Below are 144,179 nucleotides of genomic sequence, written 5' to 3'. Positions count from 1 at the left end.
GTTTCAGGTTTTTATCCATTGAAAAGATTTGATGGTCGACAGGATATTTCCCAATATTCTATAGCTGGACATTTTGTGAAGTAGAACTTAAAGTAAAACCCTATCAAATTCCTTTCATATGTCAAGAACTATTGCTCTAGAAACGAAGCCCCCCACCAATAGATTCACTGATTCTGTGTGATATTACAGTCAGCACATCAACAGCAGATCTTGCAGGACGATAACCATATTGCATGTCAATAGGTTGTTTTTGCTGAGGTAGTTGACAACTTCTCTATCATAGATTCAAGCAACTTACTCATGATGCACAGGAAACTGATTTTTCTGTACTGAGATGCAGAAGACTGATCTCCAATATTTTTAAATAACAGGCAGTTTGACAAAGTTTTCCAGGTTGTTGGGAAATATTTCTCTTTTTGAACAGCTCTGCAAGAATAGGGACTAGTTCCAGTAGCAGTTTCTTTAGCACTATGACTGGAATGTTGTCGGAAGCAGTTGCTTTGGTGGATTCAAGGTTCTTGAAAAGTTTGGCAACATCACATACAGAATTTTGTTCAGAGTATTTTCAGTCATTATAAGAAAATCAGGAGACAGTTAACCCTGATTGCAAAGAGTTTGACTTTGTCAGATGCTGACGAAATCACCTTAGGCTGATTGATGATAGTTGGGGTAAAAGACATGCATCTCTTTAGGACCTTGTTTATTATTAAACCTGTGGGAACTAAGCCTCTGCTCAGCTACTTTAGACTTGATGAACACAGCATCTAACTCTCTTACATGCTTTTTATAAGTTTTTGTAGTGCTGACTGGCAGTCCTAAATGCAGTTTTAGCTTCAGAACATCTATTTGGTTGAAAGCTATGGAAATAATAATTTCTGTGTGCAATGACGGTAGGATATTCTAGGATGAACCATGGCTGGTTGTTTAGTTTTTGTTGGGGTTCCTTGGAGAGTATATAGCTATTCATATCGACGATTAAGCAGTCAGTTAAGTCGGATGGTATAGAGAAAGAACAGGTTCTTTTTAAACAAGGAATGCAGAGATGTTTCGAAGATGAAAGTTCAGAAACTGTCCCAAACTGCCATAGAGTATCAATACACTTTACAATGAAGAAGGACATCTGAGGTCTTATTGCATCTTGCTTTTTTCTTAATTAAGACAACCGAGTGATTAGAACATATCAGCGGAGATACAACGAAGGACAACTACAGGTCAGGGTAAGTTGTCAAAAAAAAAGATTTGAAAGACACAAATTGTCCATCAGCATCGAACACATGAATCGATAATAAGCAAAGGAGAAATTATGACAAAACCTCTCTTTCACTGCATCGAGATTGGGAATTTAAAACAGAATCAGTAATTCTATTGAAATCAGGATTGTAGAACATAAGGCCACAATTTATCAATGCATGGAGTATTGTTATCACATCTGGGCTGGTGCATCTACCACTAGTCTCTCCCTCTTTGATAGGGTCCAAAAGAGGGTCTCCAATCTAATGCGTTCCACTTTGTCAACTAAGCTCCAACCCCTGTCCCATCGCTGCAATGTTGCATCCCTGCGTCTGTTTCACAAGAATTTAATGGAATGTGCTCTGATGAACTCATTGCACTTGTGCCCCCGCGACGTACATACCCTTAACAAACCTACTTAGCAACAAAATTACACCCCTTCACTATTGAGGTCCCTAGATGCCAGAAAGCTTTCTACTCTAATAGTTTCTTCCCTCAAACAGCTAGACTTTGGAATTCCCTTCTTGCTACATGCTTCGCTGACTGAATTGATATGCAGAAGTTCAAATGTAATGTAAACAAACATCTTGTTAATCAGCAATTCTATTGAAATCAGGATTGTAGAACACAAGGCAACAATTTACCAATACATGGAGTAGTGTTGTCACATCTTGGCTGGTGTATCTACTACTAGTTTCTCTCTCTTGGAAAGGGCCAAAAAAGAATCTCCAATCTAACAATCTAATGTAATGTAAACAAACATCTTGTTAATCTTTCTTAGTAGCGCCTTATACCACCACTAAAGTCTGATTGTCACAACTGTTGAATTTCAAAAATGCAATCTGGACGTAAGGACAATTTAGAAGAATGATATGCAATAAAACTTATTTTAAATTTGGGAAAAAATGTCACAGAAACGTATGGAATGCTTCAGACTGCTTTCGAACCATCTTGCATGAATTGAGCATCAGTTTTTGGAGTGGCATAAGAGATTCAAGAAAGGAAAGGAGTCTGTGATGGATGATAAGAGGTGTGGGAGGAGTAAGGAAGTCAGAACATCAGATTTGATTGGCCAAATAAAGAATGTTACGGATAAGGGTCGTTGTGTGTCTATAGAGACAATAAGTGCACAATTTGATGTCAGTGTGGGAACTGTACACACAATTATTTGTGAGGAAGTGAAGATGTGGAAGATTTGCGTGAATGTACCTGTCTACACCTGCATACTTGTCACAGACTATTTAACCAAGATGGGCATCAAGACAGTTCCTCATCCTCCTCACAGTCCAGACCTTGTTCCCTGTGACTTTTGAATATTCCTTAAACTCAAGGAAAACCTTAGATGCTGGTGTTATGAGACAATTTAGGAGAGGCTGTGACGAGGATCATTGACACACTCCCACAAGAGGACTTCCATGGGGTGTTCTGCAAATTGTTCGAACGTTACAACAAGTGCATTGCAGCTGAAGGAGATTACTTTGAAGGGAGGCTAAAGTTTCATGTGTGTACTATCAATGAAAGTGCCCAGATGAAAAAAAGTCTGAAAAGTTATTGAAGACACCTCGTAATATGATGTCATCAGAATAATCTTTAATCTTGAAATCAGCTAAGGAAATTGTTCAAAGTCATGAGAAAAAGATCTGGAAAGCATGCATCGGGTTCGTCAGCATCAGGTACGCAAGTGGATGCAGTCAAAATCATCATATGTCTTATTTGAATCTGACTAACCAATTATGTTGAAAACAATTGAAATAGTGATTTCTATGTGCAATGACGGCAGCACATTCTGTAGTGTACAACGGTTGACGGTTTGGTTAGATAAGCTTGATTACAAACGGTAGAGTTTGACGCAAAATTCTTAAAAACGAGTTTGACTTTATCGGATGTTGACGAAATCATTTCAGGTTCATTGATTACAGTTACCATAGAAGACACGCACCTGTTCAGAACCTTGTTTGTTATTCGCCAAAACTCGTGCAAATCAAGCCTGTTTAGTTACTTTAGCCTTGACAGACTGAGCATATGACACTAGTGTTGGGACGATTGATCGGAATTGGAAATTGAAAAAAATCTGAGTTTTGGGGGGTATTGGAATTATAAAAAATTGTACCTATTTTCCAATGCCAAAAACGATTCCTTTAATTATATTTTTTATTTGATATTGTTTTTAAAAAAATCTTCCAATGCTGGTAAATATTTATAAATATTTATTTATGTAAACTTCAAATGAAACTAAAATCTATAGATCCTTCCCCGCTTACAAGCGTGGTTTTACGTTTGAGAAAATATATTCACATTTAAAACACATTTAAGATGTGTTTTTATGGTAATCTGGAAAAAATAACCATTTTATATTTAAATATTTAGAGATTTATAAAGAATCGGAATTGGTAATTGTATTGGAATCAGGAAGTTAGTACTGAATCGGGGGAAAATATTGGAACCATGCCATCATTATATGACAATTTCATATTTCTGCAGTGATTGCTGATTTAGTTATGTAACATCAATTACGTTGAAAACAACTGAAATACTGATTCCTATGACGTCATCACATGCTGCAGTGTACAACAACTGACTGTTTAGTTTATATTGAAATCTCTTAGAGGGTATGCAGCTGTCCATCCCGACAGTTAATGTAGGGGTATTTCCGATATGATCTCTTGAAAACTGTCCAAGTCAGCCATTAAGTATCAATACATTGTTCGATGAAAAGGGATATCTGAGATCTTGTTACACTTAATTGAGGCATCCAAGTGATCGGATGATCCCAGCGGAGACAGATTGGAGGATGAGCACAGTTCATGGCAAGTGGTCAACAAAAGATCTAAAAGACTTAGAAGTTGTCTGTCAATATCACACAAATGAGTGAGTTTGGTAACAATTTGTCTTGTGTGACAAGGGAAAAATCATGACAAAACTTCCATCTGTCTTATTTGAATGGACCAACCATCCAACATTGTGAACATTGAAAGCTCCATAGACGTGAATGTTGGCAGAGGGATCAGCAGACATAATATAAACTCTACCTAAAAGTGCCATTAGCTAGAATCGAAACCAGAACCAAAACTTATGAAGAATTCTTGGTAAAATTTTTTTTTTTTTTTTTTTTTTTTTTTTACACAGTGATCACCACTTATCAAGGCCCGGAAGCCACTCAGGGATAAGGGTTATTGCAAGTATTTATTACAACATCCAAGCAAGCAAGGACCATAAGGATTTTATAGTTACTAGCAATGGGTGCCCGGCGTTGCCCGGGTGTTTGACGGTGTATGCTAAGCAAAAAAAAAAAAAAGGTAAATTTTTTTTAACTTTGACCCCTATTATGACCCCTTAAAATTTATTGTTTTGGGCTCAACTTAAGTTATTAAGTTAGATCCATGTCCAAGGAATCTATATCTAAAATTTCAAGTGTTTTGACTCAAAATCGTCGGAGGAGTTTGGTAGAGTTCTCAAAGGTCAAATCGTTGAACTTTGACCCCTTAATCGCCAAATTTCTGTCCGAAAACCAATTACGTCGATTTTCCCGAATCTCAGTACCCTGTATATCAAATTTCGAGTCTTTAGACTTAAAATTGACAGTTATTGTGTAGGGAAATGTACACACACACACACACACACACACGTTCACTTTTATATATATATATATATAGATAAAGATTTCTAAATTTTTGAGATGAGGATTGATTATATGCACTATTTGGTTTCTTTGGACTACTGTTCTCATCTTGGTTTTTATTCTTGCATTTCTGATTTAACCTCTGATCGACTTCATAGGTATCGTGACAATGGCTCTTATCAGTGAAAGAACGAAGGAATGTTTTGGTTCATTTTTTTCAAATAACTATAATCATTAAAATTCAAAATGTCCGACATCTTTATGAAATGTCATGTTATTTCCATTTTTTTTTTGTATCAATTTGGGTTACTATTCGCCTCGAATTGCCTAGGACCAGGTGCAACCCTTACCAGCCTAATATTTCTGTTTATGTTTTCTCTTTTATCCTGACACATGATTTATTTGGAAATGTACTAAAAATTTCTGGACATGCTCAAAAAAATATGGACTTTAATTACACATCAATAAAACAATATCCTTAACTGACTTCATAATGGTTTGGGCAACCAAAAGAAAGTCTATACTTCACCTCTATATCCAATAATTACTGTCGTAAATAAAAATAATTTTTTCATACGTGTGAACAAGGTACTTCAAGTTGATTGCTATTTGTTTGTTATGGCTTGAGAGAGTTTTTTAAAATATTTTTTTAATTATGAAGAAGTCTATGATATTTTAATGAATATTTAAATGTCATGGATATATCCCTTCATAAATTGACTAGCCTGGGTGCCCGGCGTTGCCCGAATGTTTGGAGATGTGTGTTGAGCAAAACAAAAAAAAAAAGGTGTAGTAGGAAGGCAGGTAGGCTTGAACCCGTAACGCGCCAGAGGAAAAAGAGGTGAAAAACAAAACAAACGCTTTTATCGATGAGCCTACTGTGATTGTGACGTCACGGGCGGTTGAAATAATACCTTTTATGTGACGTGGTTTACACGAGCTTTGAATGACTTGCAAAAAAATGTCAACAAAAAAAAAACAACCCTCTCCGTAAAAAACTGCCCAGTTGAGGGTGACTGAATCGATGTTTTTGGCCAATTTTTCGATATTTGTGGCCCAAAGGGTCGAGCTTCAATAGGATACTGATCTCGTGAAAATCCGTCGCCTCTGTCGAAAGTTTTAGGCAGACATACAAATATATATACATACATGCATTCATATATACATATATATATTTTTAAACAGACAGGTGAGATTTATATATATATATTTTAATTATAAAGAAGTCTATGATATTTTAATGAATATTTAAATGTCATCGATACATCCCTTTATAAATTGATGACCCCCCAACATCTTTATACCTTTAACAACCTAGCGCGCTCTTTTTAATAAAGTTGTTATTACACTGGCTCTGATTTCTCAACAATACCAACAACTATCACTTTCACATAATATAATGTTATAAAGATTAAATCAATGCTTTTTTTTTTTTTTTTTTTTGGAGAATTTGTTCTTGAAACGGTTTTATATTTTTTAATTTTTGAGATGTGAATATTTTGGACTACTGTTGCTTAATGTTTTTTCTGATTATGTGTTTTTGACTGAAAATATTATAATCCCATATGTTTATGTAAAGATAAAATCAGTTGAGTTTCAATGAAAAAAAATTTTTTTTGAGAATTTGTTCTTGAAACGGGTTTATGTTTTTTTAACTTTTGAGATGTGAAAACATTCAAGATGAGAACAGTAGTCCGTTGAAACGGTTTATTCGAATGTGCTATTGTGTTTTATTAAACATTTTGAATAATACTGTGTGTAGTGCCATTCTTATTAATTGTTGAGGTATTTTTTTCATATAGTTTCAACATATATTATTAAAGAAGAAAAAGTTTGATAACAAACAGAAACAAAAATACACTTAAAAAATATTTTTTCTCATTAACTTTAATTCAATGTTTAAACAAAAACATAAATTAGACAAAAGGGGGCAAATAAGAGGTGAAGCAGAGAAAAAAAAACTCTTTTAAGACGTCCTTCAGCCAACACTTTCCAACATAAATGTCGGCGGGGGGTGGGGGGCAACATCGTTTAAAAACATGATCAAAAAACCATAATTACTAGCGAGGGTAGACAAAGATTTCAAAAAATAGTATGAGAAAAAGGAGGAAAAGAAAGGATCTTAATCCTAATCTTAAATGGAACACATACATTAAATCCGTTGCCAAGGCCACTAGAAAAATGGTGGGATCCTTCTATCGATCCAGTAGATATCTCATTGCTGATGCAATTTTCTATCTATATAAGAGCCAGGTATATCCAAGGATGGAGTACTGTTGTCACATCTGGGCAGGAGCTGCTAGAAAGGACTTATCCTGCCTTGATAGAGTTCAAAATAGACTTCGTAGCCTTGTAGGGGATGTCCTTTTCTCTTCCTAGCAACCTCTTTCTCACAGAAGAGATGTTGCGAGTTTGTCTCTGCTTTATCTTTATTTTCATGGCAGGTGCTCGACTGAGCTCAATTCTATGATCCCCCCTCGCCAAACTTTCACAAGAAACACCCGTCTAGCAGAAAACACTATCAATAATTTCCCCCACTCTTTATCTGTGCCTAAACCTAAATGTAGATTCCATGAGCAAAGCTTCTTTCTTAGAACTGCACACCTATGGAATTGTCTTCCGTTTTTCTTCTTTCCAGCTGACTACAATATGGTTGTGTTCAAGTCTAACGTAAACAAGTTTTTGATGAGCCGTTCCATATAAGTTAACAAATTTACTGAATCTCCATTACTAACGATTACTATATTGTCCAATTTCTACTGTACACTCTTTAACCCTTATCCTCAAGTGGCCTCTTGGCCTTGATAAGTGGTGATGTCTATGTAAAAAAAAATAAAATAAATAAAATAAAAGAAAATAAATCTCCTCGAACACCTATAAGTTCCAAATTATGGCTGTGTTCTTTCTGCTTACACTGAGACGGCTGATGCAAACTAATAGACACCTCCTTGAAAATTTTTACGTGGATTTTCGAACGTGCTGTGTTTTACCCAAAATTTAAATTGCCCTCATTTTTTGATTGTTGTCAACACAACATTTTGGCTATGGTCACTTTTTTGCATCATAAAATAATCGGAAAACAAAATTAAAACAATAATGTCAGTATGCTAATATCTAATATGATCTTGTAGTCAATTAAACAGCAAAAAAAAAATTAGAAATTAACTAAAGTTTGTACTGGGTTATCTTCACTCACTCTTATGACATATGTCTTGGAATTTAAACGAAGATAGAGAGTTGGTTGTGGTCAGTGTTGTCAACTGAGATTTTCATAACCATTCAGAGGAATAAAAATTGGTGCTTCTTCATTATTAATACAAAATTCAAAAAAATCGAAATATCGTTGAAATTATTATCACCACTTCCAATGAAGGTCACTTCGATGTATAAAAATGATACCAATATAAAGACAAAGAAAAGCAACAAAAAAGATGAGAAGAGAAAAAACTTGGTGGATCGAAATAAACAATTTTATTAGGAAAAGGAAAAAACTTTGAGCCAAAAAATGTTCACGAGCTGTCTGCTGCTAAGATTTTGCTCTAAGCAACAAAGAAAGTCCTTTCTGTGGTAACAATTATGAAAGATAGAAAGAAAGAAAGAAAGAAAGACGGGGTGAGAATGCCTTTTTATTTTACTTACTTCTGTGATATGAGAATTCGCTAATGTTGTCTTTTTTTTTAGAAAGGTTGAAATACTTTAGCAAAGTTGAAAAGAGTTTGTTCCCTTTATTTGCAATTGAAGCTTACATTTTGTAACATTGTCTTTTATAAAATTAACGTCCTCTCGTGTAGATTAGTTGAAATATCTACAGATATTATCTGAAATAATGTTCCAAGAATGTCAGCATGCTAAAATCTAATGTGATCTTGTAGTCGATTAAACTAAGCAAAAGAATTCATTAAAGTTTGTACTGGGCTATCTTCTCTCAGTCTCATGACATATGCTGTGAAATTTAAACGAAGATAATGAGTCGATTGTAGTTCGTGTTGTCAACTGAGATTTTCAAAACCCACTAGATCAGAGAAATAAAAAGTGGTGCTTCTTTGTTATGAGTACGAAATTCAAAAAGTCCAAATATTATTGAAATTATTTTCACCACTTCCAATGAAGGTCACTTCGATGTATAAAAATGTTACCAATAAAACGACAAAGAAAAGCAACAAAAAAAAAGATGAGAAGAGAAAAAACTTGCTGGATAGAAACAAACAATTTTATTAGGAAAAGGAAATAAAAAAAAACTTAGAGCCAAAAAAAGTTCACGAGCTGTCTGCTGCTAAGATTTTGCTCTAAGCAACAAAGAAAGTCCTTTGTGTGGTAACAATTATGAACGATAGAAAGAAAGAAAGACAGGTTAAGGACACCTTTTTCTTTTATTTACTGCTGTAATATTAGATTTCAAGCAATGTAGGGATTTTTTTAGAAAAGTTGAAATACTTTAGCAAAATCAAAAAGAGTTTGTTCCCTTTATTTGCAATTTAAGCTTACATTTTTAACGTTTTTTTTTAATAAAATTCCTCTCGTGTAGATTAATTGAAATATCTACAGACAAAGATAACTTATTATTCTGAAATAATGTTCCAAGAGTGTTCTTTTATAGCAAAGAATTTATTTCCTCATTTTCCTGAAGGAGTAACCTGTAAAAAATATGCACATAGTTCTCTGTATAATAACGTTCTCTGAAGAGGCAACAAGTCCAGTAAAAATACAAAAAAAACTTCCTCCTTCTTTCTTTGAGGTCAGTCAGAATAGATATGTTCTTTTTTTTTTAAATTTGAAAAACTGCAGCTTGAGATATAAATGCAGCTTGAAAGATATTTAGTTATAGTGACAGACACTTCCAATTCAATCTTTTCTAGGGAGAATATTTCTCACATGTGTCTACTCTCCTAGTATTTTTCTGACATATTTAACTGCCAAGTCCTTGACAGATTTCTTAGATTTACTAGAAGTAGATTTCTCTCAGCAAGATACGAATTCGTCAGGTAACTTAGACGCAATCACTTCAACATTATAAACTTAGACGAGTTCACTTCAACATTTTAATGCTCTGTTTAGATGGAGAGAAGATAGCATGTCAACACATTTCAAGTGTTAAGTTCCTACTGCCAACTTCAGCTTGAATTTCATCACAAAATGTGGAATTCGAAGACCAATCAACAGGCAGTAATTAGTCACATGACCAAAAACATCAGCAGAAGTGAAGCAAACTCAAGAGAAAGGAAGAGAAATAAAAATTTAAAAATATATCCCCCCCCTAAAATTTCTACAATATTGAATTTCAAGTAAAACTAACAGTATCTACTTTAATTTTCATGTCACAGTAACGAAAATATCGCAAAATTACAAAAACAGTGGTCGAAGACAATCAGCAAAAATTGAGTTTTACCAAATTGGCCTAAGACGTTTTCAGAAAATTATTACCTCCCTCGTTACGATTGGAAATTTCATATTTATCTTTTACCAAAACATAATTTTCCAAATTTTCTGACTTTAACTTGAAAATTATTATCATAAAAAGTAAAAAAATAAAAATAATTGGAACGGGTTTTTTAGCGTTTTTAACAGCGCTCAGTATATTCCAGCAATGATGTCACGTGCCAGTCGAGCCCAAGCGGACATTTATGAAAAATCTTGTTCCAATAATGCACCATTACTGACTCCGGTTCGTATAATGTACTAGCACCCTTTCTTTTTTTTTTTTAATTTTCTACTGTCGGGGAAAAGAAGTTTAAGAGAAATTAAATTCCTCTGCTCCAAACAAAATAATAATAAAAAAAATGAAACGAAACACACTGACACCTCCTTCTCGTTTAAAACATGCCGCATTTATTTTCCAACAAAATAACAAGATGAACAAGCAAAGTCCGATTGGTAAGAGTTCTTGTGAAAGCATTGAGGTTAGAATATTCAAATTAGGTGAAAATCCTTTGTGGAATTACTAAGATTAAAAGGTTTGTTAGATGAAAGTCCTTCATTAAAATAATAAGATTGGAAGGTGAAAGTCTTTTGTGAAAATAATGTCCTTATTCTAAGGTTTTTGTTTTCACTAGCGAAGTTTGCCTTATTCAAAAGTCCTATGAGGAAAGTAGTCCGTTGTTAGTAATTCTTATAGAAAATGTACGGAATGGGTGCGTGTATGCATAAGTGCGTTTTTTTTTTTTTTGGATGCCCGCATAGTGTACGTAATTACGGTCTCGACAGATTTGAACACGACGATGAGATGAAATCAAGAGACATGTTCTTGTGTCAAGTTAGAGCGAAAAGAGAGAGAGAAAGAATGTTTGTTGCGTTTAAATACGATTTGAATCGGATTCCAGCACAAGATTGCTGCTGCAGATATTTGGTTTGGGAAAGCATTAAAAAACAATCTTCTAAAATTTCTCATCGGCCGATATTGTCATGCGGAATTGTCTTCAACTACGTCCGCCAGAAATATGTCCATTTTGCTTTTGTTGTTGTGAGAAAAGTGCGCGGGCGTATTTGAAATTATGCCGTTGCTAGAAGAACTTATTTTTTTTTGCAAATGCGCGGGGAAACTAAAATCAGTGAACGTTCGTTTATTTGCGCGCGGGCATGTGTGTGTGAATGAGTGACAGCACACTACTACTCTTAAACTTTTACCAAATAAGTAAATTTTAAATTAAGGGTAGTGCCTTTTTTTATCTTGAATTGCGTGTGTCTAAGTGTCAAAATTTACCAAATTTTCCAAGAAAAAAAAAACGCTAGCCACTAGATCAAAATTTTATCCGATGGATTCGAAACAAACTCTCCATATCTAGCGGGAAAATCGCTAAATTGGCAATACTGCTGGTGGCTTTTTTAAGTCAAGTGTGAAACTGGTTTAATCAAGGGAAATAATTACATGATATTTGTTAAATTATCTCCCTTCCATCATCCGCGTTCAGTAAATGAAATTACGGACTATTTGTACTTAAACTTAATATGGAACGAGATTACATTATGATATATGTTACTATTTATTCATAAAAAAAATTCAAACGATTAAATATTATATTTCTTTATAAAATGTTATGCATTCAAGATGCGTTTTAAAATTCGCATTATGTTTTTTTTTTTTTTAATATATTTTATTAATTTGATTACAAATAATTTCGTTTCATCCGTTGCAGGTTGGATTGTTTAGTTTCTTTTTTTCATATTTTCGGACGTTGGCTCATGTCGTAAATGAAAACCATAAATAAAAATAAAAGTTTGCAAAATATGTCAAATTAAAATTAAATATTTCATTTTAAATAAAATTTTAAAAAAAATTTTTTTAATGCTTCTGTAGATTAGTGATATTTTAAACCAAAACACTTCAGAATCAACAGTGCGTGTTCAAACAAAGGCGACATGTCAAACAAGGGAGAGAAATCGTAAAATAAGGGGAAGATTTTTTTTTTTTTTTTAATTGTTAGGTGAAAGTACAGGATAGTTACAAAACACTCTCCTAATACCCGTGTTAAAATGGGGTTTTAAATAATAACGTTATTACTATTATTATTATTTTCAGCGTGGTAACTGCATATAAGTACTAATTTAGTTCAACAAGAAACAGCAAAAATAGTACTTTAATTAAATTAATTAACATTTGAATAATTTCACTTCTGTTTTCGTAAATTTATTTAAAAAATATTTTTGCTAACTTTTTACTTGTTTATTTTCCCCTTTAAAATGACGATTTTATAAGTTTTCGGGTATAAATAAATATCGCATTTAAATTTTCGGCAAACAAGTTTTCCGGAATATTAAGTTACGTAATTCCTTATGTGGTGGCCATTTTGTACTCGCATGTTTTTTGGACAAAATTGAATTAAAAAAGTAATTTAATTTAATAACAAACAACAAGTAAACACTGAAAGTAAGCTGAAATACGCTTTTTCAGATAAGCAATCTGAGTTATGTCCCCAGTTTCTGCATTTTTTTTTTTTTTTTTTTTAATCGATGTGTCGCCTTTGTACAAGCACCGAATCGACAATAAAGTTTATTGTCGATTCGGTGCTTGTACAAAGAAAAGCAACACATCAATTTTTTTGTCAGTAAATCTAGCCCACCTGATAGAAAAGCGGGACTGCCTGGGAGAGTGGACCTCCTCCTAGTTAAAAACCATACCTCATCCTGCGAGAGTTAGATGTGCTATTTGAAAATACTCTATTTTCAGGGTAGGTTGGACTGAGTGTCGAAAACGGAGAGATTGTGGTTGGCGAAGAGGGAAAAGTTCCAAAATTCCCGAAAATAAAATCAATCATGGATTTTTAATCGTTTTTTAAGGTTTATCTATGTTTTAGTGATACGTGGAAATTGGCAAGTGAGCTTAGCCATGGGGTTACTTCGCTATCTCGCAAACATTACTGAACTATTAGTACGGTTAAACCCAGCCAACCCCAGGCACTGTCTCCTTGTTTTGGGCCCCGCGCGATTGTCAATTATGTAAATACAAATGTTTTACTTGTTAATTTAATTTATTTTCCCTTCATGACAATTTAAACTTTAAAATAACAATTACTGGTTGACCGCGATTCGCTGAACGACGCGAGATCGAATCCATTTTTCTTCATCCAGAAATTCTGTTAATTTATTTTTTCAAAATTATTTTATTTTATTAACATATTTAATTATAAATATATATTACATTCTTTTTTATAAATAACGTTTCCTTTTGTTTGTTTGTTTTTTGTTTTGTTTTTTGTTTTTTTTTTGGTAAATATCCAGATACGCTACAACAGAACACCGCGACCATGTTTTTTTATAAGGTAATTGAGGTCGCTGATAACGAATCTGATAGTCAAACTTGGGGCAAATTTACCGTTTGCATGTTATTAACCCCTGAACCCATGAACTACTTTCCACCATTTTGCAGCTTCCGTTTACGCTACGCGCGTGCGCTGCACTGCAGCGCCGCTGCAGTATAAACGACGGCTTGCTTCATGCTTCACCTAGCAAACTGCCTTCTCACATGGCGTATCAATCAAAAAATTACGGACTGACATGTTTTAATGACTTACAATTATAGAAAAGTACAACAAATTGGGGACCTCTTTTTGTTTGTTTGTTTGTTTCACATAGTTTTTAATGCGGTTTACAAAAACATAAGCACCAAACATTTTGATGGTTTTCGTTCTTTTTGTTTTGCGGGAGGCGGATTCAATTATAGAACTTATGTGGCTTAATAGGTGCTTCTGCAGTTTAGTTAACCGTTTTTCCGTAAGTAACGCACCGACATTTACCAATTAAAACACCATTTAACATTTTTTAAAGATTTTACTGTTTACATTGGAGGCGTGAGCGATTGTGGTGTTGGGGCACGCGCGCCCTAACACCCCTCCCCCCGCTCGCGCCCCCCAATATAAACAGTAAAATCTTCAAAAAATGTTAAATGGTGTTCTAATTGGTAAATGTCGGTGCGTTACTTTTTGAAAATTTGAAAATTCTATGTTCCAGGAAAAAAAAAACAATTAAATTAAGCCCCCCCCCTCACCCCAACTTGGAGTGCTTTCCTTTTCTTGTTTTATTTCTTTTTCAGCTAATTTTAAATTTTCCTCCCAAAAAGTGCTATAATGTATTTTTGAAAATTAGAAAATTCTATGTTCTGGAAAAAATAAATTAAATTAAAGTAAAGGGAAGCCGCAAAATGGTGGAAAGTAGTTTGTGGATTCAGGGGTTAATACCATGCAAACGGTAAATTTGCCCCAAGTTTGACTATCAAATTCATTGTCAGCGACCTCAATTACCTATAAAACCAAATTAGAGTGGTCGGTGTTCTGTTGTAGCGGATCTGGATATTTACAGTTTTTTTTTACTTCTGTTTTGTTATTTTATTAATATTACTTTTGGTAAATTTTTACTTGGTTTCTACCATAACATTTTCTTTTTAAATGATGACCTTTGAAGATCTTTGGGTATGCTGAAAACGAATAATACATTTAAAATTTCAGTGCTAATGCAGAAAGTGATTCGCGCTATTTTTTAAATCGTATTTCCACGTTTAATTAAAGTTTTATGGTTTTTTTTCAATTATAAGGATAAAGTACAGAATACACCCTCCTCCCCCCGGTCCTGGATATGACTGTAAACTATATCCGATGGGTGAGGCCCCAGCTTGCAGGCCTTAGGGAGTGTGGAGCCATCCTTTAATTGCCATTGCTCCCAGGTCCACTCTGTTAGGGTCCCAACTATGGGTTAAATAAAATACGACTTAAAAAACAAATATACTATATTAAAAATCGTTCTTCAAATCACTAGATTCGGCATTAAATAACCTGAAAAGGGTTGATATGCCGTAAAACAAAACAACCAACCAACCTCCTCTCCCCATGTTAAGAATAGCTTTTTAAATAATAATATTATTTCAGCACGGATCACTCTCTACATGAGTACCAAAATTTCCACAAATAAGTAGTTTTCTGAATATTAAGCAATGTAATGTCTTATGTTTTTGCTCTTGGTAGGCACGGGCGCTCATGCGTCTAAAAGGGACATGTAATTGTTAGCATTGTTTGGTACTTCTGCAGTTTAAAGCCCGTTCTTCTGTGAGTCTCGCTCGGCAGCGCCCGGCAGAGGATGGATACCGCTGAATTATACCAAGTGAACAAAAGTCAATAAAAAAAGAACAAAAACAAAAAGAAAATAAAACAAAAAACCTACCGTAATAGTTTCATAAATTTTACTGTTTTATTTATTTTTTACTAGCCTAGGTGCCCGGCATTGCCTGGGTGTTTTAAGGTGTGTGTTGTGCAAAAAAAAAAAAAAAAAACGTGGTAGTAGGCAGGCAGGCTCAAACCCGTGATATGAAGGAGGAAAAGAATGTGAAAAAAAAAAAACGTGACGTCTTTGCCGTTGCACCCATCGCCCATCGCCAAACCAGAAGTGGCGAAGGTTTAAATTAAGGCTAGTCAATCGAAAAGGAGGAGATGACTTTGAAAAATATCGGTGAAAAAAGAGACCCCCTCCCTTGTAGCAAAGTGCCCAGTTAAGGGTGAAAGAATTAATGTTTTTAGCCAATTTTTTCGATATTTGTCGTCCAAAGGGTCGAGCTTCAAAATGATACTGATCTCATGAAAATCCGTCGCCTCTGTCCAAAGTTTTAGACATACGTACATACATACATACATACTATTACGAATTCCATTATTATTAATGCAAATAGACAATAATAACAACACATTCGTGAGTTCGTAATAAAAAAAAAATAATAATAAGACATTCATGAAATACAATGAACATTAAAACACATAGGCCCTGCGTTCGGTACACCTCGCTGAAATAAAAATATGGGGAGACTCTTTCAAAACCAGGAATATACAATAGACGACGAACAGCGTATGAAAATAACGGAAAACACGACACGCAATGGTAATATTTTCGAAATTAAATTTTATTATAAAACAATGAACTAACTGTGGTAGGGGAGGAATAATGCAATTAAGTGAAAATAAAAAAAGAACAAATCATAAAGATGGGGAGGGGTCTCTATATATACTATTCAAAGGATGCCAACGAGAAATATATCAAAACAAAAAAAATGTATCAGTCCAAACGAAACAATGGCAATATGAACTCGTTGACTTGAATATATGAGAGAGAGGTAACTCACGGGTTTTTCTTTATGTTTCTTTTCTCTTATTTTTTTTCTTTCAACTTTCAAAGCGAAATTTAACCTTCATTTTATTCGCTTCGGGCAATAGTTCACAGCACGCGGTGTTCCTTTATCGTATCCATCCAATGTTTTGGGTTATTCTCGGAATATCACGTCTTCTGTGTTCGTGAAATTAACACCCGGTATTCCGACAACGCCAGCTTGTTCTCCCAAGCATTATTTCTTTTCTCTCGCCGATGATATGAAGTTCCTCCCAGGTATTACTTTGTTTCTTTCGCTGTTGGTGCAGGGGGGAGGTATCCACATCTTTGTTCATCTGTCGCTGGGTGACGTGGTGGAAAATTTTCCATGTGCACATGCCGTGGCGCGCCGGCAAAAAGTCTGCGTCCTGTACCAAAAGGTCTTTCTTCCTCTTTTTTTTTTCTTTCTCTCTCTCTCTCTCTTCCTCTTCTCAGTACGTTTATTAGCCCTTCCTTTCCTTTATTCTTCCTCGCCTAGCAACCCGCACGGGTCAATGGGTTTCTAATCAAATGACCCGGTCATGTCGCTAGTTTACGTGCCAAAAGGCTTTTCTCACCTCTCTCTCTCCTTCTCCCACTGTCTTTCTCTCTCTCTTAGAAACTATGTTCATTTACCTTTGGTAAAATAATAAAATAAAAAAAAACGATAAATTTCTCGTTGGCCCGAAATTAAATTTTTCAATCAATTACATAATCCATTTATGGGTTACATCACAACACATACATTTAAACAAACAGGTGAGATTTATATTATAGACTAGCCTGAGGTTGCCTGTGTGTTGGCAAAAAACAAAAAATGGCGGTAGGAAGGCAGGTCCATACTGGAAGGGAGGAAAAGAATGTGAAAAAAAAATGTGGCATCTTTACCATTGCATCCATCGTCAAACCAGAAGTAGCAAGGGTTTAAATTAGGGCTAGTCAATCGAAAAGAGAGGATGACTTTCGAAAATAGCAGCAAAAAAAGCGAGCCCTCCTTATAAAAAATTGGCCCGGTTGAGAGTGAAGGAATTAATATTTTTAAGCCAATTTTTCAATATTTGTCGTCCGAAGGGTTAGGCTTAAAAACGATACCAATTTCGTAAAAATCCGTTGCCTGTTTCAAAAGTTTTAGGAAGACATACATACATACATGATGATTGCAACGTCTTGCCAGACGAGTGCCACTCCCTCAGACACTTGAAGTCCATGAGCCCAAATGCCTGAGGAAGTATCTATACAAAGATGATGTTACAGAGTCTTAGCTTTGTACGACAGCTAAATCTCTCTCTCGGTTCAAAATGTTGAGATCCAGCAACAAGCAAGAGCAAGATAGCCAGCAACAAATTAAACTGCAGACCAGCTTAATGCGGGTATTGGTCTTCCGCTTTATGGTTTTTTTAAATCAGAGATTTGCTTCTCCTAGAGGGGTTACCTTCACCACGGCTTACGGGAGCCCTCTCCACCCCAACACACACACACATACATACACACAAACACACATGGTGCTAGTTGGCCGTTGACCCCAAAAAAGGGTTCATTCGCCTTTTAGAAGATCTTGTTTTTAATCCTTCAGGGAGACTAGCCACCCTCCTCACCAAACAAGTCTGGTGGGGGAACCAGTTTAGTCACCAGTGACTCGACCCTGAGGCAGATAGTACTGGGTTACATGGTACCAATAGCATATAACATGACCTGACATGCACAAATATACATACATACATACATACATACATACATTTAAACAGACAGGTGAGATTTATATTATAGATGGCACCTGTGTTTTTTTTTCTTTTTTTTTGGGGGGGGGGGGTAATAAAAGTTTTGTTTCTTTGAATTAGTGATGCGAGATATTTTATCTCACCTATTTTTGCTCCAAGACAGTGGCAAAAAAATTAACATGACAATTACAACAAAGCATACTCTTAAAATCCAACACAAATTTTATTCGTTCTTCATTTCAAAAAAGGAAATACCTGTTTTGCCTCTAAATAGAGCTGGTAACAACCTCGAAAGGTAATAGTCCTTTATTTTCATCACTGTTCAAAGATCCGATTAATTACAGTCGTTTGAAGAGGTTGGTATGATGCCTTCAGATAAAAGATGGACTAGAGTCGACATCACAAAACTTCATAAGGAATATTCATTTGAAGGAAAAGTCATTAATGATAGGTCAATAATTCTGACCTTCAAAAGTCTCTGGGAGACATATAACAATTACTTAACCTAATCATTTAGGCTTTATAATAAAGTCTCAAGGAGACGAAGGGTAGAGGCGACCAAATGCCTCATATCCAGAGAGAGTTGAGTTCCATCTTTCTTCTATGGCTGCTTGTCTGGAACATTAAAAATCCCACCAAGCCTATCGCTCTGCAGTTAAAATCCCGACCAATCTGATTGGTCTAAATAAAGTCAGTGGGTGGTTAATCAGCCAATGAGGAGCCTGCTTATAACAGTAAAATTTCTCACACGCTGCCAAGGAAAGGAGGAAAAAGTAATGATTAGATAATGAGGCAACGTTCTTGCCTTTTTTTTAGTCTAATGGCACTGCCATAATGCTTCTTAGCAACTTCACGTCGGAAGAAAAGGGATGAAGGAACGAGAAATACCGTTAATGAGAGAAAAACGGATGACACTACATTCTATAACAGGCACGACAGGAAGACGAATGAACACATTTCTAAAGAAATGGCAGAAACACTAGAGGAAGACCTCCAATCTGTAGTGGAATGGGGACAAAAATGGTTGGTCACATTCAATGCCGCCAAGACTAAACTAGTTTCATTCAATAATTACAAGAAACCCTCTCTACCACCTATAGCAATGGCCAACGACTCTTTATCTGAGAGTACATCTTTCAAACTCCTTGGCCTAACGTTCACAGGAAACATGAGTTGGAACAATTGCATTGAAGGCATTTGCAAGGGCCGCTGCAAGAAAGGTGGGCTCTCTCTACCGTGCTAGACAACTACTAACACCCAAAGTATCTTGTACCTCTATAAGGCCACCATTCGCCCATGTATGGAGTACTGCTGTCACATTTGGGCTGGTGCATCTGCTACTAGTCTCTCGCTCCTTGACAAGGTTCAAAAGAGAGTCGTAAACCTGATAGGCCCTGAACTGGCATCTAAGCTTCAGCCTCTGTCCCATCGACGAAATGTTGCATCCCTCTGCCTGTTCTACAAGTATTTTAGTGGTGAATGCTCCGACGAACTGCAATCACTTATGCCCCCATGACGTGAGCACTCTCGACAAACCCGACAGGCTGCTAAATCCCACCCCCACACTGTAGAGATCCCTAGATGTAAAAGATCTTTCTACTCCAATAGTTTCTTCCCCAGAACCGCTAGACTTTGGAATTCCATTTCAGGTCCCTACTTCCCCAACAGTACTGACGTGCAGAAGTTCAAGTGTAACATGAACCGACATCTTGCTGCTCAAATCCCCACATAGTACCCCAGTAGTGTTGCCCCTGATAATAGCCCCCTACACCAAAGTGGCAATTTGCCTTGTTTGTAGTGAAAATGTAATTAAAAAAAAAATTTTTTTTTAATTGTTTCTCCCACAAATAACAAGAAATTATTATTTTCATTTTTAAATTAACAAGACAGTCAATTAGTAATTGGATTTTTCATTGTTGCATAATTTACAATTTTTATTAGTTTCGCCATTATTAGTGAGTGTTTTCAAGGTATACATACCCTTCTTCATGTTGATGGGTCTGAAGAAAGAACCAGCCACCATATTATAAGCAGACCTCTCATTGGCTGACTGTCCATCCACTGTCTTTGTTTAGACCAATCAGATTGGACGGGATTTTAACCATGGAGTGATAGACTTTGCAGGATTTTTAATGCCTTTTCTTTTTCAGGCAGTTCCAGACAAGCAGCCATGGGAGAAAGATGGAACTCATTTCTCTCTGGATATGAGGCATTTGAGTGCCTCTGCCTTTCGTCTCCTTGATACTTTAAAGCCTAAATGATTAGGCTAAGTTATTATTATATATGTGTCTCAGAACCTTTTCATAATCAGAGTTATTGACCTGTCATTAATGACTTTTTCTTCAAATGATCATTCCTTATGAACTTCTATGATGTTGTTATATCACATATGCCTCCATATTTACATGAATAAACCAGAAACCAGCAGGAGCAGCGTCAGTGATAATAATGGCGATGCTAAGACAAAGCCCGTTCGTCGATACAACGCAAATGAACACACTAAACTTCAAATCCCATTTTTCTTTATGTACACACAGCAATAGAATAACTCGCATCTCACTTCAACAAAGAAAACCGCCAGAGGAAGCCGCACATCAAAAGAAAAATCAAAATACAAAACACAAACATCATAGTAGACGCATCTCTGGCACCATATAAACACAAATAATTATTTCATGAATGACTACAACAGTACAACACCTACTAGAACACATTCACAACTTTCTTAGCTTTAAATTAATATAACACATGTATACAAACATCAAACAGACGAGTCCCTACAATACATTAAAACACAAAAAAAACACAAATAAAAAGCGAAACGATGTCCAGTAATAAAAGCTGCTTTTGCCTACTACTACGTCTGCATCGCGAGTATAAAAATGTCAGCTTTTTCAACAGACAACCAGATCAGCCCCTATGTAGCCAGCTGTGAATCTCGCTCGGTAAGCAGCAGTTAACCCCTCGCCAGCAACACCAGCTATTGAAATTACAGCGCCACCGCCACCGCCATTCTATTCGTGATACTGGACAGCAAGCCTTGAAGTTTACCCCTCTTCTGCCGTCACCGTCACCACCAGATCACCACAGCTCACCAGCCAACAGCCATCAACCCCTTGCCAGCGACACCAGCTATTAAGGATCGCCAGACACCACCAGAACGCTAAGCCACGTTCCTGTCATCGCCCCCTCCCCCGCCTCAGCCTGACAATAACTTAGATCTTCGCCAGGTCCATATCAACACCCAACCAGCATTCCTACCGACGCCCCACCACCGACGCCACCGTCAAATTATCCTGACACACCAAACAAAACTTTAAATAAAACGTTTAAACTCAACCTTTTCGTTTGTCACTTTCTTGCTTTCCATACGCTCAGTTTTCAATTTCGACTATAGTTGAGAATTGAATCTTTTATCTGAAGGCATCGTACCAACCCCTTCAAATGACTGTAATTAAGCTGATCTTTGAACAGTTCCTGGTGAAGATAAAGGATTATTACCTTTCGAGGTGTTGCAAGCTTTATTCAGAGGCAAAATAGGCATTTCGTTTTTTGAAATGAAGAACGAATAAAATTTGTGTCGGATTTTAGAAGTATGCTTTGTTGTAATTGTTGTTAATTTTTTGCCACTGTCTTGGAGCAAAAACAGGTAAGAAGAAATATCTCACATCACTAATTCAAAGAAACAAAACTTTTATTACCCCCCCCCCCAAAAAAAATCAGATGAAAACACAGTTGCCATAAAAATAAATAAAACAGTAAAATTTATTCAATTATTGCAGTAGGTTTTTTGTTTTATTTTCTTTCTTTTCTGCTTTTTTTTTTTTTTTTATTGGCCTCCGTTCACTCGGTATAATCCGGTGGTCTCCGTCGTCCGCCAATGCGTTGCCGAGTGATACTCACAGAAATAACGGGCATTAAATTGCAGAAGTACCAAAAAATGCTAACGATTACGTGTCCCGTTTAAACGCATAAGGGTTCGTACGTATCAAGATGGCGACCAGCAAAAACATAAGAAAGTACATTGCTTTATATTCGGAAAACTACTTACTTGCGGAAATTTTAAATAAGATATTCGTTTTCAGCATATCCGAAAACTTTTAAAAGTTATCATTTTAAAAGAAAATGTTAAGGTGGAAACCAGGTAAAAATTTACCAAAAATAGCATTAATAAAATAACAATAACAGAACAGAAATGCTATTTATGATCATAAAAAAAGAATGTAATTGTAATATATTTATAATTAAATATGTTAACAAAGTAAAATACTTTTGAAAGAATAAATTAACAGAATTTCTGGATGAAGAAAAATGGATTCGATCCCGCGTCGTTCAGCGAATCGCGGACAACAAGTAATTGTTAAAATTGTCATGAAGGGAAAATAAATTAACAAGCAAAACATTTTAATTTACATAATTGACGATTGCGCGGAGCCCAAAACAAGGAGACGGTGCCTGGGGTTGGCTGGGTTTAACCGTACAAAGACATTTGTATTGATTGCGAGTTAGCGAAGTAACCCCATGGCTAAGCTCACTTGCCAATTATGCTTTCTATTTTACACATATCTAAACCTGAAAAAACGTTTTCCGGCAATTTCGGAACTTTTTTTTTTTTTTTTTTTGCTAACCACAATCTCTCCGTTTTCGACACTCAGTCCAACCTACCTTGGAAGTAGAGTATTTTCAAATAGCACATCTAACCCTCCCAGGCAGTCCCGCCTTTCTATCAGGTGGGCTAGATTTACTGACAAAAAAATCGATGTGTCGCTTTTCTTTGTACAAGCACCGAAAGCGAATCGTCGAATCGACAATAAACTTTATTGTCGATAGTGCTTGTACAAAGGCGACCACCAAAAAAAAAAAAAAAATTACAGAAACAGAGGGCATAACTCAGATTGCTTATTTGAAAAGCATATTTCCGCTTACTTTCAGTGTTTACTTATTGTTTGTTATTAAATTAAATTGGTGCTTCTCCAGTTTATTGCCGAAATTGAAGACGCCATTTTTTCCCCACGCACTTGCTAGTAAAATGTAAGGGATATATCATTATCTGGCCGAACGATTACTTCCGGAAAGGGAAATAATAAATTTTGTTCACGCAAATAAATAACAAAAAAATAATTGTTTAAGTGGAAATGTTTCGATTTAATTGATGAGAACGGGAAATTTTTTCATGGATCATTTTTTTTTTTTTTAATTAAAAACAGAAAATGAAATGACATGTTCAATGGTTTAAAAAATTATCAAAATAATTGTAAAAACATTGATTGAAAAGTTTGCGTAAAAATATAATTTTAAATTGTATTTGTATAAAATAGTTTTTTTTTTCTCGAGCAAATAAATAATTTTAAACAAATTAATTTAAATGATTGTTTTTTTCTTTTTTTCTTTTTTTTACGGGGAAGTGTTTTTTTTTTTTTTGCGGGGGGTAACTGGGAAGTGGGTACAGTTCTTTAATCAACTCTAAAATACTTCTTAGCGGACTGTCTCCAAACTTTTGTCGCCACATAAATTCAGCTAGATATAAATTAATAATAAATTTATTATTTCCCTTCCGGAAGTAATCGTTCGGCCAGATCCCTTAAATTTTACTAGCAAGTGAGTGGAAAAAAAATGGCGCCTTCGGCAATAAACTGAAGAAGCACCATTAAATTACTTTTTTTTGTGCAATTGCACTTACTGATCCGCGCTATTTTTTAAATCGTATTTCCAAGTTTAATTAAAGTTTTATGTTTTTTATTCAATTGTAAGGTATAGAATAGGTACAAAACACCCTCCCCTTCCCATGTTAATTCAATTTTGGCAAATATATATATATATATATATATATATATATATATATATATATATATATATATATATATATATATGCCCGTACAAAAATGGCCACCACTTCTAACATAAGGAATTACGTAACTTAACATTCCGGAAAACTACTTGTTTGCCGAAAATTTAAATGCGATATTTGTTTATACCTGAAAAACTTATAAAGTCGTCATTTTAAAGGGGATTCTTAAAATGGAGAATAAGTAAAAATTTAACAAAAATTATTTTTAAATAAATTTACGAAAACAGAACTGAAAATTATTAAAATTTTAATTAATTTTATTAAAGTACTAATGTTGGTGTTTGTTGTTGAACTAAATTGGTACTTATGCAGTTATTGTACCGCGCTGGAAAAAAAAACGCTATTTGGAAAGCCATTCTTAACATGGTATTTTTACGACTTGCCCCACTGCCCCCAGTGTAGTATAACACCCCCAACCACCCCATGTTAAGAACGGCTTTCGGAATAAACATCATCCCAACCTCCCCATGTTAAGAACGGCTTTCGGGGTTGGGGGTGTTTATTCCGAAAGCCGTTCTTAATATGTGAGGTTGGGGTGTTTATTATACGCTGAGGGGGGAACATCATAAAAGTTTACCCTTAACACGTGAATGGAAGAGTGTTTTGTAACTATTTTGTACTTTCACCTAACAATTTAATAAAGAAAAAAATATTCCCCCCTTATTTTACGATTTATCTCCCTTGTTTGACATATCGCTTTTGTTTTAGTTTTGTTTAGTTTTGTTTTAGTGTTTTAGTTTAAAATATCACTAATCTACACAAGCACCTCTTTTTTTTAAGTATATTTTAAATGAAATATTGGTGCAAGTAACGGTCCACAAGTAATCTTTTTTACTATAAAAATCTGAAAAAAAATCTTTATAATGTACGTACTTGTCACTGCATGAAAATGTCATATTCCAAAATCACGTAAATCGATCAAGTAGTTTTTGTTTTATTATTTAAGAAAATCAAATATTATCAGACGTTTTATCGAAGATTTGCTACACGCCATCTTGTCTGAGAGATAACGAAACTAACGACCCCTGGCAGAAATAAGGTGGAAGTATGGGTCAACAACGGCAGATCGACTTTTTTTTTTTTTTCTTAAATATCGAAAACACTTTTTTATAATACAAAAAAATAATAAATTAACATAATGAAACATTTTTGGAATTAAAGTCTGTTTTCAGACGAACAAATAAAAAGAACTAATGTTTTCCACAGTCTCTTTATTAAAAGAAATCAATTTCTTTATTTATTAAATAAGTTAATTTATTAAAAAAAAAATAGTATGAGAGAAAGGAGAAAAAAAATAATCTCATCGAACACCCATAAGTTCCAAATGATGGTTGTGTTCTTTCTGCTTACACAGAGACAGCTGATGCAAATTAATCACCTCAAGAAATGTTAAGTGAATTTTCGAGCATGTTCTATGTTTTACTAACCCAAAATTTAAATTGCCCTCATTTTTTATTTGAAGTAGTAGTTAACATAAAAATAATTGAATTCTTAGCTGTAACTCTAAACCTAAATAATAATACTTATAAACCATACTTAAAAGATAACGCTAATCCAATATACATCTAATCATTCCCTATCAATCATAAAACAGATTCCTAACTAGAGTAGACTTAGCAAAAATTCTAGCGATCAAAGTGTATTTAAGAAATCAAGAAACCTCTACAACACAGCAATAAAAATAGTGGGTACCATAAAATCGAAAACAAATATAAACAACAGCACACCAGTAGTTATAATAAGATTAATAATAGATGAAAAAAGAAATATAATTTGGTTTATGCCACCCTATAACCAAATGTTAACAACAACAAAAAAAAACTAAATCTCATCGAAAAATATTTCCCTGTAACAAATCCCTTACACAAAATCTTTAAAAAAAAAACTTAAAACTGTCCTGTAGTTGCTTCAAAAACTTAGAGATGATAATTAAAGTACATAATAATAAAATATTAAATAAGAACAGCAAAGAAAAAAAAAATTAATAAAAAAGTGATGAACATAACAACAGCAACAAAAAATAGTACAAAGAACAGAAATATTAGAAATTGTGGTCTAAAATGTAATTAAAATAATTGATTGCATATTGAAAGGAATGAAGAAAGTAACTTACACAAACAGGTGCGCCTCTATTTCCTATTGGATGGCGGAATGAGGAAGGGGAAGAGAAACAAGGCTTGGTAATATACATGTGGCATTAATTTGCATAAGAGAACAGAAACTGTTATGAAAAGGCAAGTTGGAAGTACGACGGCAGTTTTTTCTTTTTTTCGACAGTGGAGAGACAACAGACGGTGGAAAATTACAGTTGAATTTAGTCATAGGAAAGCAGGAGTTTGAACAAATATTTTTTCTTTATTTAATTTTCCTTTTTTTCCATTCATATGGATACATTTTATTGAATGTTGGTTTCTTTCTGGACATATGCATTTGGAAAAAGAAAACTTGTAGAGTTGAGACAGTTTACCTTAGCAAATATTCATAATACCAATGTATTTAATAATAGTAATGACCCAAATCCTAATAAAAATAAAATAAAAACTAACAATTAGCACATAAAACTGTAACTGTAAGAACGAAGGCACTCTGTCCGCTACAAAATGAATGCCTAACCAAAAGCATTGTTTACCTGAATAGAATATTTGCCAAACAAAACCTACATAACAAGAAATATTACTGTGTGGTGTTGGTGGGAAAGAACTCCATCAAAGTGCTCAATTATAAAAGATTCAATATAAGAGCATAATATTTACTTTAAAATCTTACAGAAGGTCAGAAAATCATTGGTATCATCGGTTTCAAATTTACTATAAATTTTCAAATTTATATTTGATACTAGTAGTTCCGCCCTATGTACTGTTCATAAGGTTATGTGCATATGTATATATTAAAAAGTGTGAATATGTAAAGTAATGCCTTTCTGTATAATAGTCTTCCTTAACTACCATAGAGAAAAGACAGACAGACATTTTCACTTTTACAGATAGATAGATAGATAGACAGATAGACTGGATGCAATATATAGTAATGATTTAAAATGTATAAAAAAAGAAAAGCATGCGTCACCACTGAGAATCGAAACCAAAGCGTTCAGCTCACGATTAGTTTTGCCTCTGCCGTCAATGACTAGGCTATGAAAACATGTTTACTGCAAGGCTAAAAATTAAAACGTGAACCAATAGCTACTATTTTATGCATTCATAGTGCCGGCGTTCAACCTTCACCTGGCAAATTTCATTTTTTTTTTAATTTCACACTTTTGCACCGATTTTTCCGGGCTAAAACCCAAATATAAAGTTTTGCATGGATTCAAGTACCTTATATATGAAGTTTCATGTCTGTAGACCAAAAACTCTAGGAGGAGTTTGGTAGGCAAAATTTGTTAAACAAAAATATATACATATACATAAATATATATGGAAATAATTTTGTGTTTACTATAAACTTTTTATGCAAATATTATGCAATTATAAATCATGTAGAATATCTGCATGAATATAATTACACATAATAGTTAACTAAAGATGATTATCCCATTAGAAAACTGAAACAACTACTAGGGAATTAATTAAAATGAATGTTTAAAAGAATATGCAAATTAGCTAGATCTTTTGCTAGTGAATGCAATTATACAACCCATATATAAGAAAATTGTATTTTCTTTTTAAATAGAGGGTTTTTAATATGAATATCAATACGCACAAAAGAAAAACGAATTTATAGGAGTATAGATAGATAGATAGATAGATTGATCGTTGTCTCACAACATACCATGAACTGTGCTCATAGTCTGCCCTGTCTTTAATGGAATCTTTTTAAGATCAAAACAAAGTGCAACAAAACCTCTCAAGTCCTTCTCTTTCACACAACGTATCATTACTCGATGGCTGATTTTCATATCTGAAATTTCTTTGCATTCCATGTTTGAAAAGCATGCGTTCTTCCTCATGATTGCAGCGAAATCCAAAAATCAGAATACTGAATTTTAATTAGAACCAATGGTATCTACTTAATCATCTTATTTCAATTAGAACCAATGGTATCTACTTAATCATCTTGCCGAAATTCGTAACATATCCAAAAATTATGAAAAACGATGAAGTAGAAAATTAATTATTAATGAAAATAGATTTCCAAATTATGAGTTATTTCAGAGTTGTCAGATTGGCCCTTGTAAAGCCAAATTTCGCGAATTTGGCTTGTTTTGGAAGCAGTTTGGCCTTGAAGAATTGTATTTAGCCGTTTTTTGTTTTTTTTGGTTTTATATGAAAAAAAAAACTAAATTCTGAAATAATTGTTTTTTATCCAATACGTAATTGCTTAATAAAGACGAATCCTATATTGGAAGGGAATTAGGTGAGGGTAGTCACTTTAAAAATATGAAAACGATAGAATTTATTATTAATATTCCTTAGTGGAAGTGTTTTTTATCTAAAAATTTTAATTTCTTCCAAAAACATAAAAAGCATATAATGTCAATTTCAACACCTTACATATAGCCCAGAGTTAACATATTTTTATTTTATATAACATTAATACAAAACATTTTCCATTTGGCTTTTTTGGGCCCTTTTTCATTTGACTTTAAAAAAATTTTTATACTTCTCTTGCGTTTATATTTACTATTCAAAACGATATGGTAGGCCTTTCTTCATAAATCATAAAAATATGTGATTTTTGTAATAATGCAACAATATTTAATTAATTTCGACATGACAATCGAACAAAAAACATTGCTTTTAGTGGGAATTGACAAAAAAAGTCGGTAGTTATCATTGTTTTTTAACGAAAACTGAATTTTTCAGCTGACTGGTTTTGCTATAATAACAAAGAAGAACCAAAGAATGTGTCCTGGAGTTTGTCCTCACAAGCCTTATCCACCTTGAGCGATGTTTCTGATAAAGGGAGAAGAAAATGTTGTCTACTTGGTCGACAGTTTTGTGAGAGCAATAGACGACGGTCATTTAATTCTCTTTCTTACCATGTCACTAATAACGACGCTTGAGTTAAACTTTTACTTGGGCTGATGTTATCTGTCTAATCATTGTTTTTTGTTTTTTTTTTCGTTAATTTGGAATTTTAACATAACTTCAGTCGCTAAAAGCTAATATGACCTTAATTTTAAGTCTCAAATAAAACAATATGTTTTACATTCAAAAAAAAAATAATAAATAAAGAGAATTTTCCTTGTATCTGAAATTAAAATTAAATTTAGTGGATTTAAACCTTTTTGCTAGGGCTGACATTATCCGTTTGATAATCAAAGACCCAAATCTTGGATTAACTCTTAAGGAGGCTGTCTTATCAGTAGGTACAAAATACTGGAGCTGCTCTACTACCATTTGTTGAATGGAGTATGGACCACGCAGTAGTTGCTGGTGGGGCCATATTGATGGGAACTGCTATTACTACTCTTACTTTTTTAGATAGCAGGTGTTGCGAGGCCATATAAAGCATGTTTATGACCACCAGAAACTACTGCATGGTTCAGACTGTGAAAAATTCCTGCAAACAACAACCCAGAACCCCAACTTCAAACATATGCCACCACTACCAGGTTTCCTTCTCCAACGTCAGAGTCTATGTTCCAACTTTCCAGAGTTTGAAATCTAATTACAAGAGACTAAACCTGACTTGTTGTTCTTATGCATAACTGGCATTGGACTAACTGTTTCATCAGATGATTTCAAGATTAAAGGTTATTCTAACTTGACATCCAAACCTGACACTCAAGACCACCATAAACATGAAATATCTATTTATATTCAGGACGGCTTCCGATGTGGCAGGGACATTTTCAAAGAAAATCTTAAACTACCCTACATGTGCTTCCGAGTAGCACATCATTAATATTTTCGTTCTATCACTCCCACAATGATGGAGTTACTATTTTTGAGATTAGAGTTGAAAAAATTGAGCATGTTGAGATCGGGGTTATCGATCTGTAGAAGATATAAACGTGTTCCAAACTCCGACCTTAAATGAAAATAACCAGAATACCGAGTTACAATATATACAAAACACATTTATTTACACACAATGAAAAAAGAACAAAAGAGTGTGTGTTCAGGTACATGTATAATGTTGAACATGTTCGTTGTGCATATATGTGTGTGTGGATATATATGTGTGCATGGATATATATGTGTGTGGAATATATATGTGTATGGATATATGTGTGTGTGTGGATATATGTGTGTGTGGAATATATGTGTGTGGATATATGTGTGTGTGTGTGTGGATATATGTGTGTGTGGAATATATGTGTGTGGATATATGTGTGTGTGGATATATGTGTGTGTAGAATATATGTGTGTATGGATATATGTGTGTGTGTGGATATATATGTGTGTGGATATATATGTGTGGAATATATGTGTGTGTGGAATATATGTGTGTGGATATATATGTGTGTGTGGATATATATGTGTGTGGAATATATGTGTGTGGAATATATGTGTGTAGATATATATGTGTGTATATATGTGTATGAGGAATATATGTGTGTGGATATATGTGTGTGTGGATATATATGTGTGTGGAATATGTGTGTGTGGATATATGTGTGTGTGGAATATATGTGTGTGGATATATGTGTGTGTGTATATATGTGTGTGTGGAGTTGATAAAGTTTCAATGAGCTCGTTGAATATTGTATTTAAGAAATAATAAATAATGATAAACCATTATGTTCAATTGTTCTTGTCCAACATTAATGTTTATGTAGAATCATATCGTCTTACCTCATATAGTCTGTTTGTTCTTCATGTGAATCTTTGTGGAGTGATGTGAAATTACATGCGACCAGCTATGTGTCGAGGCGAGAAGAGAGTGAGACAAAGAGAACGGACACAAATATTCCAGGTTCAAAGGTCACAGGAAATAGAAGCTCGTGTCATGTCATGTCACCCGTCGTGTGCCAGGTGACATTGCTTTGCGTGTGTGCTACATGCGCATAGGTTGTTTTGTGTCTGTGTGTTTGAGCTAGACACAAAGTGAGTTTAGCAGTCGTACGGCTCACTATAAGCATATTATGTCTGCTGATCCCTCTGCCAACATTCACGTCTATGGAGCTTTCAATGTTCACAATGCTGGATGGTTGGTCCATTCAAATAAGACAGATGGAAGTTTTGTCATGATTTTTCCCTTGTCACACAAGACAAATTGTTACCAAACTCACTCATTTGTGTGATATTGAAAGACAACTTCTAAGTCTCTTAGATCTTTTGTTGACCACTTGCCATGAACTGTGCTCATCCTCCAATCTGTCTCCGCTGGGATCATCCGATCACTTAGTTGCCTCAATTAAGTGTAACAAGATCTCAGATATCCCTTTCCATTAAACAATGTATTCATTGATACTTAATGGCTGACTTAGACAAATTTCCAAAAGATCATATCGGAAATACCCCTGTATTAGCTGTCGAGATAAACAGCTGCATACCCTCTAAGAGATTCCAAGAGAAACTAAACAGTCGTACACTGCAGCATATGCTGACGTCACTGCACATAGGAATCATTATTTCAGTTGTTTTCAACATAATAAATGTTCGACAATCAGAGCACATTCCATTAAAATACTTGTAAAACAGACAAAGGGATGCAACATGCGATGGGACAGGGGTTGATAAAGTGGGACCTGTTAGATTAACAAGATGTTTGTTTACATTACATTAGATTGTTAGATTGGAGATTCTTTTTTGGGCCCTTTCCAAGAGGGAGAAACTAGTAGTAGATACACCAGCCAAGATGTAGCAACACTACTCCATGTGTTGGTAAATGGTGGCCTTGTGTTCTACAATCCTGATTTCAATAGAATTGCTGATTAACAATATGTTTGCTAACATTACATTTGAACTTCTGCATATCAGTACAGTCAGCGAAGCATGTAGCAAGAAGGGAATTCCAAAGTCTAGCTGTTTGAGGGAAGAAACTATTAGAGTAGAAAGCTTTCTGGCATCTAGGGACCTCAACAGTGAAGGAGTGAGATTTTGTTGCTAAGTAGGTTTGTTAAGGATATGTACATCGCGGGGGCACAAGTGCACTGAGTTCATCAGAGCACATTCCATTAAATTCTTGTGAAACAGACGCAGGGATGCAACATTGCAGCGATGGGACAGGGGTTGGAGCTTAGTTGACAAAGTGGAACGCATTAGATTGGAGACCCTCTTTTGGACCCTATCAAAGAGGGAGAGACTAGTGGTAGATGCACCAGCCCAGATGTGATAACAATACTCCATGCATTGGTAAATTGTGGCCTTATGTTCTACAATCCTGATTTCAATAGAATTACTGATTCTGTTTTAAATTCCCAATCTCGATGCAGTGAAAGAGAGGTTTTGTCATAATTTCTCCTTTGCTTATTATCGATTCATGTGTTCGATGCTGATGGATAATTTGTGTCTTTGAAATCTTTTTTTTTTGACAACTTACCCTGACCTGTAGTTGTCCTTCGTTTTGTCTCTGCTGATATCTTCTAATCACTCGGTTGTCTTAATTAAGAAAAAAGCAAGATGCAATAAGACCTCAGATGTCCTTCTTCATTGTAAAGTGTATTGATACTCTATGGCCGATTGGGACAGTTTCTGAACTTTCATCTTCGAAACATCTCTGCATTCCTTGTTTAAAAAGAACCTGTTCTCTTTATATATCATCCGACTTAACTGACTGATTAATCGTCGATATGAATAGCTATATACTCTCCAAGGAACCCCAACAAAAGCTAAACAACCAGCCGTGGTTCATCCTAGAATATTCTACCGTCACTGCACACAGAAATCATTATTTCCATTGCTTTCAACCAAATAGATGTTCTGAAACTAAAACTGCATTTAGGACTGCCAGTCAGCACTACAAAAAGTTATAAAAAGCACGTAAGAGAGTTAGATGCTGTGTTCATCAAGTCTAAAGTAGCTGAGCAGAGGCTTAGTTCCCACAGGTTTAATAATAAACAAGGTCCTAAAGAGATGCATGTCTTTTACCCCAACTATCATCAATCAACCTAAGGTGATTTCGTCAGCATCTGACAAAGTCAAACTCTTTGCAATCAGGGTTAACTGTCTCCTGATTTTCTTATAATGACTGAAAATACTCTGAACAAAATTCTGTATGTGATGTTGCCAAACTTTTCAAGAATCTTGAATCCACCAAAGCAACTGCTTCCGACAACATTCCAGTCATAGTGCTAAAGAAACTGCTACTGGAACTAGTCCCTATTCTTGCAGAGCTGTTCAAAAAGAGAAATATTTCCCAACAACCTGGAAAACTTTGTCAAACTGCCTGTTATTTAAAAATATTGGAGATCAGTCTTCTGCATCTCAGTACAGAACAATCAGTTTCCTGTGCATCATGAGTAAGTTGCTTGAATCTATGACAGAGAAGTTGTCAACTACCTCAGCAAAAACAACCTATTGACATGCAATATGGTTATCGTTCTGCAAGATCTGCTGTTGATGTGCTAAACAAGGTCCTAAAGAGATGCATGTCTTTTACCCCAACTATCATCAATCAACCTAAGGTGATTTCGTCAGCATCTTTGCAATTAGGGTTACCTATCTCCCGATTTTCCTATAACGACTGAAAATACTCTGAGCAAAATTGTATTCATTTTGATATATATTAACATAAAAATATTTTATTTAATATTTTACTAGCATTTCAGCCCAGCGTTGCCCGACGTTGCCCGGGTGTTTGGAGGTGTATGTTCAGCAAAAAAAAGGGGGGGGGTCAATTTTTTTAACTTTGACCCCTATTATGACCCCTTAACATTTATTGTTTTGGACTTAAGGAACCTATATCTAAAATTTCAAATGTTTAGATCCAAAATTAGCGGAGGAGTTTGGTAGAGTTCTCAAAGGTCAAATTGTTGAATTTTGACCCCTTAATAGCCAAATTTCTGGCCGAAAACGGATTACAAAGATTTCCCCAAATCTCAATACCCGGTACATCAAATTTCGAATCTGTAGACTGAAAATTGACAGAGTCATTGCGTAGGAAAATGTACACAGACACACACACAGACACGCTCACTTTTATAGATATATAGATAGATTAATTTTTTTATTTATAATTAGTCTATATTTATTTGCTTAGATGAGATCGATAACTTCAAATCTATAATATGTTTATTTACATTTATTTTTATACGAAACTAATTACTCAATCTATTGATTTGTTTACAGTAATAGCCTTTGATTAATTAGATCTAAACTTTGCTTGGAATGTGTGCTTTCAATAAAGATACCTTCCCCTGTAGCAGGAACATTGCCAAAAAAAGACCCCAAACATCTCCACATGTGCTTTAAGGTAGGGGCTTACTTACAGCGCAGCATTTACTGGTGCTTCTACGCTATTGTGACGAAATTCCGGAAATCATAATACTAAATTTCACATGAAAACAATGGTATTTACATATTCCTCGTATTTTTTTAAGATGATTATATCCAAAAAATTACGAAAATCGGTAAGGTAGAAAATTATATATTAAAGAAAATAAAAAAATAGAATTTGATGAAAATGATCATAAGACACAGGAGAGTTTAAAAGGGAGGTAATTTTCCACTTTGATTTAAAGAAGATGGCGGCAATTTTTTACCTGCTAACACAATGAAAGTTTTTTTGTTTAATAATTCAGTAATGTCCTGATAATTTCGACTGCATAATTTTTAAGCTAACATTGTAATTTATTTGAACTGACAAAAAAAAGAAAGCAGTTGAAACCATTGTTTTTTATCCGAAAACTCCATTTATCGACTATAAAATCTCGTCCAAATTCTGTAGAAGCGCCCATTTATTTTTGGTCTCTATGATCCCCACAATGATAGAGTTGTAATCACTAAGGAATTGATCATCCCTATCTGTTCATCTCTCAACCAACGTTCATGTCTGTGATTTCAATGTTCACAATGTTGAATGACTAGGCTACTCAAACTCAAACAAAACAGATGAAGGGAGATTTTGTCATGATTTCTCCTCTGCTCATTCTCAGTTCTGTCTCCATTAAGATTTTCTGATTTATTGTTTAGCATTTTTTAAATAATTAGAATTTCGAAATAAATTACAACAGGTATTTTTTTTTATTTATATGAACATTTATAACTTTAAAAAAAACATTTTTGGAAATTTGTAACTTTTTTTAAACAAGCTTTTCAATGAACGGTCATTATATGAAAGAATATGGCTTTTCATAAAATTAAACCTTCGTAATAAATAATAAAAAAATCATTGAAAATAATAAACTTTAATAACTTGAATCGTCTTCCCTTGGAATTCTTCAAAAGTGAACACAAAAAATCTCTTCAAACTCAAAATGCACAATTACCAAAACAAAATATCGTGTTACATTATTTAAGTTCGTTTTCAGGATACATCTATATATTTTTTTTTTAATAATTTCAAATACAAAAAAAAAACCTCTGAAATAAATGAAAACGGTCATTATATGAAAGAATTTTTTTTGTATTTATATAAAAATGTATAACTTAAAAAAATTTTTATTTTTTTTTGAAAGTTGAAAACTTTTTTTAAACAAACTTTTCAGCGAACACTCTTTCTAAAAAGAAACTTCTGAAATGAATAAAAATGGTCATTATTTGGAAAAATATGAATTAAAAAGAAAGAAATTTGATACAATTAAACTTTTTTAATAAATAAAAACAAATCATTGAAAATGATGAACTTTAATAACTTGGAATTCTTCAAAAGTGAACACACAAAAAAAAAATCTCTTCAAACTCAAAATGCTCAATTACCAAAAGAAAATATCATGTCACGTTATTTAAGTTCCTTTCTTTTTTTCTTAACCTTTTTCTAGGGGGTGAGACATCCAACCAGATGTCTGACATTTACCCCTATTTTAGTGAGTCCAACCAAGAGATCTTTTCAGGATTCTAGCCGTCCCTTTCAGTGCACCAGAATACTTCTGTAGGTGTATCAAAAAGTGGTCATTAAAAATGATGATCAGAACTTTAATAATTCAACTTACTATTTTTCGAAGCTTATAACTACTTGAAATATGTAATTCAAACCCTAATTTCTTTTCAATTAAAGGAACAAAGACCAAACTTAAAAAAAATAACAGGTTTAATAGCAAATTATGCAATATTTGTTTTTTAAAGCGGTTTTCTTTTAAAAAAAATATAAAGAAAATCAACATATTTTGACTTGCTTATAAATATATGTATATATATAAATGCCAAAAAATCACTTACTTAAAAAAATACTATTAAATGGGTAGTTCCATTCTTCATTGTTAAGAATTTATCCATATTTACATTTTAAAGTCCATGTATTTTTTAAATAAAAGGATTTTTTAAAGTGAGGGTCGTAGAAAATCGCATTTTCGTAACGTGTTTTGCGGCAAGCTTAAAGAGCTGCTGCTGCTGCTAATTTGAAATTTATCAAATATGGATTCGTCCAAGTGACATAAATAATGTCTCTTTTTTTATTGCGTGTGTTTACCAAAATTAATATTTTCGTCCTCCGTAGTTAAAAAGAAACGCACATTCACTTATAAGTTTTTCCCCTAAAACAAAAAAATCCACTTCATCGATTTTTAAAAAAATTCTTTTAATGAAATACACGAGGTTTTGATTGATATATTTTGATACTTCTTTATCGACTGAATTTTTTTTTTTAATATTTAAAAAAAGAAAACATTGAATGAAATAGAAAAATTTGCCGTCAGCGTCTGGTATTTACTTGACGATATAAGCATAACATGAGCTTTCATTTAAAAAAAAAAGTCAACGTGGTTTTTTTTAAAATAAGATTTTACACTTTGGACTTTACAGGTAAATTTTCAAAAAACTATTCTTCTTTTTTGGTTTAAATTAGAATATTTTCTTTATTGATCTTTTATCTTCAATTTGTGATATATAAAACTTTAATCATTAAAATTTTAATAGACATTTCAAAATAGGGGGTGAATTTGAAAAAGAAAACGTTTGCCTAAAATATTATATTTGGTTTATTGGAAAGAGCATAAAATGTCACATTGACCCTGAAAATATCGTACAGATTGAACCAATAGAAAAATTTTGATAGATTTTTAAAGTTTAAAAATTGAAAAATATTTAGCTTGTAAAATTCAATTGATCTTATTACGTAAAAAAAATGGCTGCATGAAGGCGTGTAGGATTTTATAAACATTTTGTAAACACTGTTTTTTTTAAATAAAAATAATATTTCTATTATTTTTTAAACAACTTTAATAGTTTAGTTTGGAAGTATATTCCATACAGAAAATAAACAACCTACTTTAAAAAGAGAAATTACGAGTTTTTTATATTTTATTCGCAGTTTTCTGTTAGGGGTGTCAAAAATTCCTCCAAATTTCTGATACATCTAATACTTCTGTATGTGTTGTTTTTTTTTTTAATAATTTTGAACACAAATCCGAGTCCATGTTTTTCCTTTATCGTTGTCGTTATTTCAGATTTTTTCAAGTAATATTCTTTATTGTACATTCCATCTTGTCTTAGATGAAATGGAAAAAAGTCTTTGACGGTTGAAATCTCACGGGATCACCAAATAAAGCAGAACCCCCGCAAGGAGTAAACTTTTCAAAGAAAATCCAAACATGTTTAAGACACCAATTCCTGCTTTGGATTCCTGTAAATATAATAATAATAATAATAATAATAATAATAATAATAATAATGATAATAATGATAATGATAATGATAATAATAATAATAATAATAATAACAATAATAACAATAATAATAATAATAATAACAATAATAATAATAATAATAATAATAATAATAATAAAAATAATAACAATAATAATAATAATAACAATAATAATAATAACAATAATAATAATAATAATAATAATAACAACAATAATAATAACAATAATAATAATAATAATAATAACAATAATAATAACAATAATAATAATAATAATAATAATGGTACTCATGCACTTATTGATCCGTGCTAAAATAATAACGTTATTATTTAAAAAGCCATTCTTAACATGGGGAGGTGAGGGTGTTTTTGTACTTATTCTGTACTTTAACCTTACAATTGAATAAAAAAACATATCATAAAACTTTAATTAAACTTGGAAATACGATTTAAAAAATAGCGCAGATCAGTAAGTGCATTAGCACCATAACCATCATCATCATCATCATCATCATAATAATAATAATAATAATAATAATAATAATAATAATAAACTATACAAAGTAGTTGTGAATTGTCATGGAGAATGGAAGGGCCAAGAAGGGATAGCATTAACCAGATCTCCACTGGATAAGTGCGCCGATTTTGGGGAGATTCTAGTGAAGAGCAATGGTTGTTGTCATTGATAAATCAATGGTAAGCGGCTGTTGCGATAATGCAATATCATTTGCAAATTTTATTAAGAGTTGGAGAGTACTGGAACTGTCAATGAGAAATCTCTGATGATGATTCGTGTGAGAACTTCTAGTGAGTACAAATAAATGATAATATTAACAATAATAACAGCAATAATAATTAAACTAATTGAAATACAGCAAAAGACAAATAATTGAACAGACCAATACCCTCCCCCTGCGCACTGAAACCCTACCCATACAAACTCCAGATGTAGAAGACACAAAAAACATAGAGACTTAGATCTATGAAATAACGAAACAACGACAATGGAACAGCTGAAGTAGGACTCAGCAGTTTTCAAAAACATCATACAACTTATGAACAAAGAAAAAACAAAGCTCTCATCCTTAAGAGTGGAAGAAATTAAAAGCAGAAACACAGAAGGTAAACAAGCTCCTCCCATACATCCCAACAGACACTATTACAGACTTAAACAATTTAATTTATGCAGGTGTCAAGCCAATAAATATGAAGTTTAAAGCAAAAATAAAAAAATAAAAAGACAGGAAAAGGAAATGGACTGATAAAACCTGGATTGAAAACGAGGCTGGAAATTCAGACCAACAAACGTAATCAACAATTTCTCCACTATCAAACAACCTTGAAGTTGACTGCACAGAAATGAAAAAGGCAAATCTGCCTTGGATCCCACTTTAAACCCAGAAGGCTACCCCTCCCAAATTTAGGTGAAGAAACCAATTCGTTGTGCTATCATGCCAACAGGTTTGTTTTTTTTTTTTTTGCTTCTTTACTGTGTTGACGCCCCCCCCCCCACGTTCAACAGGATCATCTCCAACTAATAGCATCAAATGGCCCCAGTTAATCAAATTAACTTATTAAAATAAACTTAAGCGCATTTCTATACAACAAAGTATGCATGAGTAGCCGTTTTCACTCCAGATATGGGCAGAATGCTAACAGCATCCACCGAGGAAATCTGACTTCAACAATTTAATTTCCGCAGGCTTGAAATATGAAGTTTAAAGCAAAAAAACAAAAGTCAGGGAAACAAAATGGACCAACAAAACCTGGATTGAAAGTGAGGCTGGAAATCCAGATCAACAATCAAATCCTTAGATAAAAGAAAAATCCAGGTTGTCCTTGATGGTCATACACGGTCAATCTCTGGACATTTATTATTCCTAATATTCATAAATGACCTCGCTGACAAAATATTTTCTGAGATGAGGATATTTGCTAATAGCACCATGCTCTACAGACACAACATAACAACAGACACAAGGGTAACACTAATGGACACATATTTAAGGAAATTGCTAAAACTCTGCCAACAGGTTTGTTTTTTGTTGTTTTTTTTACCGAGTTGAACCCCTCCGCACGTTCAACAGGATCACCTTCAACTAATAACATCAAGTTAATCAAATTAACTTATTAAATTAAACTTAACCACGTTTCTATATATAAAAAAAAGTATGCACGGGTAGCAGTTTTCACTCCACATATGGGCTGAATGCTACCAGCATCCAGTCAGGCCACCCACTGAGTAAGTCTGTATGGTTTTCAGCACTGATGACATGCCTGGAGATTGGCACCAGTAGGTGTAATGTAATCGATAATCAAATCCTTAGATAAAAGAAAACTCCAGGTTATCCTTGATGGTCATGCACTAAAACAACAAGATATAAATGCGGGTGTGCCACAGGGGGTCAATCCTTGGACCTTTATTGTTCCTGATATTCATAAATGACCATCCTGACAAAATTTTCTCTGAGATGGTGATATTTGCTAATGGCACCATGCTCTATAACAGACACGAGGGTAAAACTAATGAACACATATCTAAGGAAACTGCTAAAACTTCCAGTCTGTAGTGGAATGTGGCTGTAAATGGTTAGTAACATTCAATGCTACCAAGACTAAGCTCATTTCCTTTAATATTAAAAGGAACCTTCTAAACCACTGATTGCTATGGTTAATGATACACAACCTGAAAGTACTTCCTTCAAGCCCCTTCTTCATAGACAACATGAATTGGAACAAATACATTGAGGTAATTGCCAAGGCTGCTGCAAGGAAAGTGAGTTCTCTCTACTGTGCTAAATCTGCCACTAGTCTCTTGCTCATAGGCAGGGTTCAAAAAAGTGTCGTCAACCTAATAGCTTCCACACTATCAACTAAACTCCAACCTCTGTCCCATCACCAAAACGTGACATCCTTCTGCCTGTTTTACAAGTATTTCGATGGTAAGTGCTCTGAAGTGAAAACTCTGAGAAAACGCAACGTATAACAATAAGGAAAAAGGTTGAAATATTAAGGAAATTCTTTGAATGCAGAGATTACTATACAAGCTACAGGCACAAGCCGTACATACAAAACTTCTAAGGATGTAAAACACAAAGGAAGATCACATGAAATCATGAAAACTGAAAGTGTATAATTGGAAGTTATTCTCCATCCCATTGGCGCCAACGTTTTTTTGTATGTGTCACCATAAACTGGTGCCACACCAAATAAATGAGGAAGGTCAAGGAGGATGGAAAGACCAAGTAGAGACAGGACTAGTCAGACCTCCACTTGATGAATGCAAAAGAGACTAGGCAATAATAATAATAATAATAATAATAATAATAATAATAATAATCTTCTAAATATTAATTTAATTGTTCGTACGTCCAATGTCATAAAAAAATCATCATCGCAAACAATAGTTGAGGAAAAATGAAGTATCTCACTTTATAGTCGCTCTTTATCAGTTAAAAATCATTAAAACCATTTCCTCTCAAAAAATTTTTTTTTAAATACAAGTGGCTGTCTGTTTACGATTTCAAATTGGTTATTTTATTTTATAATTACAAAAGATAATGTTGAGAGGAGACTAAATTTTTAAAAAATGTGTAAATTAATTGACATCTCTTCCTTTATAACTTATGTTAAAAAAAATGTGTTGTGTGTTGAATTTTCATTGTAAAAAAATCTAAATTTTTTAATCAATTCTTTTTAGCTTTAAAAAGTTTAAAAAAGAATTTGCTAAAAGAATTGTTTTAAATTTGTCATTATTTGTTTTATTTTTTTTATTCATTTTATTTATGTTTTAAAAATTTTCAACTACCGGAATAATAATAATAATAGTAAAACCTCCACTGGATGAATGCAAAGAGGACTAGGCAATAATAATAATAATAATAATAATAATAATAATAATAATAATAATAAATTATGAAGAATTTTACATGAATCAATGACCAAACTTACCTCAGTTGTGGTGATTGGTTGTTCAGTTGTCTCAGGCTGAAAAAGAGTATCATAAACTTTAATATAAAAAACCGACAAATGTAGACTATGTACAAAAAGACGAACAAGTAAACCACAGAATAAACGAATATACCAAGCTAGTCCTAAAAGAATGAAAAGTAGACATGACTGGGTTAGAAAAGTAATCCACCAATAACTGTGCATACGATTGTTCTTTGAACAAATAGAAAAAATGACACAAGATCGAAATGGAATCAGAGATATTTTGTTCTTCTAAAAATAACTCATCTCTTTGCACCAGACTGTTGTCTGTGATGAAAAGGTAGGTGGCTTTCTTTATTCCTATACAGAGAAGCAAACCAGTAGAAATCTGGATAGATGGACACAAATGTTGTTGTTCTATTGTATGTGTGTGTGAAACGGCACTAATCCTATTTGGATTTAACCGGCTTCCTCCAAAGAAGGAAGTTCCATGAGAGTATGAAATTCACAAGCAGTCCTCAGTCGCATGCATATCCCCATTATTGGTAATCTTCAATGAGAATGCTGAAGCATTTTTTGTTGGCCAAATATTAAAGATTCCAATGGGAAAGAATGTGATTACAAATAAAAATGTATTCAGAGAGAGAGAGAGAGAGAGAGAGAGAGAGAGAGAGAGAGAGAGAGAGAGATCTGCGGCACGTGTCACCATTTCTTCACAAGCCAACCATTTAACCACGCACCCCTCCAGCGTCTTTCAGTAAACATGAAAACAAGAATAACCATTTGTCACAGAAAACCTTATTGTCAAAGTGATATAAAAAACAGTATATATTTTTATAGATCAACTGTGTTGTGATTTTTACTTCGCTGTCAACTACAACAATTACATAACATTTATATTTGTAAGCACAGGATCGACATCTAATACTTTACTATGAGATTTCTAATAAACAGTCTAATTATTAGATATTGGCAGGCAACGCCGGGAAGAAAAGCGTTCAATGGGTTTACACACACAAATGGATTCAAATGTTCAGAATTCTGTATTTCCACCATTGTCTAATGGAATGCATAATTTGACCAAGAAATATTTGAGCAGATATCGGCCAACCGATTGAGACAATAAACAAAGGAAATGTTAGAGATACCAACAGAAAGAATGTGATTATAAATAAAATCTTCAGAGAAAAATGTCAGTCAGAGAGAGAGAGAGAGAGAGAGAGAGAGTGAGAGAGAGAAAGAGAGAGAGAGAGAGAGGACTGCGACACGTGTAACCATTTCTTCACCACCAGATAACCGTCTAACCTCCACACACCCCGCGCCTTTCAGTAAACGTCAAAAGAAGAATAAGTATTTGTCATAAAAACCTGATTGTCAGAGTGAAATTTAAAAAAAAGAAAAACAGTAATATATTTTTGTAGATCAACTGTGCTGTGATTTTTACTTCGCTGTCAGTGTGTGTATATATATAGTGCCAGCGACGAAAGTACATGTAACCATTATATAGACTGGAAAAATGCATTTTTAATAACCAGTCACAACGATTATGTTACATTTTGACTCAGATAAATGCATAAAGTGTGGACTCAGAAATGCCAAACTTTACATGTGTATAATTTAAGCGTTTTTTATGAAACCCTGCACTGTTTTTTGTATGTACTGTAAATTATTTTCTTGTGTGTGAATAAGAAATGAGTGAAGAAAGTTTTTAATTTAAATGAAAAAAATATTTTTTCTCAATTAAACAACCGTTCATGCAGAAAAACGTCAAATATATTGTTCGAACATGTTTTCCCTTACATATACGCACGCACACACGCACACACACACACACGCATATACACATCCTCATACACACACTCACATTCATGCGCATACACACACACATACGCTAACGTGCACACACACGCACCCGAGCTGTGACGTCACTTCCTTTAAAGTGAAAGCCAGACATGTGCACCCAGAACATTAACTCCAGTATAAAAGTCAACAAAACCTGTCAACTTCCTCTTTTTCGTCCGGACCAGCTTTCGCGTGCTCTAACGTCACTCTATCTCCCCTTTGCTTTTGGTCCATCGACACAGACATGTGCGCGACGCTCTACTGAGCTTAACCCTTTCTTTTTATATCCTGGTCCGCAACAATATAAAAGGCTATATGTCTGTCTGTCTGTCTGTCTGTCTCCATATTTTCAAACTCTATCTCCTCCGAAACAAAAAGTCTCAGAGCAGAGCTAGCCGCCTCAAATAATTGGATTTTTTACGGACAGCTCTTTTATGGGCCTTTAGCCGGTTAAAATAGTTTTTAAGGGGTCAAAATAGTTTTTAAGGGGTCAAAAATGGGTCAAAATTGAAAAAATCGTTCAACATTTTGTACATTCACCTTAGCTTATTTTTAATTTTTAATTTTTAATCTGTTCGTATGTGTGTCATGTTGGTACAGTGCTAACGTCACCAGCTTTGAATGCTACTGTTTCGGTTTCGATTCTAGCTGATGGCACCCAATTACTTTTTCTTTACTTTTAAAATCACGAAATCTGGACAAATCAAAATATCATATGTAAGCATATTTTACACCTGGGCTAAGCCTCCCTCCTCCTCCTCCTCCGTCCCTCCCCCCAGTCATTAATAAATTACATCAAAAATAATATGAAACAATTATTTGATATGTAGTCAAGTATTAATCCTTCATGGACTGGGTGTTCAAAATTTACTTAGAAGAATTAGGAGGGGGGGCGCATGGACAACATTCTTTGGAGTTGGATGAATACATAATGTATGAGCTCAGAATAAAAAATTTTGCAAAAGTATTTAATTTTTGAAATGTTACAATATAGCAAACATGTCAGGGATTTTAATTCTAAAATGGAATCCTTTTATTAGCATGACACTTTAGAATTTAAATTGATTTTGAAGTCTTTAAATAGACAAATAGAAGGTAGCTTAAAATGTTAAAGGACAAAAGCCAAGGGGTTACATGAACAACATTCTTTGAGTCAGATAAATACATAATGTATGAGCTCAGAATCGCCAAACCTTACATGCGTATTCTTCAGACGTTTTGTGATTAAACCCTATACTGTTTTTGCATATAATTTTGTTCTTGTGTGTGTAAGAAATGAAAAATATTGAAAAAAGCTTTTATTTTTTAAAAGATTACATTTCTTCAATTAAATGTGTAAACACAAGCAACTAGACATTAAAAAGTCATTAATTAATGTTAAATGTCATTAATTTGACAAATAATAATATGGCACAATTATTTGACATGTAGATTATGCAAAACGATCTAATCTGGGAAAACAGTTTTTAGAATTGCGCCAAAACAAAACGGAAATGAAGTAGAGACATAGAAGCCCAATAAGGTTTCTAAAGATCTCAGAGATTTTTTTTTTTATTTGGTTGTAATTTCATTGAAATTATTCCAAGTCATAACAACATTATATAAACAGTGATTATGGGTATTTTTCTCAGTAAATAACAAAAGATATTTAATATCACATGATTCACTGGAGTGTTTAGGGATCCCACCAGTCTACGAAGGGTTAAAGGCTTATAATATCAAAGACACATGATATAGCATTAGGTTAACAATAACGTATTCATTTTTTTTTGCAGACTGTTATCCTCATCTTCATAGTTGTTGTTGCTTCACTACGTTTTGGCCAACTCATCCTCCGGTCTTCTTCAGATGGTTAACTGCGACGGGATAGGAATGCTGAGTCTTGTAACTGTATCTACAGTAATTACTGCCTTCCATAGTTGTTGTCTCAACATGTTTTGGCCAACAGTCTTTGGGTAGGATTGAAACCACGATCTTCAGACAATGCTTACCTGGAGCTGTAGAAACTCAATGTCAATTGGCCTTGAAGGGTGATCAAGGTTGGATTTTATGGTCTTATAAATCCAAGTTTTTTTTTTCTTATTGGTTCTGTACTGAATACAATTATATATTATTTTATTTTTATATTTTCAATCCTTTGTGTTGAGGCTTCACCACGTTTCAAAAACAACAAAAACAACAATTATGAAGATGAGGACAACAGTCCACAAAAAAATTTATACACAAATTACAAAGCCTCATCTCAAAGGATTCGAAAAAAAAGTTAAAAATGTGGTTCTGAAATTATTAGTAAATTTTTGGCAGGTTATCCTCTATGCCAGAGGTTCTCGACCCTGGGGGTAAAAAAAAATTATAGTCGAGGGTAAAAAATTGAAGTACCTGATAATTTAAAAATAATTTCTTTTCAGATTGTGCCATGTCTAAGAAACGTACATACCTGGATTCAAATGTCTAATATGACTTCGTTGTTGTGGATGTTGTGGAGAAGCTGTACTTAAAAATTTCTTTTACTCACCTACACCCGAAGCAAGGCATATTATCAGTTGGATGTAAGGGGCTACTAATTAGAACCATGTCTAAGAAAGATTAAAATGTTATTATACATTACATTTGAACTTCTGCATATCAGTACAGTCAGGAAAGCAGATAGCAGGAAGGAAATTCCAAAGTTTAGCTGTTCTAGGGAAGAAACTATTTGAGTAGAAAGTGTCACAAGAAAATAGGGCATAATGCAGAAGTGGCCATTCCCCCCCCCCTCACTCTTTAAGTTTTATTTTGAAAATCTATCAGTCATTCACCCCCACCCCCACCCTATTGCTATCGAGACATTCGGCAATGAAATATCTATGCATTACCCATAAAAGAAAGCGAGTTAGACACCCCATCCCCATCCCCTCACCAAGTCATTAGTCAAAACACGCGCCAAGGCCACGACGAGAAACCATCCAGAAACCCCATCAACACCCAAAATCGAAGCAGCATGCGGGGGGGGGGGGAGAAGAAAACTTTTTTACTGGGAGTTACATGCGAGGAGGAAGGAAACAAGAGGGCAGTCTAAAAAAAAAAAAAAATGAACTGTATCACATCACCAAACGAATGTCGATAATAAAAATGCGATTTATGTCAGTCAACATGATCCGCCCGGCAACTTGGAAGTTCACTCAACTTTAGTCCCATCCTATGACGCTAAAAAGGGAACATGCTAAAGTGCGAATACACCTTGGCTCAGAGATATTGGAATGGGAACACCAGCAATGTGCTTTATACAGTGAAATAGCGACCCTTTCAACTAAGTTTTTTTTCTGGAGCTGAAAAGGGAATTCATCAAAATTACGTTGGCTCGGATATGTGGGAATGAGACGTCCTAACGTCGGTGATTGAGAAATAAGCGAGAAGGAAAAATAAGGGAAGACAAGTGCGGTGAAATGGGACTGCCTCATACTATAACATCAGAACATTGACTTTTATCGGATACCTAACCATCAGTTGAATGCACATTCTCTCAGCTAAGTATTTTTCAATATCGCCCCCCCCCATACTTCACAAATGTCGACTTGTTGGACTGATTTGTTTTTTCTTATTTTGAATATTTTCTACTGCCTCATATGACTCAACTATTATTCCACATGAAAAAAAAAAGAAAAAGAGGGGAAGGAAAAAAGAGAGGCTATGTTCATCTGAACAAATTTCTTTACCGTTGCCCCCCCCCTCCTTTTTTTTTTTTTTTATCTGTTGGACACTGTCTGCATGTTTTCTTTTACTATTATTTCCTTTTAATGTTTTGTCTTGGTTGTTGAATTTCTACGCATAATAAATGACATGCGTATAATATATATATATATATAACTGTGTTGTTCCATTATTCATCACCTGGTATCTCGTCAACCGTGAATCTCATACAAATATTCCATAACAGAATTACTGTACAGAATCTGAGTCAGGTGCTACTTGGTTGTGATAATTCTACGGCCGGCACATACACATTTTTTTTTTATTTTACGATGCGTCTCGGGGATAAATTCCCTTTTGGGATTTTTCAACCGGGATGTATCATCGCAAAAGCTTTCTGGCATTTAGGGACCTCAACAGTGAAGCGATGTGTGATTTTGTTGCTAACCGAGTTTCTTCGCGATATGTATGTCGAGGGGGCACAAGTACAATGAGTTCATGAGAGCACATTCCCTTAAAATACTCGTAAAACAAGCAAAGTGGGACCTATTAGATTGGAGACCCTTTTTTGGACCCTATGCAAGAGGGAGAGACTAGTGGTAGGTGCACCAGTCCAGATGTGGCAACAATATTCCATGCATGGGCGAATGGTGGCCTTGTAGAGGTACGGGATACTCTCAGGTATGAGTAGTTTTCTAAGGTCACTGAAACCTAAAAACCTAAACAACGGTTCTTTTTGACCTTCTTATTTTTCTGTCACTTTATGATGTTTATGAATTTTTGTATGGGAGTAGGGGTCAAATAGGGAAATACATAAAGCCGAGGGGGGGAGGGTCAATGATGGAGGAAAAGTTGAGAATGTCTGCTCTATACATTTGTGATCTGGTCGTTTGTGAACCCGAGGGAGTGTTTCTTGATGTGTCCGCATTGTGGAGACGTTTCTGGAACGATTGTTTTGTTGTGACACCAGCTCCCCAGGTATTGGACACGATCAAATGATAGGCACATAGATGATAGAAATATCAAAGATGAACCACTAGGGTTAACTCAACGTGTGGGTCTTTACGGGCAGCATTCTATCGTTGTTGATGGTAGGGACTGCTTGCTGAAATTGAGTGCTTGTACAAAACAGTGAACAAAGATACTTTTTTTTAATAAAAATGTAAAATCATTTATTTTATATTTAAGGAGCATTTTTAATTCGGTGATTGTAGACTCACGTCCGTTACGGATGGCCCAAACTGCTATGAACATGTCGCGAATGGAATTCAAGCCTCGGCTGTCTTTCAATACAATTCAATTCTCTTCACTTTCAATGAAGAAAGAGAAAAAAAGGAATGAAAGAGAGAAAGAGAGAGATGAGTGGGAACAAAGTTCATTAAGATGAGAGGACACAAAGTTCATATTAACGATTATTTCACATTACCTTCAATTTGGTAGAATCGACGACATGAAGACGCAGTTATAAAATATGATGTGTTCTTTTATTACATTCGGCCGGTTGCAATGATGATGGTTCCAGGAATTCAAAGCCGACTACATGATTAAAACTTTCTAACCCTTCGCTTCCAAAGGGGGACCCTGCTTCTCTAACAATGTCAGCTCTGTCTCTCGTCTGTCCAACTCTATCTAATCTCCTAAAACTAGCAAACTATATTGAGAATTCATTTTCTGCTATGACGTCATGTATGGCTTCAAACACGTGCCACACACGTGTGGGAAACTCACGTGGCTTAAACATACATTTCCAAAATACACGTCTGCCAATAAAGAATTCTTCTAACCTATTTTTCGACTTAACATATTTTTAATATGTTTTTAATTTGCTATTGTTCGTTCTTCTAACTGACCTTATTTTAATTCAGTTTTCATAAAAAAGAATTGAACAATCATAATTCCTTTTACTCAAACATATCTAAACTATTTTATTTTAAATTGAACAATGCGAATTCTACATTCCATTTCTGACCCTATTTCTGAACCTATTCCCAAACCTTGCTTACAAGGTTCGAATCTCAGTCTATCTAATCTCATTTTTATTTATCTAATGTTTTTCTTACTTACAAGAAAAGGGGACCTTTTCTTGTAAAAGCATGTCACGTTGGGATTTGGGAAGCATAATGTTTGCTCATATTACATTTAAATTTCTACATGTTGTGTCATTTTGTGGGGGAATGAGATGAGGTGTATATATTCTTGTGCATCTACATTCTATATGATTGTGACATGGCCGGATCCGTCTGTCTCCTGTGCATGCACATGTGTGTAACAGTCGTGTGTGTGTGTGTGTGGGTCACATATAAAATGATCTCAAGACACATACCATTTCTCATTCTTGGTCATTGTCCCCTCGTGACGATTCATGCCTGCTCCTCCCCAAAACACAACTTGATTTTATTGTTTGGAGAAGTTTGTATTTGGATTCCATCGTTGACAGGGCCTCTGCATCGCTGAATCAATTTAAATCTTTTTTCTTCTCTTTTTTCGTTTTCTCATCTTGAATCAAGATTTTAGTCTTATTCAAGAACTCTCCACGATTCGCAGTTAACTCTAGACTGTAGACTGTTCAAGTTTAGACTGTGTAAAAAACGCATGTGCGTCCTTATTCTTATATTTGGGGATAGGGTGTGTGTGTGTGTGTGTGTGATCTCTGACCAGATGTACCTGCAAGCCAAAGCGTCCACAACATGTCAGAGTGGGGTTTAATAAGTCTTAACTTTTTGAACCCCATCGCACTCAATGCTATCCCGCACTAATCACGCTATTTATATCATCGACTCCATAACACCTGGTACAGTCATGAAAAACAGGGAGCAGGGAGGAAATTCCAATTGTAAACTGTCCAAGGAATGAAGTTATCAGGGTAGAAAGTTTTCCAGTGTCTGGAGGATCTCTACAGTGAGGGGGTGGGATTTTGCTGTTAGTCAGGTCTGTCGAGGATACTTACAATGAAGGAATACAAGTGCAGAAAGATCGTCTGGAACATTCTGTGGAAGTGCTTGTAAAAGCAAGCACAGGGATACAACAATGCAACAATAAGACAAGGTAAGCAGATTAGAAACTGTTTTTTAAGTCGACCATCAAAAACAAAAAGCATAGTGATTAAAATTCCAAATCAACACGTTGGCTTAGGGTCGGTAGTTCAATGTGATTATCAACCATTATGACAAGATCATCATATCGTACGAATCAGAAGATTCTGTTGCTGGCATTGAAGGTTGTCAACATTCTAAGTGAAAGTGATTTTTGTAGGACGAACTGGATTCGAACTTGGGATATTGAGATCGTCCGTCTTTGCCATTAACCACTACACCACCATCATCTCCAAGTTAGACTAGTTATAGAATATTATTATAAAAACAACGGCATAAAAAGTCCTCTTTTAAGTGTATAGACATAATCTCAGAGTTATGCCATCGATTTTCCAAACCAGTTGATTGTTAGATAATTTTATTCTGGGGTGTGTGTGTGTGTGTGTGTGTGTGTGTGTGTGTGTGTGTGTGTGTGTGTGTGCGTGCGTGCGTGCGTGCGTGCGTGCGTGCGTGTTTGTTTGTTTTGGTTTAAAATCAGTAAATATTCAGCAGTTTGTCTTTAATACCAGCAATGGAAAATTAAGTTAAAAAAAAAAAATGGAAAAAACGTTTTTTGTATCAGAAGATTCCGATACACAAAAAAGTTCAATTTTCTTTCGTATCCTGAATCTGATTCCGATTAAAGGTCTCCCCACTAATAAGTAAGTATGATCATTACAGAACAAATACCACGCAGAAGAAAAGTAAATAAATGTGTAAGTTAGACTAATCATTATCATCATATAGTATGCATCCAAAGATTCTATTGTTGGCATTGGTTTCCCTGATATTTTTCTATTCAGAATTCTTTCTAGAAAAACATCGCCGATTACGGGAGAGACCAACATCATAAGTGGAAGTGGTTTTTGTGGAACGAACTGGATTCAAACTTGGGATATCAAGATCACCAGTTCATGCCATTAACCACTAGACCAGTTAGACTAATTATAAAATTCTACTATAAAAACAACAGCAGCATAAAAAGTATTCCTTCAAGCGCACAGAACATAATCTCAGAGTTATCCCATCGATTTTCCAAACACTTCATTTGAAAACCTTGAGATCAAATAAAAACGACAATGCTACGATTTTTTCGACTATTTTCATGTAGACAGATTGGTATTTTTATTGTTGTTTATTTTTTTATAACTAAAATTGTTTCTTTGTGTTGTCTCGTTTTAACCTCATCTAAATAATTTTAAACTTCTTATAGGTTGAATGTACTTTCATTTAAAAACAGAAACATATCGCGTGTCCGTTGCAAAAATTTAATCTCATCTCAAACGTTAGATTGCATACACTATATCAATATCATGATAGTATTAGATGTCTACTGTCTACTTATATAAGGTTGTATGTGAAAGTGATTTTTGTGGAATGAACAGAATTCGAACTTGGAACACCCACATTGTCAGTCTGTGTCATTAACCATTAGACCACCGTCACCTTCTATGAGTGACGTTTCAGATAAAAAAGGATAAATTGTTGTTTTCTGGGTTGTAATCTATCCATCTAACAGTTATCATTAACTGGTTTTTAACCTTGAAGTAATTTTCTTTAGCTATTTACATCAAGTGGTTTCATGCATTGTCTGGATCAATTTCCATAAAAATCCAAGCCATTCCATTCCCTCTTTAGCTGAATGCATTCATTTTATGACAAAAGACACAATATTACACAATATGCTTTATTTACTCACAATTTTTATACACCGTCCAAGAGGGAGGGTCGAGTGGTTAAGATTTTAAATCAGCACATTTTTTGTATCTCATCCGTTTGGGGTCGAAGATTCAATGTGATATCAACCATTATGACAAGATGATCAGGATTTCTGAGTGGGTTATGGGTATCTGTTACACAAGCTTTAAGCAGTTGTTAAGAATAGATCGAATAGTGAAGCTTACTGGTCCTCCCTTTTTAGTACTACATGAATTCAATCAAGAAGGTTTACTTTAACTTAACAATACTTACCTTTATTAGGGTTTGAAAATTCAGAAGTTATTTAAACGACTGTTGTAAAAGAAAGTTCGTTAATATCTATAGGATTGAAATTTGTTTTTACTCACAATTCTGAATCGTAAAATGCTGATATCCTCGGAATTGTGTTTGTGTGTTATTAACTGCAAGAAAAGAACAGGCATCAATTTTAAGTTTGCAGTTTTTGTTAAGAAAAAAAATGTTATGTATTCCAAAAAAAAAAAAAAACTCACAATTCTTAGAGTATTAAAGTAATATCAGTTTACAAGAACAAAAATACAAGTTGCATTTAATAGAAAATAAAAGTTATCTCCCTTTAATTATATTGACATTATTCTACCACAGGGGTTTACTTGAAAGTATACTATATAGTGTAATGTGAGCATGACCCAACCTTCGATGGGCTTTTAAAGAAGTAGTCACTGAACAGAGAGACAGTCAAAGTGTTTTCAACTAGAACAAGGTTTTCCTACCTTGTCCTAATCAAACGTCAAGAGACAACATGAGACACAGCTACTGAACCAAAAAGAATCTTTATGATCGGATCTTCTTCCACAAAAAAAAACGATTTGTGAAGAAGCAGAATTAAAGAGGGAATTTTAGTCATAAACCGCCTCCTCATAACAGCTAAATGAATCATTATTTAGCAGTTTCGTTCATCTGTGTATATATAAATAAATATGTAATAAAGTCACCTTGTTGGATTTCAGAGTTTAAAAAATTTAACACGTTGATATTTTAATCTGTCTAACCATTTTATGTTTGTTCTGTTCAGTATGTTTTTTACGAGACAAAAATGCCTTCAAATTCAGTTCAATTCAATAATATATATATATATATATATATATATATATATATATATATATATATATATATATATATATATATTATACATATATATATTATACATATATATAATGTATAAATAATATATATATATCTATATATATATAATATATATATAATATATATAATATTTATATATACAATATATATATATAATACATATATAAAATATATAATATATATATATAATATACATATGTATATATATAATATATATAATATATATATATATATAAAATATCTATCATATATATATATAAAATATATATCATATATATATAAAATATATATCATATATAATATATATATATAAAATATATATATAATATATATAATATATACATATGTATATATACAATATATATTATAATATATATATATATATAAATATAATATATATAATATACATATATAAAATATATATATAATATATATATAAATTATATAATATATATATATATATACATAATATGTATATATACACATAATATGCATATATACAATATATATAATATATATAATATATATAATATGCATGTGTATATATACAATATATATATGTATGTATGTATGTATGTATGTATGCATATATATATATATATATATATATATATATATATATATATATATATATATATATATATATATATATATATATATATAATTCGGTTAGGAAATTGTTACAATGGTTAAACCCTTAAATAATCATTCACATAATCTAAGGGGGATAATCTTCGTAGTTTAAAATATGACTTCTCTCCCTTAGATTATTCGATTCATTATTGATCATTTCTAACAGCTTTTCTTTTCATCTTCTCTCAATATTAATCAGATTTTATAATCACTTCACATGTTTCAGTGTACGTATGTTGCTGCCTCGATGTGACTTACACATCATCATCATCATCATCATCATCATCATCATCATCATCATCATCATCATCATCATCATCATCATTAAAAGTTCTCATACAGGTCAGAGATTACTTAGGTGTATCAGAAATTTCGTGAAAATAGTGAATAATTCCACCCCATCTTTCCAAGCTTATAACTCCTCGAAAAATGTAATTCAAGCCCTAATTTTTTTTTCAATTAAAGGAGCAAGGACCAAGGTTTCATTAAAAAAACAAAAAAAAAACAATGTGTTTTTTTTTTTTTTAAAGGTTTTAAACTTCGGACTTTACAGGTAAATTTCTAAAAAACGGGGTTTTTTTTTTGTTTTAAATTTGAATATATTATTTATTGACCTTTTCTCTTCAATTTTTGATATATAAAACTATTCAACATAAATTAATTATTTACTTTTTAAGAGAAACTTGAAAATGGGGGGGCGTGAATTTAAAAAAAAAACGTTTGTCTAAAATATTATATTCGGTTTATTGGAAAGAACATAAAATTTCACATTGACCCTGAAAATATCGTAAAAATAGAATCAATAGAAAAATTTTGATAGATTTTTAAATTTTAAAAATTGAAAAATATTGAGTTCGGAAAATTCATTACTGTTTTAAAAAAAAAAAAAAAAAATTTCTATTACTTTTAAAACAACTGTAATAGTTTATTTTGGAAGTATAATCCATAAAGAAAATAAATAACCCACTTTTAACAGAGAAATTACGAGATTTTTATATTTTATTCGCAGTTTCGTGTTAGGGGTGTCAAAAATTCCTACAAAAGTTCTACTCACTGACAACAACTGATGATTTTTCCTGGAGTCTAGGTATAACAATATCTACACAGTACTTTCCACCTCTTCAATAACCTTTGCAAATAAATTTGCGTTATCGCAACAGCTATTTGCCATTAACTTCTCGCTGGCAATGACTATTGGCCGTCACTGGAATTTGGATGGCAACAAGCCTCCCCAAGGTCGTAGTACTCTTCACACTCATCCAGTTGAGGTTTGGTTAGTTATTTTTCTCCTCGTCTTTCTATCTTGATTGACCATTCATAACTATTTAGTGTGGCATCAGACGATACTGACACTCCATCTTTTTGGGGGGAAGGGGCATAGTTTACTTACATTTTGCAGTTTGAGTTTTATTGGTTCCATATGAGGTGCTGCTATCTTTTTTTTTAATTGCGGTTTCCATATGGCAACTCACCATAGTGGGTTAATTTAAGATTTTCCGCATCTGTCTGTAGTTGTTACTACTTTTTACTGCTTTATTTTTTAAAATATTATTTTTAATCTTAATTAATTTACAAAAAAAAAAAAAACGTGAAAACAACGATCCCCAGGTAACACTGGTCAGGTACAGTTAGTATATATATATATATATATATATATATATATATATATATATATATATATATATATATATATATATATATATATATATATATATATATATATATATGAGCAAACAATTAATAAAATATGTTAAGGCTGAGATAATTTTATAAATATTAATTCTTTAATATTTATAATTTACTTTAATTTTACCATCTTGGATCATTTTGGTAAATTCAATTGTAATTTTCATTTTATATATATATATATATATATATATATATATATATATATATATATATATATATATATATATATATATATATATATATATATATATATATATATATATATGTGTGTGTGTGTGTGTGTGTGTGTGTGTTTCCTTTTCAGATTAAATATGTTTTTAACTAATTTCAAAGTGTTTTTTAACATGTTTTATTAATTGTTTGCTCGTATATATATATATATATATATATATATATATATATATATATATATATATATATATATATATATATATACCCTGTGCCAGAATTATATGCAAATCGATATTTTTGTTCTAAGTCCGATAGTTTTTAATGAGAATTTGTGAAACTTTGCACGTTATATGGCAACATTAACGAATGTGTCAATATAAAATTTTAAGCTGATCTGCTCAATAGCGAGTAAACGGCAGCCATCTTGCAGTTTTTTTCAGTGTACCAACTTTATATGCAAGATGGGACATAAAGGTGCTTTGTCAAGCTGAGAAGTTTAAAGTTGTTCAAAGGCTCCATAATAAAATTTACACCTTAGAAATTGCCAAAGAATTACACCATGATCATCGTACAATCAAAAAAAATTGTGCTAACCCTCAAGTTTGCAACGGACATTCTAACAAAGGGAAAATTCGTAAGAAATCATATCTGTCACATCAAACAATGAGCAAGATCAAGAGAGAAGTTCGCTGTAACCCACTTGAAACTAGCAAACAAGTTTTTGAAAAAGCTGGCGTTTCTGGTGTGCCCAAATCAACTCATTGCCGTATCTTGAGAATGATTGCAAAATTTGGAAAGCCAGAGGTCCGCCCTCAATTATAGGATATCCACAAGAAAAAGAGGATGGAGTGGGCAAGAGGTTACATAAAGGTGAATTTTCAAACTGTTTTGTTAACCGATGAGTGTCGAGTGACCCTTGATGGAGCCGATGGGTGGAGGGGGGGATGGTACCATAATGAGAGTCTACATCCCCAAAGGGTCAGACGTTAACAAGGAGGTGGTAGTGTGATGTTCTGGGCTGTAATCATTGACAATGAGCTGGTAGGACTATTCAGAGTTGCAGATGGAGTGAAAATTACCACCAAACTCTACATTGATTTCATTAAGGAACACTTGGAACCCTGACACAAGAAGGAGAATTTGGCATTCCGGAAAAAGATAGTATTCATGGATAATAATGCACCGTCTCATTCTGCAAGGATAGCCACTGAATATTTGGAGAGAGTTTTTGCCAGACATGGGAAAATAATGCAATGGCCAGCCTGTTCTCCAGATTTAAATCCAATCGAAAATCTGTGGAGCATCTTGAAACAAAATTGGAGGAAGGCAGTACAACTCCAAAGATGACCTCTGGAATGCTATTCTGACTCCTGCCAAATAAATTTCATCAGATGAAATCTAAAATTTGACATCTTCAATGGACTAAAGGCTTTTTGTTCTTGTCAATAAAAAATGGCAATTATATAAGATATTGATAGTACTATGAAACCATATATATATATATATATATATATATATATATATATATATATATATATATATATATATATATATATATATATATATATATATATATACACACCCTGTGCCAGAATTATATGCAAATCGATATTTTGGTTCTAACTCCGATAGTTTTCAATGAAAATTTGTGAAATTTAGCACGTTATATGGCAACACTAACACAAGCACAGATCTAAAATTTTAAGCTGATCTGCACAGTAATAAACAATTGGCAACCATTTTGGTGATTTGCATTTTTTTCAGCATGCCAACTTTATATGTAAACCAATGCTAAAATATAGTTAAGTGCTAACCAATGCAAACCAATGTTAAAATATGGTGAAGTGCTAATATATATATATATATATATATATATATATATATATATATATATATATATATATATATATATATATAAATTTAGTAATTTAAATTATGACATAAAATGGTTTAATTTCAAATCTAGAAATTTTTATTATATGTAAACAAAAAATACATTTCAATTAGAATATCTCCTTAACCTATAGGTTTTCGATATCTAACCATCTCCTCCGAGGAGAAAATATTAGCAAATATTATAATGGTTTACACCCAATTTGCTAAAAAAAGCAATAAACAATAAAAATAGAAAATATAATTAAAAGTTATTGAATATCATAGAGTAAGGGAAATTATATATTGTTTGAAAAGGATATTGAATTTCATATCCAAATTGTGTTGTAAGTTCCAAAGTGAAAATCTTTGGTAGTAGTTAGGTAAAGAGATCTAATCTGTATCTTGAATAATCCACGGCACAAGGTTACAATCCAAAGTAGGCATAATTCCCTGGTTTCTTCTTTGTTTAGATAATAAGTCCGGTAAATAAATTATTATATAAGTCCGGTGAATCTGTTTTTAATAAACATATAATTCTTTAATATTTATTTAATATTTTTTATAATTATAATATACGAGTTTCAAAGTCCACTCCAAATCAATTTTAATTTGTGAATAAAAAATAAAAACGGTTCCTGTAGTTCCAAGTGCTGTATGTGCTCTCCGCTTATCTCTGCATTGTTTCCAGTTGTCTAGCACTTCTCCTTGTCATTGGACACAAACAGTGCTGATTTAGGAGCAGTATAGCTGGGAATTTCGTAACTGACGAATCGAATTAATTCACGTTCTACCAACCAATCAGAAACCAGAATTGCTTCATAAATATTAAACCTTTTCTGGGGCAATTTCACATGTTTTTTTTCCCCCCGTCTCGACACGGTAAGAATATTTTGCTCTGTGGAACTGTCTACTGCAAACAAGTCACCTCTCAAAACTTGTTTAGAACAACGAACCATCAGAAACTGTTATGTCTACTGCAAACCAGTCATCTCTCAAGACTTGTTTAAAACATCGAACCATCTGAAACTTTTATGAAACTAAACATGGCTTACACCTCTGTTAAATAAAGATATTTAATTTCTTAATACATGGCATAATTCCCGTTGAGACAATTCTTGTCATATCACTGAAGTTAAGCAACGTTCAGATTGGGCAATTCTAAAACGGGTGACAATTCTAAAATGTTGGAATCTTATGTTCTTTATGTGCTCTCTGCTTATCTCGGCATCGTTTCCAGTTGTCTAGCACTTTTCCTTGTCACTGGATTCAATCAGTGCCGATTCAGGAGAGGTGTGGTTGGAGATTACGCAACATTTGCCTTAGAATTATACATGCAGATACCCTTACAGGGGGCATCCATTATCTCCTTAGATATTAAATCGAATTTCTTAATTAGGATTACACTACTCAATTCCAACTCTAAGTAAAATAAACATCTAAATTCTCAACTTTGTACGTGAACCGGGATTTTCTTACTTAAACAACATTAAAAATATTTTTTAAAAAAAACGTTAAAAACTTTAAAATATTGAAGAAGATTTAAGATTATGCTTCCGGCACATTCACTTACATATTGTAGCAGTAGTTAAGAAACACCAGGCACAATTGTCCTACTGACAATCACCGTTATTATTCTACATCAGATAGAAATGAATACAGGATAGATTGGTTTATGTGAATAAAATTTCTTCTTGTATAATATCATTTGATTGCAAAAAGGTTTTATAGATAGAAAATATTTTTTTGTGATAGTTGTGGCACAAAAATTTTTAAAAACTCAATAGTATGACACCATATCAAAAAAGTGGGGAACCGTTGCCTTACAGATTTGAACACCCTGGATGTTACACATCCTCAATAATACAACCCAACTGTAACTGATCAAATGCCTACTTGTAATTCAACAGCAACTGTCCACATACTTCTGCCTCGTTTTCAAAGGACAAAACAAAATCACATAATCATATATAATCGATAAGCAGAAATAATATTAAATAAATATTACAAAATCTTACAAATGCTGAAAATATATATTCAAAAAAAAATTTTTTTTAATTACTTTAAAAAATTAAACAATTACAATTATAAGTACGAGTACAAATATCTATTTTTTATAATGGGCGTGACGTGAAAATATAAAAACTCAATAGTGTACAACCATGTAAAAAAAAAGGGTTGGGAACTATTTTTCTTGAAACTCCAAAACGAATGTAAAATCTGAAACTTTCAATGGTTTCAGAAAAAGGAATTTATGAACCGTTTAACATAATCTAATTTTGGACTTACGGAATTTCCATCGGAACAAAATGTCAGAAAAGAAGAGTTTCTTCCAATGCCATTGACTGACTTCTCAAATTCCTCGGCGACTTCCTGTTTCTGGAATTGGACAACGTTCTCACTGAAAAGAGAAACGAAACTTTTATATGATTATTCAATATGATAACACACACACACACACACACACACACACACACTCTCTCTCTCTCACACACACACACACACACACACACACACACACACACACACACACACACACACACACACACAGTTTTGGTCCCAACTTAAGACACTTGCTTATCTAACCGTACTGAAGAGCTGTAATACAATGAAGCAGTCTCTCTGTAGATGACTTGAGGTGAGCATTCTGGCGAGTGAAATAACAAACTAACACTAATGTGTAACCACGGCCTTCTGCAATAATAACATTAATTACATATATTACGACGGTCACGGTATAATGCAGTGCTCATTGTGTAAATAAATGGAGCTTCTGACGTTTGACAATGTTTATCATTGAGATTTCACTTATCATAGTAAAAGTTAAATAATCCGGAGATTATAAGCGCTGACTGTTGTCAGAAAGTCGAGTTTCGATCCTAGCTTAAGAAAGTTGCTTTTCTAGTCGTACTGAAAAGCTGCGATACAGTGAAACAGTATGTCTGTCTATCTCTCTCACATTATATATATATATATATATATATATATATATATATATATATATATATATATATATATATATATATATATAATTACATTTTAAAAATGATATATATATATATACCGCTCTCCATGTGGGGGTACCAAATTGGTTAAAAGGGAAAATTATTCCCAACGCGCATTTAGGTAAAAATGCACTTTCGTAAATAATTGAATTCATTCAAAACATATCGCTAAAACCAAAACAAAACAACATCTAAGTAAATCGCGATATATCCAGTCAGTCGGCGAGATGGTCCAAAGGTAAGGGTTTAGGCTCATTACCGTTGGGTCCCGATTTCGCATCTCGCTAGATACAGCCACTCTGATGAGTCGTAGATGACGAAACACATGTCAGTGGATAATTACATTTTAAAAATACACACAGACAGAAACACGCGAAATATATATATATATATATATATATATATATATATATATATATATATATATATATATATATATATATATATATATATAAAGTAATAGGGTTCGTGTGTTTCTGTCTGTGTGTACAGCTCTCCATCATCAACGAAATATAAAGGAGGTAAGAGGGTAGGTCTCTCCTGGTAGAGAAACATTAGAACCCATTTTAGGATGTTTCTGTTATAGGAGACATAAGAATCTTTGCCTAATAACCACCCCCATATCGAATGACTTATGCTCATTTGCATATCACATTATCTTAAATCTCTTTAACTAATTACCTCGACCTTATTACATATTGGAAATATTCTAATCATTTCAACTGTACTATTTACAAAATCTATTTAACATTTAATTATTTAATATATTTTCATTTAATTTTATATTCGATTTATTTCACTTTACGTATATTATCAAAACAATTCATTGGCGAGCAAAGCTTTGTTTTGGGATTGTATTGAAAATGTAATGGAAATTTCAATTTCGTTCCGTTTTAATCTTTTATATTTTACTTGCCAATATAATTGAAAGAATACAATTCAACTATCGTAATTTTATATAAATAAACAAAAACAAATATTTTAAAATAAAACTTTATTAAAAAATAAATAATTTTATTTTTAAATGAAAAAAATCAATTTAGTAAAATAATTGTATTAAACACCCCCAGCCTTGTCAGCAAACCTGTAAACCTATAAAAGTTAACATTTCGAATGTAAACAGTGATTTTTCGATTTTGTTAGCGCTTGCTGCAATTAAACACAATTAAAACGGAACTAACTTTATTTCCATTCTATTTTTTAAACAACCCCCAAAACATAACGCTCTCTTCCAGTTATAGCCAATTTTTTTTTAATTAAATAAAACAGGTCAAAATAAACAGATAAGCGCATTTTCTTTTACATTTTTCTTACAACTATTGTCATTTAACCAACTGCAGGATATCGTTACTTTTGTGGGGTTGTTTTGAAAATGGCACGGAGATTATAATTTCGTTCCAATTTAATCTTTCTGGTCGAGCCTATTTCGAAAGCCTGTCTTATCATAGATTTGAACTACAAATAATTTATTACATTTTGATTATTACTATCTTAAGACTTAAAGCTTATATTTATTTCATTTTTCTATTTATATATTGAATTAGTTATTTCCAGTCTTATTTAAACTTAGTGCTTTCTTTAAACCGGATGAACCTTTTATAAAAATATGAGTTTAACGTAAAGAACACGAACAAGGTTTTATTCAACTGAATTTCTTCCAGTTTACTAACAAAATATATAAATTTAAAAGAGATATAAATAATAAAATAAAAAGGTTATGTAATTTAAAAGAAATACACGTACTCACAAAAGCAGAACTTTTTTTTACACATTTTTTTCTTTAAAACCATAACAATGAGACTAACAATTACCTAGATCTTAGTAATTATTTGTTTTAATAGAACTGTTTTAATTGTACTGTTTACTTAGTTAACCTAAGTTGGTATTACATTTATTTTACATTTACTTTTTTTTTAATTATTACTTTTAGACTGTGACGTTTACACCCGGAAGTAATGAGTCACACGTAGGTCGCTTTTATTCATTCCTTTTGGTCAAGATCAAAGTGTAGTATCTGTTCTTCAGATGCTGCACTTCATTTTCTTGTTCTCTTTCGGTGGAGGAGAAATCCTTCACGACTGAGACAATTTTTATTTTTGTACCTTTTCTCCACGTTAAAAAACGACCCTGGTGTCTAACTCTGTCCCGTGGGGAGGCATAGTAAATAGGTACAATATAATTGTTTATAATTGTACTATTCAGAAATATTATTTATAGTTCGTCCATTTCAGTTAGTATACATTTCCTTTACGCTTAATTAATTTACAATCATTAATATCGTTAAACAATTCCGTTTAAAACCGAAATTATGCCACCCAAACGAAGTAGAAACGAAAGTGAGGAAGAAAGAATGGAAAGATTGGAAGCTAATAGACTAAGAGTTGCTGCAATTCGCTCCAATGAAAACAATTCAGATAGAGAAAGACGTCTAGAACTTAACAGGATACGTCAAAGAGAAAGGAGAGCAAGACTGTCAGATTTGGAAAGAGAAACCCAACGTGAAGCTGACAGAACTAGACATGCTGTAAGGCGGTTAAATTCATCACAAGATGAAATTCAAGAAAGGCAAAGATATGCACTGGAAAGAGAAGCAATATTACGATCGAATGAATTATATGAGGTAAGTAGACGTACACAAGGTGAGTTGAGAGTGGCTCAACGACATCAGAATGAATCGGAAACCCAACGAAGCTTTCGCCTATACCAAGGGCAACAACGAGAGGCTGCATGGAGAGAGAGTATGACTTTGCCCCAGCAATTGACAGAAAACGAGGCAGCTAGACAACGAATGACTGCTTTGAGACACCATGAAATAGAACACTGCAATAGAAAAAGATTGCTCTACAACAAAAATGACTCTCTCACTACAGCTGATATAGGAAAAATGGACAAAGTATGTCAACATTGCTCAGCTGTAAAATTTAAAGGAGAAACCCCTGGTTGTTGTTGTTCTTCTGGCAAAGTTGTGCTTGATAGCTTTCCACCACTGCCTCAGTTGCTTCAAGATTTGCTCTCCGGCAATGGTCCCATCTCTAAAGATTTTCTGCAAAATCTACGCAGTTATAACAATTGTTTTGCAATGACATCATTTGGTCACAAAATTGCGGCAGTACATGGGTGGAATCCTTCTTTTAGAATTCGAGGCCAGGTTTGCCACCAGATTGGGAGTCTTTTACCACCTGAAGATGAAACAGCAAAGTTTATTCAAGTCTACTTCTTGGATAGTCTGGAAGAGGAACTACATAATCGGGGACGTGACAGTAGACTCAATAGAGACATTCTCCAAAGTCTGACTGAATTTTTACATGAGAACAACAGCTTTATTTGTCAGCTGAAAACAACAAAGGAGAGGATTGAAGAAGAACACTTGGTAGAACATAAAGTTGTCATAAGGGAAGACCGAAGGCCGCAAGAAGAGCATCCACGGCGATTCAATGCTCCAACAACAACGTATGAGATTGGAATATTAATGGAGAATGAACCAACAGCTAACCGGGATATTGTCTTGCGTTTTAGAAATGATACATTAAAATGGATCTCCGAACTACATCCCCTCTACGATACTTTAATGTACCCGTTAATGTACCCCTATGGTTCTCCATCTTACAACATCTACATGAAGGCATCCAATGGGCGAAAAGTTACCCAACAGCAATTTTATTCGTACCATTTAATGACTCGGCCTGGAAACTATTTTCTCTGGTACCGAAGGCTATTTCAACAATGGCTGGTGGATGTGTACTGCAAGATTGAAACAGAACGTTTACAGTTCCTGAGGTGTGAGCAACAGACCCTGAGAGCTGACAATTATAGCAACTTGAGAGATTCAATTCTTAGGGAGGATGGGAATCCAGAACAGTTTGGTCAACGAGTTGTACTTCCGGCAACTTATACAGGAGGCCCTCGATACATGTTTGAGCGTCAAAGTGATGCCATGGCATATGTTCGGCGAATGGGCCGAGCCGACCTCTTCATCATGTTCACAACAAATCCAAAGTGGACAGAAATTACAGAAAATTGTCTTCAAGGGCAAGACCCTCAGGATCGTCCAGATATTGTTGCCAGGGTTTTCAGGCAGAAGCTAAAAAAGTTACTTGAATTTATTAAAAAGGGAGGATTTGGCAGGTTGAGGGCTTTCCTGTACAGTATTGAATATCAAAAAAGAGGACTGCCGCATGCACACATCCTCACCTGGCAGGCCCCAGAGGACAAACTTCTACCAGAAAAAATGGATCTCTGCATATCTGCAGAGATCCCTGACAAAGAGGAAGATCCTGATCTTCATGCTAAAGTGATGGCACATATGGTGCATGGACCTTGTGGACCATTTAATCCAAATTGTCCATGTATGATTGACAACAAATGTTCCAAAAAATACCCAAAAGAATTTCTTCAGTGTACCAAGCAAGGCCAAGACTCTTACCCCAAGTACAGGCGAAGAAAACCAGAAGATGGAGGCCAGACTGGTACAATAAGGATGAAGAGAAATGGTCGGTATGTTAATCAAGAAATAACAAACCAGTGGATTGTTCTGTACAACAAGGTCCTCCTTCAGCAGTTCAACGCTCACATTAACGTAGAAATTTGCAGCTCGATCCAAAGCATCAAATATGTCCTCAAATACGTGAATAAAGGATGTGATCAAGCAGTGTTTGAACTACAAAGAACTGATGGAGCAGCTAACCAACAAGGCCAAGTACAAAGTCACATTGTGGATGAGATCCAGCAGTTCCAGAATGCAAGGTATGTCGGCAGTTCAGAGGCAGCCTGGAGGATATTGGAACATCCCATCCATGAACATTTCCCCCAATTGTACAACTTTCTGTTCATCTTGAAAATGGGCAGCGTGTCATGTTCTCAGCTGATACTGCTCTGGAACGAGCCCAAGGTCCACCGCCTGCCACAACTTTGACAGCATTTTTTCAACTCTGCCATGAGGATGACTTTGCAAGGGGTCTCAAATACGCAGAAGTCCCTGAGTTTTACACTTGGAACAAATCGACAAAGAAATGGATGAGAAGAATGCGTGGGGTACAAGTTGAAGGTACTGAAAATGATGATGTATGGAAGGCACCATGCATTGGGAGAATCTACACGATTAGTCCAAAAGCAGGGGAGTGTTATTTCTTACGCCTGTTGCTCAATGAGGTTGCTGGTCCAACTTCATTTCAAAATTTGCGAGCATACAATGGTCAGGTGTTTGAAACATACAGAGCAGTGTGCCTTGCTCGAGGCCTTCTAGAAAATGACCATCACTTGCATCAAGCAGTAGGAGAGGCAAGTGCCACTCAATCACCTTCAAATTTGCGAAGCCTATTTGTGATAATTTTAACAGCCTGTGAGCCAAGAAATCCTCTTGAGATCTGGATGGCTTTTCGTGATGTAATATCTGAAGACATTCTTCACAGATACAGACAAGAAGTTAACAATCCAGAAGCAGATTTTAATGAGGACATCTACAATAAAACTCTTTGTCTAATTGAAGAAAAAGTTCTCCTTATGTGCGGTCAACCATTGGCAAGCTATGGATTACCTGCACCAATGCAAGGGAGAGATGAAAGACTCGCGAGAGAGTATCAACGTGAAGTTACTTATAATCTTGAAGAACTTCCCTACAAGCAGAAAATATGCAAGAAAAACTGACCGATTCTCAAAGAGAAGTTTACAATTCATTCATGGCAATGTTGGAAGCACAAAGTGAAATGAACAAAAACATGATGTTTCTTGATGCTCCAGGTGGTACGGGCAAGACTTTTGTAATCAATTTGATCCTTGCAAAGATTAGATCCATGAGAAAGATTGTGCTTGCAACAGCATTCAGTGGCATTGCTGCTACTCTACTACAAGGTGGCCGCACTCTTCACAGCACTTTTAAAGTACCCTTGGATACTCATCGAATGGATCAGCCAGTTTGCAAAATTACTGGTAACTCAGCCTTGGCAAATGTAATTAGAGACACCTCTGCAATCATTGTAGACGAAGCCCCAATGACGCACAAGAGTGCTTATGAAGCAATTGACCGAACACTGCAAGACATCACAGGAAACAAGAATCCCATGGGTGGCATTCCAACCTTATTTTGCGGTGATTTCCATCAAATCCTCCCAGTGGTTAAAAATGGCACAAGGGCTAACATTGTCAATGCAAGTTTGAAACAATCCTATCTCTGGAGGCACGTTATAGTGAAGAGACTGACTACTAATATGAGAGCCTATATCTCTGATAACACAGCTGCAGCAGACTTCTCAAAATTGCTTCTCCAAATCGGTAATGGTCAGTTTCCTATCACTTCTTCACCTGACACAATTAAGATTCCAACTGCCCTTGGTAAATGTGTCGGTAATCAGAAGCAACTGAAAGACAAAGTGTACCCAGACCTGCAAAACAATGGAAAATCACCGGATTGGCTTGCTGAGAGGGCTATTATTTCGCCATTAAACAGCAATGTGAATCATTTGAACAATTCAATAATGGATGAATTTCCAGGAGACACAAAGCAATACAAGTCAGTTGATTCAGCTACTAATGAATATGAAGCTGTTCACTACCCTGTGGAGTTTTTAAACTCTTTGGAGATATCTGGAATGCCTCCACACATTTTAAATCTCAAAATTGGATCGCCAATCATGATTCTTCGATCCTTGAAACCGCCAAAAATAACAAACGGAACCAGATGTGTTATCACCAGATTGCACACCAATGTACTTGAGGCCACCATTTCCTGTGGTCCCTACAAAGGCGAAACCGTTCTACTGCCAAGGATCCCCTTAGTTCCATCGGACTCAGTACTTCCATTTAAATTCCGGAGACTCCAATTTCCTGTGAAGGTGTGTTTTGCAATGAGCATAAACAAAAGTCAAAGTCAGACATTTAATACCATTGGCGTAGACTTGACATCAGACTGCTTCAGTCACGGTATGTTCTACGTCTCCATCAGCCGGACAGGAAGTTCAGAAAAACTCTACATTCTGGCTCCAAATCAAAGCAGCAGAAATGTAGTTTACCCTGAGGCTCTTTAGTGAAAAGTTCGAGAAATGGATATGAGGAAAAACTGACATGATCTGATTGTGGTAAGTTTTTAGTATTGAATGTGCAAGATAAAATTTAAGCAAGAGTTGAAAATGACTTCAATGAAAAATTTACTATGTAACATCAAGTAACCTTCCTTTTTGATGAAAATGTTTTGTGAAGTTCCTGATTGAATTTCAGTCACTACAAGAGGTAGTTAAAATGTTAATCACCTTATGCAATCGTTGCTCTTACAACATCAACTTACTGGAAAGGTGCCCACAGATTTTGGTACCCGAGTGCGCAACAAAGCTCCGTGCGAAGCACGGGTATCTTTGCTAGTATGTATATATATGTATATATATATATATATATATATATATATATATATATATATATATATATATATGTATACAGGGTGGCCACAAAGTCACGTGCTAATGTTAATTAAAAAAGTTATATATAACATTTATTCAAATTCAAAGTTCATTGGTGCGTGACTTTGTGGCCACCCTGTATATATATATATATATATATATATATATATATATATATATATATATATATATATATATTCTAAAGAAGGTTTCAATGAAAAAAATGTAAAAATAAAAATAAAGAATGCAGTTTAAATCCCAGAAAAAAAAAATAATTTTAACCTATCGCAGACTTAGAACCTACATAATCCGACTTCTAAAAAGTTTATAATTACACAAGAGAATTCATTTATATAAGGAGAGGGAAAAAACCTTTACTAAAATTGTTAAATTGAAATAGACTTGTACGAGCCTTTTTCAAGTCTCACACAAAACACACATTCATATTTCAAGCTGTCATATACATACGCGCACACAAACATACGCGCCCACGTCCACACATGTACACATATTCACGTTCACGTACATACACTCACATTCACGTATATATACACACACGCTTACGTATACACATGTACTCACACACGCGAACACGAACACACATGGACGACGCCACTTCCGCTTTCTAAGGAAATACACATGCGCAAAAGACACTCCAGAAGCGAGTATAAAACATGGAGACAAGTTGTTTCTAATCCTTTTTTTAGGACCAACTCTCAACTAAAGAGGTTGGGCGAACAAGCCGCCGCCGTTTCGGCGCGCGCGCACGCGCACCTCACGCCCACTTTCTACTATGTATGGGGCACGAGCTAATGACTGTATGTATACATTCTCCCTCTTTCTCTCTCCATCTACTACTGGCCACTAAGAACACCTTCGCGTAGCTGACTACTAACTGATGACAACTCTAATATCCTCTTCCTTGCCTACACGCTGGATTCTCATTTCCACTACAACACTCACTTCAATTCCCACGCGCGAACAAATAATAATGACCCAAACTTGAGATGAAAACACATTTCCTTTTCTTGCTACATCACCAGTCCGGCAACGGACATTGGTTACATACGCGCGGACATGTTATAACTAAAATGTTCATTTCTTTCAACAGCAAATAAACGACGTTTATCTTATCCATTACTTGAGTCTTTGTTTCCTTCAATTCCCATTCGTTTCATTATTCTTTTGTAACGGGATTGGGGTATTTATATATCCTAGTCCCCTACACACTTAGCACATGCATAAGCCGGTTTCTCAAAAGTCTTCAATTATAAAAGAGAATTTAACTACATAAGGATGAAAAAGGAAAACCTTAACTAAAATTTGGTAAATAGAAAACGGGGATCTTCAGCTGCCTACCATTTCAATATTTTTCCCGATTCTGATATAATTACCGATTCCGTACTAAATTCCCAATTCCAATACAATTACCGATTCTGATTCCTTATAAATCTCTAAATATTTAACTATAAAGTTGTTATTTTTTTTTTTTTTACATAGGCATCGCCATTTATCAAGGCCAAGAGGCCACTCGAGGATAAGGGTTAACGAGTGTACAGTAGAAATTGGACAATATAGTAATTATTAGTAAATGGAAATTCGGTAAATTTGTTATCAAGTGGAACGGCTAATCAAGAACTTGTTTACGTTAGACTTGAAGACAATTGTAGTCAGCTGGAAAGCAGGAAAACGGAAAACAATTCCACATGCGTGGTGCAGTTCTAAGAAAGGAGCTTTGTTCATGGAATCTATGTTTAGGTTTAGGCACAGATAAAGAGTGGGGGGAATTATTAATAGTGTTTTCAGCTAAACGAGTGCTTCTTGTGAAAGTTTGGCGTGGGGGGACCATAGACTGAAGCTCAGTCAAACACTTTCCATGAAAATAACGATACATCAGAGACAAACTCGTAACATCTCTTCTGTGAGAAAGAGGTTGCAGGGAAGAGAAAAGGACATCTCCTATGAGGCTATGTACAGATACTCAAACGTAAAAACAACTTTGTGGAGGGCATGATCTTCGTGTTTTTAACTTTACTAGTTGTTAACAATCAATAAATATTTATTTTTTTAACATAACCACAAACAATGTAAGATTTTGCTTAAAACAAAATCAAATACAAAAAGACAATTAAAGACTCGCTTTTGGCATCATTTGTGCAAAGGTACAACTTTTTTGGTTTTCAGTTGGGACATTTGGAGAGTGCATAACAGTGGTAGAACGAAGCCAGAATTCTGAAATTTTTGAATGCATGCTTCGTTTTTTTTTTTGTTTTGTTTTTTTTTTTTGTTTTTGTTGAGAAAGTTAAAAAAAAAAAAAATAAGCATTTAAAAAAATTTTTTTAAAGAAAACATGAACATGAAGTTTTTATAACACATTTCGGCATTTGTGCACAGGTACATCTGTTTTGGTTTCATTTTTTATCAAAAAAAAATCTATGGCGATATACCGCTAAATTCCATAATTTAGACCTTTTTTTACTTTCTTTTTACTTTTTTTTTACTTTTTTTTACCTTTTTTTATTTTTTCACGTTAATCTTATCGATTACAAACTAAAATTTCAGATTAAAAAAAAAATTATGACTTTTATCGTTGGGGATCAGTTTTCAATTATAACGATGTATTAAATTGAACACCCACTTTGTGACCATTATTGAGAAAAAATGGCGATTCTCACGCGACCGTCTAAAAAGGGGGTTACGGAGGGACCACGTCGTCGCATTTGAGAGAATCCCAACTATAAAAAATTGTGAAAAAACTTTATTTTTTTAAGAATTTGGTAAAAATTGAAATGGCCACTGGATGTTTTCCAATACTTTTGGAATTTTTTTCCCCCCGACGCTAAAATAGGACATAACCATGATATTCGTTTTCAGTATATCAAATACTTGTAAAAGTTGTAATTTTAAAGGTGATTCTGGAGTTGAAAAGAAAGTCAAAATTTACCCTAAATAGACAGTTGGAGAGAGATAAGTAAACCTGGAGAGAGGAGGGGATTAAGAAAGTTCCCTTCGTAACCCCTTTTTTAGATGGAAATATTCACCGATCACGTGAGAGAGTCACCATTTTTTCTCGATGATGGCCACAAAGTGGGTGTTCAATTTAGTAGAGCCCTATAATTGAAAACTGATCCCGACGATAAAAGTCATAATTTTTTTTTTTTCTTTTTTTGTTAATCTAAAAGTCAAGTTGTAATCAATAAGATTAACGTGAGGGGGGGGGATGTAAGTTGTGAAATTTAGAGGTGACGGGCAATCTCGTAGACATCCAAAAATCAGGAAATTAACCAATTTGGTCTCAGTTCGTTTTCCGGTACGCTTGATTTAACTTTTTGATCACCTGTCGGTCTACAGAACGTCTACTGAACGTCAGCCATATTTCATATTCTTCGTTAGCTATTTACGCGAGGCGTACACATTTTAATTATGATTTTCTCTAGTTCAGATGAGTACAGTAAATAAACTTTTAACTCGAAATGACCCCTAATGTACTAATGTATAACATAAGAAACAGAGAAACATTTGTAATGCGTACAAAGCTTTATTTTCTCATATAAACTCAATACGCTTTGAAGGGATTTTACCCCAATTTAATGAAATTTTCAGTATTTATCAAATAATGACCACAGAATATAATGGACCCATTATTTTTACTTAAATGTTAGTGGAAATGTATTATTTTGTTTAAACAAAAATACATTTACTAAAATGATGGTTTTCAGTAGTAAAAAAAAATTATTGCAAAAAATATTTCTACTTTTGTTTTTGAATTACAGATTTCGCATAATTTTTATAAGTACGATTTGTACATTTTCCTTGCTTGCATGAATCTGAAACTTTCGGCTTAACATAATTTTTATATAATCTTGAAAAATAAAACTTGTTTCTTTTTTAATTTAAAAGTAGGAACATAGAAAAATAATTAAATTAAAAAATAGTAAAAATTAGACAAACGTTCACGATAGAAATGTACGAATCCTCATCTGGGAGGAAAAAATAAAACAGCAACCCCTACCTCCCTTTAACTTCCTGGCGTCATTTTCAGACAGCCTTTCAACAGAAATTTTGGACTTCCATGTAATCCATACGACGAGCAATTTGTTTTCTTTCGATTGAACGAAGTGGGAATCTATCGCTTTTAGAAGCTAATTAAGCTATATTTGTATAAACAAGGTGCTTATTTTTTTTCAAATTTTATTCAATATCTTAGGACTTTACTAATTATCTTTGAAATAGACCCAGAAAACTAATATTTATCTTTCAAAGGATTTTTACAATGAATTTATTTAACTTCAAAATTTAGCTGAATTAGTTAGCTCGCTGTGAAAACATTTTTATAACTTTTTTTTTTATTTCACGTGTACAAATATTTTTTCCCCTTTTGGAAATTAACTTTAGTCATTAATCTTTCAAATACAATAAAAAAAATAGTCGGAAACCTACAAAAAAATTATGATAAATCGGCTTTCAAAACTATGCCCCCCTATCTTTATTCCGCTATTTTTACCCGTACCTATTATTTTGTGTTATTATAAGTTTCTTACATTTATTTTAATTCCATAACCGTGTAACGAAAACTTTGTGTTTATGCTTTATAAAAAATAAAAAAAAGTCTCTATTTTGTTTAAAAAAACAAAAAAATAACTATTTTACGGTCACGAATTTTTGAGATGAAGATTGGTTATTCGTTTATTTGTTTATTATTATTATTATTCGTTTGGTTATTATTTGTAATAATAACCAAACATATGTACGGCATAATCACGTTGACACACCAGTTCCTGCTGGATCACCGAAGTTAAGCAACATTGAACCTGGTCAGTACTAAATGAGTGACCATTTGGGACTTCTAGGTGCTGTATGTGCTCTCCCCTTATCTCAGCATTGTTTCCAGTCGTCCTGGACTTTTTCCCTTGCCACTGGACTCAAACAGTGCCGATTCAGGAGAGGTGTGGTTGGAGATTGCGCAACCCTTGCCTCACAATTTGACGCGCAGCTGCCCCTACAGGCGGTATCCTTTATCTTTCGAGACTGAACGGAGGCATCGATATTATTTGGGTTATTTGGACTTTGCATTAGAAACTGAGCACCACCTACAAATATTAAAATATTGACTTTTCTTTCTTTTTTTTTTTTTTTTCATAATGTGTTAGACTCCCAGTGACTCGCTAAAAGAATCGCTCAAACTAGCGGAAAGCATTTTCATTTTTACGCTTATCATGATTAGCCTCTAGGTCACTTTTACAATTGATTTTTCCAAGTACTCTTACCACTGTACCGCAAATAATTTGGAAAAATAGAAGGTCCGACGTTACATCGACCGAAACGTTGCAAAAATGACACTCCAAATGAGAACAGTAGTCTGAAGAATCCAAATATGAAACTTTATTTTGTGCTATTATAAGTTTCTTGGATTTATTTTAAACACACTTTCTAAAAAAAACAAAAAACATGCATTTAAAAATGTCAGTATTCTGGCTTTGTTACAAAAAAATCTTTTTCATTTTCAATTCGGTCCTGAAATTTCATTTGTCTGCCCTTGCTATGCACTTTCCAAATGTCCCAACCGAAAACCAAAAAAGTTGTACCTACACACAAGTGCCATTTTTTATTTTGTTTTTTATAATGTTTTCTTTTTTTTTTTTAAATAGTAAATGTTTACAAATAACGACAATGAAAAGTTAAACATATCAAAAATTATTTAATTCACCTCAAGTCTTGGCCCGTCAGACTGCGCCCACACACAAAAAAAAAAAAAAAAAAAAAAAAAAAAACTAGCAAACAGAAATCCTTTTTTTTTACCAGGACGTTTTAGAAAAAAAAGTAATAATAAAATTTAAAAAATAACAGCTTGCCAGTCTATCTAAATTAAAATCAAATGCTATTTTTTTCTTGACGTAAGAATCCCAGGTTGCTCTGATGACGTGCCTAAATATCACCCGAATAGAAAATCAACAGGAGCCATTTGTCGTGCCTTAATTAAATATTAAGACCCTGTTTTAACGTATCGAAATATTAACCACTAAAGATCAGCACGAACTTTCCAGACAGTCTGATGAAAATAAAACAAAACAAAAATAAAAAAGAAAGCGTACATGTTATTTTTCATCCAAACTGAATCATGTATTGTAATGCCACTCGTGCAGCTAATGGCGTTCATTTTCGGATAATACAGGACATACACAAGACACATCTCATCCGTTGTTGCAAATCCACCCTGTAATGATAAAGAAAAGAAAAGAAAAGAAAAGTATATATCTACTATTATTTATAAAGTTTGCAATCAAGAAAAAATATGCTTAGGCATTATAAATATAATGTTTTATGTTGCTTTTGTTATATGCTAGCAGACCTCCCGGCGTTGCCCGGTCGTGAAAAAATACGACTTAGATACCATTATCTAGAATCAAAACCACAACATTTATAATATTCTATCTGCCTCTCGGCATTGCCCAGTTGTAAAATACGTTTAAATATATTTTAATTTATACAGTTTTTATATTTATTATTATAGAGTCAATACTCTATTGATTATTATATTGTACCCAATATACAATAGCAGTTTCAAAAGTTGAAGAAAAACATAAATATGACTTCAATGCCATCAGCTAAAATTGAAACCAAAACATTTAGCGCTTCAGCCTTAGTCATTACCATTTGCGCTATCATCAGATAAATAATTAATAGTTAAAAATGAATCGACTTTAACGTATAAATGTATATTTGTGCATGCATAGAAGAGCACTTTAAGTCGACTTACTCCTGCCAATTTAAAAAAAAAAATTTAACCTCTTAGTAGTTACTATTTTTTTTTTTACATCAGTGGCGGGGTTCTTATACAAAAGCTTCGCCAATTCATAGTCTGAAACTGTATCCATTAGATCACTCACCCACGCGTCAATCTTGTTTGGGTTAATTTACACCTCATAAGCAAGAAAAAAAAAATAGGGCATATATGCAGAGAACAACGCGTTCTTCGTGAATGTTGCCTCGGCATATTCCAGCACCTTACGTAAACCGCCGAAATTTGGCAAAACGCTCAGTTAACGACAGTTAATAAATTGGAAGAAAATATAAAAAAAATTTAAATCATTAAAAATCATTTTAGTAAAACCATCACCAGGGACGTGCAGAGGGAGGTGCTGCTCAAGCACTTGCCTCTTTTACTCCTGTCTTAAAAGTGCCCTTTTCTGAGGAATGCCCCACCGAGACGGTGTCCATAATTGTATTGTTGCTGTTTTTTTCACTTGAGCACCTGCCCTGAAAAAGTTCACTATACATCACTGGCCATTACAATCAATCTAGCGGATTTGCAGATTCTGCTACAGTCGATGGAAAAAGTTCTTTCATTTTATCAAAATTGGAAATTAATCGGACATACATGTGATCTTAAGACACTGTAACTGTTTGAAATTTACAACAAGAATGTGGCATCGGTTTGGAACACACCGTGACCGATTGGAAAAATTTTCTTTCGGGATATTTGAACTGCGTACAGGGTGGAACGGTAAAATTGTCGCCTTAGAAAAGACGACATGATTCCATTTCTGTTTAATGAAGACCGGTTTTCTTTTTTGTTGCAAACCATCTACAAGTTGGCTTGTTGTATACAAATCCCAAGAACGATAGGAGTCTTCTATCATGTCGGAAAGTGACACAATGTTCACCGAGCAAGATTGGAGATGCACTGCCGAACAACTCATGCTTTCTATTGATCCAAGTTATGACAACAGGACCATTGCCAGCACCCTCAAAATGCATCGCTGGATTGCTATGAATAAAAGGGATGTGCTCGGGGGGGATGAAAACAAAGTTTCCGGCCACGGTTATGTTCTTTGGTGTGCTTTCAAGTGAGTATCACATTATGCCACCTCACATCTTCGAAGTTGGCTTGAAATTAAGCACCAAAGTATACCTGGGTGTGTTGGTGAGTGTGGTGATCCCTTGGTGCAATCAGGTGGCCGCTGGCAGACCCTGGCTGCGGGAGCATGACTTGATGACGGTCCTCAAGTCCAAAGAGACTCAGGCTTTACTTCAGAATGAGGGCTATGACTTTGTGCTCTTCTCTCACTGTCCCCCCTCTTCTCCTGACCTGAATCTGAACCTGCTTTGGTCATACGTCGAGAACATCACTAACATGACTTCCCACAACACCAAAGCCAGCCTGATCGCCGTCATCTGCCGAGTATTCGCCAAGCTCCTGCCAGCGCTTGTGAAAAAAGCATGTTCCGGATCCGTATCGAGGTGATAATTGAGGCTGAAGGCAGCTACATTGAATATATGTCAGCTCTACTACATAATCAAGTTACCTGAATTGGTTTTTTTAGCGTTGTTTTTTTTTTTTTTTTTTTAGAGCGATACTTTTATCATTCCACCCTGTAATCCCTTACAGGGAATTGAAAATCGTCCAAGAAAAAAAAAAAGAAAAAAAAAAAAAAAGAAACCTACTCACTAACTTTAACAGAATTAAAAAAAAAAAACAGAACAGACAAAAAAAAAAGAAGGAAAGAGAGAAAAAAAATGCCATAAAATAAATCCACCCATTTCCCCACAAAAAATAACTTTCTTTAAAGTGGTAACATTTCTTATAAAAAAGAAAGAAAAGCGTTTTCATTTATTTTTTAACAAAATATATTTATTCATGAAATTTACCATAGGTTGATTTTTTAAAAAAAAATCGTTTATTGTACTTCTGTTTTTAATCATTGAAATTACTATAGAATAAACGTTTTCTATCATGGTGTTTTATTTTTTTCTAGCGTTTTAAAATTTGATCAACGCTCGGCATATTGCAGCGTTTTACGTAAACTACCTCTCTCACAAAAAATGAAAATTCCAAATAATTTACATACCCATGTAAATTGCCTTTTTTTCGTTGAACTGTATATGCATTCAACTTTAAAGGCATCACCCTATAAAAGAAAAATAATGTATATTAGACATATGCACATATACTAATGTTAGAACGATTAATCGGAAATGGGAAAAATCGAAACTTTTTTGGTATCGGAATTGGTATCAAGAAAACTTTTGCATATTTTCTGATGCCAAAAACGATTCTTTTAATTATCTTTTTCATTTGATTTTGTTTAAAATAAAATCTTCCACTGGTTGTAGTAATAATAAAATAATAAATATTTATTGATTTTAAACTACCAGTAACGCTAAAATCTATAACTCACCCCCCCCACCCCCGACAAGTGTATTTTTATTTTTGAGAAAATGTGTGCACGCTTAACACTTATTTTATTTTTATTTTTTTACAGTAAACAGGAAAAATAGCAACTTTATAGTTAAATATTCAGAGATTTCTGAAGAATCGGTAATTGGAATCGGGAAAATATATTGGAATCGTCCCATCACGGATATATACTTAGGTGAAATCCAAATGGAGAGTTTGAATTTCCAACAGAAGAGTTTGAATAAGCTTCTAAACGCCATCCTCAAGTGTTTTCGATCTCTCAAAAAGAAAAAAAAAAGCATGATTTCTACCTTCATTTTCTGTTTCCACTTCAATATGTGTGATTCCAAACAAAAAACAACTAAACGATAAAAACAAAACAAATAATGTAATATCCCCCTTTACAAGTTGATTCAACCATTTTCACTTATAAAACATAAAATGTTTAAAACGCGGAAAAACCTAACTAAACACACATATCTTCCCGAGATGTTGTTATGAGAGTTTTATTCTGGACGTGCACAGAGAGGAAACAGCAACACTAAATATACACATTGAAAGGACTCGGTTAGACAGTCGCAGTTGGATGAACACTGCTGGAGTGCTGGGCCGCTGGGGGTTTAGAAAGGAGATCAAGATTTCTTTTGTAACAATCGTAAGCGACGTTAATCAAGTTTTTGTTAATTAATATTTTTAACCAAATTAGTGACTCCATTTTGCAATATTGATGACCGAAGTCAAAAATGCTTTTTTTTTTCTTTACATGGAGATCACCACTTATCAAGGCCCAGAAGCCACTCGGGGATAAGGGTTATTGTATGTACAGTTATCAATGGGGTAGTGTTGTATTATTCGTTAGTATTGGAGATTTGATAAAGTGTCATTACTTAAGGGGGCTGTTCATCAGGAATTTGTTTATGTTGGACTTGAAGACATCCAAGTTGAAGTCAGGAGGGAAACAGGTAAGTGGCAGAGAGTTCCACAGGCGTGCAGTTTTAAGAAAGAAGCTTTGCGCATGGAATCTACGTTTTTATTTAGGCACAGATAAAGATTGAGGAAAATTATTGACAGTGATTTCAGCTAGACGGGTGTTTTTCGTAAAAGATTGGCGAGGGGGGGGCTAGAGATTGGAGCTCAGACGAGCAATTGCCAAATAAACGATAAAAAAAAGATAGGCTCACAACGTCTCTTCTGTGCTAAACCAGATGAATTCTTAACCAGTAAAACTAAGATACATGAAATATATTCAGTGCAACTACACTATAATAACGAAATTTAGAAAATGAAAAAATCGATTAAAAAACAAACAAACAATGGTATATACTAACTTTGTGTTAATTTCAACTAAAAACAATGATATCTACTTAAGAAATAATTAAATATTACCCCATTTATTTAAATAAAAACACAAGTTTTTGATCTTTATCATAAAAAACCCTCGTTATATTCTTTTAGGAACACGTGGAGTAACAAGGGAAGTAACCCAGTTATGCTAAAACAAGACAAATAGCTCATATTATGATTGTTAACGCAAAATTTATTTAAAAAGTGTCAATAGTTATATACTATTTACCTCCCTTTGGAACTCTTCCGTGTTTTTTTAATTAAACATTTTACTTTCGCTAATTTTCAGCAAAAAATCTTTTTTTTAGTAATTTTTCTATCTTATCGTTTTTCGTAATTTTTGGATATATTCATTATTGTAAGATGACAATAGAGATCATTGGTTTGCTCTGAAATTCAATGTTAAAATTTTTTAATTTCGCTATAATAGCATAGTTGCACGGAATATTGTATGGCATAACTAACGGGTTAATTGGGCGGGGGGGTGAATGTTCTGTACTGCTATATCAACTAGAGTAATCGGACGATTCCAATATGTTTCCTGATTCTAATACAATTACCGATTCTGTTCTAAATTCCTAATACAATTACCGATTTCGATTCGTTTTAATTTTTTTTAAATATAGAGGTGTTTTTGTTGGAAGAGGAGATGGTCGGGTTACCACGAAAACTCATGTGAAAAGTGAATATATTTTCACAATTGTAAAAATACGCTGATGGGTGTGACCTATAGAGTTAAGTTTTACTGTTCGTTTAAAATCAATAAATATTTCATCATTGTATCATTAATACAAGCTGTATAAAATTAAGTTAAAAACAAAAAAAAGAAAGAAAAAAAAACGATAAAAAGAATCGCTTTGGGCATCAGAAAACAAGCACAACATTTTCCGATTCCGATACCGACTCTTTGACACTCTCAAAAGTTCCGATTTTTTTCCATTCTCGATTCCAATTAATCGTCCCAACACTAATACCAACTAAAAAGTTTGAGAGATAAAGGATAATTTTAGTTGAACACTGGGATGTCTATGTATCTCATGTTCGCCTAAGGAAGAGGCTCCTGTCTTACTAAGTCTTTATGTTAAAATAAAATGTTAAAAAAATGTCAACAGATTATTTGTACATATATGCGTTAACGTGAAATGAAAATTATGAATTTTTTAAAAAAATTGATTTCATTTTGTAACAGAGCGTGAAATTATAAAAAAAGGAGAAAGAGCATGTTAGAGAAGACGCTCACGTTAGAGATGTCGTTATTGTTACACAAATAAGGACTCGAGTTATTACCTGCCCTATGTTCCTTTGCGACGCACTCTGCTACAACGTGTTGGGTCAACATGGGTTAATGTGTACTGCGTTAATCATTTTTAAAACATTTTAAGAAAAAGAAAAAAATGTCTTGTAAGAGAGATAACTGTTTAAAAAAAAACTACATAAATATTTTTTTTTCTATTAAAAACACTTTCCAGTTTGAGACGGTTTTATTCCCTTTTTTTTTTTTTTTTTACTTCAGCGAATAAAATATTATTTAAAAATGAATATAAGGATGAACACTAGCGAAGAATGATATTTTTTCCGTAATTTTTGGGCGGAGAGTGTAAACTTGTGCGACAATAATTCTTACCGGAAGAAACTCGATTTCTTTATTCAAGAAAACCGATTCTTGATAATTAAAATCGTAGTTCCTGTCAGCCGCAATCGTAGAAATTCTTCGACCGTTTCGAAAGTGGGTAAATATAATTTGTTTGGCGAGAAGATGTCCGTGAAGAACCACTGCGAACATTTTAATAGCACTGTTTCTGTTTGGATTTGGGTATTCCTGTTGGAATAGAAGAGAGAAAAAAAATGAGTGACTCTTACAACTTTTTTCGTGATGGTTTGTATTACTGATAGACAGTTGGTTGGTTGGTTGGTTTTGTTTTACGGCATATCAACCCTTTTCGGGTTATTTAATGCCGAATCCAAAGATTTTGAAGAAAAAATTTTTAATAGAATATATTTGTTGTTTTCAAGTCGGTTTCTATTTAACCCAGAGTTGGAACCCTAACAGGTACTACCATTCCGGGTCAGAGTGGACCTGGGAGCAATGGCAATTAAAGGGTGGCTCCACACTCCCCAAAGCCCGCAAGCTGGGGCCTCACCACTGGATATAGTTTAAGGTCATATCCAGGACCCCCGTTGAGGGACTTTTACAAAAAAAAACTATAAATAATATATATATATATATATATATATATATATATAAATTAAATACAAAACTATAAATAATATATATATAAATTAGATACAAAAAAAAAATTAGAATTGTCGATATCGCTAAAAATTTTTAAAAATAAGCAACAAAAAACAATAGATTTATTTAAAAGCGATAAACTCGTGCATAACATTTATTAGGGTTTCATAGATCAGTAGTAAAACGCCAGATCGTGTAGTCATAGGTTCGAACTGTGCCACAAAAGTTTAACCATGCTGACAGCTGATAGCTAGAAACACGCGTGTTCATGGATAACGTTTAAGCACGTAAAAATATTTAAATATTTAAAAATAAAATAAATAAATACGCCCTGTCAATAAAAGGGGCGGCACATTTATATACAAAAACAAAGGACAGTTTACTCCCTCATCACTTACGTAAGCGTTATTAACTATAAAAACAGCGTTTCAAATATCGTTAAGAAAAACAACAAATCTTATACATATAACACGTATATATATATATATATATATATATATATGTGTGTGTGTGTGTGTGTGTGTGTGTGTGTGTGTGTGTGTGTGTGTGTGTTCATACATATGTTACAGAAAATCAGAACAATATCGGTATCGTCGGTTTCATCAAACCCAAACAAAGGAGACCAATATCTGGTCGCCTGTGTTGAACTCTCTTTATTTTCTGATTAACAGATATTTCTGTATGTAAATATGTAGATATGTAAAATTTTAAACGTTTAGACCAGAAATTGGCTGAGTAATTTAGTAGAGACTGAAGAGGTCAAATTTTTTAAAAAATTTGACCCCAATTTTGACAATTAAAAAGTTTGATCCATGTCCAAGGAACTTGCATCTAAAATTTCAAGTGTTTAGACCCAAATTTGGCGGAGGAGTTCGGTAGAGTTTTCAAAGGTCAAATCGTTGAACTTTAACCCCTTGACAACCAAATTTCTGGCCGAAAACCAATTAAAAAGATTTTCCGAAATCTCAATACCCCTTATATCAAATCTCGGCTCTGTAGACTGAAAATTGACAGAGTAGTTTGGTAGGAAAATGTACACACACACTTTCACTTTTGTATATATATATATATATATATATATATATATATATATATATATATATATATATATATAAAGTGAACGTGTCTGTCTGTCTGTGTACATTTCCCTACGCAATAACTCTGTCAGTTTTTGGTCTACAGACTCGAAATTTGATATACAGGGTACTGAGATTCGGGAAAATCTATGTGATTGGTTTTCGGCCAGAAATTTGGTTGTTAAGGGGTCAAAGTTCAACGATTTGACCTTGGAGATCACTACCAAACTCTTCCGACAATTTGAGGTCTAAACACTTGAAATTTTAGATATAGGTTCCTTGGACATGGATCTAACTTAATAACTTGATTTGAGCCCAAAACAATAAATGTTAAGGGTCATAATAGGGGTCAAAGTTAAAAAAATTGACCTTTTTTTTTGCTCAACATACACCTCCAAACACCCGGGCAACGCCGGGCACCCCTATATATATATATATATATATATATATATATATATATATATATATATATATATATATAGTTTAGAAATTAAAGTTTACAAAATATACGGGTATATTAATATTAATATTTATAGGACAATCTTAACCAGAGTCAGACCAAGAGAATGCAATAAAGTTATTAAGAAATCACGCGCCTTCTTTAACAATTTCGGTTTGTACATAGCCATTAAATCTGATAAGAAAACCTCTAACATTTTAGATGTCTCACTAAACCTTAACTCTGAATCCTACAGATCTTACCACAAACCAATTCAATTACAAAATCAATAATACCTTCGGTCTCTAATAGAATATCTAGACTCTCCGTTGATAAGAAAACTTTCGGCCAAAATTCCACTTTCTTTAATAATGCGTTACAAAATTCAGGGTATATTGAGAACATAAAATCCAACCAGAACACCCCTCACTAATCATTTAAAGTCCGTAATTATACAAAATATGACATAGGGAGTTCATCTAATACAAACAATAATAAAAACAACCTCTCCTAGCGATATAAATTAATTAGCAGCAAAAAACAATCCTTTTAACTCACACAACCATTTAAGGCAGAAGAAAAACATCTGGTTCAACCCCCCCCCCTCAACATCAATGCATCAATGGCAAAATCAATATACCAAAATAATTCTTCAAAATTCTAGAAAAAATTTCTCAAATACCCGCACAGATATAGTACTATTTTAAATAAAATTTCAATTAAAATCTTTACAATGCCTAATCTAGTCCAAACAATAATCACATCCAATAATAAGACAATTAAAGCAGATCAAGTAATCCCCTCTCTACTCCTAGAACCAACTACAACTGCCAAAATAAACAGGAATGCCCTCTTAATAATAACTGTATCCACAAACATTACTTATTCATGAACCTTAATTGAATTACTGCCAAACATTTCTCCAATTGAATTAATTAATCATTTACCTATTTCGATCCTCCTTCATTAATTCAGTTCCATTAGATGATCCAGATGTTCCACCAATTAATATCAACAATAGTAATAATAATAGCATAACCAATCCAAATTAAAACCAGTCTAACTTAATTCTCGTTCTTAGGAAGCTGTATTACAACAAAGTACCAAAACAGTGAATTGATGGAGAAGACTAGACCAACGAATCGAACGAGCTGGAACAAAGGAAGCAGGGAATAGATCTTACAATTCTGGGGAACACATACTATAATCGTCGTTAGCAGAACTCGAATATAAGTATACATTTTGCTCATTAGGATGGAGCCAGCCCCAGCAACTATATGTATTTTAGGTGATCCACAAAGTGCAAATTCGGGTCACACACACACTTCAGATGTCACCATTCATTGCGACAAACATGTGCTTGATATGCAGGTCCATGAAGGCATTATGCAACAGGTTGTGGGTACACCATTACGTGGAGTACCACTTTGTCGCCTATGTGGTAAGCGAGTTTATTCGAGGTTGCATCTCCCCAAGTGAATTAAAAGCGCACCTAGATACCAACCTGGAAACTTTTACGATTACATGCTACAATGATATTTAAAGAAAAGACTGAGACTAGCAATAATGCATTTGCGAGAGAGATGTTGCAGAGAAGAAGCAAAGGTGGAGCCAATAAAATTACGGGTACGTTTTTGCACCTTATCAACACCTCTCGAATGGGACAAAAAGTTACCAGCTCAAATATGACAGCAGAACTACATACATGGTTTTGTTACAATATCGCCCTACCTGCATGTGAAGCTTCCTCCACGCACACTGTGCTGGCGGGGGTAGAGGAAGCGATCAATCGATTTGATTAATAAAAAATGGTCGATTTCACCAATTTCAATAACAATAAAAGTATAGGAGAATGGAGCATTAGTAGATGCTCATTCAATCCCAGACAATGGCGGGATTCCCTGCTAGCAAAAAATAAAATGAAACAAAAATAATGTGTGCATACCAGATTATAGTTTACAAATTTATTTGAATGAAGTTACCGCTGCACATTATCGAAACAACAGAAAAATCTAAATTCCGTGTGTTGGGAAAGCATTACTTTCTGATGGAAAAAAATACTATTCAAGCAAAGCAATGATTAATTAGAGATAAAATAATTTTTTTGTGAAAATTGCCGAGAGTCAAAATCTCGTAACAAAATGAAATACTCTGTAGATTTAAGTGTATTTTACGCCCCCCCCCCCTCGCCCCTAGCAACGCCGGTTAGTGGGTACTGTATTTACTGACATCATAGATGCAGTTGGAATTGCACACAGCTTGATATCTGAATGTTGTTTGGTAAGGCGGAATCTTCATAGTCAATGACTTTTGCAAAATTACGCCGTAACCGATCTCCAATATGCCAGCGTCGAAATCTCTGCGAGCGGGAATCAGAACCATTTCAAACCCGGACGAGTCTAGTTGACCTGTGAGATACAAAATAAATAAACAAATAAATAAACAAACAAATGAATGAATAAACGATTAAATAAATGAATAAATAAGTGAATAAATAAAAATTAACAAATGAATAAAAAATGAATGATTAAATGAATACGTTAATAAACAGATAAAAAAAAATAATAAATCAATAAATAAATAAATAACTCGTAGAATAAATATATGAATGAATGAATAAATAAATATAAAAATAAATAAATAATAAAATTAATTAAGCAATAAATAAATGAATTAATGTATAAATTAATAATAATAAAAAACAAAATAAATAATAAAATAAATGAATAAATAACTGAATGAATAAATCAATAAGAAAATTAATAAATGTATAGATCAATAAACAACTAATATATAACTGGATTCAGTGGGGGAAGACGTGGCTGGTTACCTTTAATGCATCTAAAACCAAACTCCTATCTTTACAACATCAACGCTCTGATCCCGATCTGGCATCAATTCAAATGGATGGCTCTCGTCTAGGAGAAGCCTCATGTTTTGACAAGCTTCTGGGTTTGTCCTTTTCTCCTGATCTGAAATGGAACACGTACATCAAGTCTGTTGCCAAGGTCGCTGGAAAGATGGTGGGATCCTTCTACCGCTCCAGAAGATATCTCACTACTGATGCAATTCTCTATCTATATAAAGGCCAAGTACGTCCAAGGATGGAATACTACTGCCATATCTGGGCAGGAGCTGCTAAAAACAGCCTATCCTACTTTGACAGAGTACAAAATAGACTTTGTGGCTTAGTGGGGGATTCCCTTTTCTCTACCCTGCAACCTCTCTCCCACAGAAGAGACATTGCGAGCCTATCCGTGTTTTATCGTTATTTCCATGGTGGGTGCTCGTCTGAACTCCAATCTCTGGTCCCCTCTTGCCAATCCTTCACGAAAAACACCCATCTAGCTGAATCCACTGTGAAAAATTTTCCCCACTCTTTATCTGTGCCTAAATCAAAACGTAGATTCCATGAACAAAGCTTCTTTCTTAGAACTGCACGCCTGCGGAACTCTGTTCCGTCTGCCTGCTTCCCACCTGACTACAACTTGGATGCCTTTAAGTCCAACGTTAAAAAATTCCTAATGAACCGCCCTCTTAAGTAAACACTTCATTAAATCTCCACACTAACGTACTGTACTTGCAATAACCCTTATCCCTGAGTGGCTTCCGGGCCTTGATAAGTGGTGACCACCGTTTAAAAAAAAAATTAATTAATAAATAAATGAATTAATAAATACACGGATTAAAAAATAAATAAATCATTAAATGAATATGTAAATGAATAAATTATAAATGAAATAAATAAATAAAAAAATAAATAAATCATTCAATGAATATGTAAATGAATAAATTATAAATGAAATAAATAAATAAAAAATAAATAAATCATTAAATGAATATGTAAATGAATAAATTATAAATTAAATAAATAAATTAAAAAATAAATAAATCATTCAATGAATATGTAAATGAATAAATTATAAATGAAATAAATAAATAAAAAAATAAATAAATCATTAAATGAATATGTAAATGAATAAATTATAAATGATATAAATAATTTAAAAATAAATAAATCATTAAATGAATATGTAAATGAATAAATTATAAATTATATAAATAATTTAAAAATAAATAAATCATTAAATGAATATGTAAATGAATAAATTATAAATGATATAAATAATTTAAAAATAAATAAATCATTAAATGAATATGTAAATGAATAAATTATAAATGATATAAATAATTTAAAAATAAATAAATCATTAAATGAATATGTAAATGAATAAATTATAAATGAAATAAATAAATAAAAAAATAAATAAATCATTAAATGAATATGTAAATGAATAAATTATAAATGATATAAATAATTTAAAAATAAATAAATCATTAAATGAATATGTAAATGAATAAATTATAAATGATATAAATAAATAAAAAAATAAATAAATCATTCAATGAATATGTAAATGAATAAATTATAAATGAAATAAATAAATTAAAAAATAAATAAATCATTAAATGAATATGTAAATGAATAAATTATAAATTAAATAGATGAATTAAAAAATAAATAAATCATTAAATGAATACGTAAATGAATAAATTATAAATTAAATAAATAAATAAAAAAATAAATCATTAAATGAATATGTAAATAGATAAATTATAAATGAAATAAATAAATAAAAAAATAAATAAATCATTAAATGAATATGTAAATGAATAAATGAAAATATGAATGAATAAATTATAAATGAAATAAATAAATGAAGAAATAAATAAGCTAATAAATAAATAAATAAATAAATAATATAATAAATAAATGAATGAATAAATAAATGAATGTAAAAATGAATAAACGAATAAAAAATACAAAAATAAATAAATAAACAAATAAATGAATAAATAAAGAAATGAAGGAAGAAATAAATGGATAATTAAATAAATGGATAAATAAATAAATGAAAATATTAATAAAAATTACAATAAATGAAGTAAATGTAAAAATTAATGAACGAATAAATAACGGAACATATGAAGAATTTAATTTTAAAAATAAATGAATAAATAAATGAAAATAATAAATGAATAAATAAATAAGTAAATAAATAAATGTATACATGAATGAACAATGAAATAATTGAATAAATCATTAATTAAATAAATGAATTAATAAATGAATAACTTTTATACGCTATTTTTGATTTTTTTTTTCACGCGCCGCGAATTTGTTTTGCTTTTTTTTTTTTAATTACATTTTCGCCCCCAAAAAAGCACATTGCCATTTTGATGTAATGGGCTACTATCAGGGACATAAGCTACAGGGATACTATGTAGGGAGTTGGGCAGCAAGATGTCAGTTCACGTTACACTTGAACTTCTGCATGTCAATACAGTTGGGGAAGCAGGGACCCGGACGGGAATTCCAAAGTCTAGAGGTTTTAGGGAAGAAACTACTGGAGTAGAAGGCTCTTTTACATCTAGGGATCTCTGCTGTGAATGGGGGAGGATTTAGCTGCTTGTCAGGTTTGTCGGGGTATTTACATTGAGGGGGTACAAGTGCTTGCAGTTCGTCGGAGCATTCACCATTAAAGTGCTTGTAGAACAGGCAGAGGGATGCAACATTTCATCGATGGGACAGAGGTTGAAGCTTTGATGACAGTTCAGGACCTATTAGGTTGGCGACTTTCTTTTAAACCTTGTCTAGGAGCGAGAGATAGTAGCAGATGCACCTGCCCAAATGCGACAACAATACTCCATACATGGGCGAATGGTGGCCTTATAGAAGTACAGGATACTTTCGGGCGTTAGTAGCTTTCAAGCACAGTAGAGATAACCCACCTTCTTCGCAGCGGTCTTGGCAATGCTCTCAATGTAATTGTTCCAACTCATGTTTCCTGTGAACGTTAGGCCGAGGAGTTTAAAAGATGTACTTTCAGATAAAGAGTCATTAGCCACTGCTATTGGTGGTAGAGAAGGTTTCTTATAATTATTCAAGGAAACCAGCTTAGTCTTGGCAGCATTGAATGTGACCATCCATTTTTGTCCCCATTCCACTACAGAGTGGAGGTCATCCTCTAGTGTTTCTGCCATTTCTTTAGATATGTGTTCATTTGTTTTCCTGTCGTGTCTGTTATAGGGCGTGGTGTCATCAGCATATATACCCATCTCACAGGCAATTTTGTCAGGGAGGTCATTTATGAATATTAGGAATAATAGAGGTCCAAGGATAGACCCTTGAGGCACTCCCGCATTTATATTATATTGTTTAAATGTGCGACCATCGATGACAACCTGGATTTTTCTCTTATCTAAGAAAGATTTAATTATGTTAAGTATTCTTCCAGTGATACCGTATGATCTAATTTTCCTGAGAAGACCATCATGCCATACCCTGTCAAAAGCCTTAAATATATCTAGAGCTACCGCTCTACTCTCCCCTGCTTTGTCCAGTGAATGGTATATACGTTCAGAGATTACAATTAGACAAGTAGAATTGACTTGATAATGTCATAAAGTTACTACGTAACTTTACGCGTTATCTTAACCTATTCTCTCTCGCTTGCTCTCCATCTTTCTCTCTCTCTCTCTCAATAACGAAACACGCTTATGAAAAAAAAAAAAGAAAATATAGACATTCGCCCATATTTAACAAGAAATAATAATAAATAAAAATAATTATCGTAGACTGATATTTTTATTAGAATGTAACTCAAATATATATATATATATATATATATATATATATATATATATATATATATATATATATATATGTTATGTTACGAAGCGTATGGTGACAAGCAAAAAGAATAGACAACACAGGATTAAGATTTGAACGAACTCAACAATTTATTTTCTAATAAATAACACAGAATAATAATAACGAGCTGTCCTTGGGGTGAAGATGGCAGATTGTTGTTAGTTGTTGTTATTGTGGTTATAAGGCACGACGAAACCTTCGTTTGTAATAGTAGTAGCAGCAGTGCTGGTCTGGTTATAATCGTGTGTCAATAGCGATAGTTGTTGTTGTTAGAAGGCGCGACGAAGCCTTCGTTGGTAATGGTAGTAGCAGCAGTGCTGGTTATAATCGTGTGTCAATAGCGATAGTTGTTGTTGATAGAAGGCGCGACGTAGCCTTCGTTGGTAATGGTAGTAGCAGCAGTGCTGGTTATAATCGTGTGTCAATAGCGATAGTTGTTGTTGTTAGGAGGCGCGCCGAAGCCTTCGTTGTAGTAGTAGTAGCATTGGTCGCGACAGCCGTAGCGTTGTGATGATGGCGAGGCTGGTGGTCCTTCTGCTGTCTTTTCCTTGGCTTCGCTAAATATAGCAAGCACGCGGACGTAGTTGTAGACAAACGGTTAGTGATGAAGAAATTGCCTCCATGTCGAGAAAACTGTGTTTCTTTTGGGTTGTTGTTTTCGCTACGGTGTGTAAGGCATCTAAGCGTTTTGCCCGTAATTTTGTGGAGGTAACCATGATCATGTGCCTCGACTTTGGTGCCATGGTAGCGATCGTAGCGTGAATCCCTACGTAGTCAGTTTCTCCCCAAAGCGGTCAGGAATCATGAAACTTGAGTGGTGGTCGTCACGGTGACACGTGGCAGACAGTATGACGGCGTCCCCAAGTCAAAACGAGATCTAAATCATAACATCATAACAGCTCCCCCAGATCTCATTTTGGCTTGAATTGTCCAGTGCGGCCATAGTTGCATGTGTGAATGGAATCAACCCATGATGAAATCCTTAAACCGTTTAGGAAGCTGGCCTCGTGTTGACCGATTTCGAATCAGGTCCGATCTGTATCCGGACGGTAGTCGAGGGGTTTCTACGTATATGGGGTCCTGCAACGCTCTGTGTGCCCCTGCCTTGGGTGGAAGCGTTGTCTCTTCGGTAGATTGACGAGTTGGGTAGGGTAGAGGAGGTAGATTGGGGGACAAATGTTTTGGACGTGGTATTAATCGGCGGACATGTGCCCGGTGAACCCATTCACTCTGGCCATCATCATTTTTTATCTGGATCACCATGCTGTTGGTCTTGGCCACTTCGAAGGTACCGATCCAGGGTAGGTGAGATGCGTGAGCAATAGCTGATTGAGGCCGGTGGATTAGTACCTTGTCACCGACTTGTATTGGTTCCTTATTCATGTCCTTGTCTAAATTTGGGTCTTGGGCGTGGTCAGCTTCATTGTTGGCCAGCGCGACGTGTCGATGAACTTGTCTTAACAGGGCATTGACCTGCATGCCGTAAGCCGTGGGGCTGAGGTTTGTGATACTGTTGTCGGGTAATCTTGGCAAACCAATGTTGGGCTGCCGACCAGTGATTATATAGTGTGGTGACGCTCCAGTGGCACTGTTGATGGTAGCATTCATTGATGAGATGACGGATTCGAGGACGTCGGTCCACTCACAGTCTCTATCTTCGCACAGCATGTATATGGCGTTTTTCATCGTGCGATGCTGTCGTTCAATGTTACCTGAGCTTTGTGGTCGCCAGGCACAATGTAATTCCTGCGTGATTGATGTGAGTTGGCAAAAGATCCTGTATACCTCCCCCGTGAAGTGGGTTCCGCGATCGAATGAAACAATGCGTGGTATTTCCCGGTGTCGAAGGAAGAAACTGTAAATTCCACGGGCAGCATCGATCGCACGATCTCTGGAACACGGCACAGCCGTAAGGTGTCTACTGAAACTGTCCAGCATGGTTAGGATGTAGCGTTTCCCCTTTGAAATTGGCATCGTGACGAAATCAATGTAGATGATTTCGAACGGTCTTTCTCCACGTTTGCAGTGCCCGGTGGGCCAGACCTTACGTTTGCCATAGTTACCCTTCCGCTTGGCACATGTTTCGCAGGAGTTGACATATGTCCTGATGTCATGGTCCTTGCATTCCCACCAGTAGCCGGATAGATGTTCGCGCATGCGGGCGATACCTGAATGATTGATGCAGTCATGGGCCTGATGCAGGTACTTGGGACGGAGTTTGTATGGTACGACCAGTTTTGGGGAATGATTGTTGTCCCTAATCATCAAGACAGATGTGCCGGGCTCCAGGTAGAACTGGTGGATGTATTTGTTGAGTATGGGGGCCCGATGGTCATCGGGGTCGATGTTACAGTTTTTGCTGGAGTTATTCGTCTGGAGGGTTTTGATGATTCTCGACAGTGTGTTGTCTGTGCATTGCTCAGCAGCGATATTGATATGGTCACAATTGTATTTTGTGGGGATGGTCGATGAAGAGTGATAGGCAAAGAACGCATCCACAATATTCTTGTGGTGGCGGGTGTTCTGAGGTGTGTGTGCTTCGGGGATGAGCATTGATCCATCAATTTCGTCCATACACCAGGATGGGATGTAAATACGTAGGTCCGAACCCTGGATTCGGAATGTTTTGCCTGCAGGGTTGGCGTCAGCTGGTGTGTTATTTTTTCTTTGGCCATGACTTCTGCTGAGCATATCGGCCCAGACATTGGATTCGCCCTCCACAAATTCCAGGACGAATTTATAACATGCGATCTCTTCCTGCCATCTGCGGATTTTGGCATTGTTGAATACCCGCTGATCCAGATAGGTTAGTGATCTGTGGTCGGTGAAGATGACGAAGGGGCGGCTGTGTAGGAAGTAGTCGAATTTTGCTATGGCCCACTTTATTGCGTATGCCTCGCGTTCAGTTGTGGACCAGTTTTGTTCCGTGGTGTTAAATATGTGTGAAGCGACTGCTATGATCTTCTTCTTTCCCCTGTCATCTTCTTGCATTAGGATGGCCCCACATGCGGTGTCACTCGCATCAGTGGTGAGCGTAAAGAGTTGATCAAAATCAGGGAATGAAATGACAGGAGGTGAGGACAGTCGTTTCTTTATCTTATTAAAGGCCTTGTCCGCCTGCTCAGTCCATGCAAATGGTTTGCCAGCCCTATTCAGTTCATGGATGGGGGTCATGATGCTGGAAAATGTGTCCGACCTGATTTGTTCCTGTACCCGTGTCTCCAGGAATTGCCGTATCCACACTAAACGACCTATGAGGCCTTGCAGTTCCTTTTTTGTTGTTGGAGGCTTCATTTCCATGATGGCGCGGACGTATTCGGGGTCGGCCTTGAAACCCTTGCTATTTACGATGCGACCGAGGAATTTTGCTTCGTTCGCGAGGAAGGTACATTTATCCGGATTCAATTTTAGTCCAAAATTACGTAGGGCGGTGAATAGTTGCTCCAGTGCCAGTATGTATCCTTCAAATGTTTTGGCGTGGACTAGGTTGTCGTCAATGTACGAGGATATGTTGGTGCGAGATGTAACAGTGGCCAAGGCTTCAGCTATGCAGCGGGAGAAGATTTGTCCGGCAGATGTGAGACCAAAGGCGAGTCGTGTGTATTGGTAGCATTTGCCCTTCCATGTGAATGCAGTTTTGTGTCGATCACGCTCGTCGATAGCGATCTGCCAATAGCCACTGCGAAGATCAAGGGATGCAAAATATTTATTTCCTTCGCCGATTCTGTGGAACAGGTGGTCAATCGTAGGTATGGGGTAGGGGTCGAGATCGACTAGGACCTTGTTGAGTGTTGCTTTGAAGTTGGCAACTACCCGGATTGCCCCGTTCTTCTTGCGAACGGCAAATACAGGGCTATTAAAACCCTTGGGGTCCTTGCATGGTTCGATGATCTCTCTGGCGGCCATGTGCATGATTTCAGCATCGACGTCAGCCTCGAGAGCCTGGGCGATTGGGTGTTGCTTCTGACAGCGGGATTGGCCATTGGTTGGTATTCGAACTGGTCTGATGAAGGTACCCTTTTCTCCCTTTTCGGTACCCATGATGTCGGCGAAGCGGATGATTAAGTCTGCTGTGGCCTCCAGTTCGTCGCGGTTTGGATGGTTGGGCAATGCCACACCCACATTACTCTGTAGCCAGTGTAGTTTTTCATTTAGTGTCTTGGGGCTGGGCTGTGTGAGTCTAGTGGAATGATCGATGGTGTGGGCTCCAAATGTGGTATCATCAGCTGGTATCTTCTGTGTAAGAGCTGGTAGTATTGCTGCCGTGTGAGTTATCGGAGTGGACGCGAGCGTGCGTCTGAATTCGATCGTTGATTTTTGGTGGTCGATTGTGTAGGAGTCTAGTGTGCTGTGACCAAGGATGCTTTGGCCGATCAGGATTGGAGATATAGCGGATGTTATCAGCATGTTGATCCCGTCGAACCTGGGTGAATCGTGGTTGCCGATGGCGATGCCACAATTAAGTTCGCCAAGGATATGGATGCTGCCGTTTATGCCTCTCACATGCACGTTGGATGGCGTTATTCGACGTCTGACCTCTTCAGGTATTCGAGACACTAGCATAATGCAAGTGGAGCAGCCTGAGTCCAACATAGATATGTCCGAGAACGTAGCTCCCTCGATCATGAAATGTGTGTTGACGAAAGGTGACTTCTGCGCCGAGTGTTGATGAAAGTTAAATATGTCATGGTGAGTCTGTTGGACCACGGGGTGAGCCATCACATCTCGCCTGGTCCGTATTGAAAATCCTCGGCCATGGTAGTGGGGAGAGTATCTTCCGGTGGCATATCCTTGTCGTCTGTTGCGATATATGCCTGGGCACGAGGTGGGTGCCGGTACCGACAGTTGCGTCCATGGAAGCATGCATAGCCTTTCATGTAGTTTTGGCAGATCTCAGCATCCTGATTGTGTTCATCATCCCTGCGCATCTGAAAATGGCCGCGAGTGCCAGTGGGTTTGGTGTTGCGCAGTGTTGTGGTATCTTTCCTTGCCTGTGGGCGGAGAGTTTGCCTGTTCACATTGTGTTCAGTTCGCCTGGTCCTTTGATCAGATCGTTGTGGCCTGTTTGCGTAGTACGCGATGGGACTATCATTGATTTCATCGTCCGTTTTGACACCACAGTCGATGTACCGCTGTACATCACTAGCTATCCCACCCGCCGTATAATGCTTATCCATTGTTTTGACGATGTGTGGGTATAAGCTCGGTGTCCAGGCTTTCACCTTCTCACTCATTAGCATTGCACCCATGAGAGAGAAGACAGTATCTGCAGGTATTTCCCGTGAGTGGTCCGACTTAAATTTTGCCTTTATGTGTACTGCAGCCTCTCTAATCGTGTTTTCCAGTCGGCCGGCGAAATCTGTCAATCTCTCCCCATCTCGACGCTGCAAATCCCAAGCCCGGCTGAGGTGCTGGAAGTTTGTCATTTGGCTGCCGTGGGTCGTTATGAGGTATGCTTTGAGTTGCTCGAAGGTAGATGTGTCGTGTTGGGAGTCCGTCATTTGCTGGAATATCCCTTCGTTCAGAAGCTGTTTGCAGATTCTGACAAACTCTTTTTCGATACTAGGGTGTGTACTGATTTCCGGCTTGACATGTATCATGTATGTTTTGTTTACATCCGTGATGAAGCGGTTAACATCGTTCCCGGGGTTGAACTTTTTTATGTCCTTTACCGAATTGTGTATGGCCTGTAATCTGATCATCAGATTGTAGTCGTTATTATCGGCTTTGGGCGTGTCGTTTAAGGTGGTCGATTTGAGGGTGGAGAGCATAATCTCTAGGTCCGCTTTTATTTCGAGGATAAGGGCCTCGTCTGGTCGTGATGTACTCGATTTTAGCTGGAGGAGTGCCGATTTCTGGTCTCTGATAAAACTGAGAAGTTCGTTACGGGTGCACCCTGAGTAGTCCATTCTATCTGTCGCACGCTTCTGACACCAGTTGTTATGTTACGAAGCGTATGGTGACAAGCAAAAAGAATAGACAACACAGGATTAAGATTTGAACGAACTCAACAATTTATTTTCTAATAAATAACACAGAATAATAATAACGAGCTGTCCTTGGGGTGAAGATGGCAGATTGTTGTTAGTTGTTGTTATTGTGGTTATAAGGCACGACGAAACCTTCGTTTGTAATAGTAGTAGCAGCAGTGCTGGTCTGGTTATAATCGTGTGTCAATAGCGATAGTTGTTGTTGTTAGAAGGCGCGACGAAGCCTTCGTTGGTAATGGTAGTAGCAGCAGTGCTGGTTATAATCGTGTGTCAATAGCGATAGTTGTTGTTGATAGAAGGCGCGACGTAGCCTTCGTTGGTAATGGTAGTAGCAGCAGTGCTGGTTATAATCGTGTGTCAATAGCGATAGTTGTTGTTGTTAGGAGGCGCGCCGAAGCCTTCGTTGTAGTAGTAGTAGCATTGGTCGCGACAGCCGTAGCGTTGTGGTGATGGCGAGGCTGGTGGTCCTTCTGCTGTCTTTTCCTTGGCTTCGCTAAATATAGCAAGCACGCGGACGTAGTTGTAGACAAACGGTTAGTGATGAAGAAATTGCCTCCATGTCGAGAAAACTGTGTTTCTTTTGGGTTGTTGTTTTCGCTACGGTGTGTAAGGCATCTAAGCGTTTTGCCCGTAATTTTGTGGAGGTAACCATGATCATGTGCCTCGACTTTGGTGCCATGGTAGCGATCGTAGCGTGAATCCCTACGTAGTCAGTTTCTCCCCAAAGCGGTCAGGAATCATGAAACTTGAGTGGTGGTCGTCACGGTGACACGTGGCAGACAGTATGACGGCGTCCCCAAGTCAAAACGAGATCTAAATCATAACATCATAACATATATATATTCTAATCACGAGGTTTCGGCCAATGGAGCCTTCGAATTCTTTTCGTGTAACTCTCGTTGAATTCAGGAAATATTTATGTTGAATTTTAGAATCTATACGAAATTTTTCATTTGTATAATGAAAAGTCACAATCGATAACCAATCGATAACTTAAAAAACGTAATACATAATCAATAGATAAAAAAACAGCAGCGGTTACATCGTACGATAAACAATAATAATAATAACAATAAATAGCAGAGAGAGGTATTATACTCACGAGGTTTCGGCTAATTTAACCTACGAATTTTTTCCGGGTCTATTTCGTCGAATTCAGAAATATTTATGCTGAATTTTTTAATTTATACGAATTTTGTAATTCGTATTTCGTATTATGAAAAGCGCAAAATATAACCAATCGATAAATTTAAAAAAAAAAACTTTAAAAAAAAAAAAACGTAATACATAACCGATAGATAAAAAAAAGTCAGCGATAAGTCACAGATATGTACCTATTTACTATGCCTCCCCACGGGACAGAGTTAGACACCAGGGTCGTTTTTTAACGTGGAGAAAAGGTACAAAAATAAAAATTGTCTCAATCGTGAAGGATTTCTCCTCCGCTGAAAGAGAACAAGAAATGGAAGTGCAGCATCTGAAGAACAGATGGTATTTATTTGCTCCCCCACCGAGCAAATTAGGCACAAGGCCAATTTTTAATGTGAGGAGTGAAGGGAGGGGGAAGGGAAAAGGGGACCAGCTCCCGAGAGGTGTTAAATGGGAGCTGGTTAAAGGTCATGCATGTGGGGCTGCCCCCACATCTGGTCATTGCTAGTCATAGCTAGTCATAGCTTGCAGCATCTGAGGAACAGATGGTATTTATTTGCTCCCCCACCGAGCAAATTAGGCACAAGGCCAATTTTTAATGTGAGGAGTGAAGGGAGGGGGAAGGGAAAAAGGGGACCAGCTCCAGAGAGGTGGGAAATGGGAGCTGGTTAAAGGTCAGGCATGTGGGGTTGCCCCCACATCTGGTCTTTGCTAGTCATAGCTAGTCATAGCTAGTCATAGCTTGCAGTATCTGCCGGAACAGATGGTATTTATTTGCTCCCCCACTGAGCAAATTAGGCACAAGGCCATTTTTAATGTGAGGTAAAAACCAGCTCCCCTAAAAGTAGGCAAAAAGGGGGCACTCTGGTTACCAAAAATAATAATTGTCCCAGTATAGAGGGTTTCCCCTCCATTGACCGGTACAAATTATCTTAAGTGCAGCATCTGCCGGAACAGATGGTATTTATTTGCTCCCCCACCGAGCAAATTAGGCACAAGGCCGCTTTTTAATGTGAGGAGTGAAGGGAGGGGGAAGGGGAAAAGGGGACCAGCTCCCGAGAGGTGGGAAATGGGAGCTGGTTAAAGGTCAGGCATGTGGGGTTGCCCCCACATCTGGTCTTTGCTAGTCATAGCTAGTCATAGCTTGCAGTATCTGCCGGAACAGATGGTATTTATTTGCTCCCCCACCGAGCAAATTAGGCACAAGGCCAATTTTTAATGTGAGGAGTTAAGGGGAAATGGGGACCAACTCCCCGGGGAGTAAGGGGGCTGGATAGTGACAATTGGTATGAAGGGTTGCCCCTACATTGACCAAGGTCTTATATGTGGGGTCGCCGCCACATATGGTCTTTGCTTGCAGTATCTGCCGGAACAGATGGTATTTATTTGCTCCCCCACTGAGCAAATTAGGCACAAGGCCGTTTTTAATGTGAGGTAAAAACCAGCTCCCCTAAAAGTAGGCAAAAAGGGGGCACTCTGGTTACCAAAAATAATAATTGTCCCAGTATAGAGGGTTTCCCCTCCATTGACTGGTACAAATTATCTTAAGTGCAGCATCTGCCGGAACAGATGGTATTTATTTGCTCCCCCACTGAGCAAATTAGGCACAAGGCCGTTTTTAATGTGAGGTAAAAACCAGCTCCCCTAAAAGGGGTCACTCTGGTTACCAAAAATAATAATTGTCCCAGTATAGAGGGTTTCCCCTCCATTGACTGGTACAAATTATCTTAAGTGCAGCATCTGCCGGAACAGATGGTGTTTATTTGCTCCCCCACCGAGCAAATTAGGCACAAGGCCGCTTTTTAATGTGAGGAGTGAAGGGAGGGGGAAGGGAAAAAGGGGACCAGCTCCCGAGAGATGGTAAATGGGAGCTGGTTAATGGTCAGGCATGTGGGGTTGCCCCCACATCTGGTCTTTGCTAGTCATAGCTAGTCATAGCTTGCAGTATCTGTCGGAACAGATGGTATTTATTTGCTCCCCCACCGAGCAAATTAGGCACAAGGCCAATTTTTAATGTGAGGAGTGAAGGGAGGGGGAAGGGAAAAAGGGGACCAGCTCCCGAGAGGTGGGAAATGGGAGCTGGTTAATGGTCAGGCATGTGGGGTTGCCCCCACATCCGGTCTTTGCTAGTCATAGCTAGTCATAGCCAGTCATAGCTTGCAGTATCTGTCGGAACAGATGGTGTTTATTTGCTCCCCCACTGAGCAAATTAGGCACAAGGCCGTTTTTAATGTGAGGTAAAAACCAGCTCCCCTAAAAGGGGTCACTCTGGTTACCAAAAATAATAATTGTCCCAGTATAGAGGGTTTCCCCTCCATTGACTGGTACAAATTATCTTAAGTGCAGTATCTGTCGGAACAGATACTACACTTTGAGATATTAAATCTTTTATTCATGTTAAAAAAATACAGTAAAATTAACGGTGAACAAAAAACTTAGGCACATGGCCAACTCAAAAGGGGGGATTTTGGGGGTCGTTGGTCATCCTTGTCGCTCCAGAACTAAACAAAGTCAAAAGTTTCTCCCAGCTAGTATCTTCTTTCACCATAATACCGCATTCACCCTTTCATCTTGGGGGACGTCCTAGTAACTCCCAATTTTTAAAACATTTTTTATTGACGTGTAAAAACAAAAAAGATAACAATAAAATGGTAACAATAATTCATTTGTGTCGAGGGAGGGGGAAGAAAAAACAAAAGGTGATTAGTAGGACCCTCCCAACCCCGTCTAGTTGATAGACTGCCCGTTCCACTAGGTTTGTAAAAGGAACCTCGCTTCTGCGGGTCAGTCTCTAGGTGGGGATGCCCTCTAGATGGGGGTGAATGGAGAAAAGAAAATTTTGTGGGTAAGGGATGGAGGTTAGTTTGTATTTCTTTTTCTCCAAGATGGGTAAAATTTAGAGGAAGGGGTGAAAAACAAAAATTGCAGGTAAGAGGGGATGGGGATCTTGGAGGCTTCCTAATCGGGGAGGGATGGAACACACACTCAGCTAGCTGAGAGACTACTTGTTTAATTTAACTTTACAGAACTGCGCGTTCCACACCCAGGCGGGGAACACGTATTCGAATTTGGCTCCTCTTCGTACACACAGACTTGCCACATGTATCCATCTTCTGTCAAATGCCGCGCGATGCAGCCTTCTTCTATCACATCTGATCTTCACCCGTAGTTGGTGTTTAAAGAACGCAATCAGATCTTGATCAGAAAAAGACAACACCCCCCGGCAACCTTGCAGACGCGACGTCCAAATCACCATTCTCGCCACGGCCAGAATCGTAACGTAGACCATTTGTCTTTCCCGGTCCCACGGCGGCCTCACGTTGTCCACAACATTGGATACAGTAATTGGGCGAGGATGCTCAGGATCGATGCGAGCCGTCACCCCACTGACATACGACCAGTACTGGCGGAGTTCGCGGCAATCAAAGAAAGCGTGATCCGTAGTTTCCACAGCCGTTGTCCCACAACGGGGACAATCGGGCGACTCCAGAAACCCAGAACTGCATTGTATGTTGTTGAGTGGAAGTGCATTTCGGGCCAATCGCCAGGTCAGAGAGAACTCCGAATTGTTCAGATGACTCGAACCTGGCGCCCAGCTCCACGCGGAGCGGATCTCACTCTGCTGCCACCCCAAACGCGCGCATAGCGGGTCGTCAGCGGCCTCCCTCACTAGATCCCTGTGGAGTTCCCTACGGGTAGCAGTCACAAGGTCACTGGACCTTGGTAGTCGTTTTAGCGCGGCTCGGCACTCTTTCATGTAGGCAGATTCTCCCCGCGGCCTGCGACGGCTCTCGATGGAAGGGTCGAGAACGAGGTCGGGGAAGGCGGCAGTAACCACGGGGTGCCACGGTTGGTCCTCCTGCATATAGTTGCTCAGGAAGGCCAGTCTCTCAGCATCTCGATGACACTTCAAGTCCGGCATTCCCAAGCCTCCCTCACACGGACGTTGAATACAGACCTGTCTGCTCACCCAGTGTCTTCCTCTGTCCCAAAGGAGCGAGGACAAGAGTTCGACGAGAGCTTTTAGGTGTTGTGCAGGCAGGGGAAGTACGGCCAGTCGGTAAAGGATGAGAGGAAAGACGTAAGTGGCGCACGCCTCAGCTCTACCCTTTAAGGAAAGTTTCCTAGGAAGCCACGAACTGACTGCAGCCTCCACCTTTGACCGTACCTCCAACCAATTCTTGTCAAGCTGGAGACCCGGTCCGAACCACACGCCGAGGATCCGGACCGGGCCATCTGTCCAGCTGAAGGGCGCAGGGAGGTTTGCGTTGCCACTCCATGCGCCCAACCGCAGTCCTACCGACTTGTTGCGGTTTATCTTGGCCCCTGTAATTCTTTCGTACTGTGTGAGTGCCTCCGACACGACCTCAATGTCTCTGGAGCCCGACACGAAGATCGTGACATCATCGGCGAACGCGGATACCTTGGCAGCTGAGCCGCCAGGCAGAGCCATTCCGCGCAGGGCCGAATTTGCCTCCCCATGTCTCAGCTTGCGGAGAAGAGGCTCCAAAGCCAGGACATAAAGCAGGGGCGACAGCGGACAACCCTGACGAACCGACCGAGAGATAACAAAGGGTTTCGAGCGCTTTCCGTTCACTTGCACGACAGCCATGGGCTGCCGATACATTATGGAGATCCACTTGCAAAAGTCCGGTTTAAAACCGGCGGCCTCTAAGACAGATGCCAGGAAACGATGGTCGACCCTATCGAAAGCTTTGGACTGATCTAAGTTTATCAGCGCGGCTTCTGTGTCGTCATCTATTCCCCCCTCTAGGATCATGCGGATCAGGTGCAAGTTGTTCTGAATCGATCTCCCCTTCACAGCGTAGTTCTGTTCTGGTTCAACCAACTCGTCGATAACAACCTGCAGCCGATTCGACAGGACCTTGGCCAAAATCTTCAACTCTGTGTTTAGCAGAGTTATGGGCCTGTAGTCATCTAACTCTTCCCCTCCATGCCCGTCACCTTTCTTCAGCAATGTGATCACTCCCTTGGTCACTTGCCCTGGGATGGATCCCTGAGCAAACCAATGGTTGAACATATCCGTCAGAAGAGGCAGAAACATGGGCGACAGCCTCAAGTACAGTTCGTATGGCAGACCATCAAGTCCTGGCGATCTGTCACAGCTGACCTGCTTCAGCGCAGTAAAGACCTCCTGCTCCGTCACCCGGCCCTCGCAACCAGCCGCTCTACTTGGCCAAAAGGCAAACAGATATGTAACTGATACACAATAAATAGCATCGAGAGACATAAACAATAATTAAACTGATCCTTCGATACATAATATCATGCATCATAACTAAGAGATAATAAACCAATCGAAAGATTCCTATTAAATATTAACAATTAGCGACGGATGACCAACATATAATAAATAAATAAAAAATGGCGCTACATTCTTCAATTGAAAATTTTTAAAAAATACCTGATATTCTTTCCGGGTTGTCATAATGGATTTCCAATAGGAATACCCTGTTTTTATCTGTGACTTCAAGAGCTAAACCCACGTGTTCTGGCAACGGGAAATCCTTTTAGAAAAGACATTGAAAAATAAGAACAGGAAATAAAATTGAGCTTTAAATTGCTGTATTAATTAACATTTTGTTATAAAATACTCAACACTATTTGTTTATCGAATTGACTATGTAAGCCAAACTATTATCGAATGTATGCATCTAAATTCTGTTCCACATTATCACACACACGCGTGCACGCACGCACGCAAACATAAAAACACACACACAGACAAACACACACATATATATAGCTCTACTATCGTACTATTGAGATATCTAATAAAAACCTTATTTTATTTATTCATGTCATTTTTATCCCAAGTAGCAAAATTATATATATATATATATATATATATATATATATATATATATATATATATATATATATATATATATATATATATATATATAATACGTGGATGACATTCTCATTTTAGCTGAAAATAATGAACAGATACACCAATTACAGCACCTCTTTCAAGAAAATTCAATTTTAAAATTCACAGTAGAGTTAAATAATAACAATAAAATTCCATTTCTTGATGTCCTTATTGATACGTCTAATAACACTTGTAATACATCTGTATATAAAAAACCAACTAGCATAAACTCTAGCCTCCTGAACTTTAAAAGTGAGTGTCCACAAAGGTACAAAATAGCCATAATAAAAAATTTACTAAATCGTGCTAAAATGATATCCTCCACAAAAAAAGCATTGCTAATTGGAATAAAAAACATTAAACAAGTACTCATCAATAAACATTTCCCCAATTACATTGTTGATGAACAAATAAAAAAAATGCTACAATCTTCCGATAACCAGAAAAATAATGTTAGACAACACCGCAATGCAAACCCCATTAATATATTTTACGAAAATCAAATGACGCCTAATTTCAGAATCGAAGAAAATGCAATAAAAAATATTATACGAAGATACTTGACGCCTGTTGACAGTAATTTTAAAATTAAATTTATTATCTATTATAGGAAATTTCGAACACAAAACCTTGTGGTTAAAAACAACTCTTCACCGGCGATAAAAACGTTGGAGCAAACCAATGTAGTGTATAAATTTAAATGCTCTATTGGAGAATGTAACTCCAAAAATAATACATACATTGGGCATACAACAACAACGTTGTCCCGGCGAATAACTATGCACCTTAACGACACAAGCGCGATTTACAAACATTTAAAAAAAAAACATAGCTGTCCCCCCTCCAATGTTAGAAAGGTCCTCGTTGACAACACAAAAATTATACAACGGGAAAATAATGTAAAAAAATTAAAGATTCTTGAAGCGTCGTACATTAGAACTCTTCAACCTAATATAAATGACATTGCATTTCAAAAAAGCAGTAACGTTCTGAAATGTCTTGCGTAGTCCGTGTTGGACGGACTTCGTACATGGTGTCTACGAACTTGCTGGTTTTAGCACTCGAATTTTTAATCGACTTTTATTCTTAATCGACTTTTATTTTAACTCATCACTGAATATATATATTTTAGTTTTCATTTTTAATCCTCATTTTCGCAATCCTGTATTTTTACCACCTGATGATGATTCGTGGACGAATCGAAAGCGCTCGTAACAGCAACATGTATGGATCCTTTATTAATATTTTTGATTTTGAAACAAAAAAGACAATACGAAAAATTGAAAAATTAAAAAAAAAGAATTATAAGACAAAATGTCTCCGTTGTATTTAATAATATCTGCTTGAATATATATATATATATATATATATATATATATATATATATATATATATATATATATATATATATATATATTACTATTCTTGGATTTTTATCCTTCACCGGACTATCCATTCATGTGAAATCTTTTTATCATTTTTCTTTTACCTCCTGTTCCCTTTACCTCACCCTTTTTTTTAACCAAGTAAGATCTGTGACTTACTTGTAGTTTCATTAAATACTTTTATATGCAAAATCCGATCCTACATTTTGCTAATTCCTACCCTCTGATGAGAAGGAGAGTATTTCTTCGAAACTCCGCGGATTAAGGACTATCCACTTATCTTGTGCTTCCTTTTTTAAAATTAAATATGTTTTTAACTCTTTTTCAAGATGTCTTTTAACATGTTTTATTAATCATTTGTTCATATATATATATATATATATATATATATATATATATATATATATATATATATATATATATATGACACAGAAAGAGAGAGGGGGTGCAGGCCTGAACTGTTAATAAGAGAGTCTGTTTATAGGATGTGAAAACGTTCCAAAATTATTTTTCTATGCGCTGATGAGATCGTCTAGTTATGCAAAAAGCACTGGTCAATAACAAATTTATTGTCTGCTTTTTTAGTTGATTTAGGACGAATCTGAATCACAAAATTAGAACAGCATTATATAAAGACTAGTCATGAATACACAATTTTTTTTCATTTATAACTAGCTTTCATATAATGCTTTTTCAATTAATGCCAATGCCAGCAAATTCATAGCTTCGCTATAATATTCATTTGCTAATATCTTTTCTCTGGTGAGTATAACGCATTTCTTTGAAATTTTAATATATCTTTTTTGAGCATCTTGCAGAGCAATGAATTAATTTAAAATATAGTTTTACCAACTAAAATATGTGTTCTTCTATAACAAGCTCTATTTGCTATCTTGGTTGCTATCGAGCTTTTTTACTTGGTTGGGATTACTATATGAATTAATATTCATATTTATTTTATATTAACAGAATCTTTTGTCTCCTAAACTTAATATTTATTGATTGTTTATATATATATATATATATATATACATATATATATACATATATATACACATATACATATATATACACATATACATATATATATACACATATACATATATATACACATATACATGCATATATATATATATATATATATAATACATATATATATAGAATTTTTTTTAAGCCAAAGACAATGCGGAGAAAGACCGGAATTATGTAAGTAAAGAAAGAAAAACAAACAAATGTAGACGGGTATGCTTGAGTAGAGGAGTGTCTAGCCTTTATTCGTCTATCTTTCCTCACCTCAATGTATAATTATGTATAACCAAGTTGCTGGTATGTCCGGTGTATGTAAAGTCCGTGTGTGGTATGGAACTTTGATTAATTTCGAGAGAAAGGGACCTCTCTTCTTCAAAAGACAAAAGTGGATTCAAGATGGCGGAAAAGAACGTGACAGGACTGCAGAAACAGGGCAGGGTCAGTTGCGGGTAATTTTATCTTACTTATTTATTTTTTTATTATTTCTGTTGTAAGCTTTAGTTTTATATATATATATATATATATATATATATATATATATATATATATATATTATTTTTCCTTTATTTTATACAATATTGTATAATTTATTATTATTATTATTATTATTATTATTATTATTATTGTTATTACTGTTATTGCTATTGTTATCGTTATTATTATTATTATTATTATTATTATGATTGTTATTGTTGTTATTATTATGTGGACAAGGGGCTTCATTCTTTACAATAATAGTATCGCAGTGAAGATTGACGTGACCTGTTGTGTGAGGGGGGAGAAGATAACAGTTTAAGACCTTATTTTATCTCTTTTTAATGTATTATTATTATTATTATTATTATCATTATTATATATGTTTTATACTAGTTTGTATTAAATATATATATATATATATATATATATATATATATATATATATATATCCCCATTTTTCCGATGTTATAATACTCTGTCTTTGTTTACGTATATAGGCACTTATTTATATATTTGTTATTGTAATATGCAGTACCGGGTAAATTATGGTGTAAGGGAGATAATTTTGTTTAGCTTTATTACTTGTATCTTTTCTTTCCTTTATTTTTTTTATCTTGCTATTTTTTTTTTTTTTTAACATGCAATACCGGGTAAATTATAGTTTAAGGGAGATAATTCTGTTTGACTTTATTACTTGTATCCTTTTTTATTTATTTATTAAGTTTTTTATCTTGCCAAAGTTTAGTTAATATATACATACTATATATGCCTACCACACATGCGTAAACGCCTGTACATAAATACACATACGCACATAAATGTACGTATACCATACGCACATACCATGTGTATACTATATTCAGTGGATTATAGTGTAAGGGAGATAACTCTATCGGACTTAATATTTTTTTACTTTCTTTTTATTTAATTTTTTTCTATCTTGCTGTTGCTATGAGTACCGTATTATTTATTAATTCTGTATACTTCAATTTATATATATATTTTTTCTTTTTTAGTATTCATATATATATATTTATTTATTTTTGTTAGAATTTGTGTATTGTCGTTGCTCTGGTTCGCCTGTTATGAGGTGGTCAAAGGATAAAGGGAGAGCTCAGTTCTACTCTGTTATTCAGGGAAGGTTTGTGTTTCGAGATAAGGAGTGCTTCAGCAATTCTAAGGTTTCAAACGTTTCTGACTGAGGCAAGGATATAAACGCGAATAATACGTTTTGTGGTGTTGCATGAGATTATATGTTTGTGGAATGATGAGATTCTAGTGTTTATATGTTCTTTAATGCGTTGGTGTAGTGGTCTAGTGGTACTCCCTATGTATGATTTGTTGCATTTAGTGCATTGCAGGTCATAGACCACGTGGGTGCGCAAACATATGCCTGTATCTTTGATGGCACATTTAGATAGGGAGCAAGCGTCGGGTGTATGTGGTGGGTGTTTTCGGATTAGGTGCTGTCTTAAGGTGGTGCCGGTGTGGATAAGTTGTATTCTAGCTTCTCGTGGTGTATGGCTCTGTGGATAGCAGAGGAGATTCTATCATTGAAGAAGGGGAGCTTGAGGAAACAGGTATTTGAGAGAGCTTGGCGTTGGCGTTTTTTTTCTTTTTTGAGTGAGGATAAGGTAGAATTGGGATGATTGTCGGGTGCATTAGTGCACTTGTTGCGTATGCATGAAATCTCTGCGTGTGTATAGCTCAGTTTGTCTTTGAGAGGTAAGGTGGATCTAAAGTGTACAAACAAACGTCTGCTGGCAGGTTTCCTCTAGAATTCTGTGTACATAGAGCCGTTTTCTTTGATGTTGTTTGAAATCAAGGAGTGAGAGAGAGCCAGCGTTGTCTGGGTGTTCCATGGTGAACTGTTGGTGGGGGTCGGCATTGTTAAATGTGTTGAAGATTTTGATGGTTTCTTCTCGGGAGCATGTGAGTATGAGGATGTCATCTATATATCTTGTGTAGAGAAGGTAGGAGTTGCAAGTGCTGATTGCTTGTCTTTCGAGTCTATCCATATAAGCAATAGCTAGTATACCGGAGAGGCTAGAGCCCATGAGTAAGCCAGACACTTGTTTATAGGTGTGGTTAAGAAATGTGACGTGTGTGTTGTCAACAATCACTCGGAGAAGTTGGTGGATAATAAAGCTAAATAGAATTATCTCCCTTACAACATAATTTAACCGGTACTGCATATTACAATAAAAAAATATATAAATAAGTGTCTATATACGTAAACAAAGACAGAGTATTATAGCTACAAAATAAAACAAATAAATAACATAAATGCTCAACAGATTAAGCCCGAATCACCTTCTTAACACACGAATACAGATACATAAAAGATAAAACAAAACAAAAACTTTAAAAAACTACTATAAACAAAAGAACACAAAATAAAAGCATCAACAACGGTATCAGAAAAACGGGGGGGGGGAATATATATATATAATACATTACAAAGAGATAAAATAAGGTCTTAAACTGTTATCTTCTCCCCCACCCCTCACACAACAGGTCACGTGAATCTTCACTGCGATACTATTATTGTAAAGAATGAAGCCCCTTGTCCGCATAATAATAACAACAATAACAATCATAATAATAATAATAACGATAACAATAGCAATAATAATAATAATAATAATAAATTATACAATGTTGTATAAAATAAAGGAAAAATAATATATATATATATATATATATATATATATATATATAACTAAAGCATACAACAGAAATAATAAAAAATAAATAAGTAAAATAAAATTACCCGCAACTGACCCTGCCCTGTTTCTGCAGTCCTGTCACGTTCTTTTCCGCCATCTTGAATCCACTTTTGTCTTTTGAAGAAGAGAGGTCCCTTTCTCTCGAAATTAATCAAAGTTCCATACCACCCACGGACTTTACATACACCGGACATACCAGCAACTTGGTTATAAATAATTATACATTGAGGTGAGGAAAGATGGACGAATAAAGGCTAGACACTCATCTACTCAAGCATACCCGTCTACATTTGTTTGTTTTTCTTTCTTTACTTTCATAATTCCGGTCTTTCTCCGCATTGTCTTTGGCTTTAAAAAAAAATTCTATATATTTATTTACCAACAATGCTTCAAGCAAACTACTACCTACTCTTATATATATATATATATATATATATATATATATATATATATATATATATATATATATATATATATATATATATATATATGATGAAAATTATGGAAATAATATTCTGATGTGATGGAGAGATGAAAAAGGAACAAACTAAATTATATGTTCATCAACGTTTTGTCTTTATTTCAAGACTTCCCCGGGATGATTAATTTGAATAAAATAAAATACCAGTGCAATATTTGAAAATATATTTGTTGTTTTGATACAGTGAAAAATATATCTTTGTTCTATTTCAGAACGAAAAAAGTGGTTAGCATTCAAAATATGTATAGCGTTGTGGCATAGAGTAAGTGATATTTTTAACGTCATATAACCGTTAGATATGAAAAAAGACATGCTGCAATTTCTGTTTTTTTTTTTTTGCTGTTGTTGTTTTTTTTGTATGCATATAGCATTTATAATTTAAATATTTTGATGTGTAATTAAAATGAAATGAGTGTTTCCTTGTTTTTATTATTGATTGATTATATGTATTAATTATTATGGGTATTATTTTGTGTGCTGAAAATAAGTTAACCTGTGTCTAAATTTAAGTTCTGTTCAGTTAATGTAAGTATACTGAATAGGAGGTAAATTGTAGAAACCTCTACGCTGTTTAATTATGCTTTAGTTTGCAATAAGTGGTGATTCAAGTCTTCGTCAAGATTTATTTTTAATGAATTTAACGAGTTTAGCTTGAAATTAAAAGAATGATCATGCTGCAATGAATAAGAGAATAGTGCATTCAGGGAATTGCTATTCTCCGACTTTCTTTGGGTGATTGGGTTTCGATCCTGGCTTGAGGTAGTTGCCTGCCTAGCTGCACTGATGAGCTGTGAAACGGCGAAACTACCGTATGTGAATGACTATGTCTCCCTATCTAAGGTTGAGCATATTAGGAAGTGATATACAAATTACGATTAGCGTATGAAGCGATGTTCTTTGTGTAAACAAATTGAGCTTAGGTATTTGGAAAATGTCAAAACATTGTTAATTCACTACCCGCATAGCAGCAGCCGTATAGCATAATGGTTAGAAGCTCGGACTGTCGTTTGGATGATCGAGTTTCGATCCAGCGTGAGGTAGTTGCTTGTCTAGCCGCACTGATGAGCTGTGAAACAGCGAAACAGTACTGTATGTGGATGACTATATATATATATATATATATATATATATATATATATATATATATATATATTATGTTCATTGAGCCGTTTTTCTTGCTCCTTTTGATGATAATTATAGCACTTAGCCCAATTATACAGTATTACTGAGGAGATACATAGATACTTTAAAACACCTTACGAATAACAAAAGCATCAACATATCACCAGCAGATAAAGGTGGTGCTATAGTAGGTGTATCAGAAGTGGCCATTAAAAATGATAAGAACTTTAATAATTCAACTAACTATCTTTCGAAGTTTATAACTACTTAAAAAATGTAATTCAAATCCTTTTTTTTTTTTCAATTAATTAAAGGAGCAAAGACCAAATTTTTAAAAAATAACAGGTTTAATAGCAAATTATGCAATATTTGTTTTTTTAAATCGGTTTTCTGTAAAAAAGATTTAAAGAAAATAAACGTATTTTAACTTGCTTCGATAAAATATATGTATATATAAATGCCAAAAAATCACTTACCTATAAAAAAATACTATTTAATGGGTAGTTCCATTCTTCATTGTTAAGAATTTATCCATATTTATATTTTAAATTCCATGTATTTTTTAAATAAAAGAATTTTTTTAAAAACAAGTATTTGAAAACCCCGCCATTATGTAAACATTATTATGGTGTTTAGCCAAACGTTGAACCGGTGTTTCATTTTGTTTTGAACTACGGATGAACAGAAGGACGTAAAAGACCACGTCCGCGTTAGCCATCTAACCTTGCGCTTGAAGAAATTTGTGACTCCATAGCTGAAAACTAGTCACATTTTACTTATAAGGTTTTGGCTTAAAAAAACAGTCAAAGAATTTTTTTTTCTTTCTCAAAGAAATACATGAGTTTTTGATTAAATATATTTTATTTACACTTTATGGGGTGAATTTTTTTTTTTTTTTTTTAATATCTAAAAAAAAAACATTGAATTAAATAAAAATAATTTTCGTAATAAAACGAAACTTTCTGTGCAATATAAGAAGATTATAAGGTTTCATTAAAAAAAATCAACGTGGTTTTAAAAAAAAAGTTTTAAACTTTGGACTTTACAGGTAAATTTGCAAATAACTGTATTTTTTTGTTTGTTTGTTTTAAATTAGCTTATTTTATTTATTGATCTTTTATCTTCAATTTGTGATATATAAATTTGAGGTGAGAAAATTAATTATTTTCATTTTAATGGACATTTCAAAATGGGGGGGGTGAATTAAAAAATACCTTGAACCTGAAAATATCGTAAAAATTAAGCCAATAGAAAAATTTTGATAGATTTTTAAAGTGAAAAAAATGAAAAAAAAATTAACTCGTAAAATCCAATTGATTTCATTACGTAAACAAAATGGCTGCATAAAGGTGCGCCGGCACTTTGTAAACACTGTTTTTTTTTTAAATAAAAAATAATATTTCTATTATTTTTTAAACAACTTAAATAGTTTATTTTGGAAGTATATTCCATAAAGAAAATAAACAACCTATTTTAAAAAGAGAAATTACGAGTTTTTTTATATTTTATTCACAGTTTTTTTTGTTAGGGGTGTCAAAAATTCCCCCGAAATTCTGACACATCTAGTGCTATAGTCGTCTGTGACCGATTTCTTGTATCTGGGAATTTCAGCTTCCTCTTCTTTTAGTGTTTGGCTCGCATCTAATTCCTCAAACTAATGTGAGTGAAGAATTTGCGTGGGCAGAGAAGGCAGGTAAATATTGGATTGGGGGGGGGTCGCTCTGCTCGTTTTGTTTGTTTGTTTTTTTCCTGCCTGCCTCTTTATCTCCGCCTTCTGTTTCTCTTTTCTGTTTCATATTGTTTGGCACCGGAATGAGTGATCGACGCCACAGGTACCGGTCCTGGGTTGTTGTTTCCCTCAGGTGTGAATGCCAAATCCAGTGTTTTTCCGGGTGATTGCGAGTTGCTCTTTGTATCATTGTAGAGGGCGACCGCTTTTTTCTATGGCTAGCTCTGATTATAGTGTATGTCGAGGGAGCCCATTCTCATCCATTCTGAGAACGTGCCCCAATCAACAGAGCCTGTGCCTCATGATGATGGCCTCACTACTGCAGCTGTTTGCTCTCGAGAGAGCGCTTGTGTTGGTAACATCGTCATACTATGCTACAGCAATCACGGAGAAAATTTAAATTTAAAGTAAATATCTACACTACTAGTGTTACATGATAAGGGCTGTCCCCTTTTCATGTAAGTATAAAAATAGAGAGATTAGTTAAAATGAAAATGAAATAGCAATAGACAAATTCGAACCTCGTAATTTAGGTTTAGAAATAGATTACGTGTGAGAATTTAAAAATGTAAAACAAACGTTTGTTTAGAATATAGATAAAATATTTCAAGAAAAGAATGTTAACTGTCAAGTTTGTTATGAAATTTTAAATTGAAAGAATGTAGCTTATAAGATAATGTTTTTAACATATTGGAAAAATAGGTTACTGAGTATAGGTTAAAATTCCTTTTGTAGAAATAGGAAAAGTTTTGGACACGTATATCCAGAACACGTGAAAGAAGGCACATGTTTTAACATGTGTATGACGTCACGGAAAATAGAAAGTTCTAGGGATAGAGAAAAACTTTAGTTAGAAGACAGTCAGTGAGAAGACGGTCAGAGAGACAGTCAGTCGTTTAGGAAGCGAGACGTCACTTCAAGAAAAAAATGTGAAACTTTGAATTCTTGATGATAGGAACAACGGCCGGTCGTGACGAAATAAACCATCATGTGTTTTATAAAAACGTCGTCTTGTCTTATGATTCTTACAAAAAGGTAAAGTGAAAATTGTTTTATATATTTATGTTATAAAATGTCGTTTCATACACATCTCGACTTCTCATATCCACAATGAGAATCTACATCATGTCTACACAATGTCTGAACAGTGAACACTATGTCCTCACTCAAAGAGCTTCTTCTCCCATTCTACACATCTAAGGAATGAACATTTAAAATATAAGAATCATAACATGAGCAATCTCTCTAGAACTCACTAAGTCTCTTACAACAAAAAATCTCTCTCTCTCTGAGTCTTTCAACACCCCTCTTAATAAAATTCTACAAGACAAACACTCTAATAAAACTCTCTCAATGAAACCCCTATATAACACTAGCAGACAAAAATACATACGGCAACAGAAACTTAAAACTGTAAACAAAAGTATAGAAACACACACACACACACACACACACACACACACACACACACACACACACACACATATACATGGTGGAACGATAAAATTGTCGCCTTAGAAAAGACAAGCTGATTCAATTTCCTTTTCATGAAAACCTGTTTGTTTTTTTTGTTGTTGCAGACCATCTACTAGTTGGCCAGTTGTGTACAAATCTAAAGAGTGATAGGAGCCTTCTATCATGTCTGAAAGTGACACAATGTTCAACGAGTGAGATTGGAGATGCACCACTGTACAATTCATGCTCTCTACCAATCTAAGTTATGAGACAACAGGACCATTGTCAGCACCCTCAAAATTCATCGCTGGATTGCCACGAATAACAGGAACATGCCCAACGTGATGAACACAAAGTTTCTGGCTACGGTTATGGTCTTTAGTGTTGTTTTAAATGAAGGCCACATTATGCCACCTTACATCTTCGAAGTTGGTTTGAAAGTCAACACCAAAGTGTACCTGGATATGCTGAAGAGTGTGATGACCCCCTGATGCAATCAGGTGGCCATTGGCAGACCCTGGGTGTGGCAACAGGACGATGCCGGTCCACAATTCCAAAGATATTCAGGTTTGGCTTCGAAATGAGTGCTACGACTTTGTACCCTTCTCTCAGTGCCCCCTCCTCCACCAACCTGAACCCGCTGGACTATTTCGTCTGGTCAAACGTCGAGAATATCACCAACATGACCTCACACAACACCAAACCCAGTCTGATCGCTGCCATCTGCCATGTATTCGCTGAGCTCCCGCCGGCACTTGTGAAAAAAAGGCATTGACACCTATCAAGGCGGTGATTGAGGCTGAAGGCGGCTACATTGAATAGATGCACAGCTCTACTACATAATCAAGTTACCTAACTTGATTTTTTTGATAAAAGTTTTAAAATAAAGCTGTAGTGTTGTTTTGTTTAGGGCGACAATTTTATCGTTCCACCCTTGCGTGTGAAATTCCTCTTACCGAACCACCAATGGCCCAACCGAAAATCAAGTTTCGACATGACTCCCATTTATCCGGCATGTTCTCCCCATAACAGCGGTGACCTTTTTCGTCATCCGGTACCGGATTCTCTGTATTGCACTCATAAAGCAGCATGTGATGAACAAAAAACTCATTGCCCTTCGTTATGACCGGCGAAATCTGAAAGACAAAACAAAATCATAAGGTAAATCATTATAACCAAGCTTTATAATATACTAGTAGGAATAGGAGATCGGCTTCACAATCTAGCCTCCCTATTTCCTCTTTAATCACAGAAGAAACATTGGCTATATCGTTACTTTTATGGTAAATGTTCAACTGGACTTCAATCTATGACCCCCCCCCCCGCTCAGGCAGTAAAGTTTTTGCAAAAAGTATTTGTCTAGCTACAACAACCGTATCTATCTGCGACTAAAATTAAACGAAAATTCCATGAGCAGAGTTTCTTTCCTAGAACTGTCCCTCTGTGGAAAACCCCGATTCCATGAGCCAAGGGTTAGAACTGCTATCATCTGGATGGTTAAATGTTCAATCTATAGTCTACCCAAACTGATGAGTTGTGATAAAGCGAAGCAGTAGTGTATGCAGATATATATATATATATATATATATATATATATATATATATATATATATATATATATATATATATATATATATATATGACGTATTTTTATTATTATTCTTATGCTTTTGCAGACGTTAAATGGATTTCTTTTTAAGATTTTTTTAATCAAGTCCTTTTTCATTTCAAGGGAAGACTTTCAACCTGTTTTTTGAGGAACATACATTTGTCGTTTATGAACTGTTTGTGGGCTTCCGCTATTGAATTTTTTTTATTCAAAGCTTCTTCAGACTATATATATATATACACTAACAAAAGTACCCGTCGTTGACTGGGTTCAAAAACAGCCTACAGAAAATGGACTCTGATTTATGAAAGTATGATAGGTTATGAAAAGGAAGGGTTGTAAAGAGACAGCTTCGAATCAAAACCAAAGCAAAATATGATGAAAGTAAAAATAAAATAGATAAACCCCAAAATTTATTATACCATACCTGTTCACACTGAAACACTTATCACAATATTCTGTGGATCTATATTAAAAAACCTTGTTAAACTTTGTGACAGATTTCCATTCTATGGAGGTCAGGCGCGAACGAACATCCCATAATTTTATTATACCATATTTCTTCAAACTGAAATATAATTATCACAGATAAATATGAAAAGTCTTTTTTAAAGTCTGTGCCTATTTCCATTCTATGGAGGCCAGGTGCGAACGCAGACCCCCACAATTTTATTATACCATCCCTATTTAAGTTAAAACATACTTATTAAAGTATTCTTATGTACATCTATATAATGAAAAAAATTTGTAAACGTTTTTTTTTTAATTCTTAAATTTTTTATTTTCATACTTTGGGGGCCAGGTGCGAACGCAGATCCCTCAATTTTAATGAATCACCGTTCTGCCAGATCAAACATACCCATTCCTGTGTCTCGATACATCTTCTATCACTCTATCACACACACACACACATACACACACACACATACACACACACATTCAGCTTTATATTATAGATATATATATAAGAACAAATAGTTAATAAAACATGTTAAAAACACTTTGAAAAAGAGTATATGTATATATATATATATATATATATATATATATATATATAACTATTTCATTTAATCACATAAATTAAGCTACACTGTGTAGCTTAATCGCCATATATATTTCATAACTTACTATATTTGTGTGTGTGTGTATATGTATCTATGTATATATACATATATGTATGTATATGTATATATATGTATGTATGTATATGTAAATATATATATATGTATATATGTATATATGTATGTATATATATATATATATATATATATATATATATATATATATATATATATATATATATATATGAAGGAAAGTCAGTAGTATCTATTGTCCATTAGGCCACGGACCCTGGATAGAGCTAGACCTAGAGCTACTGACTATCAACTTGATTGTTGCTGATTCGATTCTGAGTTCGGGATGGGCCCTGGTCTAACCACACTGATTAGTCACAATACAATGAAACATTATGTCTGTGGATGATCATATATATATATATATATATATATATATATATATATATATATATATATATATATATATATATATATATATATGCGTGTGCTTCGGATTTTGGAGATGTAATCGAACATTCCTAAAGGATAGACTGATGTTCAGCTCCTTAAATAACGCTTTGTCTTACTGAATGAGAGAAATTAACGAGTTAGTGTTTAGTTTAATTTCCAGAATAAATTACTTTCTCTGTGTTAATTTTTTTTATGTCAAACAATACACTGCAATATATTCGTATAAACATACATATTTATATATACATATTTTACCTTGATCACATGCATTTTCTCCGTATAAGCAGGAACCTGTATACGCTGGCACCAATAGGTTGTGGTGTCATCAGGAATTACAGTCTGGAATGAAAAAAAATATAAATATATTAACCATTTAACCATTACAAACCTTGATTTTGTGCAGAAATTCTATGTACCTAACTTAATTTATTCTTGAAACACGTGTCTGTATCAAATTCAACTTCAATCGCCACCAACGCTCGCAAGAGTAACACAATAACCTCGTGACTGTAAACGACAATCTCCCTTCTTTCCACCCCGTCTAATTTGTATGTGTGCTCTCTGTTTTCTCGCGAGATCACAGTTTATAAAACACCAGGCACCATCTTTTTTTCTCTTTTCCCACCCAACACTTCCCTATGGCAAGTCCACCCCTCCTCCGTCACGCCACCGCTCGCATGCACATCCACACAATGCACAAATCCTAGGCCCAACTCTTTTCCTGATCTACATTAATGATCTTCCAAATCACATCCTTACATCATTTGTAGACATTTATGCTGATGATACTACCATTTATGGCAGCACATCTAAGACAGTAAACGACCAAGTTCTCTCCAATTCTCTCTCCTCTGATCTTGAGCATGCAGTACAATGGGGAAAGGAGTGGCTGGTTACTTTTAATGCATCTAAAACCAAGCTTCTCTCTTTACATCATCAACATTCTGATCCACATCTGGCATCAACTGAAATGAATGGCTCTCGTCTTCAGGAGGCCTCAAGTTTTGACAAGCTTCTGGACTTGACCGTTACTCCTGATCTTAAATGGAACATGTACATCAAATCTGTTGCCAAGGCCACTAGAAAAATGGTGGGATCTTTGTATCGATCCAATAGATATCTCACTGCTGATGCAATTCTCTATCTATATAAGAGCCAGGTACGTCCAAGGATGGAATACTGTTGCCACATCTGGGCAGGAGCTGCTAGAAAGGACTTGTCCTGCCTTGATAGAGTTAAAAATAGACTTCATAGCCTCGTAGGAGATGTCCTTTTCTCTTCCCTACAACCTCTATCTCACAGAAGAGATGTTACGAGTTTGTCTCTGATGTATCGTTATTTTCATGGAAAGTGTTTGACTGAGCTTCAATCTATGGTCTTCCCTCGCCAAACTTTCACAAGAAACACTCGTTTAGTTGAAAACACTATCTATAATTCCCCCCACTCTTTATCTGTGCCTAAACCTAAACCTAGATTCCATGAACAAAGCCTCTTTCTTAGAACAGCACGCCTGTGGAATTGTCTTCCGTTTTCCTGCTTTCCGGCTGACTATAATATGGTTGTCTTCAAGTCTAACATAAACAAGTTCTTGATGAGCCGTTCCATATAAATTAACAAATTTACCAAATTGATTACTATATTGTCTAATTTCTACTGTACACTCTTTAACCCTTATCCTTGAGTGGCCTCTTGGCCTTGATAATGTGGTGATGCCTAAGTAAAAAAAAAAAGTACGCTACTCTAGTGAGTATATCTTTATGGGTTGGCCCCCTGGTCTTTATAGAGATCATTTTGTAGCGTCTTTATGTATAACTAAGAACCACACAGACATTTGATATGATTGTTTTAGCTAAGGAACAAAATCAATTTGCATATATATATATATATATATATATATATATATATATATATATATATATATATATATATATATATGTCGGCCTCTTTAATAACTCGGTTCTTTTTGCCAGATCATGATATTAGAATCATTAGATCGGTATGGACGGACGTCTTGATATTTGAAAATAAATGTTTAAATTTCAACCATATTTCTCGCGGTTAAAGTTGGCGGTGTGGGTGTTTTCCTTGCTAATGGAGTCAGAGATGGCCTTGTGGCCGGGTTCGAATCTCCTGACCGGCAGTAATCTTGACACGCTGGACTGGTGATTTCCTGAAGGATAAAACACAAGTGTCTGTAGGTATTAATTATGTTAATATGCCAATAAAATCAAATTCAATATTAACTGACTCAGTCAATTAAGCTTCATGATTATCTGTTTTCATAATTGAGTATGATTACTTAACCTGTGGAAAACAACAACCTCAGATTATATATAATTTTATATATATATATATATATATATATATATATATATATATATATATATATATATATATATGTACACACACACGTGAGAAGGCTGGGTGCTGTATGCACCGAGTTGTAGAAATTTCCAGGTTGGTAACTTGAGGCGCATTAATTCACTAGCAGTCTGTAGCTATTTAATAATTATTATAATAATTAATAATTATATATACATACATATATATATATATATATATATATATATATATATATATATATATATATATATATATATATATATATATATAAACTAGCAAAAGTACCCGTCGTTGACTAGGTTCAAAAACAGCCTACAGAAAATGGATTCTGATTTATGAAAGTACTAGCGTGGGGTACCCGGCGATGCCCGGGTGTCTTAAGGTAAATCAAAACTCCGGGGTGTGGGGTGTTAAATAATAAAAAAAGAATGTTTTGGTAGGTAAGTTTGAGAATCGAACCCGTACCCTTTTGTAAATTAATGTGTGAAAAAAAAAACGGGCGATGTTACTCATTAGGCCACCGCGACATACAAAATACACAGAAAAACAGGCATGCGCAATAAAAGTTAACTCTGCTGCTTCCATTTGACCTAATTAAGAAGGTCAAATAGAAATCACGCAGTTGTTTACCCAAATTTGACTGTTTTTCCCCCAACAGATGTTGGGGAGGGGAAAGCAGCTCCCAATTGTCCAGATTGAATAGCAACTGTCTGATATACAAGATTGATCAAAGCTGATTGCTTCTGGACCTTTTTCCCGGCGCAATGCCAAAAACGTCCGTTTGAGTTTAGTTTCACTTTATTTATACTAAAAAGCCCAATCAACATGCGCAAAGCGAAAATAACAATAATTTTATAAAAGTTGACGTAAATAAATCTATACGCTATGCGCTTTCCTAATTCCTAGATATTATTATATAGGACCTATATAAACAGTTTTAAGCGATAGTAACGAACCTGGGATCGTATGCAAGAAAAGACTTTGCCAGACATACACGAAATGGTCACACACATTTTGGCTTTTAAATATATAGACTAGCGGGGGCGTACCCGGCGTTTCCCGGGTGTTTTTCGGTGTGCGTATGGGGGGGGGATAAGTAATAACCCTGAAACGATGTTAAAAAAATCGGAAAAACCAAAAAAAAAAAAAACAGCGAAAAAAAAACTCTGCTGTGTGTATAGGGGGAAGTAAACTAAAGAATAAGCGAAGTAAAAAAAAATAAAGAATGTAAAAGAAAAAAAATAGTTTTGGTCATGAGGCTGGATTGAACCCGGAACGCGGAGGTGAAACTAACTCCAACCACTTAACTGTCTAGGCTAAGAGTAAGAGGAATTGATTATAGTGTTAAAATAAGGGTTATAAAGCGAGTGAAAGAGGTTTGATAGACAGATAGTCACTAAATGAGGTCATCGCGGGAGCGTTACGAGATGACGTAGCAGTATTTTATTTTTTATTAAATTACGTATTTCGTTTCCTGTCTAGACATCTCTCTCTATCTGTCTCTCTCTCTCTCTCTCTCTCTGTTTGCGTTTGTGTATGTCTCTCTCTGTCTCTGTCTCTCTCTCTGTCTCTCTCTCTCTCTCTTTTCTCTCTCTTCGTCTTCCTTAAAATGGCGTCTGGCTGGGTTTTTTTGTAAAAACTTCGATCGTTAATATTTTTTGTAAGCATATTTTTTTTTTTACTTCACATTTTTGGCTTGTTATTTTTCGTTTAACTATCGTATCTAACTATTTTGAATGTGCTAATAACTTTGGTAACGTTGCCATAGCGTAGAAGTTCATAGTTTAGCTTGTGTAAGGGTTAATTTTTTTTACCGATAACATGTTTTTGTAAATTCAGACTGCCATTAGAGCTTGCTGACGTCAAAATCACGTGACATGACTCAGCGGGTTTTAAATAAAAGTTGACCCAAAATAAACGGCCCCGTGTATACTTTACGTAGAAGAGTTGGCGCCCGTATTTTTTGGGGCAGTTATAAATCGATTTAAAAATATGTAATGTTTAACATTGAAATGTCACGTTTTTTGGGGCCCCCCCCCGCACTTCTGATGGTCCTTTTGGGCTAATTTTTCGATATTTGTCGTCTGGGGGGTGGGGCTTTAATATGATACCAAGTTTGTAAATTTTTGTTCCGTCGGTCAAAAGTTTTTAGCAGACACACAAACATACATACATACATACATACATTTTCGCTTTTATATATATAGACTAGCGAGGGGTACCCGGCGTTGCCCGGGTGTTTTTCGGGGTATGTGCAAAAAAAAACAGGTGCCCGTGAAAAAAAAACGAAGCCTTCACGACGCGCAGTTGGAAAATAGTAAAGTGTTAAAAAAAACAGGTGCGCGTTTTTGATTGACGTGACGGCGATAGGTATTCAGCAGTTACGATTTTGTGCAGGACAGTTTTGAATAAATCGGTTTCTTTGTTTTTAAAAACCCACTCCTGATTTATTAGGAAGAGCGAAATGAAAGCTACAGTCTGATATGACGAAATCGACATTGAACAAACGTTACTTAGCTCTCTTGAGACAACTGGCTTTCGGCCTGTTGGATTTATTTGCTACCTCACCGAGCAAATTAGGCACAAGGCCAATTTTTAATGTGAGGAGTGAAGGGAGGGGAAAGGGAAAAAGGGGACCAGCTCCCGCGAGGAGGGAAATGGGAGCTGGTTAAAGGTCAAGCATGTGGGGTTGCCCCCACATCTGGTCTTTGCTAGTCATAGCTAGTCCTAGCTAATCCTAGCTTGCAGCATCTGTCGGAACAGATACTACACTTTGATCATGTCACCCGGGCCCCGGAAGGCGCGCGGGCAAGCGGCCTGTCGGCCTGTTGGTATTTATTTGCTCCCCCACCGAGCAAATTAGGCACAAGGCCGATTTTTATTGTGAGGAGTGAAGGGTGGGGGAAGGGAAAAAGGGGACCAGCTCCCGAGAGGAGGGAAATGGGAGCTGGTTAAAGGTCAAGCATGTGGGGTTGCCCCCACATCTGGTCTTTGCTAGTCATAGCTAGTCATAGCTTGCAGTATCTGTCGGAACAGATGGTGTTTATTTGCTCCCCCACCGAGCAAATTAGGCACAAGGCCGATTTTTAATGTGAGGAGTGAAGGGGAAATGGGGACCAACTCCCCGGGGAGTAGGGGAGCTGGATAGTGACAATTGGTATGAAGGGTTGCCCCTACATTGACCAAGGTCTTATATGTGGGGTCGCTCCCACATATGTTCTTTGCTTACAGTATCTGCCGGAACAGATGGTATTTATTTGCTCCCCCACCGAGCAAATTAGGCACAAGGCCGATTTTTAATGTGAGGAGTGAAGGGAGGGGGAAGGGAAAGGGGGGACCAGCTCCCGAGAGGTGGGAAATGGGAGCTGGTTAAAGGTCAGGCATGTGGGGTTGCCCCCACATCTGGTCTTTGCTAGTCATAGCTTGCAGTATCTGCCGGAACAGATACTACACTTTGATCTTGTCACCCGGGCCCCGGAGGGCGCGCGGGCAAGCGGCCTGACGGCCTGTTTATTTATTTGCTTCCCCACTGAGCAAATAAGGCACAAGGCCGTTTTTTAATGTGGAGAGAGAGGGAGGGGGGAGGGAAAGGGGGATCCTGCTCCCGAGAGGTGGGAAATGGGAGCTGGATAGTAACTGTGTTCGTAGGGTGATCCCTACCTTGACCAAGTTCAGATATGTGGGGTTACCCCCACATATGGTCTTTGCTAGTCATAGCTGGTCTTTGCTTGCAGCATCTGCCGGAACAGATGGTATTTATTTGCTCCCCCACTGAGCAAATTAGGCACAAGGCCGATTTTTAATGTGAGGAGTGAAGGGAGGGGGAAGGGAAAAAGGGGACCAGCTCCCGAGAGGTGGGAAATGGGAGCTGGTTAATGGTCAGGCATGTAGAGTTGCCCCCACATATGGTCTTTGCTAGTCATAGCTAGTCCTAGCTAGTCATAGCTTGCAGTATCTGCCGGAACAGATACTACACTTTGATCTTGTCCCCCGTGCCGCCGAAGCGGGTGGGGTGGCCTGATGGCCTGTTGTATTTATTTGCTCCCCCACCGAGCAAATTAGGCACAAGGCCAATTTTTATTGTGAGGAGTCAAGGGAGGGGAAAGGGAAAAAGGGGACCAGCTCCCGAGAGGAGGGAAATGGGAGCTGGTTTAAGGTCAAGCATGTGGGGTTGCCCCCACATCTGGTCTCTGCTAGTCATAGCTAGTCCTAGCTAGTCATAGCTTGCAGTATCTGCCGGAACAGATACTATACCTTGATCATGTCACCCGGGCCCCGGAGGGCGCGCGGGCAAACGGCCTAACGGCCTGTTGTATTTATTTGCTCCCCCACCGAGCAAATTAGGCACAAGGCCAATTTTTAATGTGAGGAGTCAAGGGAAGGGGAAGGGAAAATGGGGACCAGCTCCCGAGAGGAGGGAAATGGGAGCTGGTTAAAGGTCAAGCATGTGGGGTTGCCCCCACATCTGGTCTTTGCTAGTCATAGCTAGTCCTAGCTAGTCATAGCTTGCAGCATCTGCCGGAACAGATACTACACTTTGATCATGTCACCCGGGCCCCGGAGGGCGCGCGGGCAAGCGGCCTGTCGGCCTGTTGTATTTATTTGCTCCCCCACCGAGCAAATTAGGCACAAGGCCAATTTTTAATGTGAGGAGTCAAGGGAAGGGGAAGGGAAAATGGGGACCAGCTCCCGAGAGGAGGGAAATGGGAGCTGGTTAAAGGTCAAGCATGTGGGGTTGCCCCCACATCTGGTCTTTGCTAGTCATAGCTAGTCCTAGCTAGTCATAGCTTGCAGTATCTGTCGGAACAGATACTACACTTTGATCATGTCACCCGGGCCCCGGAGGGCGCGCGGGCAAGCGGCCTGTCGGCCTGTTGTATTTATTTGCTCCCCCACCGAGCAAATTAGGCACAAGGCCAATTTTTAATGTGAGGAGTCAAGGGAAGGGGAAGGGAAAATGGGGACCAGCTCCCGAGAGGAGGGAAATGGGAGCTGGTTAAAGGTCAAGCATGTGGGGTTGCCCCCACATCTGGTCTTTGCTAGTCATAGCTAGTCCTAGCTAGTCATAGCTTGCAGCATCTGCCGGAACAGATACTACACTTTGATCATGTCACCCGGGCCCCGGAGGGCGCGCGGGCAAGCGGCCTGTCGGCCTGTTATTAGAGTCGAGTTTCGCTTTTTTTTATACCAAAAACCAAATGTAACGCGTGCCGCTGTGGGAAATGTGGAATAATTAACGTTTGAAAGTCAATAAAATTAAATAGACAGGCGAGCTCCGTAGATAACTCTGAGATATTACAATTTATAGATGATATAAAAAGTTTTAAGAAATTGTGAACCGAACAAGCGTTTCTCTGAAAGAAGCCTTTTGTGGACATCGAGGAAAAGCGTACATGCATACATTTTCGCTTTTATATTTATAGATGATAGGTTATGAAAAGGAAGGGTTGTAAAGAGATAGCTTCGAATTTGGGGGTATCAAAACCAAAGCAAAATATGATGAAAGTAAAAATAAAATAGATAAACCCCATAATTTATTATACCATACCTGTTTATACTGAAACACTTATCACAATATTCTGTGGATCTATATTAAAAAACCTTGTTAAACTTTGTGACATATTTCCATTCTATGCAGGTCAGGCGCGAACGAATACCCCATAATTTTACTATACCATATTTCTTCAAACTGAAGCATAATTATCAAAGTATACTAACGCAGATAGATATGAAAAGTCTTTATTAAGTTTGTGCCTATTTCCATTCCCTGGAGGCCAGGCGCGAACGCAGACCCCACAATTTTATTATACCATCCCTATTTAAGTTAAAACATACTTATACAAGTATTATTATGTACATCTATATCAAAAACACTTGTAAACGTTTTTGTTTAATTTTTAAATTTTTTATTTCCATACTTTGTGGACCATGCGTGAGCGCAGATCCCACAATTTTAATGAACCACCGTTCTGCCAGATCAAACATACTCATTCCTGTGTCTCGATAAATCTTCTATCATTATATGTAATCAGTTTTTTAAAATAGTCAACCATATAGGAGCCTATTCGTGACCACACACACACACACACACACACACACACACACACACACATTCAACTTTATATTATATATATATATATATATATATATATATATATATATATATGAAAGTCAATGCTAAAGTGTACCTGGATCTGCTGAAGAGTGTGGTGATCCCCTGGCACAATCAGATGGCCACTGGCAGACTCTGGGTGTGGCAGCAGAACTCAACACCGGACCACAAGTTCTAAGAGATCCAGACTTGGCTTCAGAACGAGTGTTCGACTTTGTACTCTCCTTTCACCGGCCTCCTTCTCCCTCGACCCGAACCCACTGCACTACTTCTTTTGGTCATATGTCGAGAACATCACCAACATGACCTCCCACAGCACCAAAGTCAGCCTGATCGCTGCCATCTGCCATGTATTCAATGGTCAATTTTTCATAAATCACTCATTCTAAGTTAACGGGCTCTAACTTTTGCCCGTTTTGAATGGACTTAAAAGTCTAGTATATTTATATTCTTCAAATATTCAGTTTTTAAATGTAATTATTTTATAATGCATAGTCATATAATGGATTGTGTTATGTCGGATAGCGATTAGTGTTAATCTTGACGAAGGTTCAACTAAGTGCAGATCGAAGTGACACAAAGTTTGGGAGTCAAAGGAATAGCCACAAAATAGATAGTAAGGCAAGATCAAACAGGTAAAGTAGAGTAAAACAAGGAGAGGTCACCTGCATAACACATGTATATCGAGGTTGACAAAGAAACTAAGGTTTCAGTCAGTCTGCATATGTAACATTCATGGGTCGAATTGTTAAAAATGCTGTAATAACTGAAAGGAAAACTTTGATGATCGTCAAGAGCGAAATGCGCTCCTAAGATCTCTGTTAGCTGTGTCCACCCATTCAATTTTAATAAGATTAAACTTAGTTAGTTGAAAGAAGACTTGTCCCTCTTAATCACGTGTGAACTTTTTCTCTCCAAATATAAAAACTCTCAGCCGTCTCTATTTTCCTTTTCTGTATACGTTAAAACGGATATTTTTAGAAAAGGTAAAAGAAATTATTTTGTCACTACATACGCTATTTTTCCCTTTAATGTTAAACCATTTTACACATGGCAGGAATGATGACAACAAGATAATGCCAAAATACCTGACTTACAGGGCTCTGGTGAACATTGAAAAGGAGTTAATATCAGAATCTGTCGTCCTTAGGCCATCTCTGCGTCTCTGCCAAGTAAAAATGTGTCAAACACGAACCTGTAAATCTGTGGAGCGAAGATAACAATGCTGTCTTTGCATGTGTTAATTTATTTGTGTGTTCCCAGTTAAACCTTTCTCGACTTCGCAAGGAACTGCTGGACCTTGATAATCTTGGTCTCCAGGATGAAAATATACAATTTTACAGGTCTAACAAACAGCCATTCTCAACGAAGATGATTTTTCGCAGATTAAGGAATCTCGAGCCACAATCCTTGTAGTCTCTGCATAGATGTTCGATAACATCGGTTCTAAAGTTCAACCCGTTTTCATCCCAAACATTGCAATGTTAACGAATAATCTCAAAGCTATGCTATCGATAAATTTGACTCGCGTCAAGACAACACAAGGCACATTGGTTCTACACTCAGCCGTATCAGGGTAGCAAGATCTGGTAAAATGGTAAAATCCAAAAGAGTCGGCCTCTCGTCATTCTTGTAAATGCATTTGTGGCAAGCAAGCCATTCAATGCAGAATATAAAAAGTAATGTTGCATTGATTCACATGAAGCTGACACTCAATGCCTGAAAAGGATAACTTGAAGCGATTCTTTGTTAGCTTTGGTGTTATAGGTAATCTGAAAAAATTCAGGAACAATTTGCTCGAAATCTACGAGAAGAACCTCGATCAAAATCAGACGACATGCCTATGCTTGACGCTACATCATCATCATCATCATCATCATTATCATCATCTAGAATGGTGAGAGTGATTCTCCATCACACATTATATCGATAATTGTACAGACTGACAACCTGGGTGTGCCAAGATCGAATCCAGTTTGTTCCACAGAAACGTTTTCATTTAAGGACGTAAATAACCTGATAAATCAAAAACAAAATGGAATCAGTCCGCTGACGTACCTCTCCATCATACACTATATCGATACTCTATGGCTAACTGGGATAGCTCCAATCTGTTTTCCTGCTTGCCTGAATTTCACAAATAACACTCGTCTAGCTAGAACCACTATCGATAATTTCCTCCACTCTTTATCTGTACCTGAACCTAAACATAAATTCCATAAACAAAACTTCTTTCTTAGAACTACACGCCTGTGAAACTCTGTTCAGTTTTCCTGCTTTCCAACTGACTACAAATATGGTCGTCTTCAAGTTTAATGTGAACAAATTCTTGATGAGCCGTCCCTTAAGTAATCCAATCTACGAATTTTCCGCTACTAACGATTACTATGACATTTTCCCATTGACTACTGCACACTCATTAACCTTATCCTCAAGTGGCCTCTGGGCCTTGATAAGTGGTGACTCCTTTGTAAAAACAAAACAAAACAAAAAGAAAACAAAATAATTAATTTTTCTGCTTACTATAAAACCCGGGGAAATATGTTTCTCGACGTTATGCACAATTGGTAGTCGAACTGACGTTTTACCACTCTCTTTATTATGCGTAGGTTGCCTTTCTTCTCAATATGTTTTTATGCCCATGAAATACTGAGTTGTGCTTTTCTTCAGGCTTTTACCGATCCACAGCAATATTGAAAATACTGATTTACCTGATTGACAGTGATGAGCAGTTTAGTGGCGTTATCCGGACTACTGTACACTCATTAACCCTTATCCTCGAGTAACCTCCGGGCCTGGATAATTAGTGACTCTTTTGTAAAAATCAAAAGCAAAACAAAAACAATGAATTCTTCTGCTTACTATAAAAGCCGGGAAAATATGCCTCTCGACGTTATGCACATTTGGCAGTCGGACTGACGTATCACCACTCCCTTTATTATGCGTTAGTTGCCTTTCTACTTAATATGTTTTTGTGTTCATTAAATATCTTCAGAGTTTTATCGATCCACAACAATATTGAAAATACTTGTTTACCTGATTGACAGCGATGAGCAGTTTAGTGGCGTTATCTGGAATCGGGATTTCCGGCCGTTTCTCTTGCAACAAATATAAACTCTTATAACCACCGACTTTAAAATCCTCCACACTGAATTCTTCGTCGCTGTAAGCCCATAGGATCCGCATTGTGTCGCCCTGTTAAAAAAAAAAAAATAAATAAATAAATGTTGAAAAATATTTCTATAACGGTGTATTGTTATTCAAATTACTGAATTAATATATGTTACGATTTTAACTAATAATAGTAATACGAGAGTCGAAATTTGACCTTGTATTTCCTTTTCGTAACTCTTGTTTCGCTTTTGCGCGAGCCTTTCCTAGTCTCCCACAAAAACACACATTCACATTTCAAGCTATATTACTTGTCATATACATACGCGCACACAAACATATGCGCCCACGTCCACACATGTACATATATTCACGTTCGCGTACATACACTCACATTCACGTGTATATACACACACGCTAATGTAAACACATGTTCTCACACACGCGCACACGTACGCACACAAGGACGACGTCACTTCCCCTTTCAAAGGAAATCCACACATGCGCAAAAGACACACCGGAAACACCTATAAAAGGAAGAGACATGCTGTTTTCAGCCTTTTTAGGGCCAGCTTTCGAGCTGGTCGGTCTACGGACCGACCGCGTACATCACGCCATTTACTATTATGTGGAACAAAAGGCCAACAGACAGTACGAACACTCTTTCTCTCTCTATCTACTACTGGTCCCTGAGAACACCTTCGCGTAGCTGACTGCTAACTGACGTCAACCCTCTATCCTTTTCTTTGTCTACACGATGGACTGCCATTTCTCGTTCTATTACATTACTTACTCCTCTTCCCTACACTTTTTTATTCTTTATACTTCACATTCCATTCGCGATACTTCTGACAAAAAGGAAAGAATTGCTGTTTTCTGGGTCAAAATATATCCTTATAACAATTATCGTTAGCTAGTTTATGACCTTGAAATTCTATTTTTTTTTTGTTTTTTTTTTTTGTTTTTTTTTTTTTGTTTTTGTTTTTGTTTTTTAGCTCCTTACATCAAGTGGCTTCATGCATTGTCTGGGGCAATTTCCATAAATAAAGCAGCAACAATTTATTGCTTAAAATAAAGCTGAGAATATACAATATATATATTTGTGTAACAGAGCACGGACGCGCATAGTGATATATTTGTTTGCATACATGTATGTCGCGTACAGACATCGGCAAACTTACATGTAAAATGCTTATTCCCCCGTAGCCGACATTTTCGTTTTATGTGCATGCCTCACATTCGCAGTGATTCGCTCCCCGTCAAGCATGGATCGGGAGTGATCGGCAATCATCGGTTTAAGCCGAGCGTTGTCCAAATGTTGAAACGTTGAATCAAGTTTTTTTTAATGTAACGTTTTTTATTATTTGGGTGATGCACTATGCAGGGTATTTTTTTCAGTTTATTTATTTATTTATTAAATTAAAGAGCTTGGCGCTCTTTGATTCAGAAATCATTCGGGTTTACGATTCTAGCACCTCATTTGTTTTGATAAGTTTCTTCTTACAATATGAGATTGTCTGCCCCGGTGTTTTCATTTATTTTTCTAAAATGCATAAATTCATTCCCGTGCTTGACATTATCGGCAAGACTGAAATTTAGGTGGCAAAATAATCTCGAACCCTCTAAACATTGATATCGGTAGTTCAGAAGTTAACAATTTTAAATAAGCAGAACTTCTTTTTCTAAAATAGACAATATGAAAACAATTAAAAAACGAATAAACAATTTTTTTTCTTTTATTTTAAACAATATATACATAACTTTTTTAGATTTTAAACTATTTTAAAAGAATAAATACTTATTTATTTTAAACAGAATTTTTTTAAAGTTTTCATCAATATAAACTTTTTTAAAGTTTTCAGCAAAGTTTATACAATATAAACAGAATTTTCTGTATTTTTTATTTTTATCTTAAACAATGTAAATAGAAGTTTGACGTTTATGTATTTTTGGTACCGCGCTATTTTAGAAGAGATTTTTCAGGTTAAATTCAAGTTTCACGATATCTTTTTTTTCTTATTAAATTTTAAAGTGGAAGCACAAATAGTTTCAAAACACCTTCCCTATGTTAAGAATGGCTTTCGAAACAATAACGTTATTATTTCAGCTCAGTACATAAAATACATAACTACCGAACATTTTATAATTTTAAATGGTAAATTTTTACTGGGTTTCCACCTTAACATTTTCTTTTAAAATGACGACTTTTATAAGGTTTTCTGGTATGCTGACAACGAATATCCTATTTAAAATTTCCGCAAATAAGTAGTTTTTCGAATATTAAACGATATATTTTTATTTTAAAAGTGCTGACGCTGCTGACCATTGTTGTGAAAGAGAATACACGTGAAAATTAATAAATCGCAATAGAACACGCGTGTTTAATATTAATTTGTATCGTTTATAACTACTCACGTGATTTAATGATAATCACATGATTCAATTTTGAATTAAAAATAAAAATTTTCTTACATTTCTCAAAATTATAAAGTCCTATTTATATTATTTAAACTTAAATTTTTTTTACATGTTCTGATAATTTAATATTTCTTTTTCTATTAATATTGTTTATCATTAAAATGGTATTCATTGTTTAAAATTATAAAAAAATTGTTTACATTGATTTCATGTTAACGTAACGGTGGCTACAGGATTTTAGTTCCTTTTAGGTGATAGAGGGTTCGGGATTATTTTCCACCTAAACTCCAGTCTTGTCACACTGACACTTTTTAACGAGTTTCGAACTAATTTGGGATTTTTTTTTTTTTTGTGGTTCTTTTTTTTTTTTTTTTTCATTCAACCGATTGGTGAGCTTCCTTTCATTTCCTCTACCCCATCTCTTCCCTCTTTGCTGTCGATGATCGGTCTATAGTCGACCAAAGTAAAGATTTCTAAGGAAATATCCTCATCTCTAGAAAGTTCTTCCACCGGCAATGAATAGCCGTGCCGTAAAAAAATAATTAAATTTTCTTGAAAAAATTATTTTTCCTGTACTCTTTATTTAACAAATTACGATTTTGATAAACAAATTTCACATATTTTTTTTAAAACAATAATTTTAAAACATGTGTGTGTGTGTGTGTGTGTGTGTGTGTGTGTGTGTGTGTGTGTGTGTGTGTGTGTGTGTGTGTGTGTGTGTGTGTGTGTGTGTTATTCATTTATCGATTAGATGAACGCAGATTAATTTCAAACAAAAAATGTAAATTTTTCCAATGTTGCGTTTTTATTATTTTGTATTTTTCTGATAAAATATTCTTACAAATTTTCGCATGCGCGTTTGTGGTTCTGTGTAGTTTTTTGTTTTGTTTTGTTTTTTTTTTTTAGAAAATTTTCCTGCCACATTTATTGCATTCAAATAATTATACGACAATTATAACTCAGATAAGACGTTCATTTTCATACAAAATAAAATTTTTCGTAACTAATCTATATAAATAAAATAGCAGATGTATGTGTGTGTAAATATTTCACAAGCAAGCTCTTAAACTACTGGTCAGATAGCACTGCAATTAACAGGAAATAGTAATTATGTACGAAGGATGGTTTATAACACATAAAATCTTTGTTTGCGTTGATGAATAACGCATACATATCGGCATGATGAAATGCGAAATGTTCTACTGGCTGACATGTTTTTACGTCTTTCTGCGCATGCGCGCATACATTAATTTCTTCAAGACTTCTTCTTTAACTATGTTTGTCTTAATACCAACATCGGCAGAAAACGCAGCTGGAACGCAAAATGTTTGGGTTTCGATGGTAGTAAGGTATATATTTTTTTAACTTTTGTCATCATGTCTTTCTATTAATAAATTGGAATATCTGCATGGTTTTAAATATATTTAAACGTATTTTAGGACAGGCGGAATCAAAATATTTTTTATAGGCTCAGAAAATAAAATTTTCCTTTTTTAATTTTTTACAGATATTTTTTGACAATTAATTTTTTGCCGGAAATCAGGAACTTATGTATGAGGATAGAATATTTAAATATATCAAATACAACCTGGCAACGCCGGGTACTTCAGCAAGTCTTTAATAAAATAATAGTCCTTTAAAGAATTCTTTAAATAAAATGAATATTATCTTATGAAATTGTAAAAGTTTAAATATTGTAAACCTGTAAATATATTCCATTTTCGTGAGAATTCATATCATATATATATATAAATTTTCGAAATAAAAAACGTAGGAATGATACCAACTCTTCAATTGTTCCCAGAAAAGAGCTATGAACCATCCTAAAACTACAAATAAAGCGTATTTTATCCAAATTAAAATCATGTGGAAATACTGGAAATACAATGAAAATGATTCCGAATTTTTACAATGTGCCGAATCTCAGTGTGTCTCTTCTAAGAAAGCTATGGATTAAGAACCTTTTAAGAACTCAAATTCGTATCCCCTTCAATAAAATAATTCTGAAAGCTTTTAAATTAATCTTAAGATGTGTAGTATTATATATATATATATATATATATATATATATATATATATATATATATATATATATATATATATATATATAACATATTAAAAAACTTAACCAAGATTTAAAACAGGTCAAGACACTAGATATCTACGCTAAATAGCAAACACAAAGGAGCGGGTGTCAACCAGAGGTCAAATGAGCCTTTGTCCTGTAAGTGCCTGCTCATTAGCTTATTAGGAAGGGTGCGGTGGATACGAGAAAGCTGATTGGTTAACAAAAAACTCAATAGAAGGTGCGTGCATAAAAAACGCTAGACAACCACAAAATGCCTGAAGAATCCTAGAGTGGATGAAACGCGGAATATTCAGTTTAGCTTAATCGCCCTATATATTTTATAACTTACTATATATATATATATATATATATATATATATATATATATATATATATATATATATATATATATATATATATATATACTAGCAGGGAGACTCAACGTTGCTCAGTATTGAATGAGTATCAATAAATACTATGCACAAGCAGAAGTGCCCCAGCATATAAAATCAACAGTAGGGGCTTTGATATGCCAGGGATGCGTTCGAAATTAATTTTTGTCTTTAGAGCACAATTCAGCCATGCTATTTGACATTTTAAACTTAAATTCACGTTATTATATAGGAAGTAATTTCTAAAATCAACAGCACGTTTTCTACAGTGCAATGTAAACCACAATGTACTGGGAACTATGTCACTACAGGGTATGTGAAGTTTTCACCCGGTGCAACACGATGTTCAATTTATTCCAATACTGCATATCAACATACTTAAAGGAATAAATTGTAAGATGGACAACATCTTGAAATTTGGAATATAGGTTTTTGTCATTTATTTGTTTATATATATATGTGTGTGTGTGTGTGTGTGTGTGTGTGTGTGTGTGTGTGTGTGTGTGTGTGTGTGTGTGTGTGTGTGTGAAGCAGAGGGAATCTTTCTCTTCACCATATTCCCTCTGCTTCACTTTTTTTGTTTTCAAGTAAGATCTTTGACTTACGTGTTGTTCCATCAAATACTTTTGCATGCAAAATCCGATCCCGCATTTTGCTAATTCCTTACCTCTGATGAGAAGGAAAGTATTTCTTCGAAATTCCGCGGATTAAGGACTATCCACTTATCTAGTGTTTCCTTTTCAGATTAAATATGTTTTTAACTCATTTCAAAGTGTTTTTTAACATGTTTTATTAACTGTTTGCTCGTTTTATAAGCTCTATTTCCTATTTTGTTTTTATCGAGCTTTTACATCTTTATAAATATTAATTCTTTAATATTTATAATATACTTTAATTTTACCATCTTGGATCATTTTGGTAAATTTAATTGTAATTTTATATATATATATATTGGTCGTATGAGACGATGTTATAATCAATTCAAGAAATAATTATATGCTTACCGTAATATCCATATCATTTTTGTCATTTGTGATTAGTTTTCGTTTAAATGTCAATTTCGTTTGATTGTTTTGCTGGTTAGCGGATATCAAAGTCCAGTCCTGAACAGGATCTTCCAACAACGTTCCATTATCAGAGCCATGGTAATCCTGTTAGAGTAAAACAATACAAATATAAGGTAAGGTAACCTATGACAATTCCATACCACACTTTTTGCTTTGTTTAATTCTGATTCTTGGGTGAGGCATATCAACACTTGATATAGATAAAAAGATTATAGCCAGTTCAGTTATCATACAACAAAGACAAAATTCGACAACAGGATAGTCCTTCACACTCCTCGACACTCCTCGACACTCCTCGATTCTTTGTTTAGCTTTCATGGTTTTGTTATGAAAAAGGACACACCCCAGTAAGTAAGAAAACAAAATTAGATAAGTTTTAAAATAATATTAGGAAAAGGCTAGAATCGAACCCAGTACGCAAGTGTTAAAAGATAAGGAATGCAAAACGATTGGCATTGTTCTACAAATATTATCTGTGTCAGAGATAATTGATTTATATAAATCACGCTGAAATAAAAGTGTATAAAGTCAGTTTCCAGTATGAAGATTAATTTGTGAAAGTGTACCGTTTGTATATATTAATATCTAGTTGGATGTGGGTGCCGGGTAGTCTGATGCTGGTGGGGGTGCAGATTTATCAAACAGTTCTGCAGAGTCATACACAGAGGGTAGTATCTGTGTGGGATCATATGGCATTACCCCCACACCTTTTGAACCCTGTCTTGATTTTGCCTGCTTAGAAGCAGTTTGATTGCCATAAGGAGGAGACTATATATATATATATATATATATATATATATATATTCATTTCGTCACACATGGCCAGGCCTCTTCCTCGATGACTGACACATGACGTAAGAGTTCTCGAGGGTCTTTTGTTCACTCGAATTCATGCATGCATAGGTATGATCGGTTTGGGCATTTCACACATCCAGACACACCCACACATACATACACACACACACACACGCACACACACACACACACACACACACACGAATATACATACACAAACACACACTTATAAGCGAGTGTATGGATTTCATGCTTCCTACACAACCGGCATGTGGTATGAAGCGAAAAGGTGAAAACAAAACAGAACAAAACAAGAAACTGAACCCTCCCCGAACGGATGCATGGTGATCGTATAGCAATATAGTGTATATAGGATTTGTCGGCATTCGTCGGTAGGGATTCCTCAGGCGATTGGCAATAAATCAATTCCGGAAAAAAAAATTGTTGCTGAGGTCGCTAACAAAAATGGTTGCATCATTCTGTCACTCCAGTATCTCACTCCTGACACAATTCTCTGCCCATATAAAAGCCAAATATTCTCAAAGAATAGATGTTGCCAGTCTACTTCTGCTCTATCATTATTTTGCCCGACTTCCCCACCCCCGCAAAACATTCGTAACACTTTTCTAGCTACAGCCATTGTCAACAGTTTTCTTCATTCTCTAACTGTGCCTAAATCTAAACGCAAATTCCGTAAACAAGCTCTTCATAGAACTGCCCGCTTGTGGAACTCTATTCCGCTGGTTTGCTTTCCAGATGACTATAGCATGGTCATCTTCATTTACGCTGTTGTCCCAGTGATTACCTTACACTCGTTATAGCAGATTTTCATATATATGGACACCCGGTGTTGCCCGGTCGTATAATACACTTACACCTAATATTTTAGTTTATGCAGATTGGGTATGTATTATTTTACAATTAATCAATTATGATAATATATTATGAGGAATAATTTTCCGGTGAAGAAAAAAAAAAGAAGAAAAATAAAGAAATAATGATGATGTTCTTCATTAAATTCTGTCTGTGTTTGTCTACAATATCACGTCAGCTGATATCTGGGCTCGACGATGAATGTCCTGGAAACGTCACTTCTGATTAATGTTTAGTTTTAGAATATGCAAAAGAAGAAATGATTTGCGGTGATGGTGATGTTAAATTATACCTCTTCTTTTATTGTAAATTGAATTCATTAATAAGAAAAAATTAAAATAAAATGCCAACAAATTATAATATATATATATATATATATATATATATATATATATATATATATATATTTAAATATGTATGAATAAATAATCAATACGAAAAATATATAAATGTTTATATCTTTTCTATACTTATTTCCTCTGTGTTGACGTGTACAAAAAGTCTTTTGAAAAAAACAAGAATGTTTCTTTCAAAAGCACATAATTTTTCGACCGATCCTTCGATCTTCCTCGGTATATATATATATATATATATATATATATATATATATATATATATATATATATATATAGAGAGAGAGAGAGAGAGAGAGAGAGAGAGAGAGAGAGAGAGGCCTGAAGAATCCTAGAGTGGATGAAACGCGGAATATTCAGTGTAGCTTGATCGCCGTATATATTTTATAACTTACTAACTAACTCTACCTACGTATTGAGCACTGTTTAAGTAAATACTTCAAGTTTACGCATAAATTTATACTTTCGTATCTTAATTTATGTGAGTAAATGAAGTAGTTATATATATATATATATATATATAAATATATATATATATATATATATATATATATATATATATATATATATATATATATATATATATGGGAGTAAAAGGAAGAAAATAAGATCAATTCTTAAAGAGGAGACTTATCGGGATAATGCAAAGCTCAGCAAATTGTTTTGGAGCTTATATAAGAATACAATAAAGAAACTCAGAGATCAATTTAGTCCCTCTAAACTGCATCAATATTTTGTAACTATCGATAGACCTCGCATCCCTATTATGTTACCTAGCCTCTTCTCTCCTCTTCTGATGAGAAGCATTAGGCCTCGAAATACTATGGTATACACCTTACAACCCTAATTGAAGTATACCCTTATCGAATAAATGAATACATTTATATATATTAGTATATAGTTTTATATCGTCATTTTGTTTCTTTATTGCTGTACTTGCGGTTCAGCCCGGCTTTGTCCGAGCCCTATGTAGTGTTTTTAACTTTATGTGCATGTGTACATATATATTAAAAAGTTTGACTCATGTCCAGGTAACCTACATCTAAAATTTCAAGTGTTGCCACTCAAAATTGGCTGAGGACTTTGGTAGAGTCTGCAAAGATCAAATATTTCAACTTTGACCTCGTAGCAGTCAAATTTCCGCCCAAAATAACTGATTAAAAGCTTGTTGCATGTCTGAATATCCTTTATGTAAAATTTCAAATGTTTACATCCAAAATTAGTTGAATAGTTTGCTAGAGACCGCAAAGGTCAAATCTTGGCAGCCAAATTTGCGGCTAAAAAAATTGTTTAATTTTTAAGGTTTTCTCATTAATCGTTCAATAGTTCAAATGGTAACAACTAAAGGTGGGCCTGTAAATGTTTTGGTTTCGATTCTAGCCGATGACACCCAAGTCATTTTTAAACATTTGAAATCATTACTATATATTGGATACAATATAATAATTAATAAATTAATACGAAATCTGCATTAATTAAAATATCATATTTAAGCGTATTTTACAACTGGACAACACTGGGGAGGAGCACTTCGATATATTAAATACAATATAATAATCACTAGAAGATTAGCTCTATAATGATAAATAGGAAATCTGCATGAATTAAGATATATTTAAGTGTATTTTACGATCGGGCAACTCCGGGGTGTCTGCTAGTATATATATATATATATATATATATATATATATATATATACATATATATATATATGTGTGTGTGTGTGTGTGTGTGTGTGTGTGTGTGTGTGTGTGTGTGTGAGAGAGAGAGAATGATAGAAATAGTATTCCGAAGAGATAGAGAGATAAAAAAGGAACAAACCAAAAAAAATATTACTGTATTTCATAACGCTATAACTTTTGAATTTCCAACGACTTTTTTCGTTCTGAAATAGAACAGTCATACTTTTTATTATAACAAATATATTTAACAATATTGTACTGGTATTTTATTTGCTTAATCTCTTTCATTCAGAAGAAGTCTTACAATACAATGAAGACGAAACGTTAATGAACACATAACTTGGTTTGTGCTATATATATATATATATATATATATATATATATATATATATATATATATACTAGCCTGGGTGCCCGGCGTTGCCCGGGTGGTTGGAGGTGTGTGTTGAGCAAAAAAAAAAGATGGTAGTAGGCAGGCAGGCTCGAACCCGTACCGCGAAGGAGGAACAGAACATGAAAACAAAACACGTAACGTCTTTGCTCTTGCGCCTATCGCCAACCCGGAAGTGACGTATGTTTAAATAAAGGCTAGTCAATCGAAAAAAAAGAAGGGATAACTTCCGAAAATATCGGCAGAAAAAAGCGACCTTTCTCTGTAGAAATGTGCCCAGTTGAGGACGAAGGAATTAATGCTTGGTGCTAATTTTTCGAGATTTGTCGTCCGAAGGGTCGGGCTTCAAAACGATACCGATCTCGTGAAAATCCGTCGCCTCTGTCAAAAGTTTCGGCAGACATACATACATACATACATACATACATACATACATACATTTGAACGGACAGGTGATATATATATATATATATATATATATATATATATATATATATATATATATATATATATATATATATATATATCCATTATTAGCCATTGTTATTATTTTGCAGAAGTGCCGAAATATTGAAATTACATATAACGAAAATTTTAAAGACTTACCTTAAGTGAAGAGTGTCCATTTTTAATGATGCCAATAACAAGGTCAGCATTCACCATGGTTCCGTCTGGAGAGAGACCGAATCCAATGTAACCAGTTGCATTGGTGACAACTTCAAATTGGATTTCTTTATCGTCAAATCCCCACGAAAGACGATAAGATTCGTGTTTATCCACGTCGACACTGTGGATGTAAGGCGGAGAACTCAGCACGCATTGCAAAAGCAGTAGAACAAGAATCACGGAAATCGCAAATGAATCGGCCATTTTTGTGTCTTGGAGATTTGGGGGAGTTCTTCCTCTCCCCGCCCTCACAAAAAAAAAAAATGTATAATTTGAATTAACGAAGTTGTTTTGTTTTGTTTGTTTTTTCTTTCCTATTTATTTTATTTTTCTATTTTTGTTCTTACAAATGTTTGAACAATTATTAAAAAATAGTTAAAGAGATGTCATAAAATGTGACATCCGAATCGAATAAAATCGGATTATATGCGCAAGTTTGTAGTTAACAAAATAATGTATTTTAACTAAAGCCTGGATAGTTTTGCTTTAAACTTGATTTCGTGATTCAGCAATTTTAGATAATGTGTCAAAAACGTTGGACGCGTCAAAGTTGCATTAGGGAGGCTTTCTAGGCGCAGAAGTGCTGCTTTATTAATGAAAGAGTAAGCCTTATCCTCGAAAATAATACATAAAGAAACTTAATCACTCAATAGATTGACTGAGCTTGATTGTTATCACGGTTCTTTACAATCAATTATAGCTAAAAATATTTTTTAGATATGAAATAAAAGAGGGTCTTCGTAAATTATATTTTTCCAGTTCCCATTTGCACGTCTGATGCGTGGAATAAAAACTGATAATATGAAGTTTGTTCGTAAAAGTAAACTAGTTATATAATTTGACATTCGGCTCGTGAGTGCTGCATTATTGCGTGTGGCTCACGTTAAGGGTCAATGGGTTTTGCGATTACGTAAGTGGATGGGAAAACTAGTTGAAAAGAATGCAGGAAGGTTAGTAAATAAAGTTTATACTATTCTATTCAATTCGATATTTCTGTGTTGCATAGAAATATATATATATACGCACACACCCACATACATATATATATATATATATGTATAATAAGTTATAAAATATATATGGCAATTCAGCTACACAGAATATTCCGCGTTTCATCCACGCTAGAATTCGTCATGCTTAAGCGTGGATGAAACGCGGAATATGTTGTGTAGCTTAATTGCCATATATATTTTATAACTTACTACCTAGCTCTACTTACGTATTGAGCACTGTTGAAGTGAATACTAAAAGTTTACGCATAAATTTATACTTTCGTATATTAATTTGTGATTAAATGAAGAAGTCATATATATATATATATATATATATATATATATATATATATATATATATATATATATATATATATATATGGCCAGTAGAGTTTAGTTTCCTAGAAGTACATCCAATGAAACAACATGTGTCTACCAAAATAGTGCTCAATGAGTGAACAGAGCAGGTATATTAATTTTATTTATACAAACATTAATGGCTACATATGTGCATACATATTTCTGTAATCACCCACGTTGGGGGATTACGTCTTCAGGCCAAGAATTACTAGACTTTTGACGGTAATTCTTGGCCTGAAGACGTAATCCCCCAACGTGGGTGATTACAGAAACATGTATGCACATATGTAGCCATTAATGTTTGTATAAATAAAATTTATATATATATATATATATATATATATATATATATATATATATATATATATATATACACGGCACAATCACGTTGATACAGCGATTCTCGAAGTTAAGCAACGTTGAGCCTGTCCAGTACCAGATAGGTGTGACAATTTGGGAAGTCTAGGCGCTGTATGTACCGCGCCGAGTCGCAGAAATTTCCAGGTTGGTATCTGGGGGCGCATTAATTTTCTGGGAGAGAAGCATCACGTTAAAGATCAATGTTAAGGATTAATGGTTTTTGCGATCACGTAAGTGGATGAGAAAACCAGTTGAAAAGAATGCAGGTAAGTTGGTAAATAAAGTTTATACTACTCTATTCAATTCGATATTTTCGTGTTACGTATATATATATATATATATATATATATATATATATATATATGAACACATTTTTTTTTATTCATCCAGCCTTGACAGACGTGTTTCAAATATTATCTCTAGTCCTTTTCTTTTAATGATTTGGAATTCATTCCATTTGCGCTTTTTTCCAAGGAACTCTGCCTTTTGGATGATTTTGGACCATTTGGAATTTACCCATTGGATTGAAATTTTAAATTCGACCGTTTTGGATTTTACCATTTTTGGATTTTTACCCTTCACCGGACTATCCATTCATGTGAAATCTTTTTATTATTTTTCTTTTGCCTCCTGTTCCCCTTACCTCACCCTTTTTTTAATCAAGTAAGATCTTTGACTTACTTGTAGTTTCATTAAATACTTTTATATGCAAAATCCGATCCTGCATTTTGCTAATTCCTGCCCTCTGATGAGAAGGAGAGTATTTCTTCGAAACTCCGCGGATTAAGGACTATCCACTTATCTCGTGCTTCCTTTTTTTAAAATTAAATATGTTTTTAACTCTTTTTCGAGATGTCTTCTAACATGTTTATTAATCATTTGTTCATATTATAAGCTCTATTTTCTTTTCGGTTTTATTGAGCTTTTTACATCTGGCTGAGTTTATTTTACTTGTAAATATTAACTCCTTAATATTTATAATATATTTTAAGTTTACCCATTTTGATTACCTTAGTAAACTTATTGTAACTTTTATTTTTTATTCATATATATATATATATATATATATATATATATATATATATATATATATATATATATATTATCAAACTGCGTCAAACTAGGGAAAGAAATCAAGGATCGCCCTTTGTCCCAGCCATATACTCGAAAATTTACACTTTTGCACTACTTGTGGACTTCTTTGTAGATCATTACCTGGACTGAACTGCCATCTGCGACTCACACACTGTGTTAAAGAGAGGAAGTTGCAAGAACCTCATACGTGGAAATTGACCGGATAGTCTATAATATATATGTGTGTGTGTGTGTGTGTGTGTGTGTGTGTGTGTGTGTGTGTGTGTGTGTGTGTGTGTGTGTGTGTGTGTGTTTGTGTGTGTGTGTGTGTGTGTGTGCAAGTATATATATATATAAAGATATATATATATATATATATCAATATTGAAATCAATAGTTCCCAATGTTTAAGAATTTCTAGACTATCTTCTAACAAATCTATATTTAACAAAAATGAAAAATATTACAATGAAGCCCTTAAAAACTCAGGATACAATTCACAAATCAAATTCCTAAATAAAAATGATAGAAACAAAAACTGCATTGAAAAGAAACCTACTAAGAGTATAATAACATATAATATGGGCATGTCATCCCGCATACGAATGACAAAAAATAACCAAGATGCAATACAAAGCAAAATGGAACCGCAAGTATTAGCCACTAACACAAATAAACAACAAAGTTCGTAAGCGTAAAAACAGACATAGGGAGATCCTCCATATTCCAAAAATCTTAAGACAGACATAGCTAGAGAATTCTTTAAAATATTAGAAAAATAACTTTAAAGCCGCTCATAGATACAATAAAATCTTTAATAAGAACACGATCAAAGTGTCTTACTCAACTATACCAAACCTTCATCAAAAAATAATTAGTTCTAACAATAAAAATTAATAGGATACAAAATACAAATACAGAAACTATAGCAGGCTATAATTGTAGAAGAAAAAATAGATGCCCTCTACAAGGTACCTGCAAAATAAAAAATGTAGTTTATAGCTGCACAGTATCACAAACCCCAAATTTAAATGATGTTAATGACAACGATAGCTCGACCACACGATTAAATAACTACACCCCCTTTAACCAATCTACCAATCAAATACAAACTAATCCATTACATTCCAATGCCGCCCATAATTTAGCTGACAACAAATACATTAAACAAAACGCAATTTACTTCGGTTCCACATCTGGATTTATTAAACATAGGATTTCAACCCGCAAACACTCTTTTAAAAATCCCTCTCTGGTGACCCAAACCACTCTATCTAAACATATTTGTCGACTAAATGATCAGAATATTTCTTTCAATTTGAAATGGGAAATAATAGGATCATATAAAGTATATATGCCGGGGGACAGATTCTGTGCACTTTGTAGATATGAGGCCCTTAAGATTTTAAAATATGATGATATAAAAAATAAAACCACTCTACTAAATTCAAAAGATGAGCTTTTCTCCGCATGCATTCATAAACGTTGGTTTAGATTTAACAAATATGAACCACCATAAGTCATTAAAAAAAGTTTCTTATTAATAATCTATCTTAGAATGTATAATTCATAATTTAATAACTATATTAATAAAATTTGGATCATCATTTTTATTAGTAGTATTAGTAGTTTATCTGATATATTTACCATTATTTTATATCTTATTTAAATATATATTTAAATTAAACGTTTGCATGTTACTATTTTTATTAAGTTCAATAAATAAATAGATAATTAAAATATTATTAATTTTATTTAATTACTTTTAGTAAGATTCTCTTATATTATATAAAACGGAATAAAGGATTATTATCTCCCTTTGATCATTTTCCTAGTCAAATACGATTATCTCCCTTTATGTTTTAAAATCTATTATTTAATTTAATTTAGGCTTCACTAATGTATTCAAGCTGTTAAAAATATTCCATTGGCGTTCACTTTGAAAATTCAAGATTTCAAGCATTTAGAGGCTACATTTAACATCCAAATGAATGCGAACCATTAGAAGGTATATATATATATATATATATATATATATATATATATATATATATATATATATAATATATATATATATATATATATATATATATATATATATATATAATGAGCAAACAGTTAATAAAATATGTTAAAAAACACTTTGAAATGAGTTAAAAACATATTTAATCTGAAAAGGAAACGCTAGATAAATGGATAGTCCTTAATCTGCGGAGTTTCGAAGAAATACTTTCCTTCTCATCAGAGGGTAGGAATTAGCAAAATGCGGGATCGGATTTTGCATGCAGAAGTATTTGATGAAACAACAAGTAAGTCAAAGATCTTACTTGAAAACAAAAAAAGTGAAGCAGAGGGAATAAGGTGAAGAAAAAGGTGATTACACATGAATGGATAGTCTGGTGGAAGATAAAAAATCCAGTGACGGTAAAATCCAAATGTAAAACTTCAAGAAAGTTAAAAGTATTTCCATTTATACAAGTAAAATCCAAAGAAATCCCGTAATTGGAAGAAGATGGTCCATAATAATCCAAAGGCAGAAATCCATGGAATAATTCACAAAAATGTGTACAAGGAAAGAAGAAAAGATTCCAATAATAATAATTTTATTTTATATATAATAAAAGAAAAATAAGATATGCTTTTCACTCTACTCTATTCTATATATATATGTTTTCCGAAACGATCGTACAAATAATTGATTTTGTTGTTGTTCCTTCTTATGAAACGGATTTTTAATTTAATTATAATTTGATTTTTAAATTATCAATCACATTACTAAATATATATGTATATATATATATATATATATATATATATATATATATATATATATATTGTTACATTTTCTTTCAAACATCTTATTATAACCTTATATTTAAACCAAATGCAGCTTTATAATCTTATTCTAATTTTTATTTTCAATTTATCTTACTTTGTTTATCAACATCAATAAGTAACGATTTTTTTTTTATATTTAAATATTTTCCAGATAACTTAAAAATGCTAGGTTTATTTATGGTGTCTTTTATTACAAAAAAAACACCCAATAATTTTGATGATGAGGAGACTTTGTTTCAAAAACAAACTATGTGTTAAAATTATTGTCCATGACTTAATGTCTATCGCAATAAAAACATCGTTTCCGAAACGATCGTACAATTTATTAGATTTGTTGTATTCCTTCTTATGAAACAGATTTTTAATTTTAATTTGAATTATAAATTATCAATCATCTTACTAAATTTATATGTATATGTATATATAAGTATTGTATATATATGTATATACATATGTATATGTACATGTATATGTACATGTATATATATGTATATATATATACATATATATATATATATATATATATATATATATATATATATATATATATTCTATCGCAATATGCACAGGTTTAATTAACGACTTACAAGAAAATATTTTCTTGTTTTATCTATCTATATATTTATCTATCTATCTTTCTACGTATGTGTGTATCTAATTTTATGCATATATATGTATCTATATATCTATATAGATGTATTTTTTTTACAAAGGAGTCACCACTTATCAATGTCCGGAGGCCACTCGAGGATAAGGGTTAATAAGTGTACGGTAGTCAATCGTTATTTTGTAAATTGGATTACTTAAGGGGACGACTCATCAAGAATATATATATATATATATATATATATATATATATATATATATATATATATATATATATATATATATATATATATATATATATATATATATATATATATATAAGAAATGTAAAAATACCAGCGGTGGTTGACGTTATGTTTTGAGAAAAATAGAAAAACC

At 34.7% G+C, this 144,179-nt stretch overlaps 1 protein-coding gene across 1 annotated transcript; it reads right to left on the bottom strand.

Annotated features, from left to right (window-relative positions):
- Positions 1 to 37,200: 37,200 nt before the first annotated feature.
- LOC145263082 (DBH-like monooxygenase protein 1) lies at positions 37,201 to 138,557 on the bottom strand. The gene is made up of 14 exons (XM_080119957.1): positions 137,512 to 138,557; positions 132,749 to 132,895; positions 126,792 to 126,950; positions 115,556 to 115,639; positions 113,122 to 113,301; positions 101,288 to 101,390; positions 84,238 to 84,416; positions 79,885 to 80,079; positions 76,588 to 76,647; positions 73,831 to 73,952; positions 59,638 to 59,749; positions 52,227 to 52,280; positions 41,597 to 41,632; positions 37,201 to 37,621 (listed from the first exon to the last, which is right to left on the bottom strand). The coding sequence occupies exons 1-14, from the start codon at positions 137,773 to 137,775 to the stop codon at positions 37,526 to 37,528; spliced, it is 1,791 nt and encodes a 596-aa protein (XP_079976083.1). The 5' UTR covers positions 137,776 to 138,557; the 3' UTR covers positions 37,201 to 37,525.
- Between the last annotated feature and the right edge of the window lie 5,622 nt (positions 138,558 to 144,179).

The sequence above is a fragment of the Euprymna scolopes genome, chromosome 38, assembly GCF_053919585.1.
Source record: "Euprymna scolopes isolate OS-2025 chromosome 38, ASM5391958v1, whole genome shotgun sequence".
In the NCBI taxonomy this organism is placed as follows: domain Eukaryota; kingdom Metazoa; phylum Mollusca; class Cephalopoda; order Sepiida; family Sepiolidae; genus Euprymna; species Euprymna scolopes.
This window is presented reverse-complemented; position numbering and strand designations above follow the sequence as displayed.

Coding starts and splice junctions, on each gene's coding strand:
- LOC145263082 (XM_080119957.1), bottom strand. CDS start 137,775: ATGGCCGATTCATTTGCGATTTCCGTGATTCTTGTTCTACTGCTTTTG. Junction 84,417..101,287: donor CAACCCGGAAAGAATATCAG/GTATTTTTTAAA, acceptor TGTATCTCACAG/GTCAACTAGACTCGTCCGGG. Junction 41,633..52,226: donor GCATTTTACGATTCAGAATT/GTGAGTAAAAAC, acceptor ACTCTTTTTCAG/CCTGAGACAACTGAACAACC.